Below are 144,179 nucleotides of genomic sequence, written 5' to 3' on the forward strand. Positions count from 1 at the left end.
CTATGGCATATAAATCCCCAACAACTTCCAGACTATTTTTCAGTTTTACTTTTAAATTGCTTTTAATCTTATTGATAGTTTGATTATATTTTAACTTTTTTATGATGGGACATTTTATCTGTATCTGTTTGGACGTTTGCAAGCTGCCTTGAGTACCTGAGCTTGGGAAAAGATGGGTTAGACATAAATAAAGAGGGAGGTTACAGGAAATGAGCTCACATTTGTAGCTCTGAGAGATTTTGGATGGCACAGGGGCTCGGGTTTGCAGATTGGCAAAATTCTACATGTTTGAAAGCTATTGTGCTAGGCCAAATTGATAACATTCAGATTTTGGTCTCTGGACAAACTAAGGACAAAATATGCTACTGGAGTGGGAGGGGTGATGGTGACAATCAAACATGCTATTCTCTTACAGATTGCTTCTTTTAAAAATACCAATTTAATTGACTTAACTCTTTTAACTTAAACATTTGGCTTAATTATCAACTATTTTGTCAATTATCAACTGGTGGCGCAGTGGTTAAATGCCTGTACTGCAGCCATTCACTCGAAACCACAAGGTTTGCGAGTTCAAGACCAGCAAAAGGGCCCAAGCTCAACTCAGGCTTGCATCCTTCTGAGGTCGCTAAAATGAGTACCCAGACTGTTGGGGGCAAATTAGCTTACTTGCTGTTCACCGCTATGATCTTTGGAATAGCGGTATATAAATAAAACAAATTATTATTATTATTATTATTTTAATGCAATTAATTAAATTTGCACCCATCCTAACATTAACAACAACAAATTTATCTCCTTGATTCCATCTTTCACTGCTGATGAATTAATTTTTACACTTAATATTCCAAGCTCTGTCTCTGTCAACATTTCCATTATTATGCTAACCTTTAGGAGGCTGAGAGAGAGAGAGAGGAGAGCTGGATGGGTACATGAGGGTAGGGACATGCAATGGCCTCACACATAGCTGACCATGTGCACCAAGCATGGGAAAAAAACAGAGGTTTGTTGAATGGTGTGCCAGTCTCTCCGCATACAAGTGGCCATACCTTCATGAAAATAGGTCTGGCTCCATGGTAGCTATTGTGGTATGGTGATTGGAGTGTTGGATTAGGATGAGAGATGGTCAGGTTCAGATCCCTGCTTAGCTGCAAAACTCATTGGGTGACATTGGTCCAGTCATATTCTTGCAGCATGACTAACCTTGCCATGTTGTTGCAAACAAGTACAGGGGCCTAGCATGCCTCCTTTTTAAAAATCCTGACTTTAAATGTCAAAAGTAATTGAAGTAATCCCTGAAATGAAAATTTTAAATAGACCAAAATACCAAACTCCAAGGTATGGGGCATTCCACTTAGGCAAGATGAAATTTAGAAAGCACTGTGTTTCATTCTGACATCTGCCAAAGCACCCCACACACCAAAAAATTGTGGAGGTGTGGAGGAAAGAAAAATCATTACTTGTACCTTGATGTTTTAAAACCTGACCTCTATTCAAAGCCTTGTTTTTTCAGATCCATTTACAAAATTAAGAAATGGAAATTGAATTATAGAAAGGAAACTACGTATACTTATTGATGGCTTTTTAAATATGCCTGATGCCAAGACTTAACTCGATGACAAGTCTTCTCCTAACACTAGCGTTTTCATTCCTTCCTATGCAGAAATCACACATGTTTATTCTTAGAAGATTAATTTTGTAGACAATGATGTCATTTCTGATGAAAATTCAAACTAAAAGACATGGGCGGGGGGTATTCTTAAGTGTTGTGGCCCTTTTCAAAATCTTGTATTCAGAGCTACCTGGCAAAACTCACTGAGGAGGAAGAGGAGGAGTGTACCTTGACTTGATCAGATACCTCTGTTTTGGAGAGAATAAGCTTATTGCAAAGCACTTCCCAAATTACAACTACTCAGAATTAGACCAACACCTACAACAACTCATTAGCCCATGATGTGAACGTAGCTACAAAAAGACAGCTAGATGTAGATATGAGCATGTCTCGGCCCTGAGATTCTTCTCTCAGTCTCACCCCTTACATTGACATGTCTAGTGGGACTGTGACATACGGTCTTAGTAGCTGCTTCAAGGGTCTGGAATTCCCTTCCTATAGAGGCTACAATGTTGTCCTTCTGTTGGCAAAACCAATTAATACTAGGTTATATTTCAGAGTGTAAGTGCCATGATATCCCCACGATCCAGCTATATTTTTGATATCAGATTGCTAGAGTCTATCATGGGCTGCAGTGATGACTTACAAAATACTGGAAAAGGTATTTTGAATATATTACTTAGAACCCAGACATGTGGAAGGCTAAAACAATGGGAGAAAGGGCTTGACAGAGAGGACACCACACACACACACACACACAATCTCTGCATTGCTTACAGAAACTGAATATCAAAAGATAAATTTTGGCAACAATGAGATCAGAACTGCCTTTCATCCCCTGATGTGTCCCCTCCGCCCCCCCCCCAAAAAAAAACCCTTCTTGTTCGCTTGTTTTGAGGTACTCCAGATCTTCCTGGGGTGTTCTGAAGTCAATGAAGCAACTATCAATCAAATAAGACTTTTTTTTATCTTTTTGTGTATCAAAGCAAGCCACCACTTCAGGAATCCTTTGGATCCTTCCAAAGGGCTATCAAGTCTTTGTTTCCCATGAAATCACCTTGGCCTGAGGCTATTTTTAAGATATAAATGTGCCCAGGAAAGCCAGGCCTGATACAGACTGCCAAAATAAAGCTGCTTCGGGTCTCTTTGGAGGTATGCTGTTTAAATGATGCATGCATCCTAAGAATCCGGAAGCTGCACCAAAGCTGCACTCCAGTGCTTAGGAATGGAGTGTGGCTTTGGAGCGACCTCCGGACTCTTAGGACCCATGCATCATTTAAATAGCATACCTCCAAAGAGACCCGAAGCAGCTTTATTTTGGCAGTCTGTAACAGAAACACTTGACTCCCCTTTGCTTGGCTGGCTGTTGCCCTTAGATTCTGGTCTGAGCCACTTCCATTGTCCCCAAACTCTTGGTCTCAGCCGCTTCTGCTTTCTGCAGGACAGGTACCCCTCAATCCAATCGTAAACTGCTTCCCTTCACTTTTCTATTTCTGTTAGTTCAGTATGCTAGGTGTATGCTGGCTATTTGCTGTAATAAATGAAATGAAGTATGCTGGATGTTAGAGGGATTCTATCTCATATGTGTGTTTTATCATATTCTTCCCCAGTATAAGTTAATTGGTTCATTTGTGCCTGGGGTCTTATTCAGAGAGTACGGATATAATTGGTGATTTGATCCTGGTGTTACCCCCCTCTTGCAAAGCCAAGTAAAATGTCCCCAATTTATTAAATATAGGCTGCCACACCAGATTAGACAGAATAATAATAGTTCCATGTTTATTGTCACACAACGCAACTGTTGCTGTTGATACCACCACTAGATGACACCATAACATGCCTTTCAACTGTCGCTATTTGGCAGAGATACTCTCCAACTAATCCTCTGTCATCCCACGTTTCAGCAGCTTTTTAAATGTCCCAGTTTCTCTCCTCCTACATTCCCCTTATGTTCTCAGCTTTCTTATATTGGTGCAAATTGAGTGCAACAAGCAAAATCAGTGCAATTCACACAGCAGGGAAGGGGAGAGGAGGGGTGGAGTTTTGTCATTCCTAGTAGGTTCAGGCAAAAGCAAACTGCTGCAACCTCTCCTAACTTGTGTGTTCTTTCTCATTAATAACATCTTGACCATCTGATGTTGCTTGGCCACAATGTGTCCTGGTTTTCTTCTATGAAATGTTGGAGAGCCTCCATAATATTGAATGTAACTTCATTTGCAAAAAATCTGAATCTGTAACACGGCTTTTCTGTTTTTCCCCCCTTTCACTCAGTTTTGTACCCTGCCAACTTTTGCCATCTTTAAAAGGAAAGAGCAGACTAAACCTGATTTAAAAGAAGAATCCAGTAAACAAAAAGATATGCCAAGCCCAGGGTTATTATCACAAGCTTTGCTGTCAGAAAAGAAATCAATTGATTTTTAAAGGAAAAGTAAAGAGGTCAAAGGATTAAAGATGCCAGGGAAACACATTAACTGTGGTCTTTTAAGTTCAAGGTTAAATAAATAATCTGCTTGCATAAAACAAACACAATGGAAATGTAGGTGGAAGGTTTGAGCAGTAAAACCAGAAAATGCAGGTGCTTAAGAAGTAGGTCAGACAGGACCAAAAATGTGAAATGATTGTGACCAATGACCATGGAGATGATTGCAAGCCTCTTTTTACCTGATCCAGGCATGGGCTGTGCATGGGCATAAACAGGTGAAAATGGATCTTACCATACACCTGCATGCCCAACTCAGCCGCATCATGTACCCGATCAGGACTCCTAGCATACTTTTCGAAGAATGGGAAAGTATAGCTCTTCGAAAAGTACACCAGTAGTCCTGTTCGGCTACACAACGTGTCTGAGTTGGGCATGGAGGCGTGTGATAAGATCTGTTTTTACCCATTTAAGCCTGTGCCCAGCCTGTGCCCAGATCAGGCAAAAAGAAGTGTTTGATAAGCTAAATCTTCAATTTGAGTGAGCAAATCTAGCAATAAATTCTTGGAAGTTTCACAGTTTTCTATGGCAATCTACCCTTCCCTCCTTTCCTCAGCCCAGAAGATATTACATGGGTTTTTGCACAATAGTCATTTGAGGCTGGGGTAGGCACACATCAGGGTTCAGATGTGTCATTTTTGCCTCTTTCGAGAGCCCAAAAACCTCCACCCCACTGCTGTGGCCCCAGTTGTCATACTGTGTGATTGGTTATTCAAACATTTTTGTTAGTGAGACTAGTAAATAATCTCACTCATGCATTCCCATTTTGTCATCCACACTATTTTTTTAAAAAAAAATAGGAACCACATCTCTGAACCTCTCTGTGAGTTCTGTTGCTCACACATGTCCACACTGTAAATAAGGATGGAGTCGATGATGCAGATGTATTTGAAACACGTTCAAAGTATGCTTAGTTTTATGCTGGACCTCATCCCCTTCCCCACCAATACTCCCCTCTCCTTTTGTGTGGTGTCTTTTTAGATTGTAAGCCTGAGGGCAGGAAAAAGACTGTATGTACAGCGCTGTGTAAATTTACAGCACTTTATAAATAAAGGTTAATAATAATAATAATAATAATCATCATCATCATCATCATCATCCCAGTTTCTCCTGGGTCTATACACGTTGGTTGTTTACACAACCAACATTGCAAATACTTTGGAAAACTCAAAAAAAAAAATCCTGAGATCGATTATTCCAGGGTTTGTGGGTTAGCCCCACTCAAAACTTTACTTGATGCATTTGAAATGCATGCAAAAAACAGAGATTAATCCTATTTTCATCCAGGATTTTTTTTTCACCATTTGAATAATCCCTGAAAGTGGCATTGTGCCACTTTGTTGTTTTCTCTTTTGCAGCAACAGCATTTTAACATGGAAGCTGTCCTGGGTGAGTGTTTTTTAAAACTGAAAATAGCTTTTTTGCCCAGCATTTATTTCTTAAGGTTTTGAAGGCTTTGGGTAGGTATGTGCAGGTCCAGGAGGGGCCACAGATCCATTGAATCTACCCATTCCCTGAGCTAAATGTAGCCTGTGGACTCCACAGCCCCCGCTTCTCCACTCCATTACAGGTCATGAGACATAAAACTCTCTTTAATAATGTGTGCAAACGCCAGGTAAGAACTGAAAATACTGTTGGATCAATGGACTTTCCAAAGGAAAAATCTTCTGCATTTTAATATCCGTTACAGGAAATTATGATAAAATGAGTAGTAAAGCTCCATTCATCTAGTTTCCCAATAAGTACTAGTATCCCATGCCATATCCTCCAACGTTTCACACATGAAAGCCAGGACACTTGTGCCAAGCAACATCAGATTGGGATCAAAATGGGGAAAGTTATTAATGAGGGAAAACACACAAGCTAGGAAAGGCTGCAGCTTTTTGCTTTTGTCTGACCATACTGGGAAGGGCAGGACCTTAACCCCTTCCCTCCTCCCACCCCACCCCACCTTACTGGGATAATTTTGTGCAAACCACTTTTGTACTTTGAATTCAGTTTGCAGCAACAAAGGGGGGAAGTGAGAGGAAGAGAGAGAAACTGGGATGTTTTAAAAGCAGCTGAAAAGTGGAGGGACAGAGGATTAATCAGGACTTTCTATGTCAAATGAGGGCAGCTGAAGGATATGCCATATCTGTTTATATTTTATTGCACTGAATTCTGTCCAGCTTACTCCCAGGAAAGCAAGCCTTGGTTTGTAATTATGAAATTCTCTGTTTCCAGCTGGGTTTGCCCTTCCTTCCAGCAGCCTTCACAAGTGCCATTGACCAGGAGCCCTGGTGGTGCAATGGTTAAATGCCAGTACTGCAGCCACTTACTCACAACCACAAGGTTGTGAGTTCAATCCTAGCCAAGGGGCTCAAGCTCGACTCAGGCTTGCATCCTTCCGAAGTCGCTAAAATGAGTACCCAGATTGTTGGGGGCAATTAGCTTACAATTTGTAAACTGCTTAGGGAATGCTTAAGTGCACTGATAAGCAGTATAGAAATGTACTTGTTATTGCTATTGCTATTGCTATTGACTAGGCATATGCCCTGAACACTCCCGCAGAAACAGTGGGTCCTTATTATCCACTGGGGTTTGGTTCCAGGACTCCCCGTAGATATCAAAATCAATAGAAGTCTCATTAAATACAGTGGCATAGTAAAATGGTGCCCCTTACATAAAATGGCAAATCAAGGTTTGCTTTTTGGAATTTATACTTTTTCTGAATATTCCTAAGCCGTGGATGCTTGAATCCGTTGATAAGTTATCCATGGATACGGAAGACCAAATGTATATAAAAGTGATAAATATAACAAATACAGAGGCTTAATGTACAGTTTGATTGAATTGCAATGAATATCAGACAATATGAATGTCTCCCATATATCATATGCCCTGGGGCTACATGTGGCCTTGGAAAAGCTGGTTAGGGTTTTTAGAATGAGGAGGCACCCCATAGATTTTTAACTGGAGACACTTGAGATGACCTGTAAAGCAAGGGGTAGGAGAGAGGCTAAGAGAAAGCCATATAAAAACAAGTAGCTGTATCTTTTGAGAAGGATGGGTGGACAGCTAAACTCTCCACACAAGAAAAAAGGCACTGCCCACTAATGGCATTTGTGTGTGTGGGCACCTGTGGTTGTCAAGACCACAGGGAATCAAAACAAATCCTGTAAGTTAAATGATGATGGTGTTGTGGGCAGGTCTTTGGCTATTTCTGCAGTTCTTGTATTTGGATAGCATTGAAAAAAATATTATTGTCTATCTGGCCTAGCAACAATAACAAAAAGTAATTCATTCAGATCTCTGTTTCTAGTTATATACATTGTGTAACCATGATGCCATTACTCACTGTAATATTCTTTATGCTTTGAATCATGCACAGTAACTAGAAACAGATGCATAGCTTTTTCTTTCTTTTTTTTTACATTCCTATTGTTTGAGTGATTGATTTAGTAGATTACACCTCTGTGTGTGTGTGTGCATGCACATGCGTAAATGTGTTCATAACCTCCAACTTTTAAAAACTAGTTTTCTGCCTCCTCTCCTCTGCTACAATGCTGTGAAGTTCCATGTCTTACTTCTCCGCCCATCATCTTCCAAATGTGTTGGACTGCAACTCCCATTATCTCCTGCCAGCTGGAATGATGCAAGTTATGCTCCAAAATATCTGAAGTGTATTATGTTGGGGAAATTGGATTTACATGTCAAGCATAGCTTCAGTGCTTCTCTCTAGCCTTTGAAATTAGCAGACCACTGCAAAGGAGGGAAGGAAGGAAGGAAGGAAGGAAGGAAGGAAGGAAGGAAGGAAGGAGCAACAACAACATCAAAACTTTTCACCTGAAGACTGTAGAGCAGAGACCAAGGGTGAGGGAGATTAACTGGACAAGAACAGTTCTATGGCAACTGATTAAAGCCAGAATCCTGTTGGACACTGTACTAAAGTACTATACAGTGTGCCCTTTTTTTACGCGAGGGGATCCGTTCCAGACCCCCCGCATAAAAAAACCACGTATGCTCAAGTCCCATAGAAAATAATGGGGCTGGTGCATGGCATGCACCTCATTAATCTTAATGGGACGTGTCACCCCTTGCACCCCACGCGCTCCCGCACGGCTTTCAGCATATGCTGAAAGCCACATATGGTGCATCCACGTATGATGTGGGCACACTGTACTATAGGGAGCCTGGTGGTTCAGTAGTTAAATGACAGTACTGCAGCCACAATTCTGTGAGTTTGATCTCAGGGCTCCAGGGTCCACTCAACCTTCCATCCTTTTGTAGGTCAGTAAAATGAATACCCAGTTTGTTGGGATCAATTGATTTAGAGTTTGTAAACTACTTAGAGAGTGCTGAATTCACTATGAAGCAGTATAGAATTGTAAATGCTATTGCTAATGTAAAAAGTCTTATGCTTTTTCAGAGGCTGTATAAATGTGGTTCCTAATGCAGCCAACCAAAGCCCCCCAAATCATATGAGAGTAATACACCATCATTTTTGGTCACCTAAAATGGCAGCTACCCTAACACATATCTCCAAAGGAGTCCAGAATGGTGCAGTGCCTCTGTTGACCCCCAAACTCAGGGCCTGGACAGACCAGCACTTTGTGCTGGCCTGGGCCCGAACTGGGGCTGCAGTAGGGTGGAGCGTTCACACACTCCCAAACCCTACTGCACACCGCGGGCGCCATCTTGGCATGCCCTCATTTACATGGGGTGCACCACGATAACGTCTGCTGTGCACAGTGCCCAAACGGCATGGTGCATGAGGGGTGTCATAACACCATGCCGTGGCAGTTATGGCACCCATTCTGTGGTGCAAAAAGAAACCCGTTTTTTGGGGTCTTCTTTTTGAGCCGTGCACAGGCTGCAACATGTGGAGGCCACGGTCTGCTTCCATGGCAGAAAGATTCTGCCAATCTGTCCAATCCCTCAGTCCACAATTGGTGTGGATTTTGACCACTATCTACAGTATATGTATGCATGTCCTGTAAAATTTGCAGGAGAAATTCCTCCCCCCAGTGCTTCTGTGGAGGAAAATGAAGGTATCAGCCTCCCTTTTACTCTAATCCAAATGCTGAGGGGAAGGGTTTGTGCTCAGGGATATGCTGACTGTAAGCCCACATCTTTTTCCTGGGTTACTTGACTGGAGTGGTGACTTTGAGGTCAGGAAAGGGACTGACATTCCTGTGGCATGGATTTTTCTTTCAAGAGTGTCACCTATCCCATGGGAACTGAGGAGAAAATTGCTGGGCTGGCTAATGTACAAAAGAGTGTCCTATATTTCTCTTTGGGACAGTGGAGGAGGGAATCGCAGGCTTAGGGAGGAAGCTAGTGGGAAGGGTATGTACTCATCTTACATAGTGTGGTTTGCTGACATGCTGTACAGTTTGAAAAATTAATATGCTTTTGTTATGTCTTTTTCCTGGCTTCTGAGTCAGGAGATTTGCCCAAATGAAAGATTCAGCCCACAGAATATCTTTCAGTCACTGTCACACAGTCGCTGTTTCTTTTTGCTGATACAATTGGATCTGTCTGTCAAATATAACAGAGATGCTGAGAGAGTCCAAATGGGTGAAAGGTACGGCATCTGTACCTGATAATATACTGGTGTTTCCACATTTAAGGTTGTAATTCACATGATGCATGCAACCAGCTTGAAGTCATAGGTTACCATGCTGTGATCTAGCACCATCAGCAGCAACTTTTTCTTTGTGCAATAAAAGGGACAGAGGCTGGATGGCCATCTCTTGGATGTGCTTTGATTGTGTATCCTTCATGGTTTCTTCCAACTCTATGATTCTGGGATTCTATGACAGTTTATGACAGTCTAAATTTGGGGCATGCATTTTGTTGTTGCACTGCTTTTGTTCCTCTCCCATATTGATGACATCAACTTCTTGTCTCCCCTCATTTCCTCGGACACGTTGTTGACCACATTTTTTACTGTTTTGTGTACATGCAGCTCAGCAGCACCCCCTGAGTTTCACCACTGTTACCCAATCCTTCATTGGCTCTCCCACCTGCTCTATGTTTATTTGTTTCTCAGGGATGTGATCCACTTTTATTATTTGACTTTTGGCTGTTTAGTACTAAAATTAACAGTACACTGTTACAGGAATCCTGCTTGTCCAGTGGTTAAATGCCAGTACTGCAGCTGCAAGGTTGTGGGTTTCGATCCCAGGGTTGACTCAGCCTTCCATCCTATCATAGGGGATTATCACATGGAGGCACTTACTGTCGCTAAAATGTCAGCAAAATGTTCCTAAAGGATTCCTGAAGCACAAAGGTGTGATAGCTGGTTGTACTTCTAAATCGTCATTGAGGCGTCCTGCTTCTCTCCCATCCTCAAAGTGTTCACCTACTGTCACAGTTAATGCTGTATGTGGATATTGTCTATTGTAATGCTGTAATGTTGTTGTTGTTTGTTTTGCTGTTGGTAATAGATTTCATTAATAATCATCAGGTTCACTCAGGTCAAATTATTATTGCTTTGTTACATTTAGTGTCCATTTTCCATATAATTGTTAACTTCAAAATCAAGACAAGCAGAATAGTACCCCATCCAGTAGACAGGAAGATTGTTTTCAAAGCAGTAAAGACACACATGTGCCCTTCTAGAAAGAGATGACCACACAGATGTGGCTTAGAGGTTATGATAATCAAAGTTCCATCTTTGCAACATAAGAAAGAAATCCTTCTCTCCTCCCCACAAAATTCACCCACTGGAAAATGGGTACACCAGTGTGGCTCAAATGGTGGTACTTGAGGATAAGGGCAAGCAGTTCCAAGGATGGAGAAGATCCATGTAAGTAGGTACAACCTTCCTCACACCACTAGCCCAGACAGGTGGGTGGACTGAACGCCCCGAATCATAGGATTCACTTTTGGTTCACATTCCTGCAAATTGTCTGTGGCAGTTTCTATTCAGCTGGAATGAGGAATAGTTTAATTGTGTAGACTAGCCCTTAGATATTGCTTGAAGGCTTCTTCCAGGGATTACTTTTTGTTTCACCAGCATCCTCTTTTCTTAGGATTTCCATTTTGGGGGCCAAACCAACAGGCCTAAGCTTTTTTAAAAAATGTGGGCAGGGGTAGCTGGCAAAGCAGGCTTTTGTGCTCTTCTCATTTCTCTCTGTTTTGTGCTCATGTGTGGTATAGTGGTTTGAGTTTTGGACCATGACTCTGGAGACTAGGATTTGAATCCCCACTTGGCCATGAAACCCACTGGGTGACACTGGATGAGTCACACTCTCTCAGTCTCAAAGGATGGCAATGGCAAACCCCCTCTGAAGAATCTTGCCAAGAAAACTCTGTGACAGGGTCACCTTAGGATAGCAAAAAGTCGGAAACGACTTGAAGGCAAAACAACACTACACTACCATAAGAGATTCTGGGAACAGCTACTAAGGACTTTATCACACGGGGAAAATCGGGGGTTTGAACAATGATTATCCCATGAAAATTGTGCGGTCGCGTTTAAGATTTTCACACACATCGCAATTAAAGAGTCATTATCCTGGGAATAAGCAGGCAATAAACAGCAACAAATCATTCACGGGATTTCCCCATGAAGTATTTGTTGCTGTTTATTGCCTAGTTATTTCCAGGATAATGGCTCTTTAACTGCGACATTGTGTGAAAATCTTAATCACAATCATGTGATTTTCATAGGAAAATCACTTTTTAAACCCCCACTTTTCCCCATGTGAGAAAGTCCTAAGTATACCCTGCCTGATGGAGGCCAGAACACACACACACACAGTAGGCTCCCCCTGAGCAGAACTCCATTTTTTCTAGTCCCAGCTTTTCTGTATTGTCTACTGCAGACTAGAACACAGAGCAATAGATTCAAGCTACAGGAAAAGAGATTCCACCTAAACATTAGGAAGAACTTCCTAATGGTAAGAGCTCTTTGACAATAGAATGTGCTGCCTCAGAGAGTAAATGAAGTCTCCTCCTTTAGAGGTTTTTAAACAGAGACTGGATGGCCAACTGTCGGTATGCCTTGAGTGTGTAATCCTGCATGTCAGAAGGGGATTGGATTGGATGGCCCTTGATTCTATGATATGCTGCTGCAGCCTGACACCAAAGGTCTGTGTTTTTCCAGCCCTCCTTCACCATCCCCCAGTGCCAAAGCTGCTTAGGAAAACCCATCTTCCAGATAGACAAAGAACAAGGAGGAAAAGGAGATTTAACAAAAGACTTTGTTAAAAGAAGCTTCTTTATCAGAGGCCATGTTCACTGAGGTATGCCTATAATACATTTAGAAGGCATTCTAAGATCCTGCCATGCATTATTAACTTGGAATGTGTGATTTTACTACCTTACTCAGGAAGAAAGCCTAGCACCTCTGAGTTACCAGCTGCAAAACACAATTTGTTTTCTCTGAGCAAGTGTTCTTCCTGGTGTGTTTTCTTTTCCAAAACTAGTCTGCAATGAGCTCCAAAATGTTGCCTGTTCCAGACCAAAGCTACTCCCAGGGTTTTATCCAATCATGTCTTGTTCACCTGGCTCACAAGCACGAATGAATACGTTTGCCTAAAACCTCAAGCTCTGCACCAAAGCCAAAACAGCTAAGGGATTTATGAGAAGTGGTGTCTGGAGACAAGAGGAAAATATTGGGTAATCACTGTAGCTGCTGGAGGCAGGCAGGCAGCTATGCTGTTTATACCCATAGAGACAGCTGTGTTGAGTCACCCCCATCCCTCAAGAACCAGAGCATGCCTTCATCCATCCATCCATTCATTTCTTTCTTTCATTCAGAAAAACCAAGTCAGTTTCTTAAAGAGGCACTGCCTTGGCCACAGATGGACACCATGCTTACCCACAAGTGCCTACAGGAAGGGGGAAGGTCTGTTACGTTGCAGGCAATCTTCATTTTCCCAGCAGTAGTGTGTTGTTTGCTGTCTGAAGGACCCTGTCTCAAGTTTGTTGGAACAGGCGGACAGGATATGATATTTTTCCTCCTCAGTTTGTTTTGACTTTGATGAAAAACAGGTCACCTTCAGGATAAATGCTCAGAAATGAGAAGATTAACAGGAAAGTACTCACAGCCATCAAACACACTGGAATTTTTTTGCTTTTATTCTCAAATGAGGTGGCTCAACCTTTGTCTGAGCTGTACCATTTCACAGTACAGGTGAGGGTTTGCATGACTGAATATTCTTCCAGAAAAGAAATTTTGTTCCATATAGAAACCATGACGGTAATTGTTACATCAGCCTAAGTTTTCTATCTCCAAGGATCCCCCCCGGTGCAGAATCAGATATGAGAACTGACTTGCAGTGTGAAGTGGTACAGCACAGCACAGCTCCCATAACTTCAGTGAAAACTGTACTTAAATAGAGGTCCAAGTGAAGTTAAGGAGCTGCCTTAGGTGTGGTCAAGCCAGTTGTCTTTGCAATTTGGTTTTTTAGGTCCATGGTTGTTGGGTTTTTTTAAAATCTCAAACTAAACTTTGAAGACCTGCAGAAACCCAGGTCAGCAGACTGGTGAAAGCTGAACCTCTTGAAAGGCTTATGCTCTAATACAGCACCTTTCCCCTGAAAAATGTCACCAAAAGCACTTACCCATATATACTCGACTATAAATTGACAACTTGTATAAAATGAGGGCAAATTTTGGAGCCAAAATTATAGATTTTGATATGACCTGTGGATAAGGTGAGGGTAAAACTTAGGCACATATAGCAAAGGATCTTAAAGATGAAGCAAAGGAAAACAATCTCAAAGAACTTACAAAATTCCAGCAGCAATAATTCTTTGTGCTCACCCTTAAGGCTGGATGGATGAGAGAGTAGAGGGAGTTGGAGCTTTCCAGGACACATTATACTCTTGCCTTTCACCAGGAGATGGTTCCTTATTTTAAAGAAATGTTAAGATACAATACTTACATTGACCCATGGATAAGTCGACTCAGTTTTTTGGGGTCAGTTTTTTGACCTAAATTTCTAGACTTATACATGAGTATATATAGTAACAACTACAGTGGACCCTTGTTATACGCTGGGGTTTGGTTCCAAGATCTCCCATGTATAACAAAATCCGTGTATGCTCAAGTCCCATTAAATATAATGACATAGCACAATGGTGTCCCTTATAAAAAATGGAAAATCAAGGTAAATTTATACTTTTTGTAACATTTTCAAACCGTGGATGCTTAAATCCGTGTATAAAAAATCCGTGTATAAGAAGGGCCGACTGTATAAAATACTTTTTTTAAAAAACCCAAGCAGAATTAAAGAAAAGGAAAACAGACTAAAATACATCAATATGCATCAGTGCATCAGTAAAAAGAAAAAATGGTCCCACTTTGCCTGCAATCCAGTTTAATTACCTAGGGCCTGACTGGATTAAAAGAAGATGTAAGCTTCTCCAGTCTCTTTGAGAAGAAGGGCAACTTGGGAGAGGGGGAGGTCTAGCCTCCCTCAGGAGGACCATCCATTGCTGGGACCAACCACTGGGAAAGCCTTGCATGTGCAGCCCTTTGAGGCTACATCAATTAGGACACCATGCCCTGTCCTTTAATCTGCCATTTTAGAAATGGGCAATAGGAGACTAAAAGATAAAAGGCAAAGGTTTTCCCTTTGACAAGATTGTCTATTTATGTCTGACTGTAGCAGGCAGTGCTCATGTCCATTACAAAGCCAAAGAGCTGGTATTGTCAAAGATAACTCTGTGATCATGTAGCGAGCATGACTACATGGGATGCCGTTACCTTTCCACCAAAGTGGTACCTATTTATCTACTTGTACTTTTACATGCTTTCAAAGGTAGGCAGAAGCTGGGGCTAGTGGTAGGAGCTCACTCCATCATGCAGCACTTGGGCCTCAAACTGTTGACCTTCTGATCTTGCAATAATCAGACCCAGTGTCTTCACGGCTGAGCCAAAAGGCGTGTCCAGCCCATGGTCTAGACCCAGCCAATTGGTTTTTCCCATACAGCTCTCCACCTTCTTCCCTTATCCCATTTCTGCTAATAAAAGGACGTTTGGCACAGATTATGCCAATAAACTATCTTGAGATTTCATCCTACAACAACTTGCTTATGGAAGCCAGGGCAAAGGGGCAAGGGGTTTGAGAATGGAAGTACAGAAAATTTGCTTGGCATTGTTCTGATCCTTGACAGAAAGAGCTGCTGAACAGTGGAAGATGCTACCTTGGAGTGTGATGGAATCTTCTTTGGAGGTTTTTAATCAGAGGTTGAATGGGAGTGCTTTGAGTGTGTATTCCTGTGTGACAGACAGTTGGACTGGATGACCCTTGTGGTCTCTTCCTGGTGGCACAGTGGTTAAATGCCAGTACTGCAGCCACTTACTCACAACCACAAGGTTGTGAGTTCAATCCCAGCCAGGGGCTCAGGGTTGACTCAGCCTTGCATCATTCTGAGGCCACTAAAATGAGTATCCAGATTGTTGGGAGCAATTAGCTTATACAGTGGTACCCCGGGTTACGAAAGTAATTCGTTCCGCCGCCGCTTTCGTAACCCGGAAACTTTCGCTAGCCGAAAAAGCCCATAGGCTTTAATAGCGAAAGCCGCGATTCCGTGTGAAATCGCGCCGAAAAGCACCAAAATTTCTTTCGCAACCCGGAATAACCTTCGTAACCCGGAAACAATTAATTAAGTGAATTTCTTTCGTAACCCGGAAATTTCGTAAGGCGGCGCATTCGTATCCCGGGGTACCACTGTAGTTGTAAACTGCTTAGAAACTGCTTAGTGCAGTATGTAGCGGTCTATAAATGAAGCTGCTATTGCTGCTCTTCCAACTCTATGACTCCTGGATAGACTCCCTTAAAAACCCTACAGTCCAGAGGGGCTGCTTGTTACCTGTCTGGATTACTAAATGGATTATGCATTTTGAGGATCTGGTCTGTGGTGCCCTTTTTCTTTTTTTAATGATCGGTGGTATCTGGTTTTCCAGCCTTGGATACATTCAAGTCTGGCCCCCAGCTTGCTGTGTCTGACACAACACACTGCAGAGGGAGAAAGAAGAGACCCAGAGCAGTCCTTTCACTTTGACAGCTATGGTGCGGGAGCAGAGCAAGCAGTTTAAAATAGCTTCTACATCACCAGGCACTGGAAATCATCCAAGCAAGGGATGGAGGCTGAACATAAAAAAGATATTTGTCTATATATCCATTTTTGTACAGGACAGTCTCCCTTGTGAGTCTAGAACACCTGACACAAGGTAATAGTAATGAAAAAGTAAACTGGGTGTTGATAAAAATTCAAAGACATGGCCATGTTAGTCGTTAGTCTGAAAAATCAGTTTGCAACAGGATCTTGTAGCACCTTTGAAACTAACTGAAATAAAGAAGCTTTCATCCACGAAAGTACATGCTACCAACTTCTTTCTTTCTCCAAGGTGCTACAAAATGCCTTTGCATACTAGGTATTGTTAAGTTTAGATGTCCTTTTTCAAGACTTATTGAAAAGTCTAACCTGACCGAGGCTTAATTGCTTAATTCAGACATTGTGCTAGCTGTGTTTTGTGTTTCAAACCCAAGCTTAACAATGAGCTTTCAGACATCCAAGCACATCATAATTGAAAGCTACTTTCTTACTTTCATCTTTCATCTGCTCTGCACCCCATTTTCTTAGTCTTGGCCTGAAAGGTACAGCAGGAGATCCATGATTATATCTCCAGGGTTTGTTTTAAGATTTAAAAATAGCTGTGAGGGAGAGAGGGTCATGGTGCTGAAAGAGTGGGGTTTAAGGTGTCACTTCTCCATATTATCCTCCAAATCTAAATCACCTCTTTCTATTATTTGCATCAGATGCATTTGCTCAGAAGGCAGAACAACTTCATATCAGAAAAAAGGTGGACAAAAGGGATATTCCCTTTTGTCCACCTTTTTTCTGATATGAAGTTCTGCCTTCCAAGCAGAACTCTGGTTTGGGGATCATGGGGATCAAGGGGTATGACTGTGAGTACTTTGACTTTATACTTTTTCTTATTACAATATTCTGTAATAATTCCATCTTGCACCAATGATGGCTTCAGAATGTGGAAGAGCAGCTATAGCTATCGATTGCCAATTTGGACTAAATCATAGCTTTCAATCATACGTCATGTTTCTGATTCTAGTAGGGAGCAGTTTTCCAGTCATGGTTTGTCAATTCCAATACCAATCCCTAGTTAAACCTCATTAACCATGGTTTGCATAAATCATAGATGTATTGCCATTTATCATATTCCAGTCACTCCTATGTATATGCAGCTAGAGGAATTAAAGTGCAGTAGCTTGGCCAGATTTCCAGTACACAACCTGTCTCCATCCAGAGGCCACTAACCGTGAGAACAGAACTGAGAAGGAGCAATCCCATCCCTAGGGCTTGCAGATGCTAACTTGGATATTTTGCCCCTCTTTGGCAGTAACTGACAATGGCATACAATATTCTTCTCAATGTGGGTGAAAGGCATGATGTGTTGTACTACACTGTTGCTGTTTTATGTGTTCCAGTCAACTCTTATCATAGGGCTTTCTTGAAAAAAGCAGTTTGACATTGCCTCTAAGGCTGAGGATAATGTGACTCAATTGGTTTTCATAGTTGAAAGGGGGTTCAAACCCTGGTCTCCTGGAGTCCTAGTCTAACACTCAAAAACACTACACCATGCTGGCTCTCCTATTGTACTACGTGCTTTCAAGCACCTACTATGTGCTAAAACATAACATACAGACCACTGTCCAGAAGAGAAAAACAAATATACAAATATAAATACAGCAATGGATATTTTAGACATTTCCATGATCATGCAAAACCATATTGGCATCCTGCTTCCAAGAAAACTGAATTTTAAAATGTAGCAAGTTTAGTATGCTTTGTCACTTTATATGCTTTTGAATAAAGAGTTGAGGTATCACTATTGCTTCAATGACTGCATCGGAAGAAAGCATCACGAAAGCTGGAAATTTGCACATTCCCATCTAGCCGTTGGGATTGTCTCATCTGTTTTGATGGATTGTCTCATCTGTTTTGTTTCCTGATTGCAGTTGAATCACAAATGAGTAAGGATTATTTAAGAAGTGTGCAAAATCCCATGAGATATGGGGTTGCAAGTTTATCCTTTATGATAAGGGGGGGGGGGAGAAGTAAATCCAGACTTTGCCATCAACATGTCAAACAGAAGTACAGATATTCCCACAGAATGATTAGTGTAAGAGTCAAAAATGAGGGGGGAAGCCACTTTAGATTACAAATGCTATTGGGGAGGTGGGAGTTTGCAGCATCAACCCAGTGTCTCCCAGGAATGATTAGCACTATTCATTGTTTCCATATGGATGACATCATGTCCTCTTGACACATGCCAATGTGTTCTGGGGAGTATTTGTCAGTAATTTAAGCATGCTCTATCTGGGGACAAGTAACAATATTTCACAACAGTTCCAAAAAGAGGACCCTTCTTCTTGCAAATGTGGCACCAAATCTAAGACAGGTAGCATATCAATTAATGGCAAATAAATAAATAGTAAAATAGAAAGTATAATTGATAGCAATATAAACATCCTTATGCAGAAGTGCATTTTTAACCCTGCAACTCCAGTGAGACTAACAGCTCAACCCCAGGTGTTTGTACTGTTACTAAAGCAACACACAAATGGTTGATAATAACAGCAGTGCTGGGAGGTTTAGGAAGAAGCTGTGGGAGGGAAGGAAGAAAAATGCAGCATTTCAATCAATAAAGGGCCTGGTTCAGTCTCCACCAACTGAACCATTGATAATTCAATGGTTCAACAAATTCCTCACTTGACTTGCTGACAATTTCATTGCTCAGAAGATGCAAAAGACAACAAAGGGTTCAACTATTTTGGACCTGATCCTAACCAACAGGGAGGAACTGGTCAGCAGAATAAAAATAGTGGGAACATTGGATAGGAAAGGTCATGTACTCCTAGGATATGTTACACAGAAGAAAGAAGACAAATATAGTTGGAAATGCACTCTGGACTTCAGCAAATCTGATTTCTGTAAGCTTAGAGAAATACTTAAGGGAAAGGATGGGATGCGATGGCAAGATGTTGAAGGCACAATTGCAAACAATTTCAAAGAGAAAGAAAAGTGGGAGGCATCTAAAGGAAATCGGAATTGGTGTCTCAAGAATTTTCTGATGAGATAAGGTTTAAAAGGGACATGTATTAAAAATGGAAAGGGTGGGAAATCAACAAAGAGGAATGCAAGCAAATAGTCAATACTTGTAGACAGAAAGCAAAGCTAAAGCTCAAGAACAAGTTCAGGCTTACTAGAAAGGTTAAAAATAATAAAGAGGATTTTCAAGGCTCTGTTCAGATCAAGAGGAAGGACAAGGCTCTGAACAAGGAAACAGCAGAACAGTGGCATGGAGAAGATGAGGAACTGCTAACAGGGGACAAAGAAAAGACATGGTGTTTCGTTCTTCTCCCAAATTAAATACCAACATTATTTTTTTAAAAAAAAAAACAAGATTAAAAACAGTTAAAACAATGAAAATACTTAAAACATATTTTAACACTAGGAAAGGTCCTAGAACATGTCATGAAATGGTCAGTCAGTGAGCACTTAGGAAAAAATGCTGCAACTACTAAAACCCAGCATGGCTTTTTCCAAAACAAATCAGTTACAAACTTAATAGATCAGGGGAATGTTGTGGATGTAATGTATCGCAATTTCCACATGTCTTTCGACATGATCCCCCATGACCGTCTAACAGACAAGCTGGGTCAGACAATGCTACTGTTGGGTGGATTTATAATTTGTTGATGACCAAACCCAAAGATTGTTTCCTGGGTACTGTATTGTTCAATGTTTTTATAAATGACCTGAATGATGGAATGGGAAAATGCTTGTCAAATTTGCAGATGACACCAAATTAGGAGAGGTGGCTAATACCTCAAAGGATGGCATGAGAATTCAAAATGACTTCAATAGATTAGAGAGCTGGGATGACAACTGTCTTGGAAGCAGTACCTTAGTTTTAGACTGTACCTGGAAAACAACCTTATCTATACTACATATTTAGGGAATGGCAGAGAAGGGGAGGCTTTTTAATCTTGTTCTCAGCTTTTATATTGATTGAGTCTTGCTTATCCAGAATTCTGAAATACAAAATACAAAAAAATAAATATTTTCATGGGTGGCTGAGATATGACACCTTTGCTCTCAGATTGTTCAATGTACACAAATTTTGTTCCATGCACAAAAATATTTAAAGTATTGTATAAAACTACCTTCACACTATGTGTATAAGGTGTATATGAAACTGTCAGGGATTTGAAGGGTTAAAACACAGCACACAGGGAAATGCTTGATGTGTGTGTGTTTGGCCATGAGCATTCAGCAGAAGGACAAGGCTGATTAGCACAGCTGATGCTCATTGGCTCAAGGACACTTCGGTGTCTAGGTGCACGTAGCCATGGATGATGAAACCATGTGTCTGGATTGCACAGGAGACACATGACATGGTTACACACCTGAACTCACTGGGTTTGGGAGACCACATGGTCTGGAGTCTATATAAACCCAGGGGTTGCAAGGGATAGCTTGTGGGTTTGTAGTAGGAGTTGGTTTGGAGTTTTGGAGATCTGTATCTGTATTACAGCACTGTGAATAAAGAGCACTTCGGGAGATTTGGCTTCTCTGGTGTTTTGTCAGTAGAAGTCTTGCATCACTTTGCTGAGTGTCCCCGGAGGTTCCTGCATTGCTTCAGTTCCTGGAAGACATCCAGTTGCTTTTGGAGCCACGCTTCTGCTTCTAAAATTGCTAGCTCTGCTACAAAGGTCTGATTTAACCCCAGGACTCATTTGAGTTGCTGACAGTGGTTGTTGGACCCCAGCAGTTGCGCTGACAGAAACATAAATGAAAGTTGTGTTCAGACTTGGGTTCCACCTCCAAGGTATCTCATAATGTATGTATACGTATATACATACACACACACGCAAAAATCCAAAAAAAAAAAACCCCAAAGTCCAAAACACTTCTGGTCCCAAGCATTTTGGATAAGGGAGACTCAACCTGTATTTTCCTTTGCACTGAGGCCTGTTACAGACTGCCAAAATAAAGCTGCTTCGGGTCTCTTTGGAGGTATGCTGTTTAAATGATGCATGCACCCTAAGAATCTGGAAGCTGCACCAAACCTGTACTCCAGTGCTTAGGAATGGAGTGTGGCTTTGGTGCGACCTCCGAACTCTTAGGACCCATGCATCATTTAAATAGCATACCTCCAAAGAGATCCGAAGCAGCTTTATTTTGGCAGTCTGTAACAGGCCTGAATCATGAAGAAGAAACTTTTACATCATTTATTATACGAATGTGTACTAAATGAGTGCAAACTAATTATGAAAAGCAAGTGGACATTATTTTTATTTTTCACCGGTAATGGCTGATTTTTCTGCTCCAAAATCCTGAGAAACCATTCTGCTGAGCTCTACATATAGGGAAAATCTAAAATCAGACCTGATTATCAGCCTAAGTGGCTGGCTAGCCAGCTAGGTCTGGTGCGCATAGCATTGTTTCTATTCCTCTAGAGCCATTTTCATCATCTGCTATCAAAGTGCTCAAGAAAAAATACCCAGTACAATTGTGAATATAGTGAGTGCTCTAAGTGAATGAAACATAACATGGTAAAAAAAAAAATCACATCACAAAAGCTTCAATGTACATTAAGTCAAAACACAGAAGAGGGTCATTTGGAAACTCTTGGTTTAGGAAAAGGCAGGGTAGGAATGGAAGACAGATCAAAGGAAAAGATAAACTACAAGATGATAAACTACGTTGGCCTATAGATACCATTTAAACTACCCCAAGAGCACCAAAAGTGACATTCTGCAAAACCAGGGATGTTCTTATTTATGTACTTGAAATATTTATACCCCATCCATAACTATTTGGCTCCGTGTTTCTTTCCCTTTGTGCAAAAACCCACACTTTAGGATGTCAGATACAAGAAAAAAATGCACAAAATTTTCACTGGTCTATTATTATTAAGCTGACTGTTGGGAAACTCCTTTGTTCCACCTGGGAATGTCTAATTGCTAACATTTTTTCCATCCCTACCCCACCTTTCCTCAGTGAGTCCAGAGTACTAACATAATTTAAAATAACGTACTTCAGAAAATAATTTGACATTTTAACCATGATAAGCAATAAATTTCACTGGAAGCGTCTATGTTTCAAAGACAAGTCTCCTTTGACAATGTGCATGAAGCACTTGGAAAGAAACTTATGCTCACTCACTAATGAAGGCAATTGTTAAGTCCAGCTATTCTGATTCCTGTCACATACAATTTTAAACTGTTGCCTGTGCAAAGAATACACATTTCCTTTCCTAAATGGTAAGACACAACCCTGATCTGCTCTGCCATCTTCTGGCCATATGAGGATAATCTAGCCACACTTCACAAATGCCTATTGCACCTTAATTGCCTGTCATGCTCAGCATAAAAATGAATATTTAAATACTGTTTATGAAACGCCAAATCAAGTTTAAAGGGAACTGAAGATTTCACTCCTCAGGGAGACAGAAAATGCTGTCAGGGTCTTAGCACAGATCCTGGAGGATGTGGGATGAATCGCAAGGTCCCCAGTTCTAACCTCACCTCTGCCATGGTCTCACTATTTAAACATGCTACCCTTTCTCAGTTTTAGCCCCCCATGTTTAATAATAATGTTGACCTACCTTGCAGGGCTAGTGTAAGGATTACAAGAAAATGTGTGTGAAGTGCCTGACCATCCAGAAGCATTATATACTGTAAATACTAAGTGTAACAGTTTCTAAGGGACAAAGCAAACGGTCCAGAGGGAGTGCTCTCCAGCCACTCCAGCCGCCATTGCTCTGGGACCACGGTGACTGGGCAGCCTGCTTCTGGAGCTGGAAGCTGCTGTATTTGGCCTGTCTGTTTCAGGGCTTAGATAAAAGTACAGACTGTAAATCAAGGGTAGGGAACATTGGTGACCCTTCAGATGTTGGGAGTGTAGCGCCATAATCCCTCACCACTGGCTAAACCAGTCAGGACTGGCAGCAGTTGCAATCCAACAACATTTGGAGGGCCACAACATTTTCTACCCCTGCAGTAAACATTCCAGGTGTCCGTTCCTCCTTCCCTGTGCATTATATATGACATGAAAGCACATACGCAACAACCCAGTATATAAAGATCTGTGCTGATCAGCTGAATATGAGGAATGGCTGTGAAATAGCCTCCAAATTAATAATAATAATAATAATAATAATAATAATAATAATTTTTTATTTATATACCGCTTTTCCGCAGATCAAAGCGGTGTACAAACAATTAAAAAACCATAAAAAACATTACATAAAATAGATAAAATCCCATAATAAAACCGTGCAATCACAAACATTTTAAACACAAGAGCTACAGGTCCAGGGTTGGCCAAGTCACAGCAGCAGCAGCGCAAATGCCAGGGATACTTGGTGGCAGAGAGCCAGCAGCTCAGTGATTCAAGCGATTTAATAAAATGATTGTATAACAGAAGAGGTTTGCCGAGAGATGCATTCAGACAAGGCTCACTGTTACTATTGCCTGGCTTTCAATTTCCTTCCACAGAAGTCTAGTTAATAGGCAGATGTCTTCACCATAACAAAGGGTTGGAATTCAGTTGACAGCCTTCCTTCTGATCATTTGGTTAGAATATTTCAGCATCACAAAGAAAGGCCAAATTCATGTAAACGTTGATCTAAATTTGGGATGGGGAACCTCCATCCTATGAACTAAATGTGGCTCTCAGGGTTCTCCTTCTGGCTTGCAAGCTGCATCTGCTGTTCTTTCTCAGTCAAAATCAAAAGCTCTTGCACAAAATTAAGTGGGGTTTCCTAACCCAGGTACCTGTTACTTGTGCCTGATCTGTCTTGCATTGAATCCCATTTTAACAGAAAGTCAGGATAGAAATCCCATACATAGAAAAGAATAGAATAGAGCTGTGCTCTGTATGCTTTGTATAATGCCAAAATTGGTAAGATTTACATCTGGTTCTGCCCACTTTGGTTTGACCTATGGTTGTAATAAGGCTCCTGAGACTCTCTCCAAATGTAAACATTATCTCCAGCCCTAATAGAAGGGTAAGTCCCATGGTTGATTCATTTAAAAGCCAGTCTTTTAATAACATCCATGCTGAACCATGCTGTCCAGCACTACAATTCCACAGTGGCCAGTTGAATGCCTGGGCAGAGGGCATGAATGTACAGTGGACCCTTGTTATACGCTGGGGTTTGGTTCCAAGATCCCCCGTGTATAACAAAATCCGTGTATGCTCAAGTCCCATTAAATATAATGACGTAGCAAAATGGTGTCCCTTATAAAAAATGGAAAATCAAGGTAAATTTATACTTTTTTCTAACATTTTCAAACCGTGTATGCTTGAATCCGTGTATAAAAAATCAGTGTATAAGAAGGGCCGACTGTAACAGCAAACTTCTGCTCATCTTCCCCAGATCTGGTACTAAGTATAGAGATATGCATAGAATTTTTATTATCCAGTACTGTTTTTTATCTTCTAAAGCTTTCTCTCATCTCCTTGTAAAGCCACCCACACTGGTAGTAGCATCAAATGCCGTGGCTTAACTGTCCATTTTCTCCATGCCAGGCGTTATTTTATAGATTTTCTTATCTTTCTCCTCCCTTATCTGCCTTTCAGTCTAAGACACACACACACCCCGCCGCCCCAGTTGTGGCTTTTCCTTTATAGGAGAGTAGTTCACCTCTCAGGGTACTTTGGTTGCCTCTTTTCTGTACATTTTCCAGTTCTATAATTTTCTTTTTCAGATACAGTAGCCAGAACCATGATAGTATTCCACATACAGATGCACTACCAATTTATATAAGAGCATTTTGATGCCAACAGTTTTATTTTTAGTTTCCTAATGATCCCCAACATTGAATTTTCCTTTTTCACAGCTGCCCCACACTGGCAAGAGATTTAAAGTTAACCAGAAAGCTAGAAAATCTGCAACTAAATGGATGCACACATATGCAAAAGTGAATACATCTGGCTTGAAATTCCTATGGCTGTACAAAATGCAAGAAATGGTATACAATTAACACACTATCAGTAGACGAGGCAACATCGCCATCTAGTGCTCACATTTTTTTACTTGCATGTAGGATAATCCAACTTGTTTGTTCTGACATCAATAGTGCACTTTGCTCAGGTTGATACAGGTTGAGTCTCCCTTATCTCGAGCTGGGCATGGGCTGGACATTACGTATCCGATCCGGACTACACAAAAACCAGGACTTTCCCGTTCTTTGTGAAGTCCGGATTGGGCACAGAGGTGTGCAAAAACATTAGTTTTTAAGCGGTTTACGGCCGTGCCCAGTTTGGGAGAAAAAGGCGTATGATAATCTCCAGTGACATATTGGCTTTCTGATGGTTCACAAACTTTGTTCCATGCACAAAATTATTACCAATACAGTCAGCCCTCCACATTTGCAGCTTTGACTTTTGCAGCTTTGATTATAATATTCTTTCTAGGAATCTCTAGTTCCTCCAGTGCAACTCTGCTGGACATTGACTTGCAGTGCATATTGTTCCTTTTTTTTTAGATAGAGACAAACATAAAGTTGTGTTGGAGGACCTAGAAATTATTAGAGAAAACACTTCTCTAGGCAGAAGTGGGTAGGTCCTCCAGCATGATTCTATGGTCATGTCCTAGCAGATATTGACCAGAGTTGCACTGGAGGACCTAGAGATCCCTAGAAGTGTTCTCTCAGGGGTTTTTTTATTTGTGGGTTTTTTGTTTTTTTTCACATTCACAGGGGTCCTGTATCTTTCACCCCAGCTAATGTGGAGAGCTCACTATATTATGTATAAAATGGCCTTCAGGCTATGTGTATAACATTTGTTGTTTGTTGTTAACTGCCCTTGAGTCAACACCGATTCATGATGACCTCCAAGACCCCTGACCACCTGTCCTCCACTGCACTGCTTAGGTTCTATAAACTCAGACCAGCGACCTCCATGAGTCCATCCATCTACTGTGTGGTCTTCCTCTTTCTACTACCTTCTGCTTTTCCTAGCATTATCCCAGTTTTTTTTGTGATCTATGCAGTCAAAGGCTTTGGTATAGTGCAGTGATGGTGAACCTTTTAGGGACTGTGCCCAAACTAAAAGGCATTCCTTCACTATGTGTTACCTCGTGCCAGGACTTCAGAGGGAGGGACAGGACTTCCAGGGTGGGACATCTGCCCTCTGGGAGGCAGGACTTCTGCCTTCCAGGGCTAGGACTTCTCCCCCCCCCCCCCCCACTCCTTGGGCCTTCAGGTGCCTCTCCGGAGACAGTTGAAGGCCCAAGACAGCCAAGAAGAGAAGGAACAGGCAAGCTGCGCCATCCTGGGCCTTCAGGTGCCTGCCTAGAGACAGCTGAAGGGCCAGGAACGAACAGGCATGAATCTGTTCCTCCTCTTCCCTGCCTTCTGCGTGCCCTGAAAAATGGCTTCGTGTACCATCTCTGGAATGTGTGCCATAGGTTCGCCATCACGGCTATAGTCTATAAAGCACATGCTGATTTTCTTCTGGAATTCCTTGGTATTCTCCATGATCTATTGAGTTTGTAGTGTGGCTCCTAGTGCCTCTCCCTTTCCTGAACCCCATTTGCACCTCTGGGAGTTCTCTCTCCATGGTATGACTGCTGTTTGTGTTGCAGAATTTTGAGCATAATTTTGCTTAAATAGAAAATTAATGCCATGGTCCTATAGTTGCTTCAGTGTTTTGTTTAATCTATTTTGTGGATGGAGATGTGTATTGATAGTTTCCAGTCTGTTGGCCACCATTTCATTTTCTATATTTGTTGACACATATTAGTTAGCACTAGAATTGATCCTGTCTGTGTGGACTGTAGCAGTTCAGTTGGAATATCCTATGTTCCTGGTGGTTTCTTTTTCCTAATACAAAGTTTTGTGTCTTTCCCAATACAAACTGTACACAAAAGATACATTAATTTCTTGTTTACACTTGGGTCCCATCTCCAAGATATTGCATTACATACATTAGACTCTCCTTATACACGGACTTGCCACCCGGAGATTTGAGCATCTGCGGATGGCAAGCCTGGGGGGAGGCAGAGGAGGAGGAGGTAGAGGAAGGGGCAGAGTGGTGTGGCGTGAAGAGGAGGAAGAGGAAAGCGAGGCGCAGCATGAAGCAGGAAGAGGAGGAGGAAGAGGAAAAGAAAGGCGAAGCAGGAGGTGGTAAAAAGAGGAAGGGGAATCCTAAGCACTTCTGGTCCCAAGCATATTTGATAAAGGAGACTCAACCTGTATTCATAATCTCCCATTCGGGCACTGATTCCATAGACAGTGAAACTAGATAGTATTTTTAGCATACCTTTAGAAAAGGTGCTCCCTGAAGTAGTGTAAGGCTTCTGTTCATTCTAGCTAATGCTTCTCCTCACCTATAAATCATGTATTTGGCATACTTTTTTGCAATTGACAGAAAGTAAACATAAGTTTAACTGCTGAAATCTCCAAGAAAAGCCACAGGAAGGGTAGCCAGTTAATCATAAGGGATATCTAGTTTGATTTGCTGAAGCTGAGCTAAATGGGCCCAGCTTCAACAAGTTGCCTGTTTCATGTATTCCTGCCCCCAAACCACAACCTTGGACCTACGGTGCTTTTCCGTGAATGGTCTTAGGGTGTGGTCACAGATCTCACTTCTAATACTAGTGCCACAGACGGTGCCCCAGTTAGCAGATCATTATATGCAACAACAGGCTGTATGCAAGAATCTATGGAACAGATAGTTGGTATTGGAATGGGAGAGCCCAGAATGCAACATGATTAGAAGCTGGCCCTCTGCACTGGCCTTGCTGGCTTTTATTATGGTATTTGCAGATTCTGGGATCTACAGCACCCAAAAGTAAAACTTTCAAGCTCTGTAAAATAATGCATATTAGTACAACAGCACTTTTAAAAAATGCATCACACCCAGTCTCTATCTAAAACAAAGGATCAATATGCACTGCAAGTCAGCTTTCACCCAACATGCTTAGAATACAAACCTAATCATATTTACTGAGGAATTAAAATGATATAAAACACAGTGGGATTTACTGCTGAGGAAATTGCATAGGATTGCACTATAAGTCTTCTAATATAATGCATATAATATAATACATGCAGAGAGTTGTATGTATTTTTTTTACAATCCGGCCATAAGCTCAGAAAAAATGGCTCATTAGAAACCTGAGAAAACAGTATCTCATGTTTTCCTGGTCTGGGGGTGCTTCTTGACTCGTCGCTTCACCTGACAGTTCAGGTGAACGCGACGGTCAGGAGCACCTGTTATCAGCTTCGACTTATTCGCCAGCTGCGCCCATACCTGGCCCAGAGGGACCTTGAAACTGTAGTACACGCCCTGGTAACCTCGAGACTGGATTTCTGCAATGCACTCTACATGGGGCAACCCTTATACCAAACTCGGAAGCTACAGATGATACAGAATACGGCAGCCAGGCTGATCACTGGTACTTCCAGGGCCAGCCACATTACACCTGTGCTAAAAGACCTGCATTGGCTGCCTATTCGCTTCCGGGCACAGTATAAGGTGTTGGTGATTACCTATAAAGCCCTAAATGGCTTGGGCCCAGGATACCTGAAGGACCGCCTCTCCCCGTACATTCCGCCCCGCACCCTCAGAACTTCTGGGCAGCAATTACTTAGGGTTCCAGGGGCTAGGCTTACCTCTACTACGAGGAAGACATATTCCATCGCCGCCCCGGCCCTATGGAACACGCTGCCCACAGAGCTCCGCTCAGCCTCCTCCCTGGCTCAATTCAGAAGGGAGTTAAAAACCTTCTTATTCCATGCTGCATTCCCCGATTGAAGTTCCAGCTGGCCTCCCTTCCTCTTTTGCTGGCAAGAAGATTGGCTAACGGGGTTTTTTAATTGTTTTTATATTGATGTAAGTGATTGGATGTATTTTATGTTATTGTATTGTTTATTATATTGTTCACCGCCCTGATCTTTGGAAGGGCGGTATATAAATAAAATTTTTATTTATTTATTATTATTAATCTAGAAACATTCTAACACACATTTTAAAAAATGGGAAATAATGATCAGTCAGGGTATTTTTATTAAATTAATAGTACCAATGTATAGAGGTAATACATACTCTTTTTATAGGAAAAGTGACAATACTCACAGTTCAACAGTTATATGAACATAGTTGATACAAACTAGGGGTGAGATATATAATCTTCCACATGTTGCTGAACTGCAGTTCCCTCCATTCCTCATTATTGGTTACAATGGCTGGGGTTGCTGGGCCTAGCAATCCAGCAACATTTGGAGGACTGCATGATTCTCAATCCTAGTATAAACACTTAAAAATTACTCTTGCTATTTTGTTTGCTGTGTTGCAGCCACAAAAAGAAGCCAAATACCAAGGGCATCAGCATTTTTATTTTATTTTTTATTGATCATAAGTGACGAGCCATCACCATGTCTGTAGTTTAAAATCAGTGCTCATTTCCAGATCTAAAAACAGCAAAATATTATATCCAGGTCATATTAAAACACTTTGTTATTGCTTGCTTTTGAAACGTAATGCATGTATAATTTTCTATAAAGCAAGCATACATTTTGTTCAAACACTTAAGATGGTGAAAAAATAGAAATATTTTGTGCCTCTCAGTTACTGAATGCTCAGAAAACCTTACGAAGAGGCTGGAATGTCCAAGTTCAGCATGTGACCAAGAAGCCCCTGGAATCAGCTGTTATCTCACAAGGTCTAGGGGAAATTGTTAACAAGAGATTTCCCATCAAAAAAGGCTCATATTTGCTTTCACAAAATAATTTCTTTTAAAAGATGCTTTACATATTAACCTCTCACAGTCTAACAATGGATCTGTGCTAGGCTGGGGAAGCTGAGGGTAAAATAGCTGTGACAGATTTTTTTTTAAAATGTCTTGAGGCAAAAATATCAGCTTGGAAAGAACAGGATTTTATTTCCTGCTTCATTGCCTGCTAAAAAGTACTGCTTAAGACACAAGGCAACAGTTTTGCTGCCGGGGAACTCATTTCCATTGTCAGTGTCATTCACAACATGTTATTGGTCTTGTCACAGAAACACAAGTCACCCACATCTACAAGACAGATCATCTCTAATTGCATAGGTGGGCACAGATGAGTTTTGCTGGCACAACACACAATGTACTCAGAGAAGAAGGGGGGACTTCACAAAATGGCAGCTTTCACCCTCTATTAGAATTTCACTTAAACAAGAACACTGGCAGGTAGGAGGGAAAAACAGCCACTTACAGGAAATACATATCATTGTACTCAGCTGGTGAAGTGAGAAATATTGCATACACAAGAAGCAACATTTTATATGGGAAGTTTCTACCACCACCAGAGCACTCTTTGTATCTTCGCTGTAGATGTAAGACTACCACCAGCACCTAGACTAGCACCAAAGCTTACAACAAAGTCTGAGTGTCCCTGTCATGGATCATGTCCTGAGACAAGGCAAGTCTCTATGGCATCATGCCACCTGCTGGGCAGTAGGTGCTGCATCCTGGTTGCCTGCTGTGCTTCCAAAAGATGCCAGTTTTCTCTGAAGGATGAAGTCACACTACTCTGGCTTATCTTTCAGAAAATAACAACATCCATTTCCAGCACAAGAGGTGCAGTGTTATGACAGAGCAGAATTGCACTGGGCTGTTTTCAGTCTGTCTTCATCTTGCGACATGTGAACTCTCCTTGGATAGGTTACACTGGCAATGCGGAAGAACTCATCGGCAGCATCGAGGGCAATGAGACGATCCTGAAGAAGAAGAAAAAAAGACACAATATTGTAATGGCAAAAAGAAGTGCACATGGAAAGCTCTAAGGAATGCAGTCTGTGGACCTCATAACAATAAGGCTCAAGTCAGGTTTCATAGCATCATAGAGTTGGAAGGGACCAGCCACTGCTTGGGTTTGTTCAGCACACTGATACATTTCCGTAACAGAAAATGCTTACAGGGATGGAACAACTACTGTTGCATATAGCAAAAAAAACCCCAAAGATTTCTGCTTTATAGCAGACAACCCTGGAATAATCCATCACAAGCAACACTATGTGCAGGTAGGCAAGGACCAGTCCAGTCCAGTTCAAGTCTTATTAAATGTGGATTAAGTAACCAATTACTAATTTAATTTATACATGTAATTGAAAGGGAATTAAACAAGGACAGGGCTATTACCAAGTCCTGCTTTGTGTATATTTTTATTCCTTTTATAGTTACTTAAATTTTCTCAGGATCTTTGAGAATAAAAATATGAAAGCAAACATAGAAAGTGGGAAGGAGAGACTTACCACCACGAAGAGGTATCTCTCTGAAAGTTCCCAGCTTGTTGGGAAAATAGTTGTCTCCTCAGACAGCTTCAAGAGGAACTCACGGGCTTTGCTCATATTCTGAGAGTCACTAACGATGCTTCGTTTGGTCACAGATAACAGGGTATCTGCTTCCTTCTGGAAACCTAAAGCAGAAGGATTGCAAATCTCATTTATCAAATGCTCTGCCTCTGCTCTCGGATCAAGTGGTGCTGACAAAGGAATAAAAGTAGTCACAATCTAGGTCTCAAAGAAACACGTCAGGGCTGCTGATAGAAAGCAATGGGACAAAATATGAAGCAGTGGAGAAATGAAATATCTCAGGAACACAAAACATTTGGAATGTACATTTCTTCTTACAGATTCCCCCCACTACCTTAATACATGTAAAGGTCTTACCTATGTTATACTGACTATAGGAAGACAGCCTAAAGAAAATGTAAGGTCCAAAACACACTGCAGAAATAATCCCTTTTGAGACCGCTTTAACTGCCTTGGAGCAATGCTAGGGAATTCTAGGAACTGTAGTTTTGTGAGACATTTAGCCTTCTTTGTCAGAGAGCTCTGGTGCCACAATAAACTATAATTCCCAGGATTCCCTAGCACTGAGCCAGGGTTGTCACCATTTTGGGTTTTTATTACCTGTAAAAATTTATAAGCATTTTATTGGTTTTAAATGCTTTTCTAATTTAATGCTATTTTTAGTATGACAGCTCAACTGTTCTTTAATATTATGATTGACCTTGGCAGTATTCTGCTTTAATCAGTATTGTAATCCACTTTGAGGTGGGATACAAATAAATCAAGTCTCACAATAAATTACAACAATGTCATAAAGTGCAGGAAGTCATTCAGGTGCAACATAACTGTGTTGTTTTCATAATCACAGTTAAGAACACAGTTCTTAATATACACATTTTCTTAATACATTTTGTTCTGGAATATATACAGTATATTTATACTTGCCCTTTTCCCACACCCTGAAATATCAGCTAGCAGTCCTGTTTTTGCTGGGTCAATTCCAAATGAATTCCTTGGCAAGTAAAGGAAGGGTTTTTGTTTTTTTAATGATATTGTTGTGTCCCTTCAAGACATTTCCAACTTATGGTGACCCCATCACAGTGTTTCCTTGACAAGAAGTGTTCAGAGAGGGTTTGTCACAGCCTGCTCTTGATGCTGAGAGAGTGCAACTTGCCCAAGGTCACCTAGTGATTTTCCACTGCTGAATGGGAATTTGAACTTTGGTCTCCAGAGTTGTAGTCCAATACTCAGACTACTACACCAAACTGTTTTTCTTTCTTTCTCTTTTTTTTTTAACCTTGCACTCCTGTAACTTAAAAACAGACTTACCCAAATCTTCCAAAATGCGTTTCCACCTGTTTCTCACTTCCCTTCGCATTTGCCTTAGTGTGTAGATGTCATAGTTCAGCTTTTGCCATTCCTAAAACAAAAGAAACAGATCCCACTGTCTTTATTTCTTGCCTTTTCCTGAACTCTCCAGACAATTTCATCTGTTTGCGTTTCTTTGCCTTCTTAATGTTCCTGAGCAATACCTCTTCATTTACTGGCCCATAAAATAACATTAAGGTAATTTTCCTTTACAAACCATTCTCTTTAACACTTTCTCTATAGTGATAAGGGGACAGAAGTGCCTTGTAGCAAAAGAAGAGGAGCACAAAGATTAGAGCAGATGAGAGTTCTGATATTTTTGACTCACTTGCACACAAAATGGCATTTTTGAATGGCTACTGACTAGCTGAAAAGGAGAGACAGCCTTTCTCTTGACCCACATCTATCTAAAAGCATCCAAAGGACACTCCTTTATGGTGAAATGAAAGATGGCCCGGGGATGTCTGTAACCGAACGTCTTATGCTGTTTGCAGCTATTATTAATTCATTTATTCATTCACTTGATCTATATCCCACTTTTCTCCCAAAATGGGACCCAAAGGAGCTTACTGCTTAAGTTAAAGCAAAATGGTTAAAACCATATATGGTACAAAACATTATTTTAAACATTACATTATCAATTCAATTAAAGCATTACTTTTAAGATATTAATTTAAAACAATTAAAAACATATAAAACACATAGTGCATAAGCAGGGCACCCATTTTACATCCCCTGTTGGAGAAAAGAAAGCAGAGAGGAGGAAGCAACATAGCTCAGGAGCAGTCACCAAGAAGGCTCTCTCATGTCATCAATAGATAAACCTAGGATGGTGGTGGGACAGATAGAAAGACCTTCCTCAAAGTTCACAAAACTGAGTCAGGCGCTTATGGGGAGATACAGACTTTCAGATAGTCTGGACCTAAGCCTAGTTGAAACTGGAGGTTCCACGCACATGACTGGGATAATTTTAAACAATCAAGCCCAAGCAAGATCTATTTGGGGTGTGTGTGTGTGTGTGTGTGTGTGTGTGTGTGTGTGTGTGTGTGTATTGTTATTGCCTTTGAGTTGATGTCAACCCATGGGGACCCTGTGGATGAGACATCTCCAAGACTTCTTATCCTCCACTTAGGTCCTGGAAATTCATACCTGTGACCTCCATAATAGAGCCCATTCATCTATCAGGTGGTCTTCCTCTCTTTCTACTACCTTCTACCTTTCCTAGCATTATTGCCTTTTCTAATGAGTTGTGCCTTCTCATAATGTGGCCAATGTACAACAGCCTCAACTTAATCCATCTTGGCTTTCAGGGAAATTTCAGGCTTGATCTACTATAGGATTCATTTGTTTGTCTTTTTGGCTGTTCATGTGATACAAATCAGGATTTATTACCTATGCACAAATGAAGGTGGGGTAAGAATGAATAAGGAGAAGGGAAGCACATTTCCGGCTATTAATAAATTGTGGAAATATAAAAATGGGCGAAGTGCTCATGTAGCAAAAGAAAGTCCCCAATACACATTCAGTCCTTCTCCTCCATCTTGTCCTCCATCCTCAACCAGGTGCTTGGGTTTGAGGCTGCAGAACTTCAAACAGCAAGCTCTTTGTAGTCTCAGGTGTAGTTTGACAGCCATTTTCCATTTGAAAAATGCCATTCTTCTTAGAAACCATGATATCATCACACAGGCAACCAATACCCTAAGTGACTTTACTCTGAATTAGCTTTGTTTATCTTTGCTGGTCCGTGACATCATTCTAACATTCAGAAGAAAGGGTGAGGTTAAAGTAAACTGGGACTTTTCATGCCAGCACGCTTATGCAAAAAAGGAAGCTTCCTGGGAAAGAAAAAACATTTTGTTAGAACCCCTTCAACCCATTTTTCATGCCAACAGTATCTCATCCTGAACTTTTGGTTCAACCTTTAAAAAACTTTAAGTAACAGATTTTAAAGAAGTAGCCATGTTAGTCTCTTGCAGCATAAAAAGGAGGAATAAATGAGGAGGAGGAAGAGAAATAGGTCAGCATCTTCAAGACTAAGTGGTTTTTATTTCTGCATGAGCTTTCATCTATATAAACCCACTTCTTTGGATGCAGTACCAAGTGGTAACAGAATGAGGCTATCACAGGGACTAAATTTCTATCGTAGGTGAACAATATGTGCAACGATACTCTAAATAACCTGGTACAGAAACCAGATCTTTGTACAAGCAAGCAGCACTTATGCACCAGCAGTTCAGCCCTTTGAATTTCACTGTGCATAATTTTCTGTAATTTTACCACAAGGGGGCAAAGAAAAACCACAAGGCAGGCTATTGAGTAGAGTATCATGCATATGTGTTTTCAAGTCGCCTGTCAACTGAATAGCAACCCTGTGTATTTCATAGGGTTTCCTTAAGTGGTAGCTTTGTTGTCAGTTTCTAAGTATGAACCAGCACTGAACCAGTTTAGCTTCCAAGGACAGATAGGAACCAGTGCTGTTAGGATACCATAGCCATGTAAAAACAGGGCGATTTATAGAAGAGAAAATCCACGTGTAGCCATGTTGACAATTAAACAAAATCCACATTGGCGATACCTTTATTAGGCTAACCAGAAAAAGTTTACACTGGTTTTTGAAGATCACTGGCTTCTTCATAGGCAATGATGGTCCAGAATTCATGCAGGAGAACACATGGGAACTTTGTTGGAGTCACAGGTTACAGGTGTACTTCAGGTTTGTTTTGATAATTAGACTGCCAACGTGGGAGATTTTGGTTTCATACAAACAGGGAAAAACAGCCAGCCAGCCTGTCAGTCACAAAACAAAAAACTGCATGACTGTCTCGTGTCATATACCATTTGAGTACAATCAGTTTCACTTCTCCAATTTTATTTTTTACCTTAATTATGTCATTTTGCATCCGGTGCTACAGCTCAACAGAACAAAAGACTTAAAAGTTGTCTATGTGTGCAAGAAAACAGACCCATGATTCTGCACTGCAAAGTACTAGTACTTACACATGCCTGCACTTTCCTTACATCAGGTACTTGATTTTTTTTTTAAATAGTTGTAATAGAAAATGAAAGTAATACTCCCAGAGAAAGAGGAAAAGAAATGAGAAAGAGAAGAAATAGGAGGGTGAGGAGTACGTAAGAAGATTAAAACAGCCTCTGGGTTCCTTGTTTCCCTTTCAGCCCCATAATATTCTCCGAGTTAGAGATGTGTATTTGTGAGACACACCATCAAGTCACCTGGGCTTAAATATCCTACAGCAGTGATGGCGAACCTATGGCACGCATGCCAGAGATGGCACTCGGAACCGTCTCTGTGGGCACATGTGCCATCGCCCCAGCACAGAGTTTGCCAGAGTTTGTTACTAGAAAGCCAGAGGGGCATGGCACTTTGCAATAAATAAGTGGGTTTTGGGTTGCAGTTTGCGCACTCGGCCCCTAAAAGGTTCACCATCACTGGCCTACAGTCTGTAGGAACTTTCAGAGGAAAATACTAGCAAAACTACCTGTGAGTATTCCTTGCCTTAAAACAATCCTATGAAATCCACAGGGTCACCATAAGTCGATAGGAGATTTGAAGCCAAATACACACACACACACTCAAGGGACTACCCATCTGGAAGATTCGTCAGGCAGTGATAGATACGGGATGTCAAAGTTCATTGCTATGCATCATTGCAGCAGATGCAGTCAATAGAATTGATATCTGTTATTTTTAATGGCAGTCAAGCTGGCTTTAACATATAACCACCTATGAATGGAAGACCACCAAGTACCCCTCTTCAGATCCTGTGAGCTCAGACCCACGGCCTCTTTCCTTCATTGAGTCAACTCACTGACAAAAGTAAAAAAAAAGGGTTCAGAAACAATTTCAAAACCAGTGGCCATTCTGGCTGGAGGGCTTCTGGGATATACAGTCCAGAAAAAGGGCTTTTCCCACACTTTGCTCGTAACAGAAAAATATGAAAGCAAATACTGGTTTGTTATCAGCTGTCTTCATCCTGCCAGATAGCACGCAACACAGAGCTGACACACCCAGAAATTACACCATAAAAATGATTTCCCTTGCAGTTTATTACTATTACCATCAATCAGATTCCAGACAGACTGTACAAAGTTCTCAAACAATTTCCAGTCACTGTCAAGAGACAGACTAGCTTCCCTTTAGCTATGTTGCTGTGCATTATGACCCATCAGAGCATCTCCAGGGATCCAGAATCAAGAGCCTGGAAGACCTTTCTTCAGTGTACAGTATATTGAAAAGGCTACTAACCCTTGCAAAACACACATATCGATCAGGAAACTAGTAGGGCAATGTGCTAATGAATGCTGTCACAAGATACTTTGGGCATGGATCCAGCCATGTTTAGCACTGTTTGGCACCACAGATTTGAGTGAAGTATGTCCTTTACTTTTCTCTACTGAATTCAGTGAAACATAATACTAGCAGGCTTGTCCTTTTGGTTTTTACCACCTCTGACAGCAAGGTTAAGCTCTACTTCTCAAACAGGTAACCTATGAAGTGAACTCTAGTTCTTAGAGCTGCAGGTATCATGCCAAAAGCATTATAAAACCCAACAGCTTAACAGACGGATTAGCTCTAAAAACCTGAAATCACTTCAGAGTGACTGCTTAATTCTCCCCTCAACAATAAATATACAGCTGGACACATTGCTTACACAGCAACCAAACACCTGCCATGAATTACTCAGAATACAAAAAGTGCCAGCCGAAAAATTTGATATTCATTCATTACGACATTTCAGGTTTACAGTGATAAAATGTGCAGAAAATATAAAGCATGTGGCCTCAAAAGCTGCCATTGGTTTTCCCCAGCATGTTTCCCCAAAATAATGCTAAAAAGAACTTGCTAAAAATATATATATTGCCAGGTGCATGGGGCAATGTTACCATATTTCCCTCCCTCCACCTTCTTCTAATCAAGAAGTTTTTAAAAGCACCTCTTTATTCTTTAATTAATTTATATCCCCCTTTCCCCTCCTATATGGGACCCTAAGCATCTCCTTATATAATGAAATCAAAATACAGTTAAAACAATGAGTAGTAGAGACGTTAAAACTACTAATATGAAAAACATTAATTTGAAATGGTTTTTAAAAGTTAAAATAGAACAATAATAAAAATAAAAATACAGCACATTCTAATTAAAAGACTTTCTGCAATGGCCAAGTAACAACTAAAGGCCTGGGTAAAATAAAAAGGGTATTTGTCTGCTGGTAGAAAGAGGGACAAAACTAGCTTCCCACTGGTTGGTGGTGCTGGTAATACAAACCTCATGGCACTTGGTATGCCAATTAACACATGCTGTGAAGTAGGAATCCATTATTCCAGTTCAACCTGCTCATAATGCCCAGTAAGTCAACAGTTTTCTTCTGATTTTCCTTTGCTGTTTCTTTACCCCACAACAGCTACTGCGCATTCAGAGTGTCCTTGGATGTGGAATGGGTTTTCCTTTGGTTTCTGAATACTGCCATTTATGATGTCCCATGCGTATCCATGTATTCAAATACAAGGAACCATAAGAAGGAAGATGGTTCTGCCTTCCCCAAGGTGGTATCAAATGATAGCCACAAGACTGCATAAGAGACTACATAAAGGGGAGAAGAAACTATCTACATGTGCCATCATGCCACTCACCTTACCATCCATTCTTTAAACATAAGGCAGTTCCTGTTCTAGCAGAAAACCTAAGATTTAAGCATGTGATTTTTAAAATAAGCAAACAAGACCTCTGCAAGCATGAAACAGACTTCATAAATAAGTATTATATCAAAAGGAATGTCATCATAATTAAATCTGAATAGTTGGTATACAGACCATCAGTCATACTGTATGCCACATTTAATAACAAAATGTGGTTGTCAAACTTGGAAGGCAAGCTAGAGTATGGAGTTTTGAATTTCACCAACACAATTCTTCAAACGGTGCATTATCCATTGACCCAAAAGTCTTGAGTGTCATCTCCTCCTCTGGAGATTCCTGCAATCTTTCCACAACCAAAACAGCATTCTCCTGATACACAAAATAAATGATGGAGAGACATGCTTTCAGAAGCTACTATGGCTAAGCCTTCTTTGAAATACTTTTAAGGTAGCATAGTTAGGAACAAGTTTGCAAGTTCGTTTGTCAAGTTACTGTTCCAGAGCTTCAACTCACCACCTTATTTTTTTTATAAAACTTATCGAAATCTACCGAATATTAAAAGTTTGTTTTTGTATTCCTTTTTAAAAGATTGTCACCTATTCCAAACCCAAACCCAACAATGTGCTGAACACTGCACAAATAAAATAAACTGCAAACTGGAGAGGTAGGCTAGAAAACAATATAGTTTGAGATGGGCATTCATTCAGAAAGCCTGTGTCGCACATTAAAAGGCACATGAAAGAGGAATGCTGGGATACACTACTAGCTAACCAAACCTGAAGTACCCACCCGAGAAGCTTCATTTTCAGAAAGACACACCAACTATAAGTGGATATGGTGAGTGGATAAGGAGAGTGCTTCCATCTGAGGGGCAGTCCTGAGTAAAGCTAGTGTGATGTAGTGGTTTGAGTGTCGGACTACAACTCTGGAGACCAGGGTTTGAATTCTGGCTCGACCATGTAAACCCACTGGGTGACCTTAGGTGAGTCACACTCTCTCAGTCTCAAGAGGATTGCAATGACAAACCCCCTCTGAAGAAACGGAAATGACTTAAAGGCACCTAACAACAACACACTTCTGCAGAGAGATTTTTCCATGCACAGAGTTCACCAAGTGAACACAGCTCCAAGACCATCTCATGCACGTTTCTATCATGCAAGGCATTCATCTGAACACCACAAAGCAAATTAAAAATAAAAATAAAAACAGAAGATAGGGAATTTAACTGGCTGGATGAAGCAATCCCTCATGGCTACTGCATGTAATGAACATACGCAGACAAGCCACTGCAGTGATACAGAACGGAAAATGCATTTACAGTACATTGAATTTACAGAAGTACTGCATCCCAGCTCCTAGAAAGAGTATTTAGCTCCATTAAAACCTCATTTGGAACTTGGCTGATTTCCATTTCTGAAAGCATGAAAGCCAGCTGCTCCATCCACTACTCATCATTTGGCTTGAATTTACTTAGAGCACCACCTACACTTAATCCGTGGCTTGTCAGTATAAAAACTGCCATGCTTCTCTGTGCTCTCTTGTATGGTGACTCAGAAACCTGGGTGTTTCACTCAAAGCAAAGAGACATATAAGACTTGCAGCTGGCCTCTGTGTTCCAAAAAACAGAAATCAGCCATTGCTTTTATATTCCATAAGGCAATACAGTTGGCCCTTCATATCCATGGATTCTTTACCTGCAGATTTAATCATTCATGGCTTGAAAATATTCAAAAATATATTAATCCCACAAAGCAAACCTTGATTCTTGCTATTATATATAAGGAACAACATTTCACTATGCCATTGTATATAATGCAGCTTGAGGACCATGGATTTTGGTATTCACAGGGCGAGGGGTCCTGGAACTGAACCCCAGTAGACACCAAGGGTCCACTGTACTTCTCTATCCCATTGTTGAATGGTAGACATGCATAGATACATACAATACCTACAAATGATTTAATTCAGGCTTGCATGTCTCCATTTTAATAAAGGACCAACTACTGATCCTCAATGACAAAACCTTCAGCAATTAAAGAAAACCTGTTTCTTCCCTCATCACTTGCTTTTATCAGTAGCCCGATGTATTTCTGAAGAACTCAAAAAATGTACACTGTTGTGGCATCCTTGTGATTCCAAATAAAAATATATCCCACTGTAGATTTGTGTTTTTCCCTCATGAACCAGCACAGTCGTCACTGGGTGCATCTACACTGTAGAAATAAAGCAGTTTGACACCACATTAAGTGCTGTGGCTTCATCCTATGGAATCCTGGGATTTGTAGCTTTACAAGGTCTTTAGCCTTCTCTGTCAAATAGTTCTGGGTGCCTTGCAAAACTATACATCCCAGGAGTGTATTTAACCAGAACAAAATAGAGACAATCTGAAAGTGGAAGGAAATATTTTTTTATTTTAAAGTGGGAGGGGGAACAAGATTAAAGAAGATGACAGTTTATGTATTTATGTCTTTTAGTTTGAATGTCTTTGGTTTGAACAAATGTTTGTTTTGTTTGTTAGATTATTTTAGGCCTTAGGTGTATGTTCTTTATTTGTAATGCGTATGTATGCTCTTATTATATTTTAAGGTTATGATCATTAATAAAAATTATTTTAATGCTAAATCAGGATGTGGAACAGGTTAACAACGAGGCTCTTCCTTCCAACCTGGTGCATAAGATGTTGTGTTCAACAGATGATGACAGTCCTCCTCATCACCAAGTCTGCAATTACTCTAATATGTACCCTGCAAAATTCGTTGAAAAACTTGAGCTGAATAAATCCCATTAATATTTAATCAAGGAGAGGGCTTTCTGTCAAACACAAGCCAAATTAAAACAAAAAGCTTAATCGTGCCAAGAGCTGGTACGTAAGCATTCTCTAAACACTGTTTCCTCTCTCATTAGGAGGTGGGAGTCTTTTGTGTTGCCAAACTGGCATTCCATTTGAACAGCTTTATTATTGCACAGAACTAATTTTGTTATGCTTTCCTATGAAATTCACTGCCAGCATCCAATAAAGTTCTCTCAATAATGAGGACACCATTTCTGGATGTCTTTCAAAGACCATAAGCCAAGTGACTTGTTAGTCTGGACTGGTCTCTCCTTTTGCTGCAAATTTGTGAGAGCAGTACTCCACTCGTATCTATCGTTTTAGCTTCAAAGTAGGTTTTTATGGGTTGAAAGGAAGATCTAGTTCTTTGTGGGGTTTTCGGGCTATGTGGCCGTGTTCTTGAAGAGTTTATTCCTGACGTTTAGCCAGCATCTGTGGCTGGCATCTTTTCTTCTCATCCACATAGCCCTAAAACCCCACAAAAAAACCCAATGGATTCCAGCTGTGAAAGCCTTCAACGTCACAAGATCTAGTTCCTTCTACCAAGTCCTTGGCTACTTTCTTTTCTTAAAACAGGGATGGGAAGCACATGGTCCTCTGGATGTTGTTGGACTGTACCTCCCATCATCCCACACCACTGGTTATGCTAGTGAGGGCTGAAGGAAGTTGCAGTTCAACAACAGTTGGGGATGAAATGTCTCTCCTGCAGCCTAGATCAATCTTGGCTTGAAACATCTGAAAGTTATTCCCTGTGTCTAAATAAAGTAAGGGGTTTGGGCCCTTTACACAATACAACAAGATAGGTTGGGGCCATCTGAAACAGGCAGGCAACCTTACCCACATATGTCTCATGTGCAAGAACATTTCATTCAAAATATTTTAAATGGCAACTCTTTAATTTTCTGCCTGCAGACTTCATTTTGCAACCCTTCTGATGCCCAAAAGGCAGAAGCATCTGAATCACAGAAAATCACATAGGACTATTCTACCTACTATAATCATGATAAAGCAATGATCCAGCAGCTATAATCATGATAAAAGCATGATTTCAAAACTATGATTAACAGAAGGTTCCCAGGAGGATCACCAAGGATTTTAAACAGCTTTGCGCACTGAACAACTGCTGTAGAAATTGGCTTGATTACATTTCAAATACATTTTTTAAATTGGATTTTTAAAAGCTGGCAGTTGCTTGACAAGAAAATGCCAACATTCATAGAAAACCATCGGTTTATTATGAGAATAATAAATTATGTAAGGGGTATAGCCAACTAAACATGATCAAAACAGACTGTGTAGGCTACGTACCCAAGCCAATAAAGGAACCAAATTAAAAAGCCAACACACACCTAAATACCTATTCAGAGATAGAATTGAAAGCATATTCTGGTTGTCAGGTCAGAAGCATTTCAGGGCCAAAGTCTGAGATCTAGAGTCATGTTATCTGCAGAGTACATTAAATATAAATCATAGTAACTCAGAGCATGCAATTCAAATAACCACTAAGACTGTAACCATGCTGCAAAAACAATCCAGTTTGACATCACATTAACTGCTATGGCTCAAAGCTATATATTTCTGGGAACTGTAGTTTATTGTGCACCAGAGTACTCTGACAGAGAAAGCTAAATGTCTCCCCAAACTACAATTGCTAGATTTCCATAGCATTGAGTCATGGCAGTTAAAGTGGTGTCAAACTGGATTATTTCTGCAATGTGGATGCAGCCTAAATGTAATAAATGAGAGGATATTTTTCTGATTGGAAATTAAGTTTTTCAAGCTCAGCACTAAACAGACAAAAAACAAACATTGCCCAGCATTATTTTAACACTTTTGAAGCACTAATTTTAACACATGGGAGTTGTAGTCAAACCAAAGAAACTTTTCTAAGCAAAAATAAAGTTGTCCAGACATTTACTGTATTTTAATGGTTTGCTTCCACAATTCAGTGGCCCTTAGACTGGGCACATTTTCTTGCTTGCAACAGTCAGGATGTTGAACAAGTCAGAAATGGTGATGATAGAATAACAGAACAAGACAATTTACTCAGAAGCAAGCCCTGTTGGGTTTAATGGAACTTATAACTTTAAAATGCTGAAATCTAACATATAGCATTCCTGGTTTCAAGGTCCATCTTGGGGTGCATGACAAAGGCGAAAAAAACTTAGAGAAGAAGAGTAGGAGAGAAGGAGAAGGAAGATGACTATAGCTAGTGGAAGTAGGAGTCAAAAGAGAAATAAGAAAAAAAGAAATATAGAGATGGTAAATCAGGGAGCCAGCATGGCATTGTGGTTTGAGTGTAAATCTATAATTCTGGAGATCAGGGTTCGATTCTCAGGTTGGTCATGAAACCCACTGAGTAACCTTGGGCAAGTCACACTCTCTCAGTTTCAGAGGATGGCAATGGCAAACCCTCTCTGAAGAAACATGCCACACGTACACATGCTCAACACTGTGAAGGTCTCTTCCAACTCTATGATTCTATGATTCTAAGATGCAAAATATTTTGTTACTGTGGAGCAGAAGTTAAATAAACAAAAACCAAGATGTTACTTGATGGCTGTGTAAGTATTCACCCAGCTGAGTCAATAGTGCCAAAGGCTAAGTGGCTCCTAGGAGTGTGGATATGTCACCTGAATTAACCTCATTCAGGGCCAATCCATCCACAGACTCTTAAGAACTAACCTGTATCTATCACGTCAGACTGCAAGCAGGCATTCACAGGACTCAACGCGCCCAGCCACAAAAGCATTTCCTACACACACACAGAAATAGAGTAAGCCTCTATCTGTAATTCCATGTGGTATAGCTTAGAAGAGAATACCATAGTAAGACCTAGGCCCAGTTAAAGCTACTATTTGTGAACTCAATTTGTTTGGGGAGCAGGGAGTTCACCAGAGAATTGATATACAACTAGAACTCAATTAGAACAGCCCTATAGCTTTTGGATGCTTTCTTTTATTTACAAATGTAATTCTGTTTATCACAACCTGTTATTTTTTGGTGTACCAAAAAACTGGGGTTACAACCTTGTTCTGCCTTAGAACAAGTGTAGGCACTCTGATTTATAAGGTATTAAGGTTCTCAGATGTCAGGACAAGGGGAAGCATTTCAGAATGAAACCACTGCCATGAATTTAATTTAAAAACAAAACAAAACTGCCTTCCTTTACTTCAGAGTGGCTGATGGAGACACTAGAAGAGATCTGCTTGGCCATTTCCTCCTCTGAATGGTCGGTATGAGAAAACACGGAACTACCTTTGTATTCACTGTGTCAGAAGTCATTGAATGAGACACTATGGAATTGCTTTGCAGCTTTTCCTATCTCGTTGTTCACTTTCTCAGTCCTCCTTCCACTCTCCTTATAGTACCCTAATGACAGTTGAATCCATTTCCGGCTGTAACACAACAACATGTGGAAAATTCAGAGGGCGCATAATATGATTGCAAGGCACTTTGTTGTTCTGTTCAAGTCAAGTTGTTTCTGATTTAAGGCAACCCTAATATGAACATACCACTGGGTTTTCTTGGCAAGATTTGTTCAGAAGGGATTTGCCACCGCCTTCCTCTGAGGCTGAGAGAGTGTGAGGTGCCAAAGATGGGTTTACATGGCAAAGTAAAGATTCAGACCCTGATCTCCCAGAGACCACACTGGCCCACAAAGCGCGCATATATATATATATATATATATATATATATATATATATATTACACACACACATATATATATATATACACATACACATATATATGTACACAGACACACACACACACACATATAAGTACACATGCATATATAGGCTGAAACTTCCTTATCTGAAATGCTTGGGGCCAGATGTGTTTTGGATTTTTTCGGATTTTGGAATATCTGCACATAGAGTACATAATGAAATATCTTGGAGATGGGACCCCAAGTCTAAACATGAAATTCATTTATGTCTCATATACACTCTATACACATAGCGTGAAGGTAATCACGGACACAATATTTTTCATAACTTTGTGCATGAAACCGTTTGTGCACGTATTTTCCCTGACTCTTTTATTTTCTCTTGACTGTCAAGTGATAGATTGTATACACGCAGCTGGTAATTTTTATTTGTGGCTTCTTTTTCACATACTATCATATATAGACAGGGAAGATGAACTTGCTTTTGATATATATTTATAAATACAGAAGGAGCAGCTTTAATGTGTGTTTATAAAACAGAAAACAAACCGTTTGTGTGGATAATTTTGGATTCTAGCGTATTTTGGATTTTGAAATTCTGGATAAAGGATACTCAATTGGTATATATGTAGGGTTCAAGTTTGTTTTCTGTTTTATAAACACACATTAAAGCTGCTTCTTCTGTATTTATAAATATATATCAAAAGCAAGTTCATCTTCCCTGTCTATATATGATAGTATGTGAAAAAGAAGCCACAAATAAAAATTACCAGCTGCGTGTAGTATACAATCTACCACTTGACAGTCAAGAGAAAATAAAAGAGTCAGGGAAAATCCAGCTGAGCAGAGGCTGACAAAGAGTTGTTTCACTATATTTTACGAGACCAGCCCTGAGAAAGGTTTCTGGTGTCAATTACCTTCAGAGAAAAGAATATAGCAAGCTTATTGTGTCTGTGTGAAAAAGCATTTTAGAGGTTAACAGAGATAAGAGAAAAGGCAGAGGTCACATGCGGTGCTGCTAACTCAGTATCAAAAGTAGCCCCACAGAGTACAATGAACTCTGAGCACTGACATAGAGTTGGCAGGCAAGACCTCCAACTCCAGTTCCTGACTCATGATGTTCTAAACTCCATTTCCTTTAGCCATCATCTTTGACCTTGCACAGGCAGCTGCCAGAAAAATCTCACAGCATCCTGTCAGGATGGACAGTCACATTATAGGTTTTCAAAGGGCCCTGCCAGAATTACGACAACCTTGTCCATTCATTCTAATTCATCTGTAGATTGGGCTCCATACGGCTAAACTTCAAGGAAATGAAGGCACCACAGTATTCTTTATCTGGCAAAATATTGCATGTCAGAGTTCCTTCCTTCCCACTATGCTTTTGATTCCTTTCCAAAGGCTAATACAGGGAGGACAGCTTAACATCATACACAGGCTGAGCCACTCAAAATACAGTCCCCGCCACAGCACTGCCCTTCCATGGTGGTGGGATTACATGCTCCTGGGAGGCATGAGACAATGGACATTATCACACGGGAGGCAAGCATCCTCCTCCCATCTTTAAATTGTCATTAAATCGTGTTAATTGCATGATCGAGGGGGAAGATTATCACATCCCTGCGTGCTTATCCCATTCTTGTCCTGTCGGTAAGCAGTAATGGATGTTTCACTTGGTATTAATGGAAACTACCATTAATACCAAATGATGGGTCCATTACTGTTTACTGAAAGGACAAGAACAGGATAAGTGCACAGGGGGTGACAATCTTCCTCAAACCAGGGACATTGTTAGGGAGGAAAGCAAAAAGACACTGTCTGAGGGCAAAATAAAGAAAAGCCTTACTCTTCCAATAGTTAAGGAGAGGCAAGAAGCAAATATACTTGCCCCTTTGAACTCGCAGGGGATCCATTCCAGACCCTCCCACGAGTTCCAAAACTCATGCATATTCAAGCCCCATAGGCTTGAATGAGGCACATGCATGCGGGGGTGTACCAAGGGCATGCGCGCCATTGTGGTTAATGGCGGTTATCCCCCCACTGATTTTCAAGTCTGCAGATCTCAAGTCTGCAGACTCGGAGGGGTGATTGTATTACATATGAGAGAAATGCGATCACAATCCTGAATGCAACGATGTATAGGGACGTGCAACTCGTGTGTAGGACAAAGAGAATGTGGTTCTAATAATCAGTGCTAGGACACAGAACAAGACAACACACAAAGTAGAACAAGAGACGATCCAAGAAAACAAAGGGTAATTCAAACTAAGAGTGAGAATGCTATATGACCAACAGGACAACACACTGTATGTGTGATTAAAAAGAAAAAAGATTATGGAAGCAATATGCTGAAGAACCATATAAAAGAGATTAAAGGATGACATATTCCTGCAATGCTTAATATACAGGACACCACGGATTGCAGTAACCAAAGAGCCACTGCATTAATCTCCCATGCAAGCAAAGTGATGCTTAAAATTTTACAACAAAGATGTTTACCATATAATGAATAAGAAATGTCAGATGTTCAAGCTGGGTTCAGAAAAGGCAGAGGCCCTAGGAAGTTATGTTGCAAAGATACACTGGATAAAGGAGCACATCAAAGAACTTGGAGGAGGGGGAGAGATGATCTATGCTTTACAGATTATAGCAAAGCATTTTATTGTATAAATCATGAAAAACTATGGACTGTTCTAAAAGAAATGGGTGTGCTACAACATTTGACTAACCTATACTCAGGGCAAGAGGCCATAGTAAGGACAGAATATGGAGAAAGAATTGTCAAAGGGGTCATGCATGGCTACGTTTCATCACTCTGTTTAATTTATAGGTAGAACATATTACACAGAAAGCTGGGTTAGACTTGGACTAAGAAGGTATGAAAACTGGAGGAATGAGCATCAACAAGTGAATATATGGAGATGATACCTTACTATTAGCAGAAAATAGCAAAGATTTGGAACAATTATTGAGGAAAGTCGAGGAAGAAAGTGAAGTACTGTTAAACATTAAGAAAACAAAAATAATTACTACAGATGATTTATATAAACTTAAATGGATTATGAAAACATCAAAATAGTCAAGTGCTTTCTCAGTCATACATCAAAATGGGGACCGTAGAGCACTCCCTCCCCACAAAAAAAAAAGACCAGGACATGGAAGCTACACAGAAACTAGGTAAGATGCTCAAATGTAACGATATATAATTGAATACCAAAATCATGATTGTCCATGCCATCACGTATCTAATTTCTATGTATGGCTGTAAACGCTGGATAGTGCAGAAAGCTGACAGGGAGAAAATCAATTCATTTGAAATGTGGTTCTGGAAGAAAGTTCTACAGATACCATGGATTGCCCCAAACAAAGACTAATAAATGGGTCCATCAGCAAATCAAGCCTGATCTCTCCCTACAAGCCGAAATGACAAAACTGGGGCTATTATACTTTGGCCGTATCACAAAACAATATGACTCATTACAAAAGATGAAAATGGTTGCTAAAGTGGAAAGTAGTAAGAAATGAGGAAGACCGCATTACAGGTAAACAGATTCAATCAAGGATACCTGTGATGTGCAGTACCTGAGCAGGACTGTAGATGACAGAATGCCTTGGAGGTCTCTCATATACGGTCACTGTAAGGTGAAGCCAACTTAATGGCAATGAGCAACAGAAATCACTGCAACAAACCTTGCAGATATGTTACTGCAGTGACAGAGGTTTGAGTCAAAAAGAATTCCACAACAGCCAGAATCAACTATGGGAGAAAGCAAACTTTTACCAGCCTTAACAGATAGTCTTAATATGCTTTCTAACATTTCAAACCCACCCACTGAGAGGTATTCTAAGAGTGAGGCTAAAATGCTATCAGCTACCTTAATACATTTGGAGAACAGGAATGTAATGCACTACTAAGAGGATTATGTCCAGTCACATGCCATTATTGTTCCTAATTAAAGCCTTTGCTATTCACAGAGGGCTGAGTTCTCTACAGAGGGAAATGGGAAGATCAATTTTGTTTTCTCCTCAAATGGAAAAGCCCGGTCAAAGCCATGTGCTTGCCCTGTCCATTCTCTCACCCTCCCTTGAGCAGCTCTAACCATCTCTCTCGCTCGCTCTCTGTTCCTTGAGACTTTTACTTTCCTGGATCATTCACTAATCTGGGAATATCTTAGTCCTACTCATTCACCATGAAAACGGATTTATCTGGCGACTTTGACAGCATAATATGTGACAAGAGGGATTAAGGGAACCATATCTGGAAACAGGAAAGGAGGTTTCGTAGCTTCTATTCCAGGAGTCCCTTTGTAAATAACTTGTTGATTTGTTCCTTGACTTCATTGTTTTAGCACAACTACCTTTGGTTCTACCTTTGTCAATCTTTGTGGAATAAATTGCAGATTGTAGGCACTGATGGCACAGTAACTGAATTGTACTAAATTATAATTGTTAAACTAAACTATATTCAGCATACTCTGACACATTCTTAAGAAAGAATCAGAGGATGTGCAACTATCCAACACCATGCAAGATTCAAAGGAAATAACAAAAGGATGCTTATTTGATCCTAACCTATTAAAATTTATTTTTAAGACAATTGTTACTTCCCACTTAGTCATATTTCTCTTTTTCCGTGGATGGTATTGTTCTAATTCCATATACCCAGACAGGCTGATGTAGTTTGTTGAAGACGTTGAGCCACCTGTACCTTTTACCAGAATGAACATTTATAAGACAAAAATAATGACATTTCATACATCCAAAACAAAGCCAGTGTGGTGTTGTGGTTTGAGCACTGGAATACAACTCTAGAAATCAGGGTTTGATTCCCCATTCAGCCATAGAAATGCACTGAGTGACTTTAGGTGAATCACACACTCTCAGCCCCAGAAAATCCCATGATAGGGTAGACTTAAGGACTCCATAACTCAAAACCGACTTGAAGGCAGACATCATCAGCAACAACATATCCAAACAGGTCCATATTTGAATAGAAACAAGTTTCTTTAACCTCCTTGAATATTTTGTGATTATGTCCAGCAGTGAAATGCATGGCAATGGAACATATCATTCTATAATGTCCTTTTATATGCGATAAAGAGAAGAAGGACTCCCCCAGATTATTCTTCTTCAATAATTTATTAAGAAAAAGGAATATCCCTTAACAGCAGGTCTCAAACTTTTCACATGCCAGATATCACGATGAAAGGGTGTTAAACTGAGTGCTTCATAGTTAAACCGAAGGCGACTCTCAATCCTGTTTCCCTCCCTTGCCATGCCCTATGTCCATCATCCTAATAATAGTTCTAGGGCACAGACCAAATAAAAATAAGACCCACAGACTCAGCCTGTCAGAAATATTCACAAATAACTACAAATCACATTAACTGCACTTTAATTGGCTTTTAGGCATTAACTGTACTACCAGAATCAAACTGTGAGGGGATGAACCTTATAGTCCAGATCTGTAGGATCTGACAGTAAGAATGGTTGCTATTGACAATAATGGAGTAATGGGATTTGTTTATCCTAACATTAGGAAATAAAAAGGCTCCTTTTGCATTAAGAACAAGATGTGCACTTCAAACCGCTCTGTTCTAACAACAGTAATTAAACTGTTCGTGCTGATGATGTTTTCTTAAAGGTTGCACATATCAAAAATAAAATTTGCCCTTCAACATCAAGGAGTGGGAATCTATGACTGCAGATCAGGACTCTCTTTAAATCAACATAACCCTCTTTTGACAAGAAAGCTTGACAAGGGTAAGGAGGTTTTTAGTTCACAGGAAACTAGCAATCAACATATGTTAATACCCTGATTAAAAGGAGGTATAAAGGCAAATGTAAGGAAAGTGTCAAAATAAGCTTCCTGATTACGTCATCCTGTAGGAAAACAGAATATTAAAAAGCTATTGCCCTGGATTTCGATGTCACTAATCCAAATGCTGCTGTGAATATATTACTTCAGATGTTACCCTTGCCACAGAAGACAATATGGATCTCTGGTTAGAATGAAGTGTTTGAAAGCAAGAAGCTCAGATACAAATCTCTCAGTCTTAAAGCTAATAGGATGGTCTTACATGAAGCATTAACTAAAGAGAGGCAAATAGCCGATCTGCAGTTCGGAGAGGAAAAAATGTTGCATTAGAGATTTGCTCCCTTGTAGGGCAGCATGCTCTTTTCCTGCATTTATGCTCTATTTGTATATTTGAAAATAAAGATGAGCTTAGTTTTAGCTTAACTGGAGGGTTTTTGGAATAGTAAAATATTTCCCAACTCTACCTACAACTCATTTTTTTCACTTCACATTCTATAATCTTGGCAGTACCTATAGGGCTCATTGTGTCTATGGAGCTGATATTCCCTATTGCCACTCCCCTTCAAGCGAAGGAAGGTTGGAATGAGTTTCCCTTAGTCCAGCTGGCTTCAGGAGAAAGGGGTGAGGAAGAGAATGCCAGCTTCAAGAAGAGGTTGCAAATTCACCCTGGCTTTTTCCCATTTTTCTCCTCTTGAAAATCCCTGCTTTGCTACCTATAAAATGGATGGATAAGAAGGAAGCAGACACTTTGGCATAGTGGAAGATGAAATTAATATTACAAGGACAAGAAAAATCTCTGATGCATTCTTCTTCAAAAGAAAACTAAAAATGGTCTATGTAGCTTGAAAAAGCCACTTGTCAAGCACCCACTTTGGCCTAACTGTTTTTGGTACTGGACTGCCTTATTGCGCTTCACCTATTTCCATACATCCACATTCTCGTGGTAGGCACTTGGCCATACCTACTATCTGGTGTAACTAAAGCCAATTCTTTGCAATAATTTATCAGCTGGAAATTTGTTGTTTCTGTGCGTCTTCAAGATATTTTGAACTTATGGCAACCCTAAGGTGACCCTATAATGGGGTTTTCTTAGCAAATTTCTTCAGAGGGGGTTTGCCATTGCCATCCGAGAGAGTGTGACTTGCCCAAAGTCACCCTGTGGGTTTCATGGCTGAGTTGGGAATCAAACTCTGATCTCCAGAGTCATAGTCTAACATTCAAACCACTATGCCATGCTGATTCTCTTCAGACAGAAGTAGATCAAATTCTTCTTTGTCACATAGCTGTAAACTGGACCGCCACATTCTCATGGTAGGCACTTGGCCACAACACCAGCCTACTGTCTGGTATACCTGAAGAAGAGTCATTCAGGTCATTTATCAGGTAGAAGTAGCAAGATTTTTCCTTAGACATCTGGCTGTAGCTACATCAGATAGAAGTGCCTTGATCAAATTCTTCTTTAGCATTCTTTGGCAACTGGCACCTGAGCAGATTTCATAATTTTACTCTAAAGTCTGTATCATCATGATATAGTATTTGCAAACAGAGCTGATCTTACATTGCTTCATGACAACCTTGAACAGTGTTTCATTCCTTTATGAGCCCACATGATTCCCTATGCACCTCCATCCATTGTCTGAAATGTGGATGGTGACACAAGCTGGAGCCTTCTCTTTAACGGCACTCATGCTTTGGAGTCTAAGGAAACCCACCTGGCTTCTTGCCTTTTTAGTTCCAGATAAAAAGTTAGAAATAAGCCCCACTCTCAGAAATAACTAGCAATATCAGGTCGTGTTAACCAGCAGGCTAACAGTAGTTTGTTGTTGTTGTTTTAAGATTTTTAACTAATTATTCATATACTCCATTTAACACCAAGTATGTCTTTGGCATTTCTCTAAAGCCTGAACAAGTTAATTTTTGGATCACCATACCAAAATTTCCAGCTACCATGGACATGCAGTCCAAAAGCTGTGGTTTATTGAGCATTAATGTAAGTAGGCCTTACCTCAGAATCCTTTTCCAATCTATCTCTAACCACAATGAGGTTGTACAGTATCCGGTCATCATCAGCTTCTGTGTGGGAGATGTCATGAGGGGCGCTCCACAAGTTCTTCTCTTCATCCCATGCCTGGGTTGCTCCAAATGAAGCATAAGGGTTGTTATTGCTGCAGTGCAATAAAGAGAAAGAAGTTGAAAAATGTATTACTAATGTGTAATAACATAGAAATCATATGGATCGAGAAAATCGCTCACATTTTTAGGAGACTACTTTACATAAAGGGAAAATATTTAGTTGAGAAGGCTTGCCTGCTTTCACAGTCAGCAGAGGTCCAAGTGCAGCTACAAAGCAGAAAATGGCCATAGACAGAATTGTGGTCTTTATTTATTTATTTGATTTCTATCCCAACTTTCTCCCCGAAGGGACCCAAGGTGACTTGCAAATAAAATCTAAAAACATAATACAATAAAACAATTAAAATATAATCTAAAAACAGTATAAAATTACAGACATTAAAACCACACTAAAACCATGGTATCTACCCTATATAACAAACACCCTATACAAACAAACTACACAATTCAAAGGGAGATCTAATATCTGGTCTACTAAACTGTGAGTTACAAATCCCATTGGTCTGAACCATCACATCCAAGCCCCCCATCAAGCAAACAAACTTGCTCCTGCAAGCTGTTAACATAAAATAGCACGAAAGAAGGAACAGGCCACCTTTCTCCAATGGAACTGGGTGGCTGCTTCCTATGAATCTGCTTTGGGTTTAATCTGAATTCTGTCAAAGGCTTTGGTGGTAGACTTCAGGACTTTGAACAGCTCCTTTCAAGTGCAGACTAAAACCCAAAGTGAATTCACTGACCCCATGACATCAGAGCCACCAGTCTTCACCACTCTTCTCCTGTGTGTTTGTGTGTGTGTGCTTTCAAATCTCCTGTTGACTTATGGTGACCCCATGAATTTCACAGGGTTTTTAGGCAAGAAATCTTTTTTGTAGTTTTGTCAGTTCCTTCCTCTGAAATACAGCCTGAAGCACCTGGTATTCCTTATCAGTCTTCCATGCAAGTGGTAACCATCTTAGCTTTCAAGATCACACAGATGCCTTTGAGTATTTAAACTGTCTTTCCTTCTTCTACAATGCTTCAAATCCCAGTCTGAATTAGAGGCTTCAACAATCCACTCCACACGCAAAGGCATTCTTCTCTCATTGTCTGACGTAGCTAGGCACAAAGTACTAGACCTGAGTAAGGAGGCTTAACAACATGCCTGATTCCTCTGCATATCAACCTGCCTCTTTATATATACTTGTTTACAAAGTTATTCAGAAAAGAAACTAAAGACAGACAAAGACCTGATTTACTTCCAGTCCTGAAACCCTGATCCCCATTTATCACCTACCTCTTTGGATTTATAAACAAAGAGACTAAAACGATTTACGATTTTGTAATATGAAGGTGGCACCACTGTATCATCAACCAACAGGGTTTCTATGGCGGGAGAAGCAAAGATGCAAAGGAAGGGTAATTATCTTCAGATAGTGGCTTTTTCAACTTAAATGGTAGCATGGACCTTCCACTAGGAATCACAGAACAGATAACATTTTGTTATTTTGATTGATCTTCCCAAGCTTTTTAAAACCTGCGGTTGCGGGTAGGTGAACATGGGAAAGAAGAGGAGGAGCATGTACACATGCTGGTTCAGTTGCTTGCTCTCTCATTCACTCACTCAGGCAGAGACCTGCATACATACATATATACGTACATACACAGACATGGAAGTAGAAGAAAAAAATCAACACCTTTTGGACGTTTCTCACCCATTTTCCACCCCATACAAACATTCTGAAAGGGATGCCTCCATTTCAGAAACCCGGACAGCTTTCAGTTGCTCCAGTATGCACTGAACACTAAAAAGGTGACACATGCAACCACCAGTTAGCCCACCTCCCATTCCACTATGATGCTGATGTAAAAAAAGCCCATTTTTCCTAAAAGTGCTAATTGGGGGGGAAAAGTTTTTTAAAAATGCATTAACGTCTACAAGAAGCGTTTTCACCCTCAAAACAGTCATACATTGTCCATTCCTACAGAAACAGAATCAAGATAGGTATGGATTTATTCATTTTTTTGCTAGGGTAGCTGCAACCGTGGATTTGTTGCAAGTATGAACAAAAACTTAATTCTTTATAAACCAATGTAGCAAGACAAGATAACTGGAGGGACTGAAAGAGCACCGGGCCAACATGTACAGCTCATCTTTGGCAAGGAGTAAGTGATCTTTCCAGAACTACATGGAGCATGTAGAAACAAGCCAAAGAAGAACTAGTATGACTCTTCATTATTTCATCCACTCTGCTTTAGTTTTTGAGTGTTAGCGTACGAGGACACAAGATAACAAGGGAGAAGGTGAGTGGCAAAGCAACAGGCAAAGAGGCAAGATGAGGAAACTAACAGAGGGCCCATACAGACAGGCCAAAATAAAGCTGCTTCGGGTCACTTTGGAGGTATGCTGTTTAAATGATGCATGCGTCCTAAGAGGCCAGAAGCCACGCCAAAGCCACGCTTCAGTCCTAAGGACTGGAGCACAATTTTGGTGCAGTTTCTGGCATCTTAGGACACATGCATCATTGGAACAGCGTACCTCCAAAGTGACCCGAAGCAGCTTTATTTTGGCCTGTCTGTATGGGCCCAGAGTTTCATCTGTTAGAAATGCTCAGGTACAAAGAGGCAGAGAACATATGGATGCTTCTAGACATGCCAGTTCTGCACTTCTTTTCCAGCTAGCCATTTTCTGGAGGAAAGCCTAAAGCAATGTTTTTGACCTCCTTTTATAATGGCATTTTTTGAGCATTTTCCCATCTTAAGTTACAGTATTGTTCCCTATGCATATGGGCACATTCACACGCTAGCATAACTGCATGCACAAGTTGAGGGAATGAGAAGACTTAGGAGGAGGAATGATCACATTCAAGTGCTTGAAACATCCCACCATACTCTTGAAAAGTTGCCCAATTTTAGCCTATGGAACAGGGCAGCTAAAGGCCGAACTAGTCCACAAACAGGATTCCACACATTACACCCAATCCATCTGTCATCAGATTTGCAAAGATATCCTAGTCACATATTTCCTGCATCATACCAGTTTGGCTCTAAATGTCTTATACATGACGTAGTGGTCTGAGCATTGGACTATGGACCCTGGAACCCAGGGTTTGAATCCCAGATTGATCATGAAAACCCATTGGGTGACCTTGGACAAGTCACACACTCTCAGCCTCAGAGAATGGCAATGGCAAACCCCCTCTGAAGAAACCTGCCAAGAAAACTTTATGGTCAGCTTACGTTGGAAATGACTTGAAGACACACAACAACAACATGTTATTGAAATCAGTGGCATTAGGACTAGATTCTAAAAAGAATGCACACATATATAGTTCATGATGATCATGACTGTGATGGGTCAAAGGGTCTAAATCCAATATAGACTACTACCAGTTGTTTTTTTTAAAGGAACTAGCAATAACTTCTTGTGATTCCCTGGAAGCATTAGATTTCATCACCATTTTCATCCAAAGCAGGGAAATCAGTGCTTCACAATGCTGGGCAGGCTTTGTTATAAATGTAGAAATGAATACTGTCTATTTGCAGTGACTTTGAGAATAAATAACAAAAAGTTGTACTTCCAAAGTGAGATATTGACAATTTCTTTAGACATAATAGGTTTGGTCAAACTAAAGAATTCATTCTGGTGGCACTGCCAAAATAATGTCTCCAAAGATTGTGAAACACCTGGCTGCAGTGGGACTGTAGTCATGAAGTACTGTACTTAATCTCTAATGGGCCATTTCAATTAGTCAAGACTATTTTGTTATTTCATATTTTAAAAAAGTCAATTACACTAATCCCATCTCACTAGGATTTATTTAAGAAGCCTTGAGCAGAAATCATAACTGACCTCGCAGTATTTATTTTTTATTCCACAGGTAAATGAAATGCTGAGCTATCTTTTACCTCCCAGGTTCTTCATAAAACTGTCTCCAAATGATTAAAACTTTGCCAGATTAATCACAGGAGTTTTAATCATGGGCTTTTCTTATTGCTTTGAATAAAATCTGCATGGTTTTGCATGTACAGTATGTGAAGCAAAGGTTTAAGGAAAAACACAAGACTTTTGCCATACAGTAGTAGGCCTCATCATGGTGAGTCATTCCTTCCTCTTCCATGCAAGAAAAATGCTTCTACAATTAAAACTACAGGAAACAGGCATCCTAAGTACAAATATTGGGGGGAAATCCGTTTTAATCAGCTGTGTCCAGGTAAAAATATCAAATTGATGGACTAGGGCTTGCAGTCTCAGATCTTAGCAGCAGGATGGGTTAAAGCTACCTCCACCATGACACTGCACCCATGTTATAGGGTGCATCCACACTGCAGAAATAATCAGATTTGACACCACTTTAACTACCATGGCTCAGTGCTATGGAATTCTGGGAATTGCAGTTTGCTCTGGCAAATTACAATTTTCAGAATTCCATAGCATTGAGCCACAGCAGTTAAAGTGGTATCAAACCATATTATTTCCACAGTGTGGATGCAGCAATATTCTAGCATCATTTCTACAGGTTTAAAAGATGAACAATTGTAAACAAGATGCTTGCTTGAAAAGGTATGTTAACTATTGATTGTGTATATGTATTTAAGCAGTCACTGATTTTCAGTATACACTGGTGCCTCGGGTTACGAAATTAATTCGTTCCGCCATTCCTTTCGTAACCCGAAAATTTCGTAACCCGAAAAATAATCCGTTAGCACTGGAAAGCCTATACACTCGGCCCCCGGGTTACGAAAATAATCCGTTCCGGCGCCATTTTCGTAACCCGGAAGTCTTCGTAAGCCGAGAAACCCATAGGCGCTAATGGAGGGAAGCCGCGATTTGGTGCGAAATAGCGCCAAAAAGCACCAAAAGGTTATTCGTAACCCGGAATAACCTTCGTAACCCGGAAATAATTTTTATTTTTTTTTTTTCGTAACCCGAAAAGTTCGTATCCCGGCGCGTTCGTAACCCGAGGTATGAGTGTAGCTGCACTTTGCAGCATTTGAATTTCGCGCCGAAATGAATTTCGTAACCCGAAAAATATTTCGTAACCCGAAACAGTTTTTGCCAATCCAACTTTTTCGTATCCCGGAAATTTCGTAACCCGATCATTTCGTATCCCGAGGCACCAGTGTATTTTTAAAGCTGGCCCAGCTTAATTTTAAACACCACTACCTGTTGTACCTCTAGCAGCCATTTATATGCTCCTCTATAGGATTTCATGTAAGACCATTACTGAGTAACAAGGTCAGTACTTTGCAGTGACACTAAAGAGACAAGTTCTATGCCAATCTACTAAATAACACAGGGAGACTTTTAAAACAAGCCATTTGTGACTGAAGAATTAGAGGACATGTCATGATATGACCTCCAAGAAAACTTCTACAAAACGTTGTATAGGTGGTATCTGACCCCAAAAAAGCATAAAGGTGTAAAAAAAAATATGATGGAAGTTTAGGGGACAGATATGGAGATCAGAGGTCACTACAAAAAACCTTCAGAATGAAATTATCAATGTAATCAGAATTGTTTTTGTTGGGCATACCAGAGGAAGATACTAAAAGTGAATTCAAGAAGATAATCAAACTGAAAGCCCTGCAAGATCAGACGATTAAATCTTAGGATTGCTTTTAAAACTGACTAATTTCTCACCAGGTATAACAATCAATCATACACATGTTCACAAATACACACACACACACACACAGCCTATTTCACCATATACGAAAAAAAGTCACAACTGGTTTACATACTTTTTCTCATACACAGGAGAATTCCTAACGTTTGAAGCAGCCAGCAACAATCCACCATCATTTGCTGAACAGAATTTAAGAATGTTGATCAATCTCAGTCCCAAAACAAATTCTGTTTTCTAAAAGGGGGGGAAATGAGTAGAATGGGAAGATAAATTTGTAACGTGCGTGTCACAATGCTTTTAAACATGAGAGTGTGCAGACAGCTATAATGCGTATGCTGAATTAGTAGATGGACGTTAACCAAATGGGTTTAATCCACACGCTAATAAGGATTTATTCAACTGGCTTGGCCTTTAAGGCCTATTGTTTAAGAAGCGCTAAGCTGTGGATGGAGAGAAGCTGCATGGTCACAGCAGAAATAAATGGCAAAATGGCAAGAATGAATAAATATCACTTGGGTGTGGGGTATGACTTATCAGGATGTATTACTAATACTTGTGGAAGCCACATCATTTAGTGCTATGAAATAAATGTCAAGCACAAAGCAAAAAACCCCAAAACCCTAATCCCTAGTGCCAAATTACTTTCTGTTTTGCTTGCTGCTTTTAGACTCCTCCAAACGCAACAGTTCCCATGTAAGAAGCAATCAAAGGCAAGCAGATTGTTACCTGGAACCAGAAACATCCTTTCAGTCCCACAAAGAATATTTACAGCCATGCAATATGGACAGACTTTAGGTGCCATTCATGCCACAAGCTGAAAGAGATGCTGCAGAAAGTGAGGCACCATCCTGTACACAGCAAGAAAGACTGAAGCCCTGCTCCCTGGTATGCACACACCTAGTTAGAGGACAGCAAGGGCACAAAGTTGCCCTTCCGATTCACAGAGGACCACACCAGCTGCAGGTCCCAGAGCTGGTGAATACTTGGATGGGAGACCATTTGTATTGGTTCTTTTGCCCTGTGTTTGTTTCATCATAGGAGAAAGGCAGGATATAAATGTTGTTGCATGTCTTCAAGTTGCTTCTGACTTATGGTAACACTCAAGTGATCCTATCGCAAGGTTTTCTTGCCTTTGCCCTCTTCTGAGGCAGAGACTTGCCCAACGTCACCTAGCAGGTTTCCAGAGCCCAGCGGGGATTCAAGACCATGAGACTCAAAACACACAGTGAGCTGCTTCACTCCTAAATGACAATATGAAGCCAGTTATAGAAAAGTCCCATACAAACAACAACCCCAGTCACACTGATTCGGATGCAAGCCTTACTAAAATCAGTGATCAAGGAGCAAGCATAATTAGGCTTCTTGAGGGTATATCAGATTGTAGATTATAGCTTTACGTACGCTTTCTGGAAGAATCACATGGCCACTACAATTCCATTCATTCTTCATCATTCTCATTCCTTTTTGTGGTTGCTAACTGCCTTTGAGTTGACCCCGACTCATGGGAACCCAGACATCTCCAAAATAATTGATGCTCCTTGGTGGTAACACATCAGCCCTGTTCATACAAAACAGTCACTTCAAGTTCTCTTTTGTACTATCATTTGCACAAACAGATGATTTTGAGTCTTCCACACTAATCTGTTACAGACTGCCAAAATAAAGCTGCTTCGGGTCTCTTTGGAGGTATGCTATTTAAATGATGCATGGGTCCTAAGAGTCCGGAGGTCGCACCAAAGCCACACTCCATTCCTAAGCACTGGAGTACAGCTTTGGTGCAGCTTCCGGATTCTTAGGATGCATGCATCATTTAAACAGCATACCTCCAAAGAGACCCCAAGCAGCTTTATTTTGGCAGTCTGTAACAGGCTTAATATTTCTCTACATGGCCCAATGAAACCTATGTCCCTGTCTATGGGTTTAGAACTACATGAGTCAGTTAAGATAAGAGAAATACATCTTAATTTAAGAAAGCAGGTGTGTATGCCTTCTAGCATAGCAGAAAATAACAAAATAAATATTGCCTCCATTTTGAATATGAAAAGATCAGGCATGCATCCTTGTCTTAATCTGAGGCTCAAATAATGGTACCCAACGTACCATACTTTCAGTTTTAATTATAAAGTGACTTACAGAAGCTAGACAGATGCATTATTTTACACATTATTATTAACGTACCAAGAGAAAGCTAATTACACTCTAATCAAAAGCCTACAAGGAAGCCTCCAATACTAATGGTGTCTATCAACCATTTGATGAAAATATTACATCAGAATGCAAATTAAGACTCACATAATGGGATGCTCAAGCATACAGAATTTAGCAAATTAGGGAAATGTTTGTTTAGCTTCCTTCTACCAAGAATGCTCTTTTTCTAAGTGAAAAGGCAGAGTGAGGCATGTGAGGCTTGCAAGTGAGCATGTAAGAACAAGCCATCACATGCACTCTTTCATGAGTAGTCCAGACCCAGGTTTACTACTTCAGCAAAAAAAATTAGACTAGTCACATCATCATTTCCTAATAGTAAAGAAAGGGAAGGACATGCCACATCTCCATTAGATGCAAAGATTGTTATGACCACGTTTGGGTTGAGGATAACCACAAAGTAAAGAATGATTCACCAGTGCTGGTTGTAATCTATTGGTCTGTGTGACCCATGTGCATGTATGTCATGTACCTTCAAGCTATTTCTGACTTACGCCTACCCTATCCTGGGGTTTTCTTGGCTAGAAACGCCAGTGGGTTTCATGGCTAAGCTGGGAATTGAATCCTGGTCTCCAGAATCGCAGTCCAACACTCAAATCATTATGCCATGCCAGCTCTTTGTGTGAACAATTCAGATTTTCAATAGCTCATCTTCCAAGGTACAGCCAGTAAAACATCAGATCTGCATCAACATGCCCAGTTCCTTAACATATTCAGGAAAGATGTTTGGGAGGTGGGGAGGAAGGTAACACATAACAAGTTAAGACAATCAACAAGTTTTTATCAACCACACTGGGAGGGAAAAAAATGCTTGCAGCAACAACTAGATTCAACCTGACACAGAGCAGATTTTGAAGAACTGAGGCCTGTTACAGCCAAAATAAAGCTGCTTCGAGTCACAGTGGAGGTATGGTGTTTCAATGATGCATGCGTCCTAAGAGTCCAGAAGTCGCACCAAAGCCATGCTCCAGCCTGGAGCGTGGCTTTGGTGTGGCTTCTGGACTCTTAGGACGCATGCATCATTGAAACACCATACCTCCACTGTGACTCGAAGCAGCTTTATTTTGGCTGTCTGTAACACCACTGAGTTTATTTTGTTTCTGCAGTATCCAAATGAATTTCATTCATCAGAGGTTGCTGGGGAATGTAGCATGAACTTCATTATTGGCCATGCTGGCTGAGGTTAAGGAGATTTATAGTCCAATGCATCTGGAGGGCAGCAAGTCAAAGTTGGGTGATCAACACAGTACAACCACAACCCAGTGGTATACTGAAAGGCTTCTAGAGGACATAAATGCCATTTTTGTGTATGAGGAAGTTGCATGTGTGTACACCAACTTGTTACACAGCTGGTGACATTTTCATGATATCAGTTATGACCTTTATTTTCAGATATTCATGCAACCAAAGTTGCATGGGAAAATCCTCGGGACAAGTACCATATACACACATAAAGGCTGGGTTCACACAGAGCTTGTAGTATGTAGGCTGCATCCACACTGGAGAAATAACCTGGTTTGGCACCTCTTTAACTGCCCTGGCTCCGCTCTGGGCCCACAACAAACTCCAACTCCCTGAATTGCATAGCCTTGAGCCAGGGCAGTTAAAGCGGTGCCAAACTGGGTTATTTCTCCAGTGTGGACGCAGCTGTAGACTGGTGCCTTCGGAAAGCTGGAATCTCTGCAAATTCAAGGTTTGCAACCTCTCCCCCAATTTCTCTCAGATTGGCCATCCAGAAAAATTCAAGATCTTTTAAAAATGGAAAGCCAGCAAATCAGATGCCGTGAACAGTTGTCAATTTTTTAATAGGACGATTGAACAAGAATTCAGAGTGACTTTGGTCCAAAACACACTGCAGAAATAATCCAGTTTGAGACCACTTTAATTGCCCTGGCTCAATGCTAGGAAATCATAGTTTATTGTGGCAACCAGAGAAGGCTAAATGTCTCACAAAATTAGCATTCCCTACCATTGAGCCAGGACATTATTTCTGCAGTGTGTTTTGGACCTCAGAAGCTGCAGCTAGTGCAAAATGCAACAGTCCGACTGCTGGCTGGACTATCCTATAGACAACTAAGGTCCGACGCTGCAGAAATAATCCAGTTTGAGACCCCTCAATGGTAAGGAATAAGAGGTAACCACTTTTCCTTGAACTGGTTGCAGTTCCTTGCCTCAGAGGTTCTCCTGGCATCACCTGCAGAACTTCTGAGGCAAGGAACTGCAACCAGCCACAGTATATTTTTAACAGCACACAAAAATGTATGGAGCTAGAAGACAGGGCCTCTGAGCATACACAGAATACCTTTCCATTCTCACTTAAAGAAACAATGAATTATTCTGCTGCATATCACCAAAAACATGTGAACTCAACTGAACCACAGACTTTTCTTGAGCTGCTTTCGCTTTCATAGGATTTATGGGAAGACACAAAACTTTCAGAGGGCGAGGTAAGCCACTTCCATGATGTATTACAACTAAGTGGAACATCTATGTTCAGACATGTGTGTGTTGTGCGCCTTCAAGTCCTTTCTCACTTATGGCAACCCTAAGGTGAACCTATCATGGGGTTTTCTTGGCAAGAGTTGTTCAGAAGGGTCTTGCAAGGTATAAATACTGTTGTTGCGATCAACTTATGGCAAAACTAAAGCAAACCTACCACAGGGTTTGTGTATTTCTTCGGCAAACTTTGTTCAGAGGGGGTTTGCCATTGTCATCCTCCGAGGCTGAGAGTGTGTGACTTGCCCAAGGCTTCCCAGTGGGGGTTCAGTGGCTCAACTGGGATTTGAACTCTGCTCTCCAGCTCAAACCACTACCACCACACCGGCTCCTACGTTCATAGACACTGTGCCTCCAAATCAGTGCTTAGAAAGGTTTGTTTCTCAACAACAACAACTTCCAGAAAACCCTGGGGCCAGCACTGGCCATGCTTTCTCTGTGGAGGGAACAATGCTGGGAATTGCAATCCCTCCCATATGGAGAGGGCAAATGCTATTGCTTGGAAAACTGGCAGTGTTCCCAGTTGTCAGTCAGGGTTGGGAACAGAAAGAGAAAGAGATACACACACACACACACACACACACACACGTACGTTTCCCCCCCATCTCATTTTGGTTGCATCTGCACTGCAGAAATAATCCAGTTTGACCCCACTTTAACTGCCATGGCTCAATACTATGGAATTCAGGGAACTTTAGTTTGTTGGGGCACCAGAGTGGAGCCATGACAGCCAAAGTGGTATCAAACCGGATTATTTCTGCAGTACGGATGCAGCCTTTGTGTCCTCACACTGAAGCACAATGGATTTAGATAGGCAGACAGAGTCAGTTCCCAGCATCCCCAGAGGCCAGAGAGCTCCGTAGGGGAACCAAATGGCTCTAAACAGCTGCCCACCTGAACCTCACCAACAGGGCCTTGGACAGCGCTTTTAAGAAATCCAAGATATATATATATATATATATATATATATAGTGTGTGTGTGTGTGTGTGTGTGTATGTGTGTGTGTATATATATATATATATATATGTGTGTGTATATATATATATATCCCCCAATGGAGGACATCACCAAATGAAAAGCTGAAAACAGTCACACATATATTACATTTATATATATATATATATATATATATATATATTAGCGTGTGAGAGTATGTATATATATATATATATATATATATATATCCCAATGGAGGACATCACCAAATGAAAAGCTGAAAACAGTCACACATATATTACATTTATATATATATATATATATATTAGCGTGTGAGAGTATGTGTATATATATATATATATATATATCCCAATGGAGGACATCAGCAAATGAAAAGCTGAAAACAGCCAGATATATATTACATAATATACATACATACATATATATATATATATATAGTGTGTGTGTGTGTGTATACGTATATATGGAGGACATCACCAAATGTAAAGGTGAAAACAGTCACACACACACACACACACACACACATATATATATAGTGTGTATGTGAGTATATATACATATCCTCATGGAGGACATCACCAACTGAAAAGCTGAAAACAGTCATTAATGTGTATGTGTGTGTGTGTATATATATGTATATATATATACATGAAATACATTATAATATATATTATGTGCGACTGTTTTCAGCTTTCATGTGGTGACGTCCTCCATTCTGGGGTGCCCTGTCCTCCATTTCTGTGCTGAGGAGGACCCCCCTGGTCCCCCTCCAAGCTCTTAGAGCCTTTGGTGCTGTTGTTGTTCTCCCCATGGGCATCATCATCACCATCCTCATCTTAGCGATGCTCAAAAGGGAGGAGGGCAGGAGGAGCGTGTGCTGGGCTGTAGGGGCGCGTCCTGGAAAAGGAGGACGGTAGGACCCTTCCTCACCTGACCAGGGGCTCCTTCTCGGGGAGGGCGGCGGTGTCTCCCAGGCAGGCTCTCCCCCTCCGGCAGCAGCAGCAGCAACAGCAGCAGTAGGACCAGGCGTCCAGCCAGTCGCTCAGCCCCATGGGGAGCCCCAGTGGCACGGCTACCGAGGGAGAGCCACGCAGGAGGGCACCTGCTGCAACGACGACACGCTCATCTCGAAATCTGACGCTTCTACAGCAGCAGCAGTAGCCACAGCCACCAGGAGACAGGACACCACTGCGCATGCGCCTCTCCTACTCTCTTTCTCTCTCTCTCCCGCTGCTGTCCCTTCTTCTAAGCCTCTCCGCGGCTGCCCCCTACAGGACGAAGCAGAGGCTGCGGCACCCTGACAAGATTGAGATTGAGAGCGAAATGCCAAAGCATAGAAAATAGGAGGAAGGGATCGGGAGACAGACCGGTGACGTCACCAGAGTGGGCGTCACCCAGTTCAGGCATTCATTGATTTTTATTTCTGTTTTTATTTTTGTTTATTTATTATTTTTATTTTATTCGTTGTGTCTTTTTAAAATATTTATTTATTTATTATTTTTATTTTATTTGTGGTGTCTTTTATTTTATTTTATTATTATTTTATTTGTGCTGTCTTTTTTATTTTAATTTATTTATTTATTATTTTTATTTTATTCGTGGTGTCTTTTATTTTATTTTATTTTTATTTTTATTTTATCTTTATTTATTTATATTTATATTTTATTCGTGGTGTCTTTTTAATTTTAATTTTAATTTATTGATTTATTATTTTATTTGTGGTGTTTTTTATTTTTATTTTTATTTGTTTATTTATTATTTTTATTTTATTTGTGGTGTCTTTTTAATTTTAATTTTTATTTATTGATTTATTTATTATTTTATTTGTGGTGTTTTTTAATTTTAATTTATTTATTTATTATTTTTATTTTATTCGTGGTGTCTTTTGTTTATTTTATTTTATTTATTTGTAGTCTCAAAGGTGCTATAAGATCTCTCCATATACTTTTTGGACTAATGTTACTCATAAATTGTAACTCCACTATACCTCTGAATGTAATAGCAACAGTTGTGACATAAATCAACTAGCCAAATTAAAATTATTCCTTTGGCTCAGTGGTCCCCAAACTGTGCCCTTTAAGGGATTTTGGACTTCAGCACCCAGAATCCCAAGCCATTGGCCAACATGGCTGAGGCTTCTGGGAGATGAAGTCCAAAATCTCTTAAAGGGCACAGTTTGGAGACCACTGCTTTAGATTACAATAGCATACACAACAGCCTAAATGTATTTACATGCACATAGTTTCACGTGGTGGAGTTCAAAAACAAGAGATTACCTCACTACACTCTTATAGTGCTGCTATTCCACTGTTACTGCTGTTGGCTGCCTCCTGTTGCGTTCTGGGATTTGTAGTTCAGTGAGGCCTAACAGCTCTCTGGCTGAGAATTCAGAATGCCCCTCCCTAAACTGCAAATCCCAGGATTCTACAAGAAGAAGCCATAGCATTTTAAAGCGGAACAATAGCACTATAGTGTGGTAATCTCATAAGCGATGGGTTCCATTGCCAACCATTCTCCCTGACTTGAAGGTTCACAACAACAAAATGCTGATGACACTCAACTCTATTTCTCCTTATCATCAGAGTCAGCTGGGGCTGTGCAGCTGCTGGACCAGTGCCTGGATGCTGTAATGGGCTGTGAATGAGGACCAATAACCTGAAACTGGATCCCAATAAGATGGAGGCTCTGGGGACTGGCCATTCTTGGGTCTAGGAATTGGGTGAACAGCATGTTCTGAATGTGGTTACACACCCTCCGAAGGAGCAGGGATGTAGCTTGGCAGTGCCCCTACATCCCTTCCTGTCACTGGAGGCCCAAGTAGACTCTGTGGCTCAGAGTGCTTGGCACTGGTAACCTCCCAGTTAAGACTACTGTAATGCACTGGTAACCTCCCAGTTAAGACTATGTGGGGCTGCCCTTGAAGACTCAGATGCTGCAGCTAGGGCAAAATGCAGCAGCTTGACTATCATAAAGACTGAACGTAATGCCAGTCTTTGATGTCTTTATTCATCTGAGGAAGTAGACCGACAACTAGGAAATCTCATGCTGCCAACTTCCTTCTTGCAGTTAGTCTCAAAGGTGCTACAAGATCTCTATATATAATGAATTAAAGTAATGGTAGCCATCTGTCGTGGCAGTGAGACGCAGAGACAGGAATGGGGGTGCAAAACTTAGCTGGCCAGGCCTTGGCCAGCCCTTTTTATTCACATCAGGGTTACATCAGGTTTACATATTCCCATAGTTCATCCCAAAGGCAATTTGCGAAATCAGGGACCAATGTGTATTTAGGAGAATTCCAATTAGCAAAGGGAGCAGGATGTGTACACTGGCTCAGCCGAATCAACACGGGCTTATCTAATTATGGATAAAGCATTGTCACCCAGAAGGCGAGTCATAATCCCATGGTTTGCCAGCAGGGTTATCACATCTCAATCTCGGTAAACATTGCTATCCTGGGAGGGGTCGCATCTCCTGGGCTTGCCAGGGAATGCCACAGCCATCCTCCTCCGTGACCATAATACACAAACCAGAACCCGAAAGCCTTAAAAAGCAATATTCTGCACCTTTTCTCATGCCACCGCAGAATCACAGGTTACACAGTGCTTCCATTGTGCGAATGTTTATAAAACATTTGAGCTGTTTTTTGGTATGATCTGGATGTTCTGCACATACGTTTATTGGGTGTACGTTGCGGGAAAGAAAATAAAGTATTGCATGCATATTAGAAATTAAAGTGTTGTATGTATATTGGAAATGTCAAGGTTTCTTGGGGAGAGGTAAGCCCTTGAAATATTGGAAGTACTGTAAGTGCTGACTGGCTGCAAATTTGAATGGGATCTGAAAAGTTATGTTAGAAAGGAGCATTGAGAGAGGAAGAGAACACAATCAAGGATTGCCTTCTGGGATTTATATACAGATATATATATATATATATATATATAGCTATGGATGGTTGAATCTGTGGATGAAGAATCCTTGGATATAGAGGGGTGACTGTATTTCTCCATTGGTTTGGCAAACACTGGTCCAAAGCACACTGCAGAAATAATCCAGTTTGAGACCACTTTAACTGCCCTGGCTCAATGCTAGGGAATTCTGGGAAATGTAGTTCATTGTGGCACCAGAGCTCTCTCTGAAAGAGAAGGCTCAATGTCTCACAAAACTACAGTTCCCAGAATTCCCTAAGGCAGTTAAAGCAGTCTCAAAATGGATTATTTCTGCAATGTGTTTGGTTCTCAAGCAGCCTCCCCTTCCTAAGCCCCGCCCTCATCCCCTTTCAATTTCACATCCGCCCATACTTTGCCCTTCCTTGCCCTGGGCACTGTTTCCCACACTGCGCATGCGTACACGCCTTGCCTCGAGGGGCGGGGCCCAAGCATAGCTCGTGTCCTTAGCGCGGCGTGCGTCTGTTTCTTTCTAATAATCGTTCTGAAAGCCCCGCCCCTTTCCCTTTTAAACTTCCGGTTCAACCGGTGGTGGTTGGGAGGGGAGGTGCTTCCAAGGAAGAAGGGGAGGAAGCCGGAGCCCCCGGGGATGGTGCTGGCTGTAGCTTCGGCTGCTGCTGGTGGGACCCGCGCCTTGACGGTGTCGCCAGGTGAGAGCGGTTGCGTCCGTGTTAGGATTGTCCCTCGCGGGCCTCCGTGGCGCGTTGAGTGAAAGGAGGGGGGGGGAGAGAGAGAGAGACCGTTACCCCGCCGGCTCCCCTCCCTCGCGCCAGCTTTCTCTTCCCCCCTCTCTTGGCTCAGGTGAGGCCACGCCCCTTTCCTAAAGGCTCTCACTGGTTAAGAGGGGGCGGGGCCTCAGAGTTAACCTTTGGAACTCACTGCCTCAAGATAAAACAGGGAGGGAGGGAAGGAAGGAAAGGGTCTCCTGCAGTGGCTCTGTTGCTTCTTATGCCAAGGGGCTCTGGAGGCACCTGAGAGACTTCCCTGTGAAATAAATAAAATAATAAAATTAAATTAAAATAATAAAATAATACATAAATAAAATAACAAAAAATAAAGTAAATAAATATAAATAAATAAATAATAAAATAACAAATAAAGTAAAAAATAAAATAAATAAATAAATAATAAAATAATAAAATAACAAATAAAGTAAAAAATTAAATAAATAATAAATAAAATAAATAATAAAATAACAAATAAAGTAAAAAGTTAAATAATAAATAAAATAATAAATTAATTAATAAAATAACAAATAAAGTAAAATATAAAATAAATATAATAAATAATAAATATAATACATAACGAATTAATAAAATAACAAATAAAGTAAAATATAAAATAAATAATAAATATAATAAATAATAAATAAAATAAAAAATAAAATAATGGCAAATAAAGTAAAATATAAAATAAATAATAAATATAATAAATAATAAATAAAATAATAAAAAATAAAATAATGACAATTAAAGTAAATATAAAATAAATAATAAATATAATAAATAATAAATATAATAAATAATAAATAAAATAATAAAAAATAAAATAATGACAAATAAAGTAAAATATAATATAAATAATAAATATAATAAATAAATAAAATAATGACAAATAAAGTAAAATATAATATAAATAATAAATATAATAAATAAATAAAATAATGACAAATAAAGTAAAATATAATATAAATAATAAATATAATAAATAAATAAAATAATGACAAATAAAGTAAAATATAATATAAATAATAAATATAATAAATAATAAATAAAATAATAAAATTACAAATAAAGTAAAATATAAAATAAATAACAAATAAAATAATAAAAAATAAAATAATGACAAATAAAGTAAAATATAAAATAAATAATAAATAAAATAAATAATAAATAAAATAATAAAAAATAAAATGACAAATAAAGTAAAATATAAAAATAATAAATATAATAAATAATAAATAAAATAATAAAATGACAAATAAAGTAAAATATAAAATAAAGTAATAAATAAATAATAAAGAGAGAAGTGAAGAGCATGAGCTTCCCTAGACCTGCGGCCCAAGACACGCTGCAGAAACAATGCAATTTAAGACCACTTTTAACTGCCCTGGCTCAATGCAAGGGAATCCTGGGAACTGTAGTTTTGTGAGACATTGAGCCTTCTCTGTCAGAGAGAGCGCTCTGGGGCCGCAACAAACCACAGTTCCCAAAATCCCATCGCACTGAGCCAGGGGAGTTAAAACGGTCTCACAGTGGACTATTCCTGCAGTGTACCCTGAGCCTCAGACTGAGGAACCCCATGATAGGTTCACCGTAGGGTTGCATAGTATGGACTTGGCAGTGGCTTAAACCTCCACTAAGGCTCAGGAACCCCACTGGAAGAGTAGTAGTAGTACTAGTAGCATAATATGTAATGATAAGTAGCAGTAGTAGTGGTAACCATTCTTAGAATCCTTCAGTTGGAAGAGAGGCCACAAGACACCATCCAGTCCAACCCACATCTTCCAAGCAGGAACTCTCAGTCAAAGCATCCCCTTTGACAGATGGCCATCCAGCCTCCATTTGAAGACCTCCAAGGAGGGAGACTCCACTACACTCTGAGGGAGTTTGTTCCACAGTCGAACAGCCCTTACTGTCAGGAAGTTCTTCCTAATGTTGAGGTGGAATCTCTTTTCCTGGAGCTTGCATCCATTGTTCCGTGTTCTAGTCTCTGGAGCAGCAGAAAACAAGCTTGCTCCCTCCTCAACATAACACCCCTTCAAATATGACAATACTTCATCACATGCATCTGAGGAAGTAGGCTCAAGTCCGCAAAAGCTCATGCTACCAGCTTCTTTCTTTCTTTCAGATGGACTGCACCCACAACACAGAAATAATCTGGTTTGATGCCTCTTCAACTGCCATGGCTCAAGGCTCTGGTATCCTGGGAACTCTAGTTTTTGTGGCCCCAGAGCTCTCTGGCGAAACTACAAATCCCAAATCACTTGGCAGTTAAAGTGGTGTGAACCTGGATTATTAATGCGGTTTAAAAGGTACGACAAAATCCCTTGGCAAACTGATTTTCTGGTCTAACAGGACTATATTTCTTCTTATGATTATTATGCAGGAAAGAGCCTCGATGGAGCCTCCCTGTTCTGTGTCTGCTGGATGCAAACCAGGGGTGGATGGGAATGTGGGGTATTGCCATGCCATCACAACCAGTGGCCTCCCCACCTGGCTGCCCTGGGAAACAGGAGGGTGGCAGAGACACACAAACATACACACCTTTATGTTTTTAGCAGGCTCTTCTTCTGTTTCCCCTTGAGAGAGCACTGCCAGATCAGAGCAAAGTTCACTCCAGTCACCCAACATCCTTTCCCCCACATTGGCCACTGGGAGTCTCTGGGAATTTCAAAGCAGGGCATGAATGCAACTGGCTGCTTCTAGTTCTGGAGGCTCTGAAGGCAAGGTGAAAGCCACTGAGAGCTCTCAAGCATTTACCTACACTCCCCACCACCACATTTTGCAGGGAGGAAGCAAAGCCCTTGAAGCTGCTGTCAAAAGCAATGGATGCAGATTCCATCAGTTTACTATGCATTCAAGTGTACTGTTTTTTCCCCTCACTGTCCTGAATATCACTTCCTAGTGCATGAAGTGAAGTGGTAATATTCAGTGACAGTTTTCTCACTCTATGCTTCCGGGACAACTTTCATGTTAAAATCAACTGTATTCTAAATTGCCATTTCTGTAAAATCAAAAAGTTAGTTTTCACGTAGAAGGGAAAGTGCTCTAACTTTGGTCCAAAACACACTGCAGAAATAATGCAACAGTTTGAGACTGCTTTAACTGCTCTGGATAGGGAATCCTGGGAATTGGAGCTTATTGTGGCACCAGAGCTTCCTGACAGAGAAGGCTAAATGTCTTACAAAACTACAGTTCCCAGAATTCCCTAGCATTGAGCCAGGGTATTTAAAGCAGTCTCAAAACTGCATTATTTCTGTGGTGTATTTTGGATCTTTATCACAACTTGTAATGGTATTTTCTTGCTCTGAAAAAACCCAACTATAAAATCTCTAGTTTGCTGTATTCATTGAGAACATAAAGTAAAATTGATTCCTGCTATACATTGCAAAGTATCCATATAGATAAATGATACTTCCAGTGTTGGAGACTGTTGACTACAAAAGCACAGGCTGCTACAGAGTACGCTTGTGCCCGAGTACTCTTCCCCCTTTTATTAATGTTTTATTCAATTCAGAGACAAATGATTGATAATTATCATCCCAACGCAGCATTACAATTTCACAACTGCCCATGTAAAACAAATGTGTTGTATACAATCAGCTGTTATAAACTAATTTCAAAAGAGACAAGAAAATATTAATAGTAGGTGTATTATGATATGGAGCAATAGAAACATGTATCTTCATTCCACATAGCCTGATAAATTAGTAAAGTACATTTTTTTAAATAAAAAAGTCTTATTTCCTGTTGTAACATAGAGTAAAGTGGTTTTGTCCAGAAGCCAGTGTTACTAGATTATAGACTCAGATACTTATATTTGGGGTAATCTTAGGCCTGTTACAGTAGACTGCCAAAATAAAGCTGCTTCGGGTCTCTTTGGAGGTATGCTATTTAAATGATGCATGGGTCCTAAGAGTCCGGAGGTCGCGCCAAAGCCACACTCCATTCAGCTTTGGTGCAGCTTCCAGATTCTTAGGATGCATGCATCATTTAAACAGCATACCTCCAAAGAGACCCAAAGCAGCTTTATTTTGGCAGTCTGTAACAGGCCTTCAATTTCTAATTTCATTAAATTATTTCCATCTCCAAAAAAATATGGCATGAGTATCTCATTAGCCTGAAAGTTCTATATTACACTTCTAAATATGTCTGTCCAGGAAATGAGGGGAAAGGGGTATGAGCAATAGAATGTGTGTTAACACATGCCAGCAAATTAGAGTGATGTGCTGGTCTGTCTTGCATGTGGATTAAATGTGCATGTTGTTTTATTCAAGAGGCCTAGAACTGGTGGTTGATATTTCAGGTTCTTTTGGCCACAACCTGAGCATGTGCATAGTGTATTCTTCGTGTGCCATCGCAGTTTTTCCTTTTCAGAATGCTTTCCAAAATTTTTCTCTTTGTTTTTATTTTTTCAAATGTGGATGTTTAGAAGAGAAAATAGATTTCCCTTGGCACACGGTCATCAGAAGCACTGTTGCAACATAAGCCACATATTTGGGCCTGTTACAGACTGCCAAAATAAAGCTGCTTCGGATCTCTTTGGAGGTATGCTGTTTAAATGATGCATGCATCCTAAGAATGCGGAAACTGCACCAAAGCTGCACTCCAGTGCTAAGGAATGGAGTGTGGCTTTGGCGCGACCTCCGGACTCTTAGGACCCATGCATCATTTAAATAGCATACCTCTAAAGAGACCCGAAGCAGCTTTATTTTGGCAGTCTGTAACAGGCCTTGGAGAGCAGGAGCAAAGAAATGAATGCACCATGCTGAGACCTCTGTCTTGGATTCAGCTATCTGTGTTCAGGCCCATTGCTTGTGCCACCTCTGCTGCTATTGCAGTAGTTCATGCACAATACTGGATGCCACTTCATTGTCTACTACAGACATACCCCAGATAACAAAGCCTCTGGCGAAGAAGCTTCATTTTACAAAGCCTTATTTTACGCCTGCCCTTCTCTCTCCCTACCTTTTCTTCCTCATCCTTTTTAGCAGCATCTGCATTAGGAGAGTAGTGAAGGACAGCTGGAGAAACACAAGATTTTTTGTCAGGCTGCAGCAGTGTATCTGCAGTAAACAATGCAAAAGGCCTGATCTGGGAAACACTTGGAGCCTAACTGATCCTACTATTGCTGTGCCTGCCTAAAGCAGGCAAGATAAAACAGCTGTTAACTCTAAATGGTATGTGTGACCAGCAAACAGAAGGAAATCGGATAAGCCTGCCTCACCAGCTATCCCCACAGGCTGAAAAGACCTGTAAGTCTGGCCACCAAAATGAAAATCATGGCCTGTTACCAACTGCCAAAATAAAGCTGCTTCGGGTCTCTTTGGAGGTATGCTATTTAAATGATGCATGGGTCCTAAGAGTCCGGAGGTTGCGCCAAAGCCACACTCCATTCCTAAGCACTGGAGTGCAGCTTTGGTGCAGCTTCCGGATTCTTAGGATGCATGCATCATTTAAACATCATACCTCCAGAGAGACCTGAAGCAGCTTTATTTTGGCAGTCTGTAACAGGCCCATAAGAATAGAGGAGGGTGGTGAAAGAAGGAGGAATCCCTGGGTGTATTTTTGAAGAAGCCTTTGAGTGGTGTCTATAAGGTTCAAAATGTTTGTGTGTTTGTGCAAGGCTTACTTACCTCATTGATTCATTTCTCATGTGCATATTGTCCATTTTAACTGAAAAGTTTGCTGAAACTTTTTTTGTGGTGTAAGAACCTATCCCTATCCTTTCCATGTTTTTTCTGCCTCTGGTGCCAAATTTTCTGTGCAGGAACACAGCTACTTCATTATTTGAGATACACCTGAATCATGCTCATTCTCTGGATGGTGCAGAGGAGCAATCCACAGTTCTTTGAGTTATATCACTTTGCAGCAGTTCCAGAGGCAGGAGTAGACTGTGGAATAATACTTTCAGTGTTGAAACAATGGTTCTAAAAGAAACTAGTACCTGGTTGTCTTATCTGGTACGCTGGCTTCTTTGTAGATTTTAAATGGTGTATTAAGTGAGTGTATGTTATAGGTATCTGGTGAAACAGTCTGCTGTTTATTTATTTGTCTGTGAACGTGGCACATGGGTGTTGAAATATATGTTGGCGATTCTAACTGTTCATTTTGGAATGCCATATCATCATTTTTCCTACTTGTCAATAAGAAGATAGGTTGAGCATGATTAAGATTGATTACAAAGAGTCTGTAGTTCACTAAGGGAGTGTATGCCCTGCATACAGAAGGACTCAAGTTCAGTTTCAAGCTAAGGCTGAGGAGAACATTCCTGTCTGAAACCTTTAGGATGTGCTTCCAGTAAAAGTACATAGTACCTACCCACTGACACAGATCATTGGTCTGGCTGCAACTTCTTATTTTCATAACACTGGTTTAATAGAGAAAATCCTCATGTATTAAACCTATTGCTATGTATAAGCGATGCAAGAAAATGAATGTTTGAAAAAAATGTTTTCATATAATTAATTATTAATTAAATATTAATTTTGAAAGAAAAGACAGGTCAATACCAGGATAAAATAACTAGTTTTGTTTCAATATCTGTATTTTAGACTGAAGATAGCAGTAATGCTAACACTGGCAAGCAAACTAAAACGGGATGATGGTGTCAAGGGATCGCGCACATCCAACACAGCCTCTGATTCTACCCGAAGAGTATCTGTTAGAGATAAATTGCTTGTTAAAGGTAATACCATTTCATATATAAAGATAGTCACATTAGCTGCTAATTCAGCCAAATGTTGGGTCATTAGTATACAGCTCTGAAGAAGTGAACACCTTGCAAAATTCAAATGTGTTCAAGTTCACTTATGAACTAAAAACCACAGGAATTGTAAGGTAAGGCTCCAACCTTAACATCTACACACACTTGTAAACACACTTGTGCAGGGCCATTTTGTGCAGGTTTAATCTGGGGTAAGTCTTTTGCATTCATTAATGCTAACTCCCAGGTAAAAATGAATAAGATTCCATCCCAAATCTCACAGTTCATCCTCTGTGCACCTACATTTTGCCTTGGTCTTTCAAACCCTGCTTTCATATTTTAAATTAAGAGGGAGCAGTGAAGCTCAGGGCACTGGTTGCTAGCTGCACATCACCCCTTTGCTTTCTCTTATACATCATTACTAGTAGTAGATTATATGTGTAAGGAATTATGTTGATAGACTAAAGGTGCACAGAAGGAATACAAACTGGAGATAAATGGGCGTTGTGGCAAGTGTCTGTATCATTATGATGAGCAAAAGGAAAGCAAAACTAAGTAATTCTTGCTTTCGTGAATAAACAGACATAGGGTTACACTTTGGAAAAAGCTGGCTCTGTTTAATATTAATACATTATTTGATGTGCTGATAAAGTTCAAGTAGTTACTTGGCTTGTTTTATTTTGGATTAAACAGACATTAAACTTCACAGTGCAGTTTCAGTAGGCTAAATTGTCAGAAATAAATGGTTAGAATTTAATGTTCTCTCAATCTATCATGAAATTGGACTGGAGGAGAGGAAGAATTACCAGAGAAAAGAGTAGTGTTGTCTCAAACCTTTTTTTTAGTTCATGCCTCTAGGAAGGACTATTTTACATACATGCTAAATCTGATACAAGTAGTTAGATGAAAGTAGAAACTTAATGAAATAGAACTGATTATTGGATATGAGTTGAAAGAACTTCATGGAAAATTATTCATTGTGAAATCCAGTTGGATTATCTCTTTAAACACAGAACGTGCTAAAGCTTTGAACAGACAATTGCCCCTAGTTGTAAATTACATTAAACTTTGACTGTAGCAGTAAAGGATAATTTTCACTGTCATTTTCCATGCCTTCCAATATTGGTGGACTGCACCCTGATCATCCTTTGACTGGATAGTCACTTCCAGTTTCTAAAATCTTCTCTTTATAATCTTAAAATAGGCCTAGGGCAAACTTAAATTTAAATGGCAAATCATACCCCTCCCACAAATGCTTCTGGGATGTGAATAGCCATTTTGGAGAAAACGGTAGGGCCACATTGGAGCCACACGTGTCTGTAGGTTGTACTTTGCCTACCCTTCGGCAGTAGTACTAGTTCTAAAACAATTCCTCCACCTGTAATATTTGAAACGCATCCTAGGCCCCATACAGACAAGGCAAAATAAAGCTGCTTTGGGTCACTTTGGAGGTAGGCTGTTTCAATGATGCATACGTACTAAGAGTCTGGAAGCTGCACCAAGGCTGTGCTCTAGGCCTTAGGACTGGATTATGGCTTTGGCGCAGCTTCCAGACTCTTAGTATGCATGCATAATTTAAACAGCATATCTCCAAAGTGACCCGAAGCAGCTTTATTTTGGCCTATCTGTATGGGGCCCTAGTTATCTTAATATTGAATATAAGAGTAACTTTATCTTTAAGTGGTTGTGGAGTGTATTCAAAAAGTATCTAAATGCTGGTGGAATGTTGGTTTGGCTGCAGTTCGTTTCATAATAGTACCCTGTGAATTTGTGAATTTTAAAGCTCTCATAAGTATTACTGAATTTGTGAAGTAGTTAGGCATTAGGCTCATTCTGCTAGGAACATTTAAAGTAGTGAGAATTATGATCTAAGCATTTTAAGTACCACAATGGGGGGGAAAAGATGAGATAAAAATATAAGTACAAAATAATAAGAATAATGTTAAGTTTTGCCAAGGATAGAAAAATAATATTTGTAAGAGGAGGGGCTGTTCCTTATTGGTAGAACTGTGCAGGCCTGGAAAGAAAACAGGAAAATGTCAGGGAGGAGAAAAAAATCCAGTTCTTCTAAAGCATTTTTTAATTGAAAAAACTGAAAATTTGGGGAAATTAAAAAAAAAACTTTAGCTTTACTGTTTTTTAGAGTAAAGAATAGAATGTTTAAAGCAAAGTGTCTATATATTTACTTCCCCAAAAGTATTTCAAAAAACTATGTAACTGGAAGATATGTATATAAGGCAGTATACGCTGTCTGATCACTGCAGTTCCTGATGCAGTGTCTTCTTTTCTCAGTTCTTCGTGTCAGAATGAGTGTTATACAGGTTGAGTCTCCCTTATCTGGAATTCACACGTTTCCGTGCAGCGCTTACGTAATGAGCGTGCCAGTGGCGCACTTGTTACACCGCCCCTGCGGCTTTAAAAGAACCGTCTTTTCTTGGGTTCTTTTTTCCTCCGCAAGGAAAGCCACGTGGTTTGGCGGCTGCGGCTTCCCTCCAGAGGAAGAAAGGCCGCCGCCACTCCGGACATTAAGGAAGGTGTGTACCGGGCCTTTGTTTCATGGACAACATTATTTAAAATATTGTGTATAAAATAACCTTCAGGTGATGTGTATAAAGTATATATGAAACATCAATGAATGTTATGTTTAGACTTGTGTCCCATCTCCAAGATACCTCATTATGTAAATGCAAATATTCCAAAAATCTGTAAAACTCTAAAATCCAAAATACTTCTCGTCCAAAGAGTTTCTGAAAAGTGAGATTCAACCTGTACATCTGCTTGAAACTATGGAAGACTGTAAGAGGGGAAATAATTTTCTGTTTTACTAATGTTGATAATTTCTTCTGGTTTTAATGGGTTTTGCATGGTCTTAATAAAGAGACTATTTACAGTTCAAGACCTTATAGTTTAATTTGTAACAAAAAATTTAAAACAAAATCAAAAAGGGAATTCTGTTTGTAACTATTGCCTAAATAAACTGCACTTTTAATGTATCAAACATGATACTTCTATGCCAAACAAAATTATATAACTGTATTTTATTGTGCATATAATTCCCTTTATGTTCCCAACCTAAGAAAGTGAATTGCAATCTCTAAAGGATGCTAATATCTTTCCTTTCCAATATTCCCCCAAAATTCAGGGTTTTTTTCCCCCCTGGAAAAAAACCCCTTCCATTTTGTCCCTTGGTTTCCAAATTTACAGAAATTTTACATTTCTACTAATTGGTGGAACGGCATGAATTATAAACCCTGTGCATTCCTGGGATACCTGTGGTGTCTCAGCAATTGTTTTGGCTGAGGTTCGCCAGTCTGCCAAAATTGGGGCATGAACATGCTCAACAATTTCAGCAGCTGACATTGTTGAAGGCCTCCCAGACCTTGTTGCATTTTGGTTTCAAAATCTCTATGCTGAATGTTGGCACATCACTCCTTCAGAGTTGAGACTGATGGGCACTTCCCACTCAATGTTTGCATCCTACCTTCATGGATTTCCCTTGAATTTTTCTTCTGTGGGAACAGGAACTTGACAAATGAGTTCAGCACTTGAAAATATGACACTGTTCGTTGACATGGTTCTATGAAAAAAGTAGAGCTACAACCCTGCAAATTGACAATTTACAATACAAGAATACTCTTTCAAACTACAATGACAAAAATGCGCTCAGATTTCGTGAAGTGGGTGAGGCCAAGAATTTTTGAGCACCCTCTTGTAAAGAAAGCTCTGAACATTTCTGGGGGGTTGGGTGGCTACATTTTTTAAACAAGCAGATTGGTAAAAATTTACCCAAGGTCTGCAGAGATGCCATATTTCAAAATTGATTGATAGATAGAACTGTAATGAAGCATTTAGAGGTGCCATCAGTGTGCAACTTTCTTACTCTGAAACCTATAGGTTTCAGTTAAAAGAAATGTAGCCACACTCTATTCCCATTAAAATAGTTAGGACAACTAAGCATTAAATTAACTGTAACTAAAGTGTTCTACTGATAGGACTAAAGAAAAGCTGCCTTTCTCTATCGAGTCATAGTAAGTGTAGCTACATTTCTTTCAACTGAAACCTATATGTTTTATTAGAAAGAAACTTTGCACATTCATGGTACCTCAAAACGCTTCCATCTGTCAGTCATTTTGAACTGTGGCATCTCTGCAGACCTTGGGTAAATTTTACCAATCTGCTGTTCTGGTTTTTTATGCATATTGGCAAACGCTCTGTCTTTTAAAATCTTTCTGCTGTTAAAATTAGCATATTTGTGTTTGTGGCATCAGTACTATAATGAAGGTAGGAAAGAGTTAATTTTGATATTACAGTGCGCCCGTGTTATAGGCGGGTGCGCTTTACGCGGACTTGAGCATACGCACTCAAGCCATGGGGAGCGCGTGCAGCGCAAGGGGCGGCGCATCCCATTCAAATGAATGGGACGCGCCCCGCGCACTCTAGTGCCGCCACGATGCCATGGGCCCTTTCCTTACGAGGGGGGATCCATTCCAGATCCCCCCGCGTAAGGCGAATTCCGCCTATGCTGGAGCCCCATTCATTTGAATTCGCCTTACGCGGGGGGATCTGGAATGGATCCCCCCTCGTAAGGAAAGGGCCCACTGTACCAATATTGACATGATCTTGTGTGACTGTTGTGATTGTAGCTGCTGTTGTTATTATTTTTCTTTGCTTGGTTCACTCAAAGTGGTGGCATTCAACGTGGGCATCCTCACACAACCACCTGTGGTGCCAAAATCCTGGTCCAAAGGCTATTCCAGCCCAGCAGAGCAGGTTGTTAGAGCAAACAGGGGGTTATGGGGTGGGCTGAACTGTCCAATATTGAACTTAGGGCCCAAACAGACAGGTCAAAATAAAGCTGCTTTGGAGATATGCTGTTTAAATGACACATGCATCTGAAGAGGCCAGAAGCTGCGCCAAAGCTGTGCAATCTTTGGCACGGCTTCCGGCCTTTTTGGACACATGCATCATTTAAACAGCATACTTCCGAAGTGACCTGAAGCAGCTTTATTTTGGCCTGTCTGTTTGGGCCCTTATTCGTCTTTGATGAAAGGTTCTCTGGATTGTTATTTAGTATTTATGTAAAATTCTCTTGTGAATTGTTCTTATGTTTTATATGTTACGATATGGTATGTTATATTTTGTTGGTTTTGCTGTTGATGTCTTTATTATAATTTTGCCAATTTGGATGTAAAATTATTTTATCATTATTAATAGTAAGGTGTTATACAAATAAAATTGATACTGACTTTATTTTATTTTTAACAGAAGTTGCAGAACTTGAAGTAAATTTACCTTGTAAGTATAATATTCACCCTGCTTCCTGAAGAGTGGATGAACATTTCCCCATGTTTTTTAACATACGGATTTGAGACATATTGTATAAATTCAGTTGGAATTTAAATTATTTCTTATAAAACTGACTGCCTTCTGAGGAAAGAATTTGTATCTCTTGTCTACAAAGTTTACTGTGTGTGGTGTGAAGGAAAAGAAGACTATTCTGTCCACATTACCAACATCTTAATTTTTAAAAAATTGCCTATAAATTAAGTTGTTCATAACTTTTTTTATTTTTCAGAACATCAAAAAGAATTTAAGGTGTATTCCTATTTATTTTATTCTCTCTATGCAGTTTGACATACAAATACACCATCTCAGCTTTGATATTAATGGTAGAGATGTAAATAAAGCTGGGATTTGTTCCACTCAGACTAATGTCCTTGACATTTGATGAATCGTGTCCTAATCTTTTGGGATATGAAGCATGCACTAAGAATTTTTTTCTATCTTTTTGAGATGTGTGCATGTCTATATGATACACGGAATCAGAGAATTGTGCTTGTACTATGACAAGCTATCTGAACTGATTATGTTGGGCTTTGTTTGAAGACTATAGTTCAGAAACTATAGTTAGCACAGAATATAGTCTCTGTATTACTAAACAGGATGAGATGGATGGGTCATTTTGACAGGACTACCTCTCAGACCTTAAGGGCTCAAACAGACAGGCCAAAATAAAGCTCCTTCGAGTCACTTTGGAAATATGCTGTTTAAATGACACATACAACTTAAGTCTTAAGAGGTCAGAAGCTGTGCCAAAAACTGCACTCCAGTTCTTTAGGACTGGAGTGTGGCTTTGGTGCAGCTTTCAGCCTCTAAGGACACATGCATCATTTAAAGAGCATATCTCCAAAGTGACCTGAAGCCACTTTATTTTGGCCTGTCTGTTCAGGCCCAAGTAACCTTTACCTCTTACCCACAGAAGACCCCTAGTTGTTGACACTTGTCCTGTGTTTTTATCTTATTAACACTATTTTGAAGTGTGTAAGGGCCGGGGTCCCAAGTGTCCCACAAACCAGTATTTATGTAGCATGCTTGCCTTTGTTTATAGTTTATAGAACTCAGACAGACATATACTATTAAAAAAATGAGCAGTAAATTTAAGAAAGGAAGTAATTTACGTAGGTTACTTCAAGCTTGGTGTGGTTACATTGAAGATTTTCAGACCAGCACTTAACGTGGGGTAAGTGCTGGCAAAACGCTGCTAAAACATTTAGGAAGAATGTGTGTGTGAAAGCCTGATGCACTTCCTAAATGTCAGGGAATCGTCAGCTCCCCCTCCAATATCCCTGAATCATTCAGGGAACAGCCATTTCCTATATACGCAAAGCATGACTTCTCAACACAAGTCAAAGTTCTGCAAATAGTTAAAGCCATTAACTGCATCGGATTAGAAGCACTGTTTCCTGTTACAGAGAGCCAAAATAAAGCTGATTCGAGTCACAGTGGAGGTATGGTATTTCAATGATGCATGCATCCTAAGAGTCCAGAAGCCACAACAAAGCCACGCTCCAGTCTGGAGCGTGGCTTTGGTGCGACTTCTGGACTCTTAGGACTCATGCATCATTGAAACACCATACCTCCACTGTGACTCGAAGCAGCTTTATTTTGGCTGCCTGTAACAGGCCTCAGTTCTTCCATTTGAATCTTGGGAGTTTATCACATTATCACTTTTCCCAGGATAGATGTGGGGTATATTTTAGAAGGGCAGATCTTATCACCAGGCAGTAGGCAGCCCATATGCAACCTGCAGCTTTTCATGAATGGGAAAATCTATGAAAATTCATAAAAAGCTGTGGGAAAAGCCTAGATTGTATACCGCCCAGTGACAGGGCAGTGCAATTAGAGCCACCTTTTAAAAGATATATCCTGTGTCTATCCCGGGAGAAATGGTAACATGATAAACTCCATCACTGTCTGGATATTAAAATTACTTACTCTAGGAATAACTGTCAGTGTTGCCCTCCACAGTAGTTTCAGAAGTGAAATTGGCAGTGACCTAGGTCCTTTTTAGTTCAGGCATCCTAGCGTTGGTGTTTTATCTAGTGATTGAGTTTATGTTCTTTGAAGAATATTGCTTTTTAAAAAATCATGACCTTTTAGTTTGTGAGCTTTACAATACGTTCCTCTGACTTCTGTGTGCTTGTGCTAGTACTGCTTTTATGTTGCTTTCTTATCTTATGGTATTTATGCCTTTAAAATGGCTAACAGTTATTAAGAATTTTAAACCCAAGGACTCAGTAAAAATACGAAATAAACACAAATTTTAGTAATATAACACTTTTGCATGTTAAGAAGCTTTATGAGAGACTGAAAGAAACCAACACATGGAGGCATTCAATTTTTGACTGAAGGTAATGGTTTAGCAGTGATAAAGTTTTTGTTTGTGTGGCAAAAATTAAAATGGAGGAGATTTTAAATTGCACAGATAGTAATCTCCTCTCCCCCTCCCCCCAATTTTGACTATTATAGCTTTTCCTTAGGGAAAAGAGTGTTTCTTTTTTAAAAGGAGTGGTGTGCAGTATGATTTTCATTTCTTTCTGAAAGAAGTGACTCATCCACCCGAGAAGGAATGGTCATTCGCAGTTGGGTTTTTTATATACCTTCTGAGGTTTCCTCCATTTTCATCCCTATGTTTGGTGCCTTTCCTTTTCTCTCTGGCTTTACTAGGAAACATCACAGTTGTCATTTATTTTCAGATTTTCATCTTTATTTTCAGGTACATGTGAAGTGAAATTTCCTGACCCAAATAAGCTCCATTACTTTCTCCTAACTGTAAATCCAGGTAATCTTTTTAAAAGTATATCTTTAAATGAATAAAATTAGCTTTAAGTCATCCCAAGTGTAGTACACATATGGTATTCTTATATACACATTCACATACTGTTTTTACACTCAGTTTTGTCTCCTGCATTATTTTCTCACACATAAAGCGAAGCCTTGTCGTTAGAACAGAAATACATATTAAATTATTGGTAGGTAGATTAAACAATGTACAGCCATAGATGTCCAATAAACACTATGTAATCCTCTTTTTAAAAGAGGGCTTTTTAAAATCATTTTTGTCAAGGTTAAACGTGAATTTTTTAAAAAGGCATTACATTTTTTAGAAATTTGAACTTTTTTATTTTTCAGTGAAATAAATAATACATTTAAATTTAACAAGGATAAAATTATCAACAAGTGAACATTTACAATATTTCAGAAATATATATTGAGATATACCATATATACTCACGTACAAGTTGACATCATCATCATTACTATTTATATTTTTATCATCACTATATTTACATCCCACCTTTTTCCCAAAACTGACACTCAGGGCAGCTCAAAACATTAAAAAAAAAACAGTACAATAAAAAGAATACATAAAGAGTACATTAAAATAGAATTAAATTATTGCAATATTAAAACAAGTTACATGTTAAAAGAATAAATACAATTAAAGGGATGAAAATGTTAAAAAATACTTTAAAATAATATAACACTACCCCATCCCATTCTTTAAAAACTTTCTGTTTTAAAAGCCTGTGTAAACGGATAGATCGTAGCCTGCTGATGGAAGGATAGCAAGGAAGGGGCCATTCTGGCCTCCCTGGGCAGGGAATTCCAAGGTCTCGGGACAGCCACATAAAATGCCCTCTTTCGTGTCCCCACCAACCGTGCTTGCGATGCTGGTGGGACAGAGAGAAGGGCCTCTCCTGAGGATCTGAGAGCCTGGGCTATTACATACGGTCTGCCAAATAGCCTGGGCCTGAGCCATATAGGGCTTTATAGATCATAACCAGCACTTTGAATTGTGCACGGAAACAAACTGGCAGCTAGTGGAGCTGTTTCAACAGAGGTGTGTGGTCTGTGTAACCTGCCTCTGCTAACAGCCTGGCTGCAGCTATTTGGATCAGCTGAAGTTTCCAAACACTCTTCAAAGCCGGACCCAAGTAGAGCACGTTACCGTAGTCCAAACGGGATGTAACTAAGGCATGTACCACTGAGGCTGGATCCAGTATTTCAAGGAATGGGCACAGCTGGTCCAAAAGTTTTAAATGTGCAAATGCACTTCTGGTCACTGCAGAGACCTGGGCCTCCAGGTTCAGAGCTGAGTCAGGGACGTAGCTAGGATTTTAGGAAGGGGGGGGGTCCAGACTAAGTGCCACCATTATAATAGGGCTTGGGTGCAGCGGCGCAGCAGCACACACCATTCAGAAGGGGGGTCCGGACCCCAAGAACCCCCCCCCCTTGGCTACGTCCCTGGCTGAGTCCAGGAGTCCCCCAAACTGCGAACCTGTGTCTTTGCAGGGAGTGTAACCCCATCTAACACCGGCTGGGTTCCTATTCCCTGATCTGGCTTCTGACTGACCATGAGCACCTGTCTTATCTGAATTAAATTTCAAATTGTTTGCCCTCATCCAGTCCATTAGTGATGACAGACACCAGTTTAGGACCAGGACAGCCTTCTTGGATTGAGATGGAAAGGAGCTGAATGTCATCTGCATATTGATGGCACCACATCCAGAACTCTGGATGGCCTCTCCCGGCAGTTTCATGTATATGTTAAGTAGCACAGAACCCTGAGGAACCCCACAGGCCAATGGCCAGGGAGTTGGGCAGGAGTCCCCTAGCACCACCTTCTGAGTTTGCCCCTCCAGGAAGGAACAGAGCCGCTGTAAAACAATACCTCTAAGCCCCATCCCAGAAAGGCGGCCCAGAAGGATACCATGTTCAATGGTATCGAACACTGTTGAGAGGTCCAGCAGAACTAACAGGGACACACAATCTGGAGGCAGATGGGGAAAGAAGGTTTTAACATCAGATTGAGAAGGCACATCAGGACAGTGCTGCTTTCTAAGCAGTATTAACTGTACTGACCTGTATATAAATCAACCCAGGATTTTAGGGTCAATTTTTGGGCATAAATGTTTTGACTTATAGTCAAGTATGTGTGGTAAAGAATTTAATAAATACATTTAAAAAAAAGTTAAAATATCACATATCTTTTTTCAAAACCCAAAGTCTTACCCACTGTATAAATATTTTTTTGAGAAAAATGTTGGATCCCATAATGTACTTCATTTTCTCAAAATGTTGCAACCATACCCCATTTCTCAACACTCTTGTGCATCTGACTGCTTTCTCAGTTAATTCAGGCATGGCTGCTATATCTCAATCGGTCATTTCACGTTCCCTCCTTCCTTATATGTTTTAGGGTGATCCTCTCAGCACTTAACAAATAAGCCATTTCTATAATTTTCATGCCGTATAGATAAATATTAAAACTAATTAACCTAACATGAACTTGCACTCTGTAATGTACTTGATATTATTACATACTGTTTTCTAGAAGTCCAGTAGCTTTTGATGCATTTGATCATAGAATCACAGAGTTGGATGAGACCCCAAGGGCCATACAGTCCAACTCCCTGCCATGCAGGAACTCACAATCAGAGCACCCCCGATAGATGGCCAACCAGCCTGTGTTTAAAAACCTCCAAAGAAGGAGACTCCAAGGGAGTGTGTTCCATTGACGAACAGTTCTTACCGTTATGCTAGCTACAGTATAAATCCAACTGGTAGTCCCACTTAGAGTAGACCCATTGAGTCATTTGTTGAACAGCAAGTAAAAACTAATGCAAACCCAAGTGGTTCAGTGCTTTAGTTGAAATTAACAATTCGATTTAGCCCAAAATACTTTTCCCTTGAGAATTAGTGTTATAGAGATGTAGGCACTAGGTGGCAGTGTTAGAGCTCGGAAATGCTGGCGAAGTTCAATGTGCAATAGAGGACATCACGCTTCTTCCTTCAGGCTTAAAAGTTTTAAGGGAAAAGAAAGAACATGTACATTTTGCAGATGATTCTGGAAAGGTAATTGAAATTTGCCTGGTTTGCTTCTTAGGTCCCTGATCCACAATGTAGTATTCTGTTACCAATAGTTCTTAGTCAGATGTCTTCAACAAGGAGGACCTCAACACAATAGCTCTTCAAGAAGCGGTCCACAGAGGCTTTCCCCTCAAACTGCCAATGACTATCAGTTCCAGTATATCAAAAGCACATAGCCACACTTAACTCTATATTGCCCTGTATTTGTCCTTTTCTAAATCCAGGCCAGTTTTTCAGCCTGTTTACTAATCTATTTCCTTTTCATCAGCTGTGTTTTCTCATCTCTCTTTGCACCTTTCTGCCGAGTATGCTTAACACATATCCCATTTGCCACCAATTGTATACATTTCTTCATATGATAAGGCACATTATAAACTGTCATGTCAAAATTCAGTTTTTTTACAGAAGAGGGTGCTGGTCAGGAATTTATCCTGTTGCTCTTTATATTTGTTCATTGACCTCCCTATGAAATCTGGAGTATTGTAGCTGGTTTTATTTTTCCACCTGTTTTTTAAAAAATGTTTCTTAACATGCTCACCAAGTACTGTACACTTGTACATTTTTTGCCTCCCACTCTGGTATTGCTGGGATTTGACACTATTTCTAGTGTTTTGTAAATCATAATGTTGCACATAAACCTCAAAAGAAAATATGTTATTTAGGTACTTCATTGTGTTTGGCAATAACAAGGGAGCAGATTCTAACTGTAGCTTTGCTGCTTTCTTCATAATCACCTTAGGGCCTTTCCAAACTACACAGTTGTAGTGCTATGGTTCCACTTTAACTGCTATGGAAACATCCTGTGGAATCCTTGGATCGTCAATTGAGGGAGTGGCTTTTGGAACCCTCATGCAGAGAATCCTCCTCCAGTCCCTCTGACAGAACTACAAGCCCCAGAATCCCATAGGATGCAGCCACAGCAATGAAAATATTAGCGTAGAACTATGATTGTGTAGTGTGAAAGGGCCCTTGCCCTCTGGCTAATATTCTTTGCCTGATCACCCAAGTGCGAGATGTAGTATTTGTGTCATTACCCAAAATAGTTTTTGCATGTGTATATTTGAATGTGTTCTTCCTCTTCAAGATATCAAATGTCTCAATTTCTGTATTCCGCTAAGTCTACATCACACATGATCACTGCAGTTGGGGCTTTAGCAAGATCAATCTTTTGTTTGTTCCTCCTGTAGTCTTCATAAATTAACAATTACACAATGGGGTACTAGTTGTGTTCTTTCTCCCCTAGCTACAATAAAACCTTCAAGTTTGTAAAACAGTTGTTATGCTCTATGGAGATTATTTTTCCTGTTCTTCAGTCCATTCCATAGCCCATTATCATATTAGAGTTAGCACTCCTTGTGCTTTCACTGCATGATGCTAATCTTGATGTGGCTGAAAAGTCCTTAAAGGCAATGAATGTCAAAATCGGGCTCACACAAGGTATCAAAATTTTGCACCATCTCAGTTCAAAAGAAAATGGATAGCATTATTTCTTGAATGATTATTGCATTTTTAGCAATTGTGTTGTAGCACTTGTGTTTTCTTTACAGATGAAGGTTATTATCAAAATGGGACATTTCAGTTTGAAATTGAGGTTCCAGATGCCTACAATATGGTGGTAAGTAGTCAAAATTCTTTAATACTCACAGTTTTCTTCTGTGCCTGCCTTCAAAGGGTTTTCAATTGGACCTTAAACTACTTCTGAAGAATTATAGGAGATGTAAAAAAAAAAAAAGGCTAACAACACTTGATGTATAGTCATATTATGTCGTTTTTATTCAAAGTCTTCTGATGTTAGAGATGAAGATTGTAAAAAGAGAATTAATTTGGGGCCTTAGTCAGTTTCTAGGCCGATTAGAACAGACTCATTGAATGAATAGAACACTTCTGCAAATTTCTTTGATGCGGTGGGTCCACTTTGATTGAGACTAATAATTGGTTTGAAGTCTTGGTTTTATACTAGGAGAAGTGTTAATGCTGAAAGCAATTCTTTAGTCAAATTTCAACAAATTTTGTTGTTAACAAGACAAAGCTATTTTGCGTGTACTCAACAAAAATTTGAATGTCAGAATCTTTAGTTACTGATAGCATCTCAGCTTGCTTTGTTCAGATTGGATAATAGGTGTTCCTGTCTGATACTGTTAAGACAGTATCATATCATTTTAGGCTGTCTCTTTAAAATTTTGGAAGGAGAAGCAAAGTTGTAAATAAAATTGAGTTTTAACTTCCAGATTTATTGTCATGTTGCAGCTAAAAACATATTTTCCTGGTTTGAAATTTCCCAGTGTATGGCCATTAAAAAGCTCAATACAGGTTCCACTTTATTATCATTCAGCACTTTTAATACTACTTTGTACACTCATTGATTTACACACATTAAGTTTGCCAGTGCCATAAGTTCACTTTAAAGTGTTCATTCATTTGCTTAATCAGTTTAAACATGTAATACAAAGATCCCAGAGAGTAAGAGAGAAATGATGACAAAGGAAAGAAGAGAGAAAACTGGATTGATTTAGAACTTCATTATGTTTGTTTGAGGGCCAGGCTGTTCATCTTGATAATATTGCACTGGGACCCCATGAAGATTGGAGGTGAAATCTTCAGATCAGTTTATTAGAACAAATACGTAACCATCTGTTTTCGTATTTCATGATATTGTAGTTTGGCAGCCAGAATCAAAGCTCAGATAAATGTGTTAGCATAACCTTTGAATTGCTTTGTGATAAACAATTTCACAGATTTGTGGCTGTAAAAAAAAAATAGACCTTGGGAAATTACTTGTTGAAAATAATTCATTACAATGTTTTAGCATTGCTGTGTTTAAAAGTAACTTGTTTCGTTATGTGTGCTTCTGCTCAGCCTATAAAGAAATAATGGCCCGTTACAAACGGGCCTTAAAGCGCGTGCTCCGTGCGTGCTAGGGTTAGAAAGGGGCGTCCTTTCTGGACGCACCCAACCCTAGCACGCACAGAGCGCACACAAAATGGCGGCGGCCATTCCACACAGGGCGGCACGGATGTGACATTGTCACGCCGCGCCAGGGCGCATAGTGCGCTCTTTCCCTGGCCGCAAAAGGAGCTCCAAAACAGAGCTCCTTTTGCCGTTTGCGTCGCTGGGCGCAGCCTTCAGACAGCTGTGCCCAGCAATGCAGAGGAGAAAGGGACCAAGCGGCCCCTTTCTCCTCCTCCCCGCCACCACGGGGTGTCCTTGGGGCTTGAAGCCCCAAGGACACCCCTTTCCCCGCGGCCTGGAAAGTGGCGGATCGGGGCCTCAGCAGCTGCCGCTCTAGCCACTGAGGCCCCGATCCGGCGGGGAAAGGGGCGGGTGCAGGCCACCGCTTTTCGGTGGTCTGTAACGCGCCAATATGTCCTAGAAAATGACTTTTGACATTAATTAGAAACAATGTTACACCAATATAGATGACATTGTTTCTGTTTATCACATTGTTTTTAAAATGTGAAATGTGGCTTGACTGCACTCTCCTTATGCCAAAAGGTTACTAGTTACAGGTAATTCTGATAAAAATTGCTCATCTTGTTCAAAACAAGTTCAGACATGTGATCTTCGTTCTCTTTGTATGACAAACTGACACCCATCTTTTGTGACAGTAAAAAAATCTTCTTGGAGATCAGCTAGGTATGAACCTGCACAATAACAATCTGGATTTATAGTATATTTGATTGCAAGAGCTAGATCTTTAATTACTGTAGCATGCTTCTAGAAGTAGGGATATAGCAGGGGTTAAATCATAATAAAATTTAGATATTAGATAGCCCTGCTATACTACCATTTTTCCTCCAAGAGGCTAGTTAGATGATAGTAATTTGTGGGAAGTTGTTTGCTAGAAAATATCATGAGGTCAATAAACTCTCCATGGTATTCAGATGATGCTAATACTGGAAAGCATGAAGAGGATTGTTTTCAGAAAATTGTGTTGGTATTGCAGTTGCAACTCTCAGTGGGAAGGAGCCACACTAAAGTAGGGGTGGGCAATTACCAAAGTTTGGAAATCTGGATTGGTCTCCCATGGGACCGTGGGGAGTGTCACAACTTCTCCCACCACAGAACCAAAATCTTTTTTACCTATTTTGTTCACCAAAAGGCCTCCTTATGCCCCCTGGGGGGTCATGAAGGGCAATTTTGCCATGGGTTTTTTGTGGGTTTTTCATTCTATGTGGCCATGTTCTAGAAGATTTGTTCTAGAACATGGCCACATAGCCCGAAAAACCCACAAAAAACTATGGATGCCGGCCATGAAAGCATTCGACTTCACAATTTTGCCATGATTTTAGATCTCGCCAGAGTGTCTTAGACTCAGGAGGGACCTTATTTTCAACCAGGAATTGAAAGGAACATAAACTTCCAGTTTACTTCTTGGCTGAAAATCATTCCTCGCCCAACCTTAAAACAGCTCAGGGCCCCTTAAAAACATGATGAAATTTTCCCTCCCCGTGTTCTCTAAGGGCATGAAATGCATTTTTAGTGAAAAAGGTTACCTAATGGTAATAAAACAGAGGTGCTGAGGGCTTGCCATGGAGGGCTATATGTGAGCAACAGGCTTTACTTTCTCCTCTCCTGCACTTCAGATGCATAAAAGATTTTTCCGTTGACATTCAGAGAATAAAGAATTATAATACCTTCTGTAACCTATTGGAAATGGGCTGCTCAAATGAATAAAGAAATATTTAAATCTTTACTGGCTTCAGTTTCCCTTATTGCCAAGTGATTTTGGTGTGACAGCTACCTAGTTAGTTGTCCTTAAAAGTATACTATATTGGATCTTACTGGTTCAGATTCCAAAGAAACAGATCTGTGGAAACTTCCTGGAAGAACCATTTGGGATGACTGATAGTGAATTTCTCTGAAGCACAGTCACTTTGCTTTTTAAGACCATAATATCTTTCTGAACTCCAGTAATCATCTTTACTCAAAGTCTTGCCATTTCAGTTAGAAAATTGTGTGATACCTTGTGATTCTCCCATTTTTATTGGAGTGTTTGTGATTTGTTGTTTTATGTGTCCATTTCTTGTAGCTTGCCCAGTCTAACAAGGTTATAGGCTTCTTTCAGAGAAGTAGCCCTGATAGTCTCTTGCAACGTAAAAAGGAGGAAGGAAAGGAGGGAAGGTGGAATGTAGCAGCATCCTTAAGACTAACTGCTTTTTATTTTGGCATGAGCTTTTGTGGATATAAACCCTCTTCTTCAGATGCAATATAGAGTGATATCCAGACCTCAAGATATAAAGAATATTTACACCATTGTGGAAGTGGGCTGGAATAGCATCCAGAAAGAGGCAAATTATGTCCCTGATGCTAAATTTTCAAAGGACTGCATCAGGTGATACAGGTCTTTTTGAATTTTACAGTAGCCAGTTAATGTTGATGTGTGAAAGCAAGGTTATAGGCTCTTTTCAAACTTATGTTGAAAGGGAAAGAGTTGGATTAAAAAAAAATACAGTGTTGATTACTGTCTTAGTATCTGTCAACTGTCTCCTTCATCAGATGTCGAAGGTGGCATTTAATGCAGATGAAGAGACTTTACTTTTCTTCCTGATCTTTAGGGCATTCATCCCCCCCTTCCAACTGACAGCTCTCATTCTGGTAAGCGGCCCTGCCATATACTATACTGTGGCACCATAACTGTCATGGACCCTTGCTGGAGCATGCAGCTGGCCCAGAGAGGGTCAGGTAAGCTCTGTTTTTAATATATTGCACTTTTTCATTTTTTATTTTATAGCCCAAAGGATATAAAATAATAATTGAATATATTTTAAGATGTGAAATATATTAAATCAGCACTTAGCTGATCACCTCGCAGCTGAAACCATAATTGCAAAGGGTTTTCCTTTTGGAGTCACTTGAAGAGCTAGCAGAAATGCGATGTCTGTCAGAGAGAAATTGTAAAGTAATAATAATGATACCTGCGTTGATAATTATTTTAGGTTTCCTACTGAGGCATTGAAGTACACTTATTTATTAACACTTCTGCTGCAGGTGTGCAGGTTACCTAAAGCTAAAAATGTAACCTTTGCCTTTATTGACCACTTTAAAGCTAAATAAATCATTGTGCGCTCTCTCTCTCTCTCTCTCTCTCTGTAGATATATATATATATATATATATATATATATATATATATTTTCAGCTTTTTTATTTTCTTCCTCAACTTCCATCAGCTGATGTCTTTATTCCATGGCTTTACTATTTTTTATGAGTAATAGGAAATTATCTGCATTTCTTACATTTTTGATGTTTCTCCAATTTTCATACCTCCTTCCTCTTGTGTCTTGACAATGGCCTCTTATCCAGAGTACAGGTCATGCATCAGAACAATCAGATGTTGTGACCTACCCATTTCTTTTAAAGCAAACCATAATTCTTCATGAATAATCTACACAATCAAAGACTTGACTATAGTCTGTAAAAGCAGAGTATAAAACAGCAATTTTCTTCTGAAATTCTTTAGTATGTTCCATTATCTATATGTTCCATTATCTAATATATATTTGCAATATGATCCCTAGTGCCTCTTCAGTCTGTGACCTAATTTGCAATATATGTTTGTAATACGATCCCTGGTGTCTCTTCTGTGAACCCAGTTTGGACATCCAGCATGATAGGAGTGTTTATTGTAAAATTTTGAGCCTCAGTTTGATTGCATTGGAAACTAATACAATGATTTGGTGGCTTCTAAAATCCCTGGTGTTCCCTTTCTTGAGGATTGGAATGCATATTGATTCTTTCATATTTATGCACCATGGTATTATTTTCCGTATGTATAGGCAGATTTTTTTATTTTATTTTATTAAAGTTTGAGTGGTTTCTGTTTCTGTAGCTTGAAACAGCTCTAATGATATGCCATATGTTTCTAGTGATTTACTTCTCCCAAGTCCTTTGAGGTCAGCTTCCCCTTCACTTCTAGAAAGTTCCCCTTCCAAAACTCTGGGTTTATCAACAAAGTGTTCTCTTTTGAATTAACACATCATAGGCCCCATACAGACAGGCCAAAATAAAGCTGCTTCGGGTCACTTTGGAGGTATGCTGTTTAAATGATGCATGCATCCTAAGAGTCCAGAAGCTGGTCAGCTCCAAAGTGACCTTTTGGCCTGTCTGTATGGGGCCATATTTTCATTATTATTTTTTTGACATAGCATCACAGAGTATTGTTTCCACCATCTATTTATTTGCTCCTAATCATGTAATGTGTTCCCTTGTTGGTCATATAGCATCTCTATTCTTATTTTGAATTTCCCTTTAATTTTTCAGAACTTGTGAAAGAGATGTCTTGTTCCATCTTTTTGGTTGGTTTTGTCTCTTTCATTGCAGTATTATCATTATTACAGTAGTTCTATTTGTCCTGTGCACAATTCACTGAACAGTTGCATTCAGGATTGCAGCCATTAATTTCATCTTTTACTTTTGTTTCTCATATGTCCTTAACCATTTCAAGACTTTCATGATCAGTCATCCAATGAAGCTTTTTGGCTGCATTGTCTTTTTGTGTTCTTCCTGACAAAGTCAGACTTCTTATGTTTCCCTGTCAATTAGGCATGGTAGTGCAATCTGGTCTTTAAATTCTATAGGGATGTTCTTCAGATTGTATTTTGGCACTGTATTTGATTTAGTGTACTTTAGCTTTATTCTAATTTTTGAAATTAGCAGTTCATGGTCTGTGCCACAGTCAATCAAAAGCACAGTTCATACAACAACAACAACAAAACAAATAAAACAAGCAGAAGAGTCTTTCCTTTTTAAGAGCCTCTTTAAATCTAAAATTCTGTGCATAAGAGCTTGGTTTTCCCAGTAGGATCTTCTTCTTCGAGCAATAGATTTTAATGTAGTGTTAAACCTTTTGTAAAAAGTCTTCTCAGGTTCAAAACTAATTTGCAGTGTGGGATGGTGAGTCACTGTTCGAAGAAGCATGAGTTGTGTGAATATTTTGACCTCAGTCATTAGATTTCTGTTTCCACAAAGTAAAGTGTCTGATTGTTTTGTTTTTCAAAACAAAACACCTTCTGTACTTTTCTTCCACCATTGCTTTTTTCAGCATCTGTTTTGACCAGGTGAAGCACATTCATTGCAGTCAAATAATTTTACTGCATTCATTCAGTTTCTGATTTGTGTTGTTTACCAGTGTATGGAGCAAATCTATCCATCAAGAAGAAACAGATATAAGTAACCACCAAGTAACTTTTGTTGAACCATTTAAAAAGGCACTATGAGATGCCAAGGCATTACTGGTGCAGCAAAAGAAGAAGAAGAAGAACATGACTGTTAACATTATACTGATCAAAGAAGTTAACCAAAGTTTTAAACCTCTCTCATCCTCATGTCAGTGTGGTCCCTGAAAGACAGTGTGCATCTAGGAGCAGACAAACCTCCCCCATTTTTATGTGTATTGTGCATCTCTGTCCTGTCTTAGTCATTTAACACCAGTTCCTCCAGCACTAAATATTATAATCTGAGTAGTCATGGAGTAATCATCCATTGATGACCAACAGGGTTTGAACTTCACCAAGACTGAACAAAAAGAAAATATCAAATATGACATAGGTTTATTTGATGATTATGTTTCTCTAGGTAACAGCTGGTTGTCTCCTATGATTCATGCAGAAGTCTCTTAACAATCCCTTTATGCTTTACTTCATTAAATTAGCTAAACCTTAAGAGAGCATCCTGCAAGCAAACACAAATAGGTGCTTCCAGACAGAAAGTTTGTTGTGCTTCCAGTCAAAAGATCATCTATAGCTATTGCATCCTTTCCTCCTCCAGATTTTTATGTGGGGGGGGGGGGGGCAGGATTTGAACTGGTGGCAAAGTAGCTGCTCTTACCTGGATACCTTTCTGAATGATGCAAGGTGATTTCATAATGAAAGCCTTGGCTGGAAGCAGCCATCAGTTGATATTCTGGTTATGGTCCCTCTGATTATACACTGCATAATTCATATTCCACACTAAGGAACATTGAATCCTGCCGCCTGCAAGAAGAATTTTCAGTTTAAGGCGATTTGCATAATTCTGTTTCTGCTTCACTTGAAGGCGCACCTAATAGCTGTGCAAAGCCCTAAAGTCCAGTAATTGCCCATTTCAGAGAAAGGTGAGAGTGTACAAGCCCATAAGCCATTCACAGTTTTCCAAATGAATGTTTTAGAGGATTTCAACCTTCTCCTTCTAATTTGCTGCAAACGAATTGTTTGCCATTTCATCCAAATGTATTGTTGGGAAGATTATCTGAACTGAATCTGTGTTTTTGCCAAAGGTTAATGGCATGCAAGTAAAAACCATTCACGTCAAAAGAAGTGTTAGTGCAACTTCCTTCCAGTAATTTTCTGGATAAGGCTACTGCTTGGGATAATGAAGTGGCGCACATTATTATCCAGTTCAATCTATTGGAGTGCTGCACATTTCCCACATCTGTTAAATTTTGAATACTTTGAAACTCATTGTTATTTTAATATGATAGCACATCAGTTAATAATTAATAGTTTTATGATTTATTTTAACTGTATGTTTTACTCTGTTGTAAGTCCCCTTTGGTTCCGCACTGGGAGAAAAGCAGGATAGGAAATACATATATATGCAAGCCAATATGTATTTTCCCCAGGTATACCATACAACAGTGGAATCCAAAGGTGTAGCCGGATTAAAAGAAGCTTCTCTACCTTTTCGTATGTCAGTTTATTTCTTAATTTAGTTTGAGTGTTTCCAAACATACACCAGATTCTGTCAGTGCCTCCTGAAGGAAGAAAGGCATCTTGCTCTTGCGTTGGAGAGTTCAGTTAGTAACCTAAGTCTTGCTTGCCCTCATTCAGTGCACAGAAATTTGAATAATCTGATACTATGCGTAGTTTTTAGAAATGATTTGGAGAATATATGAACACCTTGTCTTAATGATTTATTCATCATGCTAAAATAAAATAATCAATTTTCTTGCTTTTTTAGACTTTTTCCAATTTTTCAGAAAAAAACAAAACAAAAAAGGCTTCACTAAAAAAAGGGGGGGAAACCTGTTTTTTTCCTAGTTTTTCTGGTCCCCCCCCCCCCCCCCGGGTCTTCCCATCTCTACTACCATTTCAACAAAGAAAAATTACAGTTTGGGATAATGGTTGTTTATAAGCAGCAGGACAGAAATGCAGTCACTGAGTCATCAGATGAAGGTGAAGGTTGTAAATATGTGTATCTGCAGTAATACAATATTAGGATGAAAAGATGACACAGCATGAAAAGGTTTGATGGGTCTTGAATGCAGCAAAACAGACCTGCATGATAGCTACGCTTCAAAAAGCTCTGAGTATTTTTCAAGGATGAAATTTTCAGTCAATTCCATGTCACAATAAACAGACTTTATCTAAATCATGAGTTGTACACCTGACTTTGTAATATGGACCTCTCAGTTGTCTTAGGGAAGAAGCTGGTGTACATTTCAAAGCAAATAGAAAACCCTGTGAAGGCATGCCACTTTCTGCTGCATGCTGTATATGTTAGGGATGATGGGAGTTGCAGCTCTTCTCCTGGCTTTCACTCTCACCCCCCTGGTCAGCGGAAGAACAACCAGTTTGACCAGTAGCTCTGAGAATTGGCTGAAGATGTCTTCCAATCTTCTCTGGAGTCTGCTGGCTCTTGTTCAGCTCTCAAGACACCAGTCAACACAGTAGTCTTCTATAAAAGATCTACTTTTATTCTAATATATACACTATGCACAAAACAATTCACTACTCACAAAACTCACACTACTATACTCCTCAATACCCACACTACTATACTCCTCAATACCCACAAAAATATTGCCATACATTATTGCTTATATAGACATTTGTCTCTCCATTCATTATACAGTTGCCACCTCCTGGGCGTGTACATACATTATGATTGACATATCATATTTGGCTCAATCTTTACCTCACATTGCATCATACATTGCTGTCCACTCAATGACTTTCAGGTGATATCAATTTGCACCTTTTCACTTTGTCCTTGCCACATGTGTCCTTGGCTTTTAGGAACTTCTAATTACATTATATGCAACACCTATGTGCCATTTCAATAGCTTTTGCTGTGTCATGTTACTTTCAAATACATTCATATACATATTATATTTCTTGTGACTATATATCCCATGTTGCTTTTTCCTGACAGTATAAACCAAAGTTCTGACTAATCAAATAATGCCTGTCTCCCAGGATACAGTATAAATTCAACCAGTTTGGAAATGTGCTTCTTACTTCCCTTCTCAGTGCAAGATAGAGCCTTCTCTATGACCAAGACCAGGATTTGGAAAGTCTTGCTTCTGGAGGCTTGCTATTCATGGTCTCTGTTGTGCCATGATTTGAGTATCTGCCTTTTTGGACTGCCATGTTTATCATGTTATATCTTAATATTATTATTATTATTTGTCAAGTTGTGGTGTGTGTTTTTTTTGTTTGGTTTCGGTTTTTGTCTTTTGCAATTGGCAAATACCCATATTTTGTTGGTTTATTCTTAGTCGAGTTGGACATATTGTATGGGCAGGGAAATTAATTCAGTGAGGGTGTCACGCATATTTATCTTTGGTTCTTAGGGGTGGGCATTTGTGCCCTTACAGATAGTGGTTTGCATCTCTTAGCCATCTTCACCATAAGATATATTGCCCGGGGCTAATTCTAGCTGCAGCCCAACAACATCCAGAACACCATGGTTTCCCAGACAAGGGATGGACAGCATCCTGAGGTCTGGGGACCTCAAAGAGTTCTACCTGTTCCTATGAGGAAAACTCCAGGCCCATGTCCTGCCCTCTGAAAAATACCTCCAAACAGCCAATCACGACAGCCATTTTGCACCTTGTTCATACTCTGGAACTGTTCTGCACCGCAGAAGATTTTCTCCCAACACTGGAAGTCACCTAGAGGGGCTCAATTGTATATATGTTTGGTTTAAAAAAGGCTCAAGGTATTGGGGATACAGTGGATTGGAGCAGGTGAACCATGTGCCATTCTTCATAAACCTTTGATCTGGACAGGTGCCTTCTTATCTGGAATCGACTGGTCAGAGTTCCTTTATGTCTGGTCCCTTGGAACCTGAACACTACAGTAATTCTTACAGCCTTGACCATAAGGATGAGGAAAATGTGGGACATGGAGCTCATATAGCACCTGAAGCCCACTTTTGCAACCACCACACCTCTTGCAAGTCCCCAAAGCCCCCTGAGGAAAAAGAGTGATTTGGGAACTGTTTTTGGGAGATTTTTGCCTCCAAATGGTGCGAAACACAAGGTAGCCGCTCTTACATATGGTGATTGTACTTTTGCTATTCCCTGCCCAACATCCTGGAGTGCTAGAGGTGCTGTGCAGCTTCCAGGGTGAAATGTGCCCCCCATCCCACCCCCTTACAATTGCCTACATTTCCTATACCTTGAAGTAGCAACTGATATACCTTGATTTCAAGAAAGTTTGGGCAACCTAAAAGCAACACACTGATTGGATATCTGAAAGCATAATAATGGCATCAGCACTGTAGTCAAGCAATTGATGAGAGGATGTTGCTTCTCCAAGGTTTTCCAGTGTCGTGATTTCTGTACTAAGAATGCCCACTTGCAAGTTTCTTGGACCATTCTCTAGGAACATCCGCTATCTCAGGCTTGGAATTATTTCATTAAAGAAAGTCAAGGAAGAAAGTGCAAAGGCGAGTTTATAGTTGAACATTAAAGAAACAAAAATAATGACTACAGAGGATTTAGATAACTGCAACGTAGCCAATGATGATAGTGAAATAATTCACAAGTTTTTGTACCTTGATCCAATCATTAATCAGAGTGGAGACTGCAGTCGTGAAAGCAGAAGATTAGGACTTTCGAGGGCAGCTATGAAGGAATTAGACAAGATTCTGAAATTTAAAGATTTATGACTGAATGCTAAAATTAGGATGATACAGTATTCCCATCTCTATATGCATAGAGGTGAAAGCTGGACAGCCAAGAAAACTGATAGGAAGAAGATAATCACATCTCAGGTGTGGCGCTGGAGGAGAGTTTGCCAATACCATGGACTGCTAAAAAGAGAAGTGAATGATCCTAGAGCAAATCCAGCCAGAACTGTTCCTAGAAGCCAAGATGACTAAATTGAATACAGTGCTACCTCAGGTTACGAAATTAATTTGTTCCGCGGCGCCGTTCGTAACCCGATACATTTCGCAACCCGAAAAGGCGCTGGAAAGCCGCTAGCCGCGCTTCCGATTTGAATTTCGCGCCGAAATTAATTTCGTAACCCGAAAAATCTTTCGTAACCCGGAACAGTTTTTTTAAATCTAACTTTTTCGTAACCCGGAAATTTCGTAACGCGGTCAATTCGTATCCCGGGGTACCACTGTACTTTGGCCATATAATGAGAAGACCGAATTCACTGCTTGTTAAGGCATCGGGAAGTAGGAAGACAGAAAGGCCAAACTCTAGTTGGATAGACTCAACAGGGAAGTCATGGCCATGGGTCTGCAGGATGTGAGCAGAGTTTCTGAGAACAGGGTAACTTAGAGGTTTCTCATTTATGGGGTCACCATGGTTCGGAGTTGACTGAAAGGCAGCTAACAACAAACTTTAATTAGGAGTGAGGAGTCAAAGAGATGACTGCTGTATTGTGTTAGCATAAGTATCTTTACCTTTAAAGATAACCTGGAACATTTGAAAAAGAAGCCCAAGTAGGTTGTGCACTCCTTGGATTTTTCTACCACACAGAGAGAGGTTAGGAAGGTGATGCATTTGGTGCCTTAAATCCAGTGGCAGAACTTCCTCCCCCTTCCCTTTCCCAAGAAATTCTACATGCCACCTTCTGAAGGGTTTCTCAGCTCTCCAGAGCTGGTTTTGAGAGGGCACAAACAGTTCTAGTGGAGTGGGAGGACTGAGCCTTTTTGCTTCCACTGTTCTGCCAGAAAGTTTGCACTGGAGAGAGCCCACAGGCTTTTCCATCCCTGTTAATTTTGCTAATGATGGTAATTCATATCAGTTCAGTGGCTACAGAGGTGAGCTCCCACTAGCTGCAGAGCTTCAGGAATCAAATGGTAGCTTGAGATGTTGCTCTGTCGGAACTGGTAATTACTGTAGCCTAAAATTTGCCAGTTCTGCAGATGTGAGATAGTAATGACAAGATGCAAGGAGTATATATGGGAAAGGAAAGTTAAAACATGCCTCGCTTTTTGATTATGATAAAGCTAATTCTTCCCACTGCTCCAGAATGAAAATCTGGTTGCAATAATATCCAGTCCGTGGGAGGTGCTATTATGATATTTTTTTCCCCTGTCAGTTTACACCCACATCTGTGGGAAAAGTTGCCAAGGAAAACAGATTTACAAATAAAGCAGAATTTAACAAAAGGTGAGAAACAGAGTTAGTGTTGAATCATTTCATTAAAACTTAAAGAGATAAATCTCTCTTGAAGCAGTGTTTTTTGAGAGGAAGAATGAGCTTGTGAAGGGTAGGTTGCTGCTACTAATCAACGCACAGCATTTGGTGTGGGTTTTTAAATGAAAATAAACACCAATGTAAGTCTGACAGGTTGAACAATTAAACTGAATAAGGAATAAAATGAAATGCAATAGAGCTTTCATTGGAGGGAATAATAATAAGAAATTTTCACCAAAATGCCTTCATACTCCCTCCCCAACACTTTCTCTAATGCTATTTCAAAGGTTTCCCCACCCATCTGGAGCAGCTTTTCAGAGCCCTGAGTGGAATGCCACTCACATTAGTTCTACATCCACTTCATCAAATTTATAATACTTATGCAGAATCCATATAGATTTCCAGGTTTAATTGTATTTTGAAGTTTTCCAAACAGTAAGGGCTATTCAACAGTGAACACACTTCCTTGGAGAGTGGTGGAATCGCCACTGGCCATCTGTTGGGTATGCTTTGATTGAGATTTCCTGCATGGCAGGGGGTTGGACTGGATGGCCCTTGTGGTCTCTTCCAACTCTGCGATTCTATATCAATCCTTTTTTTAATATATATATATATATATATATATATATATATATCTCATTTTGTATACATCTGTCTATATTGGGTGCATATTACACTCAGTCTTTCCTTTTCCATCATGTACAGTTCCTTAAGAATACCCATATCATGTCGTTGACATTTTACCCCTGTAGCTTTCTCAAATTTAATTTTAGCTATATAGTATTGACTCTTCCTCTGGTAATAGAAGAAACATAAACTTGTTCTTCTGCTGGTTGCAAGCTGCCTCTTTAATCCCTTGTAGATGGTTACTATCTGTACTGGAAATATTAAACTACATTGATTGTGGAACCCTTGGTTCATTTTAGGGAATATAATTCTCCCTTACAGAGAGTTATATTATTGGTGTATTTAGTTTATTATTGTCTGTACTAAGTGATAGTATCTAATTTTGCTCTCATGGGCTTCATTCTCACTGCAAAAATAATCCAGGTTGAAATCACTTTAATTGTCGTGGCTCAGTGCTGTGCAATTCTGGGAAATGTAGTTTTGTGGGGTATTTAGTTGTTTTTGTCATAGCACCACAACAATTTACAGTTCTCAGAATTCACTAGCTTTACACCATGGCAGTTAAAGTGGTGTCAACCTGGATTATTTCTGCAGTGCAGATGAAGCCAGGAAGACTTATTCTCCTGCTCTTGATGAGGTGTAAGGAATTGCACCTGAATGTGCCAAGCACGTATTCTGCCGCTAAGCTGTTTCCTTTTCCCAGTTTCAAAATGCACTACAAAGAGGTTGGACAATGTTGTTAGCCATTTCAGAGTCAATATTTTTGTTTGTTTGCTTGTTTGTTTGACTTTTAAACCACCCCCTCATGAAAGTCGAATTGATGATATACCGTACAATCTCCCTTTCTCACTGATTTTTTCTTGTTTTGTCAGAAGAGCAGCTAGCCATGAATCTGACTTTTGTTAGCTATCCTTGATAAAGCTCATTTTAAGCTTGCTGCTCCCTTTCAAAAACAGGTACCTTTTCTCTGTGGAATAGAAACAGGTTCTTTAGGTGCCCCTTCCTACTGAGGTCAGGATCCTGTTGGAACAAATGGTTTGTGCAACAGAGCATCGCATGAGAGCTTTTACTTTCCTGGTCCACATACACACAGGAATCTGCTGCCTCTTTACATGAGTGGATGTCCTCTTTACATAACAGTGCTTTCACAACATTGAAAACAGTGACTCTTTCTGCTCCACCACTTTTAGTGGAATCAGGCCATATCCATCTCTGGTTGAGATGGCTGAAAAAGAATAGTGCCCTCAACAGTACACTCACCAGTAGGCAATTTTCATAAAGAGTAAAATCTTCAGTACCTTTGGATATTGTCCTCCTGTTCCTCTGTGGATTAGTGTGATATGTTACAGCATCACAAACCATAGCTCGAAAGTGTGCTTTATTAGGAGTTACATCAAGTGACAACCTGAATAGATTTTGGTTCACTTGAACAAAGAAGAGTGAGATAGAGATTTGAATGGGTAGGATCTGCCCTCTGGGTAAAATGGCAGGGCCTAGAGGTGAAAATTGCAAACAAGGGGGAGGAAAAGTAGCCAAAACCATGTCTGATTTGTTATTCAGAGCAGCATTGTCATCTCTGACTTTTTTCTTTCTGGCAGCCTCCAAAAGTGAAATGCTTGACTAGAATTTGGCATCCAAACATTACTGAGACGGGGGAAATCTGTTTAAGGTAATGCATTATTTGCACAACTCACTTTCCTTACTTTATAGAGTTAAATACCAGTAGATCAATTGGTGGGCTCAGTTAGAATCACTGGGTATTGATTTTCCAAAACTCTGGAGAGTGCCTCATTTTTAAGTGGTTTTCTTTAAACCTGAAGTAGGAATCCTGTGGCCTTTTTTTGGTGTTTTTGGATTCCCAAGTCCTTGCCATTGAAAACACTTGCTAGGGGGCTGCAGCGACTTGCAATCCAGTAACTGCTAAAAGGCTGAATGGTCCCACCCCTGCCTTAAAACATTGCCTGGAAAATCAATTATAATTGCTTATAATTGACAGGATAAGAAGATCTTTTGCTTGATCAGTGGTCCAGCCAAGTTTCTGTCCTTTTTCATTTGTTTGTTTTTGTCCAAACATAATTCAAAATAGAGGTGAGGGTGATTAATTATGTGCAGTAGAGCTAGATCTACCCAGTCATCCACTCCAGGTTCTGGAGTACCAAATATATACTGTATTTTCTGGCATATAAGACTACTTTTTAACCCAGGAAAATCTTCTAAAAAGTCAGGGGTCGTCTTATACGCCAGGTGTTGTCTTATAGGGCAGGTGCTGAAACCTCCAAGCTGGACTGGAACTGGAAAAGTTGGGGGTCGTCTTATACGCCGGAAAATACGGTGTATATATATTTATGTATTCCTAAAGAGGAACACTTGATAAGTCAGTCGCCAGCTAAGTCAAATTTTCTGACAGCTCTCTTCTTTTATGTGCTTTTTAAAACATCTTATAGAAGGGGAATTGTAGAGGATGATTCTCCTCTCCTAGACCTTCCTTGGGGCTCTTCCTTTCTGCTCCACTTCGAAAAATAGGGAGGAACTGGATGGAGGTGCTAGAGATGTTATACATACTTTCTGCAACTCTGTCCATTTTGTTTCACAATATTTGTAAAATACTAGCTTGTATCATCAGCTTTTTGTGTGTGTACATGAGCTGGCACTCTTTCTTTCTCTCGGTTTCTCTTTTTCTTTTTCCTCTGGCTATTAGTGGAGAAATATCTGTTATTGCCGCTTAGGAGGAACAGTTTCTGCTACTGCATGTCTTAAATCTGATAATGTTTAATGTGTGTGTGCATTTCTCTTTCAGTTTGTTGAGAGAACATTCGATTGATGGCACTGGCTGGGCGCCAACTAGAACCTTAAAGGTAGCCTTATGTAAAATGTTGGCTTTATATCTTGATCTTTATAGTCTTGGATAGTTAGAAATGTTTTTTTTATCCAAGGCATTTTTTTTATTTGCCATAAACTCAAAATGAAAAAAAAAACCAAACTTTGATTCAGTTAGTACTTGACATTTTTTTAAAAGTTACTAACTGAATAGGAAAATAAGTATCCACCTTGTTGAAGTAGCAATTATTGGTGAATGAGTTATTTGGCATCTCATTCTGACTGGTTCTGGATGGAATTGGTCTGTGAGCTGGATTTGATTATGCCTTCTGAACACAGAGACTAACCTCTTGGCCTTTTGTCTTATTATTGACCCTTTGTAAAATCCAGTTTTCCATGCTTGGGGAAGGAGGAAATAATGTTGTTTTTTAAACAGACTGGTACTAAACTCCTTAAAACATGTGGTGGGGGTGAGAATGGACTTCAGTGTTCTTCAAGCATATTTTGGTTTATACAGTAGGACACACACACACATACACAAACACAAGATTACAAAGGTGTGTGGGGTCCTAGTGAGGGGAAAAGGAGAATGGCTGAATTTGCTTGGTAGAAGGCATTAACTGGACACTACCCTTGATACATACTTTGTTCTTACAATGTGCTTCCAGTGGTTTCCCATTTAGATTTTGATCCAGTCCACCCTCCTTTAGCCTAATGACATACCTAATGTGGGAGATCTGTGTTTGGCCCACTGGCATAATTCTTTTAAAAACAGCAACAAGAAGAACCAGTCAAGACTAACAGTGTGTGTGTTTCTAGGCTTTCCTCCCATGCCATTGCCTTAAACCAAATCTCCCCTTACTGAGGCTGCTACTCATCAGAGAACCAAAAATGTAGGCAGATTTTTCCACAGTTAACAGGAGTTCATGGGCTTATGAACTTGTTGAAATTAGTGAGACAGATACTGATATGGAGCCCTGGTGGTGCAGTGGTTAAATGCCTGTACTGCAGCCATTCACTCAAAACCACAAGGTTGCGAGTTCAAGACCAGCAAAAGGGCCCAAGCTCGACTCAGGCTTGCATCCTTCCGAGGAGGGAGCTAAATGAGTACCCAGACTGTTGGGGGCAAATTAGCTTACTTGCTAATTAGCTTACTTGCTGTTCATCGCTATGATCTTTGGAATAGCGGTATATAAATAAAACAAATTATTATTATTATTATAATGTACAAAATGTATTACTGTATATGTACATTGACCTCATGTATAGGTTGAGGGCAGTTTGGGGGCCAAAATTATGGATTTTAATATGACATATGAATACATTGAGGGTATATGACATTCCACTCAGAGAAGGGGATGGTTCCTATTTTGAAAAGAGTTAAAGTACAGTACTGATGTTAACATGTGGAAAAGCCAATCCTGGTTTTTTGAGTTAATTTTTTTACTCAAATGTCTAGACTTATACATGAGATTATACAGTAAGTATTTCTCACTATAACTTGACATTTTACTTATGGCAAAGGACGAAGAATGCTTTTCTGGCATGCAGAAGTTTAAAGGGTTTGATTTCTTTGGCTGAATCTGCTTATTTTTCTTTTTCAGGACGTTGTTTGGGGATTAAACTCATTATTTACTGTAAGTAGCAGTGCCTAAAATGAATGTCTTTTTTTGATTAACCTCTTAGGTTCTAAGAGTTTACTCTTGCAGAATAAGCTGGTCAGTATCCAGGGAGATAGTGTGTCACAGCAGTAAAATCAACCAAGATATTTGTAGGTCTTTAACAATTGAATATTAATAATAACAGAGGCATCATGAGAAGTATCCTGTAATATATGAAAGTGTATACTTGCTAGGCTTTAAGGAGCTATAATTTGTAATAGCCTTTAGAACAGGGTTGGGCCATGGGCCACATGTAATCGGCAGCCCCTGAAGCCCACCAGCAGTCCCCTGAAGTACCCTCCTCAAGATCTCCAGATTTTATAAATAAAATGGTGGGATTTTTCACCCAAATACCACACCAAATCACACACACACACACACACCCATCTACAAATATAGCTGTTATCTTTTTCTTGTACCTAAAACCCCTGTCCCCAGCTAAAAATGAGAGTTCTGTCAAATCCTGCTTCAAGAAAAACTGAATTATGCTTGATTTGAGCCTTACAGATTGAAACTTTAATCTGCACTCAGCTAATCAAGCCTGATTTAGAACTTGCAAAAGCAGAGTAAATACAAAGATGAAGATACTTCCTCCCTCCTATCAACAGAGCTGTGCCATCTGTTTTAGCACAGCCCTGAGAATCAAGCCTCATTCTTGAGGTTATTATTATAAAAGGCTTCATCTGCAGAAGCCTTTTTTTGCCTGAGCTGTGAGGGTGGTACAGTATGTACATTTTTGGTGTCTGGGTCTTGATTGCTCTGCAGATTTTGGGCAGTTGTTTTTTGAAGGGAGGTGCAGTCATCCATGGCCCCAGAAGGAGCTCATGCAGCCCCTCCCAAGGCATGGCAAGAGAAATCAAGAGCCCACTTCCACCACCAAATGATGACATATCACACTGCCAATATGAGAAAGTAGTACACTTCTATTGAACCCATTGCTCCATAAATAACAACTATGCGATCAAATATCTGTTCCATTCTTCTGGAAATAAAGGAAAGTAAAAAAATCTTGCTATTTTTAAAAATGCTGTAAATTAAAGCATCCAGTAGAAATGTAGACAGCTCAGTATGGATAGAATATGGCATCCATTTCATGAGCAAATCGGAGCCTATATGGAAAAGATGTGTCTTTGTTTCCCTCCCAAGATAGCCCATTCCTGGACTTAATGCAAAACTGCTTTTGAAGCTCCTGAGGGTTTCAGAAAAAAGGTTCTGATTGACTACATGAGGGTTTGCGGTTGAGTTCTTTGCTACACAACTCGTAATCAACAATAAAAATGTTTCTATATTAACATCTGTTGTGCAGTTAAGATAGCTAATGGTTTACACTGTTTAAGTCTGCTCAGAGGAAGAAATTATCATTTTAAAAGATCCTTTGCAAATGATTATCCAAGGTACAGCAAACACCATCCTCTTCCTTTCTCCAGTGCTGCACTTCCTCCATGTTGCTGCTGGTCCTCCAGTCTGTCACTTATATCTGAAAGTGTTCAGTTGTATGTAAACTAAAAGTATGTGAAAGGTAGCTGATAAGAAAGGTAGCAGCTGTGTATACAAGGCTAACTTGGTACACATAGCAGGGCTCTCTCTGCAGCAGCATCCCACATGTAGAACCCCCTCCTGCGGGAAGACAGGATGGCCCCATCTCTTTTCAATTTCCAGCACCCAGCTAAGATGGTGCTGTTTATCTGGCCTTTGGCCCTTGTAACTAATATTTCTAACTATCAGATTTTTAAATGATTTTCATGGAATTTTGGAGTCTCTTCTTAAACTTTTTTTATTCATGTATTTTTAAAATTGTTTTTATCAGTTTTACATTGCCTTGGGGCGTCTTGGCAGGTTGAGAGCTGATAAAAATGCATTACATAAATAAACAAACATACTGTGAGGCCAGATGTTGGCCAGCTATAGTTAGGCATCTGCTGGTTTTTTGAAAATAGTAAAGCTATTAGGAGACAAATCCCAGAAGCAGAAAGTATTCCGTATCCTGATAGCAACTCCACATAGTCTGCTCAGGATACACAAGGCCCTGGGGATCTCTGTGGGGATTGCCTTCACCAGGTATTCACTGCCCCCCTTCTAACTTGTTACTAAATTTCTCTTCCCAATCTTCAAAACCAGGGACACTGGAATCTGATCTTGATTATTATGGCCCTGCTTTGATTCTTTACTCTCCCCTCCCAGTCACACATACAGTACAAGAAACAGCACAAAGGATTCTCTTAAAAATTGCTCTCCTATTGTAAAAGCAGTAAAACCTATGCATATGCACTAAATGTAAGCCCATGCATTCCCTTGAGACAAACAGCTGCAACTTGCTTCTATATCTCTCAGTTCTCACTACTTGGTTGCTCCCATTTCTTTGTCTCTCATTACTCCTGGGTGTTCCGCTAACATCTGAAGCTGACTAAAGAGATAGGGAGAAATGCTTATCTTAATATCCAGATTTAGTTCTTTTCTGCCCACACACACACTCTTGCCAGTGTTATTCTGCCAATTTTGAGTCGTCCTTTCTTGACATCTGCTAGATATGCCCTTTCTGGACTACATTTACCGGTAGAACCATTATCAATAATCTGTTTATCTCATCCAGACTACTGTAATCATGCTGAAATTTGTTCCTGCACATCTCTCTCCTCTTCAATTATTTTTTCCCCTCTACTACTGCCAAGATCCTTTTAAGTCCCTACGCTGGTTTACTATCACTATTATATCAATTTCAGCCAGCTTGTCTCTTTTTACTTTCAATAATCATCTCTCTTGGCTCACTTTGCTCCTTCCTCACCCACTCTGTACAGCTATCAGCAACTATAGGGGCTATACAGACTGCCCCTAATTCGGTTCAGGAAAACCCAGCTCAGGTGAGAATTACCCCAATGTAAACCGGTTTGGAGCCCAGTTTAAAATGCAGTGTGAATGGGCCTCTAGTCCAGCATTCAAACCGCACCAGTTAACTCTGTCAGTCAGAGTGTAACAGTGTGATTTTATGTCATTTTAGTGTCAAATACAAAGAAATACTTTCGAGAAAATAATTTAAATCTTTGCCAGATAATCTCTTGTTTCCATAGTGATCATTCCTTTCCCCACTTTCTATAGTGACTTAATTAACATATGAACTTGTCCAACTTTCTGGATATTTTAATATACCATTAGTGAAAATGAGTAGCAGTTTGCAGCTAAAGAGATGTGTTCAAGAATTGTGGACCTTATTGCTGATTAGTAAGCCGTGTTAAGTCATGTCTAAAGTTCTACATATAAATATAAGTATATTTTGAACATAAAGAAAACAAAAATAATGACAATGGAGAATCTAGATGAATTCAACCTAGACAATGAAGAAATAGAAGTAGAAAAAGTTCTCATACCTGGAATCAAACATGGATAGATATGGGGACTGCAGCCAGGAAATCAGAAGATTAAGAATGGGGAGGGCAGCAATGAAAGAACTAGAAAAGAGCAAAGATATACAACTGAGCACAAAAGTTAGAACCGTAAAAGCCATTGTTTTCCCTATTACCATGTATGGATATGAGAGCTGGACAGTTAAGAAAGAAGATAGGAAGAAAATCAATTCATTTGAGATGTGGTGCTGGAGAAGAGTGTCGAAGATCCCATGGAAAGCCAAAAAGACAAACAAATGACTCCTATAACAAATCAAGCCTGAACTCTTCCCTGGAAGCCAAAATGGCTAAATTGAGGCTGTAGTACTTCATGAGAAGGGAGGACATTGGAAAAAAACAATAATACAGTGGTCCCCCGGGTTACGAAATTAATTCGTTCCGCTGCCCTTTTCGTAACCCGGAAGACTTTCGCAAGCCGAATTGCCATAGGCGCTAATGGGGAAAAGCCACGATTTGGTGTGAAATCGCGCCGAAAAGCACCAAAAGTTTTTTCGTAACCCGAAAAAACTTTCGTAACGCGGAACAGTTTTTTTAAATAATTTTTTTTCGTAACCCGGGAATTTCGTAAGGCGGCGCATTCGTATCCCGGGGTACCACTGTACTAGGAAAGGTGGAGGGGAAACAGAAAGAGAGGAAGGCTGCATGCTAGATGGACTCTATTAGGGAGGTCATGGATATGACTTTGCAGGAGCTAAGTAGAGCAGTTGAGGACAGGGGGTCTTGGAGATGCCTCATTCACAGGGTTAAAAATCAACTCAAGGGAAGTTAACAAAAACAAAAGAAGTTCTAAATACACTTGGGTTCAGCCCAACAGAAATAAATGGGGCTAACTTCTCAGTATGCCTTAAAGTGAGGTGCATATTCTCTTAAAGCAGTGGTTCCCAACCTGGGGGTTGGGACCCCTTTGGGAGTTGAACAACCCTTTTACAGGGGTCACCTAAGACCATTGGAAAACACATATTTGCATGTAGCAATGGAAATAATTTTATGGTTGAGGGTCACCACAACATGAGGAACTGTATTAAAGGGTCACAGCATTAGGAAGGTTGAGAACCACTGTCTTAAAATAACCTTAAATCCCATTGCTTTAATAGAATTCATAGCACAATTCTATGTATTTGCTTTGAGGTATGCCTTGTTGGTTTCAGTGAAACTCACTCCCTGGTATGTGTGTTTCATCTTTATTGCAAATAACTGCAACCAGGTTGCTTCACAAGGGTAGCTTCACAATGGTTCTCAACAGTGAAAATACTGGATGTATGGTTATACACAATATTCTGTGAGTGTGGCAGAATGAAAGGCTTGTCACTAGCCAGTATCCATAATTAGCTCCAGGTACCCAGTTTGGACATGTTTCTCAGAGAGCAACTTGTGCATACACACATGTTCACGCACACATATGGTATGGGAAATGCCTGTTGAAGCAGAAGGATGTCTAAGTACAGTTGAAGTACAAAAACAATTTGTGATAAAGTATTTAAAAATGTTCCTCAAAGGAGGGAAATGAGTGGAAAAAATCTTCTGGGCATGCCTAAAGTTTTGGTATCAGTGCTTTTTTAAAAAACTGTGTTGAAATGAATGCTTGGTAGTTAACAGCCAACCTTTCTTTTAAGCCCTGTTTCATGTTCTTCGTAGGATCTCCTGAATTTTGATGATCCTTTGAATATTGAAGCTGCAGAACATCATTTACGTGACAAGGTGAGTAACAATGTAGTGATAATATTCTTCTACAGGAGTGCTGTTTGTTTTTAAAATCCCTTTTGTAGCCTTTAACAGTGAAAGATTTTCATGTGCCTTTGTATTCAGAATCCATTAATTTTTTTTAAAATGCTATATATTGAAGGGATTGCCTTGGATCTATATAACTCACTAAAGAAGTGTGATAAATTTGGGGAGATCTGATGAATGATCACCTTTTGTCTACAAGTCCCTCCACTGAAAACAAGTTCCAGCCTGGTCAGCGGACCCTCAGCAACATGAGACCATGTAGATCAGAGGTTCCCAAAGTTTGGTCCTCCAAGTGTTTTGGACTTAAGCTCTCAGACTTCCTGACTGTTGATCAAGGTGACTGGGGCTTCTGGGAGTTGAAGTACAAAAAACCTGGACGAGCAAAGTTTGGGAATCACTGATGTAGATGAAGGAGGTGGGGTATAATGGGCAAAACAACAACCAGTGAATGGAAATGTCTTCAGCTTCTGCGTTGCATCCTTCATAATCATGTTACCATCTTTAAAATCATATAAGAAATCTTTCATGATTTGAAACCAGATAGTGTCAGGAACTGGACTAGGATACCAAGCACCACGTCCCCTTCCATAGAGACGCTGGACTGGTGTTTCTTGAAAAGCTATTCCCCTTACCACATGATAATCTGAGTTTCACACTAATATAAATATAACCCTAGTTCAGATAAAGAGAATTTAAAAAAAAACCCAAATTCAGCTAATACGGGGGCATGCCCATTCCTCAGAGAACCCTTACCCCAAAAAAACTCTCCAGATCCCAGCTTCTGTATTTTGTGTGTAATGTTAAATTGTATGATCAGACCCTGTTGTACTCCCTCTGGCAGTTAATTATTTTTGTTTTTGGAAGCTCAGTCCCTTACAAGCCAGCATGCAGAATCACAATTGTTCAGTGTTAATGAACAACTTAGATTGCATAGCATGCCAGATATTCAAGTACAAAGGGACCATCTGTTCTGTAGCTTTATAAATCAGTATCTGCTTTTGAAACACTTAAGAGCTGGTTGCTTTGTTTGTCAGAAAAATAATTGCGAGCTGCAGTGTCTTCATGAAGATACCTCCTGTGTTTTAAAACACAGTTTGACTTCCAGTAGTAAAGCGTTAATTAAGACTGATTTATATAAAGCAGATAAGACATTTCTGTCCTCACTTTGTATAGCCATTCACTAACTTCAATTTTTCATTATTGCCCTGTAATTTAAATATTTCTTTGTTGGTAAAGGATTATTCATACTCCTTTCTTTACCTGTGCATAATCCTCCCCCTCCCCGCCATATGAATGTAAGAGCCATGTTGGATCAGACCAGAGGTCGGTCTAGTCCATCATTTTGTTCATGCAGTGGCCACTAAGTAGTCCTACCACCACTTTATTTAACATTCATTTATCAGCAACCAATATACAGAAGCATACCACCTCTGATAATGTAAAATGATAAGCAACCATCCTGACTAGTGACTATAGATGGCCTCATCCTTCAAGAATTTATCCAGTTCCACTTTAAAGCAAGCCATGTTGGCAATCATTACTACATCTTGTGGCAGTTGAACTTATGAGCTTTGTGACTAGGTTTTTCTCTGTTTTGAGTCTTCCACTACTTAACATCGAAGGAAGACCCTATATTCCAGTCTGATGAGTGAGGCAAAAGAGATTCTCCCTGTGTACTTTCTCCACCCCATCCATAATTTTGTAAACTTCTGTCATATCTCCCCATACTTGTCTTGTTGCTTAAGTTAATAAACAAGAGGACAGTTTGGTTATTTTATTTATTTATTTTTAAAAAGTTATTTCCATTTATGCTAGAGGTGATGTAAACATACCTGCAAAGGCATGCAAGTTCAGGATATGGTCAGTCTTTACAAATGTGTACATAGGGAAGGGTTTGCTGGCAGTCAAAGAATTTGAAGAGCACATAAATTGGAAACAAATGGAAACAGTTCACCTAATGTGAAGTTGAAGGCTTTCATGGCCAGCATCCATAGTTTTTTGTGGGGTTTTCGGGCTATGTGGCTATCTTCTAGAAGAGTTTATTCCTGACATTTCGCCAACATCTGTGGCTGGCATCTTCAGAGGATTAGTTTCTCTGAAGATGCCAGCCACAGATGCTGGTGAAACATCAGGAATAAACTCTTCTAGAACATGGCCACTTAGCCCAAAAAACCCACAAAAAACTATAGTGTGCCTAATGTTTGTCTGCAACTATAGCCCTTTATTAGCTTTGAAATTTTAATAATGTTAAGTGTTTGAGGGATTAACTTCTGGATTCGGGGAGACATTTCTGCAAAGAGATATACTTGTGAAAACTAAGGTACAGAAGCACTGTTGTATATTGCATCTGTACAACAATTTGCAGTAATCCCTAGTTTCATTTCAAGCAGCCAAGGCAGTTCACTTCTAAAAATGGTTAATACACAATGTTCTAGAATACATATCTTGGAGCCAGTCCTCAACTTTATCTACATAGTAGTGACCTTGGGCTAAGACCAGAGAAACACCCAAATATAGGATGGTGTTTGAGCTGACCGGCAGCATTTATCCAGGGTTTCATACATCAGTATTTTCCAGGTCCACCTGAAATTTGAACTTGGAGTTGTTTCTATGCCAAACATGTGCTCTAGCGCTGAACTGCTTGACCTTCCGATAAAGATTAAGGGGCTTTGGATGGAAAGAAGCATCGCTCGCTCGCTCTTCTTTGAGTCACTGTATTTTTACTTCCGTGTAGGAGTGTAGTGGTATCCTGTACCATGTACATTTTCACAGTACCACTTTATAAATGAGAACTGAAACAGAACACAATACCAAGGCTACACAGTTGTTTATATGGTGTGCATAACCACTCGGCACTGGGCTGCCAGGCCCCCACTAATGAGTGGAAGCAATAACAGTTAGGCTTTTCTACATTCTCCTGTAGCACTACCTGCAAAGAAGAATGTGAAACTAATTAGCTTTCAGAAATGCTTTGTGGCAATTTTGAAAAGGTGAAGGATGGCCTTCCTAGATGAAAAAAATAAAAGCAAAGTAAAAAACATGCCATAAAACAAATTGCACAGGGGAGCAACTTTAAAATCTACAAAGCATAATGTGCCTATTCAATCTAAAGTAGTGACATCTGTACATAGAAAGATATTAAATAGTGTGTTCGGCCAAATCCAACCACAAATGTAACACTTATAAATGAAAAGCTAAAGCACATCAGTACTTCTGGTATTGTGATATATTTATTATTATTATTATTATTATTATTATTATTATTATTATTTATTCCATTTATATACCACCATTCCTACGATCATGGCGGTGTACAGCAAATACAAAGTACAAAATAGCCCAATCAAACCCCCTTATTAATACCAAACAGTACAATTCATAAAATCCAACATACAATCCAATAAGCCAATAAAACACAGTAAAAACAATTTAAATACCATAATACAATACACACAGTGCGCAGGGAGAAGAGTGGTAGTTAGGACACTTGAGGGAAGGCTTGGCGGAAGAGATGAGTCTTAAGGTTCTTTCTGAAAGACTCCAGGGAGGGGGCAGAAAGGAGCTCATCAGGAAGAGAGTTCCAAGTCTGCGGGGCTGATACAGAGAAAGCCCTATGCGCAGACGCCGTATATCTCACATTAGGAACTCTCAGAAGATGTCTCCCTCCTGACCTGAGAGTGCGGGGCAGATTATATGGGGAGAAGCGGTCCTCCAAGTACTCTGGGCCCAAGCCATTTAGGGCTTTATAGGTAACGACCAACACCTTGTATTGCGCCCGGAAGCATATTGGCAGCCAATGCAGATCTTTCAGTATAGGTGTTATATGGCTGGCCCTGGAGCTACCAGTGACCAGCCTAGCTGCCATATTCTGGACAAATTGTAGCTTCCGGGTTTGGTACAAGGGTTGCCCCATGTAGAGCGCATTACAGAAATCGAGTCGAGAGGTTACCAGTGCGTGTACCACTGTTTCAAGGTCCCCCCGGCCCAGGAAGGGTCGCAGCTGGCGTATCAGCCAAAGCTGATAACAGGCGCCTCTGACTGTCACATCCACCTGAGGAGTCAAGTGAAGCGACGAGTCCAGAAGCACCCCCAGACTGCGAACTGTGTCCTTCAGGGGGAGCGTGACCCCACTCAGGACAGGTGGACAAATTTCCTTCCCGGGACCGGGGGAGCCAATCACAAGTACTTCCGTCTTCTCTGGATTCAGGCTGAGTCTGTTTTCCCTCATCCAGCCCATTACCGACTCCAGACAGGCATTGAGCAGAGAGATGCCATCCCTAGTCACTGCATCAGTCGGAGACACAGAGAAGACTATTTGGGTGTCATCAGCGTACTGATAACACCGCGCCCCGTGTCTCCGGATGATCTCTCCCAGCGGCTTCATGTAAATGTTGAATAGCATAGGGGACAAAATCGCTCCCTGAGGGACCCCAGATGAAAGGGCCCTCCTATCGGAGCGACAGTCCCCCAGCTCCACCATCTGGAATCTGCCTGAGAGGTAGGAACGGAACCACCGCAAAGCGGTGCCCCCGATACCCAGCTACCCCAGGCGATCCAGAAGGATACCATGGTCGATGGTATCGAAGGCCGCAGAGATGTCCAAGAGCACTAACAGGGACATGCTACCCCTGTCCATGCCCAGACGGAGATCATCGACTAAGGCGACCATGGCAGTCTCAACCCCATAGCCCGCCCGGAAGCAGGTTTGAAATGGGTCCAGATAATCCGTATCCTCCAAGACCCTCTGTAGCTGGAGGGCAACCGCTCTCTCGATCACCTTCCCTAAAAATGGCAGCAGTGATACAGGCCGATAATTGTTTCGAATCAGGGGGTCAAGGGAGGGCTTTTTTAATAAAGGTTTTACGATGGCCATTTTAAGATTAGTTGGAAAACGGCCCTCCCTGAAAGATGAATTGATAATACGGCGCAACATCTCAGTTGTCGCCGTTCCCCCTTGAACTGCCAGCCATGAAGTATTTCCTTCCTTCTTCCCTCATGTAGGAGGACTTCCGAACTAAAGTTGAAGATTACATTAAGCGTTATGCAAGATGATGAAGGGAGCTGGATGACAGAGCTATGGATTGTATATGCAGTGTTGACTTGATAAGTAACAAACACAACACCCTGGAATGTACTCGTCCTGTGTCCTTGTTGTTCTGAAGAAGAAAACAAGCTTCATAATAGTCCGTGTGAAATGGAGAGTTCACCGTCAATGCAGCAAGAAAATTGTGTATGTTGGTTGAAAAAAGTTGTTTTCTTAACTCTTAACAATGTTTTATTTTCTGAAATTGTACTGTATATCCAGAGTTAAGATATGCTTGAGATTTTTTTAAAAATCACTATTAAGATTATTTACACATTTTCTTTATGGGTGGTAAAAATGAATTGTATATTTACTGGAACACTTAAAAATTGGCAATAAAAGTATGTTTTGCTTCTTTTCTTTTTAAGAACTAAGGCACTGAAACATGTGCCTTTTCCCAAAATGAAATAACATGTCCTGCACTGAGCAAAGGTAATTGTATAAAGCCAGTTATACCTACTTATTGAAGTTCTTCTATTTAATTTAAAATCTCTGCATTTTGTTCATCTTTTGCCTACAGTGGTTTTAGTTTGCATCTCTTGTGCAAAGAGCACTGACAAAGGCTGGTTCTGTGGCCTACTTACAAGTGCAGTGTATTGCTTTTTAAAACAACAACAACACACTATTTTACCATACAGATGCAAAGAAAGGGAATGTTGTTTTTAAATATCACCTTTTAAACTTTTCAGCTCTGCTGTGGAGAGTTGATATTACAGACTGTTACATAATAAAGTAAACCTAGTAATAAATTGGGGAAACTACCTGAAGACTACAATTTATAAGACTAATTTAACATACATTGCAATCTTGCTACCCTGCTCTTGGAAGCCTGACCTTCTATGGCAAAGGTATGGTTGTATGAAGAGTGATTTTAAAGCCTACTTAGCTAGTTATTTCTTTTTTCAAAGAATGTATATATGAAATTACAAAATAATTTTTTGGTATGGGGCGCACATGTACCTCAGGAATGTGTTTGAAGCAGATATCTCAATGTGTGCTTACTATTTTACCCGAGTTCTTCCTGACATACTGATGCCCAGTATTGATACTGTAATTGGCCAGGGATTCAGTGACAAGAGAGAGAGACAGAGAGCCATACTCAAATAACTTTATTTAGAGTTCATGCAGCAGATGTGGCATGTGTTTGGATTACCATGATAAATTACCACCAAAGCCTAAGGTGAATAAATGTTTGTGTAGTTTCATACATATTGTGTGCACTACTTTTCTGCCTTGAGAATTACCTCTCCCACATGAAAGAATCTGTTTTATGCATCAGATGCTCCTGTGATTTACTGTTATTGTACCCTTTTAAGTTTACATAATGAAAGCCCTGGCATTGCACCACAGTATTGCTAGATGTTACCTGCATAACACCATTGGTTGCACAGTGTATGCAGTCCAGCCAGAGTTAGGCACTCTTTCAAGATTTAAGCATGTGCTTGATCTTCTCATTTCATTCAGCAGTACTTAAAATTGTTTAACTCTTGCTGGATTGCACTTAATATATCAGAGATTGTTTAAGTTTGCAAGCTATTGCTCATTGCTTCTGGGAAGAATGACCTTCTCTAGGTGTTGCTGTTAGCTGGCAGAGAGAGACGATTACTCACAGATGTTCCTCTAAGACTACAGTTCAGGAATGGAAACTGTGTTGTCTTCCTGATGTTGGCCTAACATCCAGCATTCCTCTCTGTTTTCTACCATTGCTATGGTTGATGGAAGCTCAAATTTAGCAACATCTAAGGCAGTGGTTTCCATCTTTTGGTTCTCCATTTGTTTTGGACGTCAGATCCTAGGAGCTCCAACCACATTGACCAACAGTCTGGAAATATGGTAGCTGGAAGTCCAAAACATTTGGAGGAGCAAAGGCTGGGAACCACTGATCTAGAGTGTCACATAATTCTATCCTGGCTTAACAGTCTATTCCCAGTCATAGCAATTTTCATGAAAAGTGTTCAAAGAAAAACCCCTGAAACATTGAAAACAATGCACATTCATCAATATATATAATTTTATTACGAAGGAATGTTTTCCACTATTAAAAATGTATAATGTGGAGATAAATTTCTTTTAAGTTCTGATTAAAGTTATTCCTAGTTTTGCCATCTGTTTATCTGTGCAGTAAGTGATTCTCCTATTATGTCTGAGGAATGGGAATCAATGTTTCCAGAAAACCACCACCATCCATAGAAGACATGGTCTGGTATACATCCTCAAAAAGGCATACTTAGGATCGCATGCTAATTTTGTAAGCCACTTCAGATTCCTATAAGCAAAACATTTGAGTTTCTGCAAATCCTTTCCTACCTTGATCATTCTGATCTCTCAGAGCTATTATGTTTACATGACTAAAGAGTTCCCACATTATCTTTGTGGTTTAAGAGCTGCAGCAATACCTTGTCTTGCAACAAGGAAAGTTAAAAACTCCAGACCAAATAGGAAGTGATTGTTTTCCTTCAGCATCCCTTGCATCATCTTACATGTTGCAATTCCATCTTCAACACTAGGAATCATTGTTTGAATAAAACCCAGTTCTAATATGACTCACTGAAAAGAGAAGACCTACTGAAATCAATGGTATTACCTCTTTAATAGTATACAAGCCAGATTAAATGCTTTGAAATTTCATAAATCCGGTGTTGTTTTACATGTTTAATTGGTGAATTCAGCCGTTGTTTACAGAAAGCACTGCTACATACCTAGGGAATTATTTCATCTTGTTTAAATACTTCTATAATGTATTCTTTGCAGTTTTGGGGATAAATAGGGAGAATGAAAATTAAAACAGATTCTCTTCCTTTGTTCCCGGTATTGTGGGAGTACAATAGGAATGTCATGTTCTAATTTTTTCCCCTCCTAAGTCATTCTAACATCGTTTGCAGACTCATTATGAACGCAAAGGTTTCATGTTTTGCTCAGGCTACCACACGGGGGTTGGTGTGTTGTTGAAAAGCATTTTGTTATTACCGTGCCTCTTGGGGTAACAAGAGAAGCATCAATATTGTGCCTTTGATAAGGAATGCTGGAAGAAATTCCTTAAGCCAAAGAAATATTAAATTATGAAGTACTACTGCTTGGAGCAAGTGCTGTTACCCTCAGTACACACAGGATAAATCAATCCGAACCTCTGAAGAAAAATCAGCGGTTTAAAATTTCATCATGCCATTGCATCTTTAAAGAAAATCAATTATCCTATTTTGTACTGGGAGCAAAACACTTTCATTCCAGGTCTCTTCTTTTGTATGTATACAGTGAGCCATTACTATCTATCCGCTGGGTTTGGATTCCAGTAACACCCCCCCCCCCAACATGGATACCAAAATCCATGGATGCTCAAGTCCCATTAAATACAATGGCATTGTAAAAATGTGGCCCTTATATAAAACGGCAAAATGACCATTATATAAAAGGCTTGCTATTTGGAATTTATACTTTTTAAAAATATTTTCAAGCCATGGATGCTTGAATCCATGGGTAAAGAATCTGTGGATACAGAGGGCTGACTGTATGTAGTTCAGATTAGATTTGTTATACTACATCTCTCACAACCCAGCTTTTTCAAATAAAAGAAACATAGGCTGTGCCCCTCTTCTCTGCCACAAATGCCCTCCTTACTCTACTTCAGCCAAAATTTAGACTTATATTTGTACCAGTGATAATCAGGATTGTAACACCAGAGTAGTTTTGTAAATGATTTCATTGAAATCTGCATCTTATCCATCCCACCCTATCATATAATATATAACACAGTGTAGTAGTTAGACTATTGGATTATGACTCTGGAGACCAGGGTTCACATCTCTGCTCAGCCAAGGAAACCCACTGTGTGACTTTGGGCAAGTCACACTCTCTCAGCCTCAGAGGAAGGCAAAGGCAAAAACCACTCTGAACAAATCTTGCCAAGAAAATGCCATGATGGGTTCACTTTAAAGTTACTATAAGTCAGAAGTGACTTGAAGGCACGCAACAACAGTGTGTAGCTATAAACAAACTGCCTGGTTTCTAGACTAAAGGGAAAAAATGCAGTGGAAATAATGATAAGTAGAGGCCCAATATCTTATCAGTTACTATGGAATAAGGATGGAGGAGATCTGATTTCAAAGAAGAGGAAATGGCAAAGATGCTCCAGGAGTGCTTTTATAAACACAGTCATTTGTGAGTAAGATGCACTTACAAAGCTTTGCCAAAGAGAGATGCAATCAGGCAAAGCAAAGCAAACAGCCATTTATGACTCAAAACAGAATTTCATATCCTGTGTAGTTATTTTTTCATCACTATATAAATAGCCGTGGTTTTTAAATATATATATATACATAATGCTTTAATTTCTTGAAGTAGTGAATAAGTAGATTAGGTGTGCAGCCTGATGCTATGCATGTTTACTCAAGAGGATAGTGCTGCTTTCAATAGGCTTTTGCATAAGGCTTTGATCCTATGCATGCATGCTCAGCTGATTTCTTTCATTATGTATATGTAAATATTCCAAAATCCAAAAAAATTAAAATTCAAAACACTTCGGGTGCCAAGCATTTCGGATAATACAGGACAGCCTGTATTCTTGATAGGCAGCGAACTGTAATGAAGGAACACGCTTTCAGTTATAGGCCATCTGCTTGACTCTCCTTGGCACTCATGAAGGCTGCTAAAATACAATAGGAGCAAAACCAGTTTGAATTCTCAAACAAGCCTTTACAGGAACAAAAATTCCTTGGAAGAGAACTGAGGCACCTTGTTGATACCAATCTGGCATAACTGTTGCAGAACAGTAATATTTTTGAACCCCAAGTCTGGGACTCTTAAATATTATACCCAGAGTAACTTTGGAAAGTTACTCTCCCAAAGTAATGGATTCCGTTACCCATTATTGTCATTACTGTTGAAATGATTTTTAAAAGTCATTCTGTTACTTTCCGCCCTGTTTATTATTTCTTCCTAACCTCTGTTACTTCTTCCAGGAGGAAAAGTCTTTATGATAAAAGGATGGCAGATAACCTGCCAAAACGCCTCTAAAATTCCCTTAAAATAACGTGTGAAAATAAGCAGAAACTATTCGTTATTACATTAGTGGCCAACAAGAATAAAGTAAATTTGTTCCCTATTACTTATTTTTGATACTACAATGGTATTCCCTGGTTTACTAAAGTTGTAACTAGTCACAGGTTAGCTTCTGCTTTCAAACTCCGGTTACAACTTAACTACCTGGATTCAGCCACAGCTGTTTGTATCTCTTTACATTCTGCATAGGATACTATAATGCATAAATCACATAGGTCCCCACCTAGATTTTGTTCTATCCCTTCTCAATGGTGGGATTTTGAAACATATAAAACATTCACCAGGTTCCTTGAATCTAGATGTGGTTTGGCAAAAGGCAAAGGGGCTTCAGAGCATCTGAAGTGTCAGTGCTTTGCCAGGTATCAAGTATTTTTCCTACATCTCTCAATCTATTAATATTATAAGAGTTTGGCTAACCAAGCCAAATTTCCATCTATTCTAGTGGTGGGTAACATATAGACCATATGGAGCATGTCCAGAGGAGGGCGACTAAAATGGTGAAAGTTCTGGAAACCATGCCCTACGAGGAATGACTTAGGGAGCTGGGTCTGTTTAGCCTGGAGAAAAGAAGGTTAAGAGGTGATATGATAGCCCTATTTAAATATTTGAAAGGATGTCATATTGAGGAGGGAGCAAGTTTGTTTTCTGCTGCTCCAGAGACTAGGACCCGGAACAATGGATGCAAGCTGCAGGAAAAGAGATTCTACCTCAACATTAGGAGGAACGTCCTGACAGTAAGGGCTGTTCGACAGTGGAACACACTCCTTCCTTGGAGTGTAGTGGAGTCTACGTCCTTGGAGGTCTTTAAACAGAGGCTAGATGGCCATCTTTCGGGGATGATTTGATTTGGATTTCCTGCATGGCAGGGGGTTGGACTGGATGGCCCTTGCGGTCTCTTCCAACTCTATGATTCTATGATATGCAATCCTCCTCTGCCCTTCTCCATCCTTCACCGCAAATGTAACTGTTGAACAGTAATACCAGGAAAACAACATATCTGAGTCTCAAAACTAGATATGTGGTAAGAGCACATGTTGTTTTAATGGAGAATCAGGAAAGGGCCATCTTCAGAATAAAGTGCATGTGGCCTATGTGCCTTCTGATCAAAAATAAAAACAACTGCACACCAAGGGTCCCTGTGCCAAGAAATCACAGAAAGAGGGAACTGAGGCCTAGGGAGTTTAAAATCATGCATGCCAAGCAGAGAGTGTGTGGTACCCATCAGCAATGCATTGCAAAAGGTATATTCACTTTAAGAATATCCCTGCCAATTAGAATGTGACAATGCATAGGATGATGACAGTGATGGTGTCATCACCGTCATCCTAAGGGCAACACAGGAAACAGAAACTGGCAGCCCATTCTATGGAAAGGGGGAACTGAGGCACACAAACATTAACATTACTACAGGAAAAGAGATTCCACTTCAACATTAAGAAGAACCTCCTGGCAGTGCAAGATGTTCAGCAGTGAAACACGCTCCCTCAGAGTGGTGGAGTCTCCTTCTTTGGAGGTTTTTAAGCAGAGGCTGTCAGGAGTGGTTTGGTTGTGTATTCCTGCTTGTCTGAATGGGATTCGACTGGATGGTCCTTGTGGTCTCTTCCAACTCTATGATCCTATGATTTTGTGATTCTATAATGGCTCCTACCACTCAACAGCTGTCAAGCCCTAGAGGAGGCCACTGCTCCTGTTCTTTACTGGTGAGGATGGGAGGGAAGTGATTCTGGTCTCAGCTCAGTTGGGGGGAAGAAATGAGGACACTCTCAGCATATCCCTGCTTCCTTCTCCCAGGAGCCTGCTCTAATAGGACTTTTATGTGTGCAAACTGCACTTACATCTACATACATATATCACTAAAAGGATGCTGGCATTCTCATCAACATTTTACAGGTGAAAACAGTGGCATGTGTTGCCATGTAACATCTTAATTTTTTTGTTTCATGTTTGTATGAGGTTTGTTCTCTATGGTAAGATGTTTTGGCAAATATATTTTTTGAAATATATAGATCTGGATACAAACCTGACATGAACGTGATCACGATTATGAAAAATGCCTCCACATCTGCTTATTTTCCTCCAAATTCTAGTTGAATGGTTTTAATGTTTTTAATGCTTTTATACTATGACTGTTTGGAGGGTTACAGACCGCCCATTTGGGGCGGGCTGCACCCGCCCCTTTCCCTGGTGTATCGGGGCCTCAGTGTCTAGAGCGGCAGCCGCTGAGGCCCCGATCCGCCGCTTTTCAGGCTGCGGAGAAGTGGCAAAAGGCCCCTTCCCCACAGCCTGGAAAGGGGTGTCCTTGGGGCTTCAATCCCAAGGACACCCCGCGGCGGCGAGGAGGAGGAGAAAGGGGCCGCTTGGCCCCTTTCTCCTTTGGTCCGCTGGGCCCGCTGGGCGCAGCTGTCTGAAGGCTGCGCCCAGCGGACCAAACCAGGAAGGAGTTCCGAAACGGAGCTCCTTCCTGCTCTGCGCTAAGGGCGCACTAAGCTCCCTGGCACGGAGAGAGGACGTCACGTCCGCGCCGCCCCGTATAGAGGCGGCGTACTCATGATGTCCTCATGGCGGCGGCCGTGTGGAACGGCCGCTGCCATTTTGTGCGCACAGAGCACGCACTAGGATTAGGGAGTGCGGAAGCACCGCCCCTTTCTAACCCTAGTACGCGCTCTGCACATACTTTCCTGCCGTTTGTAACGGGCCTTTAATCCTGTTTTAGCATTGGGGATGGGGGGCGGGGTATAGGGATTACTTTCTTCTTGGATTTTATTGTAACTTTGATGCATTTTACTGTTGTAACCTGCCTGGATTCTCTGTGATAGGGTGGGCTAGAAATAAATCTTTATAATCATTATTATTAAAAGATAGCAAAAGTTATTAAAGAGGAAAAACAAATAAGCTAGAAGAGGCTGTAGCAGTTTGCTTTTGCCTAAGCCTACAGGGAAGGGCAAGACCCCACTCCTTCCTCTCATCTCCCTCCACTCAGCTGAGTGCACACTACTTTTTCACTTTGAACTACATTTGCACCAATGGAAGTAAGCAAAGGGACAAAGAGGAGGAGAGAGAAAGGGGGCATCTTATGGGCAGCTGAAAAAATAGGATGACAAAGGATTAATCACAATTGTCCCTGCAAACCAGAGGAGTTGGATGGCATGTGCCAGAATATTATTATTATTATTATTATTAACTTTTATTTATATAGCGCTGTAAATTTACACATGCCTGCAAAACATATGATGTGTGGCACTGTACAGTCTTTTAAAAACTGATACAAACAGAATAGTCATTTCACAGAGATCATGATTACAAGGCAGAGTTTTGGTCTGTGTGGCTCACACAGTAAAACGTTTTATATGATGTTTCCTGCTTTTACATTTGTTTGCTGCAGCAGCCATACATAATATAAAATCAGGAAAGTGAAACAAGTAAATTAATGTAAAGTCGAATTAACTTTACTACCAGAAATGTAAAGCAAGGAGTGGGGAGGAAAGCCACCCCAAACCTCTTTGACATTTTTTAAAACTTGCAAATTAGGTCCAAAACACATTGCAGAAATAATCCAGTTTGAGACCGCTTTAACTGCCTGGATTCAGTGCTAGGGAATCCTGGGATTTGTAGTTTATTCTGGCACCAGAGCACTCTGGCAGAGAAGGCTAAATGTCGCACAAAACTACAGTTCCCAGAATTCCCTAGCATTGAGCCAGGGCAGTTAAAACAGCCTCAGCCTGGATTATTTCTGCAGTGTGTTTTGGACCTTAGATGCAAAGATGCATTTAATGTCTGATTGTGAGTTTCACTGTGCCAAATGGGGGAAAGCCCTTTTTGGTTGTGTTCTGGAAGTCTATCTTGAATTATTTAAACAAATCATCATTACAAGAAGAATAAAAAAGGAAAGAGATTCTTTTCCTGGGGTGTCTGTCAGCTCTATATATGGTTTTCTCTTGTGCCAATTTTCATATTTACATTCCACCTTTCCGACAGTAACGAAGTTCTAATTTTGGTCACTAGGATTTAATAGCCTCCATAAATCAGATGTTTTTCAGTCACCTTTCTACTGCCTACACTTTTTATTAGAATTCAATGGAAACTCTTTGCACTTTCACTGGCTAAGGTGCTTTGGATCATTTCTGCATATGCTACCTTTCGGATATTTTCCCCTACCCCATGACCGTAACATATAAGGGACATGTCTTTGACTTCCCATCTTGCAGGTAGCCAAAATACCATTGGTTTCATCATTCCTTCATTGCTTTAAGGCTACGATCCTGTGCACATCTGAGAATAAGTCCCCCTGAACAGAGTGCCATATTTTTGTGGGTTTCTCGGGCTATGTGGTCATGTTCCAGAAAAGTTTCTTCCTGACGTTTGGATGCTGGGACTTGCTATCCAACAAGTTCTGAAGGACCACAATCGTCCAAACTGGACTAAACAGACCAGTAAGTTTGCTCAGACTTTCACCAAGCAAATGTTATATTGAGCACTATAAACATTATATGACATCACAAATATCAAACAGTAACTAAGATAACAGTCTGGAACAGTAGCTCACAGATGAAATCTGTTGGCAAGGATGTACCACAGGCTGCCAGCTCAGCTTTTTTGTTTTTCATGTTAGCTGCTCTTTTTCTTACGGCTTTTCTCGAAGACAGTTTCAATCTGAGTTGTTTCATGGTACACATATCATGCCCTCACAACAGCTGAACCTATATGGTAGAATTCAAAAGATATAGCCATTATTTAGTCTGTAAGAAGTTGGCAGTGTGAGCATTCATAGACTTAAATCTACTTCTTCAGATGCATTTGGACCAAGGTGCTACAAGATCTCTCTGCATACCAATACCTCTATGGAAACAGAAGCCCAATATAACTGGGCTGGAAGAAAAGTATCTGTCCCAACAGAGCACAAGAAGTCCAGGTGAGAGAACCAGAACAGTTCGGCACCCCAGCATGGATTTCTGTACAAATGGGGCAAGCCCATGGACTATAATGAGGCTGCCCTAGTTATTTCTAGCTTGCTGCACTTTATACCTCTTAATGTAGTGGAAAAGTTACCAATATTAGATTTTCAAATATGGTCTGAACATCGGTTCTCAAGAAAAATGATATGCTTTGTAAAATATTGTTACAAAAATGACTTTCAAACAGGGTTGGGAATCATGTGGCCTTCCAGATACGATTGGATGGTAATCTTCAGTAGTTTTTGCCTGCACAGCCAAGGGTGGAGAATGCTGGGTGTTGTAGTGCACTCACATCTGGAAGGCCATAGGACCGCCACTTCTGCTTCTGAGTCTGTAACTAGGGTGGCCAGGCATCTTCTTTTTCCAAGACATGTTCTACATTTCAGCATTATGTCCTCCATTTTGAACATGACTAAGAATCATGCATTTATATTTATATCCGTGTTTTTAGCTTTCATTTGGCCACGTCAACCATTTTGCAGTGCCATGTCCTCCTTTGCAGTTATGACATCTGGCCACCTTGTCTGTAACTGAACATTCACATAAATGACAAAGCTGACTTTGTGGGCTGCAATGCAAGTTGTTGCTGAAACAAGATAATGTCGGTCTTTGTATGTTTTTAGCTGTATTGTGTGTTTTTTTAAATTTGTAAATCATTTTGTATCCCATGGGGGGGATGGAATACAAATATATTATTATTATTACTATTATTATTATTATTATTAGCAGTAGTAGAATTATCAGCAACATCATTAGTGGGCAGGTGCTTGTGTGGTGTCTACCACAACTGTCACTAAGCTTGGCAATTCTCAGTCTTGACTTGTCATGGACTTCATTCCCACTTTCTTGTGGCACGCAGTGGCTGCTGTGGATTTTAAAAAATGGCAGGGTTACCCAGCAGCTCCAGTGGACATCAGCTGCCCAGGCACTGATCCAATCTGTGTGAGAGTCACTGAGGATAACTGTTTAGGGCAGGGACGTAGCCAGGATTTTAGGAAGGGGGGTCCAGACTAAGTGCCACCATTATAATGGGGCTTGGGTGCAGCGGCGCAGCAGCATGCACCATTCATTTTTCTAATGGAAGGGGGGTCCAGACCCCAAGGACCCCCCCCCTTGGCTACGTCCCTGCTTAGGGAATCTATGACATGGCAACAATCACCATAGGCATTAAGCCTGGGTAGTCTCTTTCTCCCTCTGATGTAGAAGGGTTTTTTAAAGACTTGCACAGAAGAATAGGGGAGGATTCACCTACCTGCTGTTTGAAGCTGGGGCTTCTCACCATCATCTCAAGATGTTTCTATATTCCTTCTGGTGCAGGAACAGAGCATCCCAAAGCAGCATTTCTAGAACCAAGAGGATAATTAGGTTCTGCTGCCATTTAAAAAAAATTGTCTAGCAATGAAGATCCAGTTTATGAAGAATCTGTTTTCAAAAAGAAAATGGTCCAACATTTTTATAAGGGGCAGGATCCTATTTAACTGCTCCGACTACAAGCTATCTTTTCCCTTTGCCTCCCCTGCACCACAAATGTGACTTGATCTGATATCGTTTGCTCTGCTCCTTGAAGGCAAGAATTAATCATCTTCTGCTGCTTGAAAGTTTTCAATGCTTAATGGACACAGAAGCGTGACCTCAATTAATTTGTAATTTCTCACAGGAATTCGCACAGGATGTTTTATGTAGCTGAACACACTTCAAATAGACCAATGCTGGAAATGAATTTGAGAAGACAAAGCAAAAAGTAAATTTGCATGGGCGATCCTGACATAGGCTGCTCCTTCGGAGCCTGGGCAATGGATAGTGTAGCCACTCATAGGGATGAAAAGCTTATTCATTTGTTTGTTAGTTAATTCATTCCATTTATGACCCCTTTCTCCTGGCATAACACCCAGGAGCAACTCCCAGTTACCCCCGTTACTCACCTTGCAAGGGGTTATCTAAATGAGCTGAAGGTCTAGTACACATTTTCTTGCAGCGCAGATCAGGAATTAGAATGTTGTCTTCAAGATTTCAGCTGGAATCTTAATTCTGAAGATTTAGGGATCAAAGCACAAGCGTGTGTATTTTTGAGTAAAGATGTGTCAAACACGCAGCTTCCTAGAACCAAACTCTTCCACTTTTACTATAAACCACCTCAATCCTAATCAGAGTAGGTGGGATACAAATTATTATTATTGTTATTATTATTATTCTAGAAATCAATAAGATTTACTTCCGTATGAATGACTTTTTAAGCTTTGGGTTCCACTTCTTTCCAATGTGTTTTCCACTATATCTTAAGAAATCCTAGAATACTACACCGTTATCCTATGGAATCTTGGGATTTGTAGTTTGGTGAGGCACTAGAGGTCCTTAGCAGATAATTCTGAATGCCCTTGCCATTTCTCAGGATTCAATAGGATGGTGCCATACCAATTACAGTCCTACAATTGTGTAGTGTAAAAGAGACCTTACATACTACATGCATTGTGGGTGTAACATGGAAGAGACCTTAGATACTATGGCCTGTTACAGACAGGCCAAAATAAAGCTGCTTCGAGGCACTTTGGAGGATGCATGCGTCCTAAGAGTCCAAAAGCCGCACCAAAGCGTGCAGCTTTGGTGCAGCTTCCAGACTCTTAGGACTCATGTATCATTGAAATACCATACCTCCAAAGTGACTCGAAACAGCTTGATTTTGGCCTGTCTGTAACAGGCCTATATGTTGTTTTAAATGCTAATAGGTGAGGAAACCTGTCGATTGGAAGGAACACTACCATTGGAGAGGATGGGGGTTAAGTGTTTTCTCTGTGGCCACAGTCCCAGTGAAAATCATGCCACTCAGCTGCCATTTGGCTTAGGAGGAAAGCTCCATTGGTGCCAAGGGAAGCATCCCTCCTGGAGCTAATAGCAGACTTGAGGAGAGGATATTTGCCAGGAACTTCACGGAGGATGAAAGGATTAGGTTTCCTCTTTGCCATAGCCCAGATCTTGAATGAGCCTACTGCAGCTGGCGTTTCATTTTCTTTAAAAAGATACAGCATCAAGTGATGTATTGAGCTTGATTTGCAGTTTGATGCTTAGCTACAGCTTCACTGCATATCTGTCTGGATTGGTGGAGTATTAATATAAATAAACTGCACATTGTCTCCAGTCTTGATCTCTTTTGAGTAACTTGAGTTGCATGTACTTCTCCACCACATTACTTTTTTTAAAAATGTTTGAACCCATTATCTTGGCAACCTTTTGTAAAGGCATAAACAAAAGCTGTCACAGCCACATTACAGTGTGTGTATGCACATACGCGACAGAGAGAAAGCGAAAATGGCAAGTCTAAATATGACCAGAAATAAACACACACAATGCAATTATATGTTTGAATGCAGCCAAAAACAGTTGCCTTGCTCCACTGTGGCAACTGAAATCATAACCTTTTTATCGCTCTGAAAAGCAGAAGCCAGTTCGGTTTGTATCCAAATGAGTGTCCAGCCAGGGACAGAAGTATTCTAAGAAGAGAAGTCAAATTGTCAGCGGCCAAGTCCACAAAGAGAAAGTTGTGGTATGTAGAGCAACAGTGTGATGTCTGGAGGGTGTCCTGGGCAACAGTCCCAGAGAGTGGAACACAGTCGTTTTTCTTCTCGACAGGTTTTTAAAGGTTGTAGTTTTGTAAACTTTAGTAATGAGCTCCTACTCTTTGGGTTCTGGAGGGAAACGGCCATGGTGTAAAGCAATAGTATTTGTTTCCCAGTGTCAAAGGGTAGTTTCAAACAGGCACTTTGTGGAACATCAAGGTCATCAACCAGTCTTAAGCTTCTTCCATCCTTCACTAAATTTCAGACTTAAAGCTATGCAAATCTGAGCCTGTGCTCTCCTTTTCCTTCTCTTAGATCTTTGTTTTCTCAAAGCTATATACAGAACATTCCTAGAAAGAAGAAGCGAATGCCTAGCTACCATTTTCTCTGTAAAGCAATGAAATAAATGTTGACTTACCTTGTACAGGAACTGTGAAGATTAATAGACTCAGCATGTCAAAAATGTTCTATCCCTTAAAAGAAGGAAAAAAGAAACAAAACCTACTCCCATAGTACATTTAGCCCACTCTGTGCCTTAGGGTCACCATATGTGGGAAATGACTTGAAGGCACGCAACAACTGTATTTACTAATGTGCCCTCATTTGTACAAATTTATTATATACATATATGCAGCATTTCTTTGCACCCCTAACAGTACCACATGCAAACAAGATTTTATATTTTAAAACCTGGTGTGGCAGCAAGATGCAAGGAACTGATAGGCCCTGAGTTTGGCTGGTTGTCAGACTGCAGAAATAATCAGCGCTGGCACCACTTTAACCATGGCTGAATCCCGGGAACTGTAGTTTGTTGCAGAAGAGACACAGAAGGCTAAATGTCTCACAAAATTAAAAAATCCCAGCATTCCATAGCATTGAGCCATGGTAGTTAAAGTGGTGTCAAACTGGATTATTTCTGCAGTGTGGATGCAGCCTTAGACACAGGTAAAAATATGCAATGTTTTTAGGGGACCTGGGAAGGGAAACCACCGAGTTGAGATCTAGTTTGTTTATGAGTTATTACTTCTCTTATTGTTTAATAATTTCCCCATCTATTGTTCTACCCCTTTTGTTTCTTGTCTCTCCCTGTTTTTGGAAAGAGACAGAGACTCTGCCCAGAATCCATGGTGTTGAAATTTTAATGTACACATCCACAAGAATATGTAACAAAATCAACACATTCACAAGCTCCAGAAAATGAGAGAGAGAATCTGTAGCCCGCATTCCACATGCAGAGAGAGTCCGACAATTCAATCCCTGGCATTTCCAGTTAGGAGTGAGGAAGGTCTCCACCTCAGATACCAGAGATTAACCATGTTTCTCTATTGTGAAAGTTATTTCTGTGGACCGGCGTGTTCAGCATCACTTGACCTCTATCTGCAGGAAAGAGTGTGGCTCTAGTGCTTGCAAAATCAAGACTTATGGACAAAAACACAAGCCTATAAGTTTCAACACATACTGTTAACCTTTGTACTTTAGGAATAACTATAAACTCTTCTAAATGCCTGTACTGCAGCCACTCACTCATAAACCACAGGGTTGTCAGTTCAATACCAGCTAGGGGCTCAGGGTTGACTTACCCTTGCATCCTTCCGTAGGTTGCAAAAAAGAGTACCCAGCAACTAGCTTACACATTGTAAGCTACTTAGGCCTGTTACAGACAGCCAAAATAAAGCTGCTTCGAGTCACTTGGGAGGTATGGTATTTCAATGATGCATGAATCCTAAGAGTCTGGAAGCTTCACCAAAGCTGCACTCCAGTCCTTAGGACTGGAGCGTGGCTTTGGTGCGGCCTTTGGACTCTTAGGACGCATGTATCATTGAAATACCATACTTCCAAAGTGACTCGAAGCAGCTTTATTTTGGCTGTCTGTAACAGGCCTTAGCGAGTACTTAAGTGCACTGATAAGCGGTATAGAAATGTACTTGCTATTGCTATTTTTGCTGACAATCTGGGCTAAAAATTGTATGCATGCATATATGCATTCATAAATATAAAAAATAAGCAAATAGCAAGAATAGTGAGAGCCAGTGTGTTGTAGTGGTTTCAGCACTGGACTACGACTCTGGAGACCCGGGTTCAATTCCCATTCAGCCAGGAAACCCACTGGGTGACCTTGGGCAAAGCACATGCTCTCAGCCTCAGGGGGAGGCTATTATTATCATTATCATTATCCCACCTCTCCCTATGGATTGAGGTGGGTTGCAGTAAAACATAAAAATACATAATACGGTTAACATCAGCATTGCACAATCCCCCAACCCTCCACCATCAACATGATAATAACATGTTGAGGTTAATTGTCAAATGACAATTAACATAGTTAAAATAATTAAGACAATTTTAAAAACAAGCAGGTAGGAGTAAGACAATTTTGGGGCAGATGGGGCTATCCTTTAATGGGAGATAAGTTTGGGAATGTCTGCTGGAAGAGATCCATCTTGACAGCCTTTTTAAAGGTACAGTATCAAGGGTGGTGATATGATGGATCTCCTTCGGCAACCTCCTCTGAACAAATCCTGCCAAGGCAACCCCATGATAGGTTTGCCTTGGTGTCTCCATAAGTTGGAAACTACTTGAAGCCACACAATACAGAGACAGTTGGAATAGTATAGGGCTTCAAGACATGTGGCCTTTCAGATGTTGCTGGACCGCAGCTCGCTTCATCCCTAGCCATCACAGCCAATGGTGAGGCATCATGAGAGTGGCTGATCAACATCAGGAGGACCACATCTTCCCCACATCTGGAGTAGCTGATACTGGGCTGGGTGGATCACAGCTTTGACACGATGGTGCAACACACACTGCAGAAACAATCCAGTCTGAGAACACTTTAACTGCCTTGGCCCAGTGCTAGGGAATCCTGGGAACTGTAGGCACGTTTGGGGCGGCCTGTATCCGGCCCTTTCCCCACTGGATCGGGGCCTCAGCTGCCACAACGGCAGCCTCTGAGGCCCCAATCCACCGCTTTCCAGACTGCGGGGAAGTGGCAAAAGGCCGTTTCCCTGCGGCCTGGAAAGGGGTGTCCCTGGGGCTTCAAGCCCCAAGGACATCTGGCAGCAGCGGGGAGGAGGAGAAAGGGGCCGCTTGGCCGCTTGGCCCCTTTCTGCTCTGCGTCACTGGCACAGCCATGTAAAGGCTGTGCCCAGCAACGCAAAGGTGGAAGGAGCTCCAAAACGGAGCTCCTTCTGGGGCCGCGGAAAGGGTGCCCCAGGCGCCCTCGTGCAGCCCCAGTACCTCACTTCCGCGCCGCCCCGTTTGGAGATGGCACGGTCATGACGTAGCAATGGCAGTGCCCATGTGTATAGGGCGCTGCCATTTTGTACGGACCCAGTCCGTACTAGGATTAGGGGCATCAGGAAGTGACGCCCCTTCATAACCCTAGTATGTCCTGGGGATGTACTATAGGCGTATCTGTAACGCGCCGTAGTTTCTTGTGGCACCAGAGCTCTCTGACAGAGAAGGCTAAATGTCCCATAAAACTATAGCCCCCAGAATTCCTTAGCACTGAGCCAGGGCAATTAAAGCGGTCTCAAACTCAATTATTTCTGCAGTGTGTATTGGACCCATATAAAGCAATTTAATGTGTCCAAAAAATTACCATGAAAGCTAAATGGATATGTTCAAATAAAATACATAGGTGTGCTTCTGATGCAGGTGTTTACACATGATGTTTTTGTTGTTTTGGAAGGCTGGCAAGACCTGTAAGGTTTTTTTTTAAACGTGGATGCCACTTCCTAGCCAGAAGCCACATGTATTTCAAATGAATGTTTTGTAAAGTTGTTGATCCTTTACTGGCTTTGTTCTTCTCAAACCGAGATTAAAATGCCCAAAGCTTTCCCTCTGTTTTCTCTGCTAATTAGCTGTACAGCCGCAGAAACAATCCTAAATGCCATTTAGGCTGATCACAAATCTAAACAGCTAATTAAAAGGGGCGTAAGAGTAAGAGGCCATTAACAAAGAATGGATGCCTTAACACAGCCATTATTAATATATGAAGCTGCATCATACACTGAGTCAGGAAAGTGCTTCATCTAGCCTAGCACTATCTCTGCTATAAGCTTTCCAGTGTCTTGACAGGATTCCCCCACCCACCGTATTCTCCAGCACTATTACTTGACATGTAAAATTGGAACAGTTTAAGATTTAACTTAAAGAGCTTTCTGCAGGCAGGGCTCCCAGATTTTACCATATCAATTAGTTATTTTGCTCTATAGATGTGTTCATGGTATATTGCTGTTGTCTCCCACTTAGGGTAACCCTATTTTAGGGTTTTCTTGGCACGATTTCTTTAGAGGAGGTTTGTCACTGTCTTCCGCTAAGACCGAGAAAGTGTGACTTAACCAAGGCCACCCAGCCAGTTTGTTTGACCAAGTGGGATTCAGACACTGGTCTCCAGGAATCCTACTCCAGCACTCAAATCATTATATCACTTGGTTCTTAATTTTTGGAAATGTGATCAGCCTATGTTAACGCATACTAGCCCATGTCCATATTCTTACATACTACCCTTTTTCTTTCTATTCTCCCCCTTTCTTTTGGTAATCATATTTTTAAAATCCAATAATTTTTTTTAAAATCATCTCACTCAGGATGTGAGCTACTCTTTCTCCTGGAGGCCCAGAACCTTCAGAGGACATCTCCTAATAAATGTTTTAAGAAGATGCAAAAAACCCAAATTTCTCAGGAAGGTGGAACATCTCTTGTGTGATTAGGATTAAGATGTTTAAGAGTAGGAGTCAAACTACTACACCACACTGTCTCCTTCATGGGACATGCCTGGCTAGAAAACAGTCTTACTCACAAGAGCTTCCATGACTATACAATTCTATGGCCTGTTACAGACTGCCAAAATAAAGCTGCTTCGGGTCTCTTTGGAGGTATGCTATTTAAATGATGCATGGGTCCTAAGAGTCCGGAGGTCGCGCCAAAGCCACACTCCATTCCTAAGCACTGGAGTGTGGCTTTGGTGCAGCTTCTGGATTCTTAGGATGCATGCATCATTTAAACAGCATACCTCCAAAGAGACCCGAAGCAGCTTTATTTTGGCAGTCTGTAACAGGCCTATGTTAACCTTTTTAGAAATGGCAAGATTTGTTTAAACAAATATGCTTGCTGCCTTATACTTAGTCTTTATGGGATGAGGGATTATCTGAACAATGTTTGGAGATAAGCCACTTCAGATCTTCTCTACTTTATTCACACACAAAAAAAATTATGCTGTGGTTGGTTCTTATCCTTGCCTCCCCTCCCTAAACTGCCCTGAACCAATGGCTCTGGGGAGAATACTAGAAATTACAGCTTGGTAGGAGTTGCTATTTGAGTACTTATTATGCAAAGCAGTGTGCAAAACTTTTGGCGCTATATACTTTAATAATAATACTTAACAGCTGCCCATGAGCTTTCTTCACAGAGTGAAAATGAAACTACCAGTGCCTTACTATGGTGTGGCAGCTGTATTTTAAGCACCACATACTATTTCAGCCAAGTTGACTTTCATCGGACATCATGCAACTGGTCAGGATGGATGAAACACTGTGCTTGGAATTGTACCCTCACTGTTCATTATATATACCAGTGAGGAAGGTTCTGTCTGTGGATGAGTTGAAGATTTGGCAAAGTAGCTTTTAACATCCTCCTTCTGTGAAAGGACCACTATGTGAGACTTCGGAAATACTCTGACCCAAAAATCCACAACAACCTTCAGATAGTACAGCAAAGTTTATTGGAGGACTTGGGATTAAGTATTCTAGCCACGTCTTTGTCGAAACTGAGGGACCCCAATAGAGTCAGAACTTTAAAATCCCCCAAACCCTCCCCTTTGAGTCGATACCCTACTCTCCTGCCTTTGATGTAGCATTCCTCCCTTTGATCTGTAGGAAGGAAGGAAGGGGGGGGGGGTTTGAGCATTTGGTTCTTGTCTCTTCTACCAAGTAGAGATCTAAAGCTGTATACAGATTGGGTTTCAGATTATCAACAACCCCTCATAAACTGCCCGACTGCCAGGCCCTATGTGAGCATGCCCTACGTGACCATCCGGCTTAGTCCCCATGGCGGCATCCCCCCTTATTCTTCACGTTACTATCTATCAATCTATCTATATCCATCTATCCATCCCTCTATCTGTCTGTCTGCCTGTCTGTCTATCTGTCTGACTGTTTACCTATCCATCGCTATCTATCTATCTATCTATCTATCTATCTATCTATCTATCTGTCAGCCGACACCCTGAATGCCATCTATCTATCTATCTATCTATCTATCTATCTATCTATCTATCTATCTATCTATCCATCCATCTATCTATCCATCCATCTATCTCTCTATCTATCCATCTATCTCTCTATCTATCTATCTATCTATCTATCTATCTATCTATCTATCTATCTGTCAGAATACACCCTGAAGGCTTGACTGAAGGTGGATTCTGACACACTATGGCTTGTCAATGCTGCACTTGGTTGGGGGTGGATTTTTAATTGTAGAATTTATTTTCTAAGGAGGCCCAGCATGATATAGTAGTTTGAGTGCTGGACTATGAATCTGGAGATCCGGCTTCAATGCCCACTTGGCCATGAAACCCACTGGGTGACCTTGGGCAAGCCACATGCTCTCAGCCTCAGAGGGAAGCAATGGCAAACCTCTTCTGAACAAATCTTGCCAAGAAAACCCCATGATAGGTTCACCTTCAGGTCTCCATGTCAGAAATGACTTAAAAGCACACAACATACACAATTTCTTTGCTGAACTCTAAATTTGTTTATAGACTTTACAAAGTGATCCTAATACATGTTTAAAATTAGATGTAGAAAAAGAAATCCATTTTTTTTCCCAGGAATCTGGAACATCTTCACTGTGAGGATAGACTAAAGCCTTTGAGGTATGGCTAAAGCCTGGCTAGGCAAGACACAACACAGAGGTTTATAGGGGGGAGACAATGGCCTGTTACAGACTGCCAAAATAAAGCTGCTTCGGGTCTCTTTGAAGGTATGCTATTTAAATGATGCATGGGTCCTAAGAGTCTGGAGGTCGCGCCAAAGCCACACTCCATTACTAAGCAGTGGAGTGCAGCTTTGGTGCAGCTTCCGGATTCTTAGGGTGCATGCATCATTTAAATAGCATACCTCCAAAGAGACCCGAAGCAGCTTTATTTTGGCAGTCTGTAACAGGCCAATGGAAACGTTTCTTCCCCTTTTGCAATATTAGAACTCAGAGTCACGCAGTGAAATTTGTTGACCATCAGTTCAGAACAGGCAAAATGCAGATTCCACATTTCTATATCCTGCGACAATGCATGCCATGTTAACCACAAGTAACCTTCTTTAGTGAATGCATGAGGGCTAAGCCCTTCCTGCAAATGCCAATCCCAGGGTTCCCTAGGATCAGGGCCAGTCCATCCATGTAGGCGAACTAGGCAGTTGCCTAGGGCAGCAAAATTTAGGGGTGGTGTGGTGGCTTTTTTGTAGAGTTTTTTTGGCTTTTTGACTAAATCTCAATACTATGATGAGAGATTAGAACCTAAGTTTTATGTCATGTTTAGCTTTAACAGACGAAATAGTTGAAATCAAGGGGTGAAAATAATTATGAGGGGCGACAGGGGATGCCAATATATTTCTCGCCTAGGGTGGCCAAATACATAGAGCCAGCCCTGTCTAGGATGTTACCATGGTAGTTAAAGTGGAATCAAAGCATTACAACTGTGTGGTCTTTGCTGTCAAATGGCTTAGGGAGTTAGGGGAGTTCTGGAAGGCAACATCCACACAAAAAACTTGGTCCCTCTCCAGACTACATACATGAAAAAAAATGAATTTTGCTGATTGCAGTGACATTGCTGCCATAACTCCAAACCTGAGTTTGCTCTTTGTATCTGTATATCTCTCATTTTGATATACAGAGGCATTTCTTAAGTTTATCTATAAATTTATCTATAAATGCATACATGTAGGGGTGTACAGTTTGTTATGGGTGCTTCAAAAAAGAACATGTCTCCCCACCTTCTGACAGCATCTAGAAGCATTTCCATTATAGATGTGAAGTAACCATCCTTCCGACATATGTCAGAATTCGTTTTAAAAATAGCTTATCTTTGACAGACAAAAGCAAGAATAAGGGGGAATAACTGGAAATAGACCTAGGTCAAACTTGAACTTCTGCGGCTCTTACAACAGGACACTGCATTGATTAAGTGCCTAGCAGCAGCCTACAACTATTGCTCTCCTGTTTAAGCAACTCAAAACTGTTTTAGATGGAAAGGAGTTAAATTTGTTTTAAAGCATCAGGATCTAATTTGTAACTCACAATTTGACAGACAAATGTTATTAATCATGAGCCTACATTAAATGAGTGAACTATGACCACCCCATCATCCAGAGAGAGGAGGAAACCCACAGCTCTTTGCATGGGAAGGGAATGCCTTTGAGTTATGAAGGTCCTCCCATTTTATCCTAGGAAAAAGGAACGATTAAAACCTTCTTCATTGTATCTTGTAAGAGAAAGATGAGGAACTGGGAAATCAGTGTTCTTCTCTAGACTGACACCAAAATCTTCTCTTCTTTTTTTGACTGCTTCCTTCCTTCCTACATAAAGCTCTGGTCCACCAGTGACTGGTGGCAGTGAATGAACTCCAGATTCAGACTAAAGATGCTGGACTATGTCCCCCAAATGGGTTTAGCATTTTGGAAATCTCCTTTAACGTTATCTAAAACCCAGCATGGATTCACCGAATCATTGACATGGAAGCCTCTAGCTGCCACTGCTCTTAACTCTGACACAAAAGCAGTATTCAGAAGGTACTTATCTTTCAGCAAGTCACAGATCTGCATAGAAACCTCTAGTGAGCTGGGCACCTGGTTCCTTCTTGTCTACTGTTGCTGAATTATAATGGCACATTGCAAAACAAGGGGTCCTTTATGCCGTTTCTAGTCTTATGGCTCAAGGAAATATACAGTCAACTCTTTTTAAGTTAAATAAACCTATAACACCTGCATCAAATTACTGTATGTAGCTCCTACAGCTGAAGATAGCAAACCTGATAGTTTATGACTATCAATAAGGAAGAACTGAGGGAAAGCCAGCTTTTCTAAAAAAAGATAACTCTCAAAAGGTGCGGAGTCAGAATTAAATTACCCATTTAATTAAGCATTTCAGCCTTAACTTCACATTTTCTGATTCAGTGGCATGTGGATATACATTAGGTAAGTTTAACTCTGGTGTTACGCTCACATGTTTCTTCATTATTAAATATATATATTTTTAAAAATCATGATTGTATTTTAATCTAATATTATCTTCTATCCCCATACAGTTATATTAATGCCTGCTGCAGTCAACATACAAACAACAACCAGCAGAAAATATCTGTACTACGATAACAGACTTATAGCAAATGAAATCAGACTTCCCGCTCTGAATCTGCTTTTAGGCTACAATGGAATAATCTCTAACATCCATCTCTTATCAGCTGTCATAACCTGCCAACTTTCAGCTGCAGTGAATGGAGAAAGTGTTGACTTTGGCAAGTCCTTACTGAGCTTTCCCAAGCCAAAAATCTGGTTAAGCAATCACCTTTATGGGAATACTTGCATGTTAAAGGTTTAACTCTATACCCGGGCACTGGAACAAGTTGCTCTGATATCCCAGTGTTCACCCAAACCCAATAAAACCAGAATAAACATTTAATTGCTTACTGGTATTGACTTTCCCACCAATGTAAAAAGTGGAACTCATTTAAAAAATTAACTTAGTGGTCAGGAACAGGCTTCATCAGTTCAGCTGCCAGGAAACAGAAAATGGATGTAACAGTGATATTCTACAGTTGTCTTTTTGAGCCTTCTATAACAGATGACTGGAGTCACTAAGGAGAGAAATCTTCAGTGACCTTATGCAGAATTGACTTCTTCTTTGTTTTGGCTGTGGCTAAAATAGATTCTAGGATCCAGCATGGTTGAGTGTTGGACTATGACTCTGGAGACCAGGGTTCGAAACCTACCCTCATTGGGTGACCTTGGGCAAGTCACACTCTCTCAGCCTCAGAAAAAATCTACCAAGAAAACCTTATGGTCACCATAAGTTGGAAATCACTTGGAGGTATCCAACTGTCAAATAAGCCACACTTACACAACTGTGGCCTGTTACAGACTGCCAAAATAAAGCTGCTTCGGGTCTCTTTGGAGGTATGCTGTTTAAATGATGCATGCACCCTAAGAATCCGGAAGCTGCACCAAAGCTGCACTCCAGTGCTTAGGAATGGAGTGTGGCTTTGGTGCGACCTCCGGACTCTTAGGACCAATGCATCATTTAAATAGCATACCTCCAAAGAGACCCCAAGCAGCTTTATTTTGGCAGTCTGTAACAGGCCTGTATATCATGAGCAGGATTCTGCCCCCTCAAGTGTTTGTCCAATGGGGGACTAAACTTATATCTGATAAAAGTATTGCCTTCATGTTGGTAGAATTGCAAAGATACTCAAAAAAGGCTTCATTTTAAACATCATATCTGGAATCGTATATCTATTGTAAGTTAGTAGTACTCTCTCATAAGCTCTTTGGGGGGGAGCCATTCAACCTTTTGTAAATCAATTGATGGATTTTCACAGCGTAACAATTGCCTTAAGGATGAAATAATAGCTTTTAAAATTTTATTTCAATTATTGTTGTTGTTGTTGTTGCAATTACTTTGCTACAGATTCAGCAGTGGGGGAAAAAAACTGATCACTGTCTAGTTACAATATCCTATCAATAAGTCCAAGCTATTTGACAGAAACTATAGCTATGTGACTTGTCATTTCTGTAGTAAATTCATGCTACTGTTAGTATCATATAAGTGTATTTGTGGAGGAAAGGAGCAATGATTAATTAGACACGAAAGAACAAGTTACAATGGGCCTTTGGTATCCACTGGGGTTTGGTTCCAAGATGCCCCATGGATACCAAAATTTGTGGATGCTCATGTCCCATTATATACAATGGCACAGTAAAAAGGTGTTCCTTATACAAAATGCCAAAATCAAAGTATGTTTTTTGGGATTTTAAAGCTGTAGATAGTTGAATCCATGGATACAGAGGGCTGACTGACCTTTCCTTTCTCCGGTTCTACCCTGTATATATCTAAAGTGAGTATATCTACATGTAAACTTGCAAAGGCATGTGGCTGAGGCACATTGAGAAGCTTGAACTTGCATGTGTGGATGTGTAGGTCTTTCTGCCTGCCTGCCTGAACCAGTTGTTTTTGCTCCAACTCCTCCACACTTCCCTGGGTTGCCTTTTTCGAAAGAAAGAAAGAAAGAAAGAAAGAAAGAAAGAAAGAAAGAAAGAAATGGTTCCCCCAGAAGCATTTTCATTGGGTTACAGGATCGCCTGCACTATTTCATGTTTTAAAATTCTCTTTTTCCAAAAGTGGGACTTCCAGCCAACAGAGAGGCTATGATACCATATCTCCCTTTCAAATCAAACTTTAGTTACAAGTCTGTTCTGCATCATATACAATATTTAAAATTGGCCACACTTAGTTTCAGGCTGAGCAAAGTGTAGCTCTGGGCCCACAGTCTCACCCCTTCTCATGGGAAACCTCAATGTCACCATTGTCCCTGGAGCACCCTTTTTTTCTTAGTAGCCTCCAGAAAAGGCAATTCAGCTTTGAAATCAAGACTGGAGAGTGGGTTTGGTGTGGCTTCCGGACCCTTAGGACGCACGCATCATTTAAACAGCATCCCTCCAAAGTGGCCTTTATTTTAGCCTGAGTTCCCTTGTTGACTGGGAAGCAGCTGACCAACATTTCCACCCACTCCCATGAGCAATCTCTGGTACAATATCCCAAAGTAAGGTCCTTGTGGCAATCCCCCACCTTCTAAGGCCTGTGTCGGTATGACCTGGGAGGTTGAGGTGTTCTGCCATTGATTTTTGAGTTCTGCTATTTCTGATGTCAGTTTTCTGATTCATACAAATTGGCTTATTTTTGTCTCGCACAGAACAGTCAACCTTTTGTACTAATGGATTTCTTATCCACAGATTCAACCATCCACAGATTAAAAACATTCCAAACATATAAAAATTCCAAAAAGCAAACTTTGATTTAGCCATTCTGTATAAGAGACACCATTGTACTATGCCATTATATTTAATGGGACTTGGACATCCACAGATTTTGGTGCTTACAGGGGCCTTGGAACCAAACCCCAGCAGATACCAAGGGTCCACTGTACCAACAGAAGATAGTATAAATCACATTAGCAAATGAATGACCCCCCCCCCCCCATGTTGTGGATTACATAGTTAGTCCTGCAATGGCATTGCTAGCATAGATATAGCATAGATAGCACAGGGCATTGCAGCAGGGTCATCTCACTCTGAGTTTGTATCCTTGTGTGACCTGCTGCTGTTTGGGAGTATCTACTTAAAGTTTGTAGGCAGGGGCTTATAGGAAGAAGTACAAGTCTAAAGTTTGGGTAGGATAGGGTTACATAGGCCCAAAACTTGTGAGAAAGAAATGTCATTTTCTTTTCTAGGTCTGTCCTGTAGAATGAATACAGCACAACGTCATTAAAGACTAAAAAGTACAGTATCACCTGTTTTGGGCATATGGTGCAGGACCATCAATAGCACCTTTGAAATTCAAACTGAAACCCAATATGCATTTACTGACATGGAAGCCATCAAGATCTCTGATCTGGCCTTTAATAAAGAACGAAAACAATACATCTAGGAACTCAAAGAATAAGGTGCAATATGAGTAAGTGCTAGAATAGGGTCCAATAAGAATAAGTGCTAGGGAATCCTGGGAAATGTAGTTTATCGTGGCACCAGAACTCCCTGTCAGAGAAGGCTAACGTCTCACAAAACTAGTTCCCAGAATTTCCTAGCACTGAGCCAGGGCAGTTAAAGTCATCTCAAGATGGATTATTTTTGCAGTGTGGATTGGACCTAAGTCTTTCAGTACAGGAAAACTAGAGGGAATTATGCCAACCAGTCATTGCACTGGAGTGGCTTTGCATTTTTGTGTTGCCAAGCAAAGTTTCAGTTCATAGTTTTTTGTGGGTTTTTCGGGCTATGTGGCCATGTTCTAGAAGAGTTTATTCAGGAATAAACTCTTCTAGAACATGGCCACATAGTCCCCAAAAAACTATGGATGCCGGCCATGAAAGCCTTCAACTTCACAAAGTTTCAGTTCAATTCCTTCTGAAATGGTGTGTGAGCCTCTCTGTTCTGTACTGTATTATTGCAATATTGTTAGTCATCCCTCCACGGAGCTAGAGCTGGGAAAAATTGAACTTCTCCATTTTAGATTTCAGCTAAATCACAAAGCCTAGGCAATATGGTTAGTTGTAAGAAATTATGGGAAATATCTGGAGAGCCAATGTTCCCAACCTATAGAGAGATAATTTGTGTTTCTACAACATTAGTGTGTGATTGGTATTTTTACAACAGGGATGGTCAAGCGCAGAGAGGGCAGTGGGCATCCTTCAACTTGTACCACCCAGCAGTCAACACCTGCACAGCAACATGTTTGGAAGCCGCACCATATCACTTCCGTTAATATTTCTGGACAATTGTTTTTGGAGAATTTAAAGGTAATGGGGGGGGACTCATTGCAGTGGGTTTGAGCCACTGAGAATGTAGAGGCAAGAAATCACTACACCACATTTTTCTCATACCTCCTCTAGAGTACTTCTATGTTGAATGGTATGTAGTGATTCATCATGAATTGTAGATTTTGATCACATTGCAGTAAAAGTAGTAGAAGCTGTATGGGAAACAAAACAGTAACTTCACAGGGTTACTTACAGGAAGCTTGGGGACTGGGCTTGGTTTGTACTTTTAACAGCAAGGTAAGTACAGTTGGCCTTCTTCATCCATGGATTCTTTATCCACAGATTGTAGCATCCATACACACACACACACACACACCCTCTGTAACTTCCAAAAAGCAAACCTTGATTTTGCCATTTATATAAAGGCACCATATCACTATCCGTTGAATATAATGGATTTGAGTATCCACAGATTTTAGTATCCATGGGGGGTCCTGGAACCAAACCGCAGTGGATACCAAGGGCCCACTGTATTATGCATATGTATGTGCCTTTGCCTGTCAATTTGTGATGACTTTGCAAATTCCCAGATCTTAATTTGTTCACATCAAGCTATTGTGAAAGGTACAGAATATATTTCTTCCCCTTCTCCATTCTGCTGCACTATGAATGTACTTGCACATGTTCTCACA

At 40.3% G+C, this 144,179-nt stretch overlaps 2 protein-coding genes across 5 annotated transcripts; one reads left to right on the top strand and one right to left on the bottom strand.

The window, feature by feature from the left end:
• Positions 1–29,132: 29,132 nt before the first annotated feature.
• MREG (melanoregulin) lies at positions 29,133–65,303 on the bottom strand. The gene is made up of 5 exons (XM_089478005.1): positions 65,078–65,303; positions 52,752–52,911; positions 32,735–32,825; positions 31,367–31,530; positions 29,133–30,832 (listed from the first exon to the last, which is right to left on the bottom strand). Exons 1-5 carry the CDS (start codon positions 65,197–65,199, stop codon positions 30,701–30,703), a joined length of 669 nt encoding a protein of 222 aa, XP_089334131.1. The 5' UTR covers positions 65,200–65,303; the 3' UTR covers positions 29,133–30,700.
• A 3,264-nt stretch (positions 65,304–68,567) lies between these two features.
• On the top strand, positions 68,568–117,609 carry UBE2F (ubiquitin conjugating enzyme E2 F (putative)). 4 transcript variants are annotated; one of them, XM_089477736.1, is made up of 11 exons: positions 68,656–68,741; positions 70,942–71,125; positions 75,368–75,501; positions 80,785–80,814; positions 83,576–83,641; positions 88,281–88,348; positions 103,316–103,386; positions 104,515–104,572; positions 106,139–106,171; positions 111,229–111,291; positions 116,323–117,609. In XM_089477736.1, the coding sequence occupies exons 2-11, from the start codon at positions 71,112–71,114 to the stop codon at positions 116,371–116,373; spliced, it is 588 nt and encodes a 195-aa protein (XP_089333862.1). In that variant the 5' UTR covers positions 68,656–68,741; positions 70,942–71,111; the 3' UTR covers positions 116,374–117,609. The 4 variants fall into 4 exon arrangements, with proteins under 4 accessions (XP_089333865.1, XP_089333862.1, XP_089333864.1 ...); XM_089477739.1 differs by lacking the exon at positions 70,942–71,125 and having other exon boundaries at positions 68,568–68,741; XM_089477738.1 differs by lacking the exon at positions 83,576–83,641.
• The last annotated feature ends 26,570 nt before the right edge of the window (positions 117,610–144,179 follow it).

Source organism: Sceloporus occidentalis, unplaced genomic scaffold (genome assembly GCF_023333645.1).
Source record: "Sceloporus occidentalis isolate IW3139 unplaced genomic scaffold, rSceOcc1.0.p SCAF_12, whole genome shotgun sequence".
NCBI classification, from domain to species: Eukaryota; Metazoa; Chordata; class Lepidosauria; order Squamata; family Phrynosomatidae; genus Sceloporus; species Sceloporus occidentalis.

Excerpts from the sequence above, each read along its gene's own strand:
- MREG (XM_089478005.1), bottom strand. The coding sequence starts at position 65,199 with ATGGGGCTGAGCGACTGGCTGGACGCCTGGTCCTACTGCTGCTGTTGC. Across the intron at positions 32,826-52,751 it reads GATTGGAAAAGGATTCTGAG|GAATGGCAAAAGCTGAACTA; the intron begins GTAAGGCCTACT and ends CTTTTGTTTTAG. Across the intron at positions 31,531-32,734 it reads ACGCATTTTGGAAGATTTGG|GTTTCCAGAAGGAAGCAGAT; the intron begins GTAAGTCTGTTT and ends CTTCTGCTTTAG.
- UBE2F (XM_089477736.1), top strand. Across the intron at positions 80,815-83,575 it reads ACTTGAAGTAAATTTACCTT|GTACATGTGAAGTGAAATTT; the intron begins GTAAGTATAATA and ends CTTTATTTTCAG. Across the intron at positions 83,642-88,280 it reads TCTCCTAACTGTAAATCCAG|ATGAAGGTTATTATCAAAAT; the intron begins GTAATCTTTTTA and ends TTTTCTTTACAG.